Raw genomic sequence first — 125,558 nt, forward strand, 5'->3', positions numbered from 1 at the left:
AGCACAAGCTGAAATAAAGACTGCCAGGAGAAATATCAATAACCTCAGATATGCAGGTGACATCACCCTTGTGGTAGAAAGTGAAGAGGAACTAAAAAGCCTCTTGATGAAAGTGAAAGAGGAGAGTGGAGTCCCTTGGACTGCAAGGAGATCCAACTAGTCCATTTTAAAGGAGATCAGTTCTGGGTGTTCTTTGGAAGGACTGATGCTAAAGCTGAAACTCCAATACTTTGGCCACCTCATGTGAAGAGTTGACTCATTTGAAAATACCCTGATGCTTGGAAAGATTGAGGGCAGGAGAAGAAGGGGATGACAGAGGATGAGATGGCTGGATGGCATCACCGACTCGATGGACATGTGTTTGAGTGAACTCCAGGAGTTGGTGATGGACAGGGAGCCCTGGCGTGCTGTGATTCATGGGGTTGCAAAGAGTCAGACGTGACTGAGCAACTGAACTGAACTGAAGCCTTAATGAATTATTTCTCTGCTTAAGACTCACCTGATGCTTGCCATGGCCTAAATGATCGAGTCTATGCTCATTACCAAGGTACCCAATACCTTTTTCTTCCTATTGTTTGCAAACCAGCCTGCCCTCAGACCTTATCACACGTGTCCCCTGGTTGTACAAAACTCTCTCTCGTTTGATCCTTTGTAACTACTACTCCATTTGCTTGCAAAACTCTTCCTAGTTTTCCAACTTCCTACTCTTCTTTGCTTAGCTAATTCCTATTCATCTTTTAAGATTCACATCATGGGCCCTGTTTTTGGAGAAGTTTAGCTTTCAAAGGCTAGTTCAGGTGCTTCTTTAATGGGTCCCCATGACCCTCTATACTTACTCTTGTCATAGCACTTACCACTTGAGTACCATTCATTGTTTATCTGTCTCCTTCCTATGTGTGTTCTTTGAGGGTAGAAATTTTTTATTTCTGTATCCCTAGTGCTTAACACAGCATTGGCTGCCAGCCCATATTTCCATCAGAGTGCTAAATACATTGGAATGTGATTTGTGTCTTTATTCTTCTATTTCCCCCAAAACACTGTGAGCTTCTTCAGGACTAGGAGTATACCATGTTTGTTCTGGTCTCTTTCAGTTTTGTTTACCATTTGATATACAACACCAGGAAGATAATTTGACTGGAATGAACATCACTGAGCTTCCACTTTGTGCTAGCTACAGTGCTGTGTGCGCCATGCATATCATATATTACTTCTCACAGGTTCTGTTCCTGTTTCTGGTAGATATTATGTAGATTTTACAGAGAAGGAAATGAGGTTAAAGGAGACTAAATTACTTGAACTGGCCACAGTTGAAGTACCAAGACTTGAATGTCAATCTTCTGATTCCAAATCCCATGTTCCTCCACTAGAACCACTTCCTATGATGCCAAAAATGAAGAATCAGCTCTAACTTTTGAGATATAAACTAAACTTTGGAGTTCCCTGACTGTCATAAGTCTTGACTCTAGGAGAGAAAGAGACCCCAAAGTATAGATTACCACTAGGAAGGTATTCCCATCAAGCTGAAAGAATCAGAGATGCCAAAGCTGACTTCAAGCCAAAAAGACAGCTATTATTCTGCCTCAATTATAGTTTGAGGGTCAAGCAGGAAGACTTTTTTTCTGTTGTGAATAAGGCCAGGAAGAGGCCCAGTGGTGAGCAACTCCATCTGAAATAAAATCAGATATGAGGAAGCTTCCAGAGACACCAAAGATTCAAGAAACACAGACCTGGATAAAATTTTCAAAAAAAATTTCATATTCTGGAGTCATATAATCTTGCCCATATTTCTGACTTGCCCTGCCTGTATATATGTAGTGATTTGAAGTTTAAAGCACCAATGGAAAGAGTTTTGAGTGATTTGTTTTTTGACAGGAGGGAGAAGGAAACTTCAAATCTTCATCATCACACTCTACACTGAAGACTAAGGCAGAAGAACCTCAAGCAATGTGCTGTGTGGTTGTGGCTCCTGAAGCACAAGAGAGCAGATGGCCTTGCTAGGACTAATAGAGGAAACACAATGAGAAACTGGAAGTTCTGATGAAAGATTCACACTTGAGAGAATGAAAATCTCATAAAGTTTTCCCTGCCCTTCCCTAATTTAACCTCATCCTAGACAGACCTCAGTCAATGACCTGATATTAATCCCGAGTGAGAAGGGGACAACAGAGGATGAGATGGCTGGATGGCATCACTGACTCGATGGATGTGAGTCTCAGTGAACTCCGGGAGTTGGTGAGGGACAGGGAGGCCTGGCATGCTGCGATTCATGAGATCGCAAAGAGTTGGACACGACTGAGCAACTGATCTGATCTGATCTGAGTATCTAAATAAAATCATCGACCTTGCCAACAACTGAACAATCATGGTGATTGATATGCATCCTAAGCTGGGACAATAGTTGGTTCATTTCTCTTTCTGCAGCTGTAGGAGAATGCAGGATTTCCTCTGGGAGAACCAGAGCTCCGTGTCTGAGTTCATCCTTCTGGGCTTCTCCAAGGATTCCCAAATTAATACAATCCTCTTCAACATCTTCCTCTTCCTCTATGTCTCTACTCTTGTGGGCAATGGGCTCATTGTCACCTTAATCCACCTGGACTCCCGCCTCCATACACCCATGTATTTTTTCCTCAGTGTCCTCTCCATGCTGGATATGAGCTATGTCACCACCACTGTGCCCCAGATGTTGGTTCATCTGGTCTGTCAGAAGAAAACTATCTCTTATGTTGGGTGTGTGGCCCAGATGTACATCTTTCTGGTGTTGGGCATCACTGAGGGCTGGCTGTTCTCTGTCATGGCCTATGATAGATATGTGGCCATCTGCTACCCACTCAGGTACAAGGTTATCATGAGCCCATGGCTGTGTGGGGCAATGGTGGTCTTTTGTGGACTGTGGGGGGTGAGCTGCTCTCTAGTTTACACGGTCTTCACTATGCGCCTGCCCTACTGTGGCCCCAATGAGATCAACCACTTCTTCTGTGAGGTTCCTGCTATTCTGAAGCTGGCCTGTGCAGATACATCCCTCAATGACCAAGTAGATTTCATCCTAGGTTTCATCCTTCTTCTGGTACCCCTTTCCTTCATTCTGGCTTCTTACATCCGCATCTTTGCCACCATATTGAGAGTTCGCTCGGCCCAAGGTTGGCTCAAGGCCTTCTCCACCTGTGCCTCCCACATCACTGTGGTCACCGTGTTCTGTGGACCTGCCATGTTTATGTACATGAACCCTGGGGCCAATGCCTCCCCAGAGCGGGACAAGAAACTTGCCCTGTTCTACAACGTCATCTCTGCCTTTCTCAACCCCATTATCTATAGCCTCAGAAACAAAGATGTAAAGAGAGCTTTCCTCAAGCTAACAGGCTGGGGCAGGACCACTGAATGAGGTCACTGGAACACAGAAGGCTACGACCAGACCTGAAACCATAGGTTCTGTGGTCCTTCTACCCCATTCCCTACCATAACCCTATAGATAGGCAAGAATCACTGACTGTTAGGGGAGATGATATGGAAAGTAAGTACCTGGGTGGGACGTGATGACTCCAGTGGGCTCTCTTCAAACATCAAGAGACTAAACTATGGACATCTTGCCGAGGAAAGATCCATGTCTAATTCTTTCCTGTTTCCCCAGGGCCCAGCAAAGAGCCTGACAAATCAAAGCATTTACTCAAAGCAAATGTTGAGTCACTGAATTCATGAGGATTGGACCTATTAAATCAACTCTAGGTAGATGGGACAAGATGGGTCATAGGACCCAGATTAGTGAACTTTATTTTATCTCAATAAAGAGCATCAACAGATCTAAAGAAACATAGTTTCGGGGTAAAGGAAAGGTGACCTTTAGAATGGGATTCAAGGGTTGGTGATTGTCCATCCAGTATTTCCATGATGTGCCCCTGCTATGGTGAAGAGATACTTTGAGGGAGTCTCTCAGTATACAGGTAAAATGTCACCCAAAAGAAATTGTAGTGGGTCAGAGCTCATACTTTGCAGCAAACCATCACTTTGGGATTGTTGTGAGAAGTCAGTGTAGGTAACATTCTCAAAACAGTGCTTGATACACTGCTTGCTTTACATAAACATTGTCCTTCTTCTTGTTATAGTTGACTTCTTTTTCCTAACACCTCAGTTACCAAGCAAACAACTGAGACCATTTCCACTTACAGACAGTAGCCATTCTGCTCTCTGGAAAGGGATAGCTCGCAATACAATTGAAAAGGTTGGTATTTGTGTATACTTCATCCTTACGTGGATTTAGTGAGTTCGGTAAGTAGGATCTGTCACCAAGAAGCTTATCAGCGAAACTATAGAAAAATAATATCCCTTCAAGATACCAAAAAAGAGGCCCTGATTGCAAACAACCACTGCTCCTCAAGGATACCTCCATTGATATTCTCCCAGGGTAGAGCTTTCAAAATAAATATTTGTCTATATCTGAATTGAGTAATGATGGTGTTAGTAGAGTACTTTATTCAAGAGGATATCAACAGGTATGGAAAGAGATGGATATCATAAAGGGTGCTGGTTCCTCTTACCAGTGCCAGAGCCTTTTACCCGTGGCTGTGGCCCCTGAGAGTCCCCAGCACCCTCTAGGAGGCACAGAAAAATTGCTCCACAGAATCTTAGGAATTGTACTGGCCACACAGCATCTATCATACCAAGAAAGGCAGGTAACACCGCAGTGAGGCCTGAGTCAGAGAAGTAAGCTTTCACCTTTAAAGAATCACCTGCAAGTTTTGGTTTCACTCTTTCTACTAACTAGAGAACAAACAAAAAGGAGGCAGGAGTTCCTGGCATTTATTTTATCCTTGTCATCATCCTGACATCCCACAGTTCATAGAGCCATCCCAGTCTTTCCCATTCCAAATTTAGCTTTGAATTTGAAAGTCTAGATCACCTAGTGGAACAAAGGACAGGTTATTCAAGGAAACGGTGCCATGGCGAAATATTGTCAAATTCTTGCTTTGAACCCACAGGAAATTTAAAGCCATTAGGCTCCCTTCTGACAAATATTAGGCCTCTTTAGCATCAGAATTGTTGAATCGACATTAATTAACAGTCCTCAATAAAAAAAGTGATGGTTCCCATGAAGGTGATACAGATTCAATCTAACTGAATATCAGTGAAGCTGCTTTGGACTCAGTAAGAAAGTACTGGTGATTGTGGTGTTGATGACAGAATGAATATAACTTGTAGAGGAAGAATAATGTTTGACCTTCCCACTCCACAGCATATTATAGGATGTTTGTTGACCATGTTTTGAAAAGTAGTAAGGAACAGGGTTTGAGGAGAGATCCTGGGGCACTGGGAGAGCAAGTGAGCAGGAGTCATGTACAAAGACTGGAAGGATGCACCAAGTCCCCCAAATCACAAACGCAAAGGAAGGATAGGAGTTGATGATGCTATCCAGGCTACATCAAGATACTAGTGGGATGATAGGAAAAAATGGGAAGACAAAAGGGTTTGATTAGGCCAGACAACAGCATGGTAGGATTAGAAGTTGAAGAGAACAAGAAGAGACTGGGTTGCGGAAAATTTAGAATTGAGAGTGAAAACTCTTGAAAGAGTTTATGAATAAGCCCATCTGAGAGTGTTGTCCCTAGGGAAGTTTCAGATTTTTGGTAAAGAGATAGAAGGCAAATTCAATGAAGAGATTTGGGGTGTGGTTTAATTTTAGGAAACAGGATTTCCGAGAGAAGTTACAGGGAGAAGAGATGAAGCTCAGTATGGGATGGAACATATGGGATGCATGGATGCTCAGTGGCTGAATATTTTGGTAGGCCAATATTTTGTATTTTTGGCCAATACATTGGCCAAAGATGAAACAGACAAAACAGGCTTGGAAACCCAGCTCCTTCGTTTACCAATTTTGAGACTTTGGCTGTGGTTCCTAATCACAATGAGCATTTGTAATTCGAGCTTCAGATTTTCTCTTCAGTAAAATGGAGATAATGATACTTATTTTGAAAGGTTTAGAGAGATTGTAGCTTTCTAGGTCCAAAAAAAGAGATACCTCTTTAGGTCCAAAAGGTTACACAAGGGAAACTTGATGTAAAGGAGTGTTAAGCACAATAAAATAACATATAAGTAACTCAGCGTGGTACCCAAGGGCCAAGGGATAGTAGCCAAGGAAGAATAGACCTGGGAGGGATTCAGACCTCATTGGAGAAGGTATGGTTCAGGCACTGAATTGCAAAGGAGTTCATGGATTTCTTCTTGTTCTTCCCTGTAGCTCAGATGGTAAAGAATCTGCCTGCAATGTAGGAGACCTGGGTTCCATCCCTGGGTCTGGAAGATCTTCTGGAGACGGGAATGGCAATCCACTCCAGAATTCTTGCCTGGAGAATTCCAAGGACAGAGGAGCCTGATGGGCTACAGTCCATGGGATCACAGATGGTCGGATACAACTGAGTGATTAACATTTACTTACTTCATGGATTTAGACAAGCCAGAGTTAGTCTGGAGTTGCTAGGCAACCTATAGGTCACCTTTCAGGGTGCAAGTAAGCTGAAACTATATATTTTTAAAGAAATATGTATTGGACATTTTTAGCTATTGGTTTGCTTGCATTCTCTGAATTCTGAAGCTATTTTAGTAGCTTTGGAAAGTTGAGTTCAGTTCAGTCACTCAGTCGTGTCCGATTCTTTGTGACCCCATGGACTGCAGCACGCCTGGCCTCCCTGTCCATCACCAACTCCCGGAGTTCACTCAAGCTCATGTTCATTGAGTCAGTGATGCCATCCAACCACCTCATGCTCTGGCATCCCCTTCTCCTCCTGCCTTCAAACTTTCCCAGCATCAGGGTCTTTTCAAATGAAAGTTGACTTTGGAAAGGTCACTCTTTTTAAACAATATCTTCTTTATTTTTTTTAAATTTTCTCTTTCAACTACCTACTTTTGTAAAACACAATGTGGGTTTATCACTAGGAAATGAGGAGACAACACAACTGCACTCTTTGCCACATACATGTGAACTGAATAACATGTGCAGTGACCGACTTTGAAAGAAGTGATAACTGTTCACTAATCATTATGCATCTGCTATTTATGTAGTGGTTTATGGCCTGAAGAGCTAGTAGTAAGCTGTATTTACTCAGTTATTTGGTGAACAGTGTTGTTGAAAAACTACTATTATTCAGTTTCACCTTGAGAGCTGAAGTCCATGCATGTTTGTAGTTGCTTAGTCGCTACGTTGTATCCAACTCTTGTGATCCCATGGCTTTAGCCTCCCTGGCTCCTCTGTCCATGGGATTTTCCAGACAAGAATACTGGAGTGGGTTGCCATTTCCATCTCTAGATCTTCTCAACCCTGGGATTGAACCTATGTCTCCTGCATTGGCAGGCAGATTCTTTACCACTGAGCCACAAGGGAAGTCCCCTATGCATGTTAAAATCATGCAAAACAAGAACACCCTGGACTCGGTATTGGGAACTGCTGGTTCCTGCCTGTCTTTCAATGTATGGAATTGTATTTTAAACCAATATGAGGGTAATGCTTCCTACACCCTGCTTACACTTTATTTAAGGGCTGTAATGGCAGAGGAAGTGAGGTAAATGAGTTCTTTGAAGTATATCTCTCAAATTAAGTGAATCAATTCCATTTTCTATGCAAAAAAAAAGAAAAAGACAGAGGAGCAGGAAAGAAGGAAGGTACATAGTTTTCAAATCCTTTAAAGTACTTGCATCAGTAACTTACTATTGGCCTTACCAGTGTGAACTGCTGTCAGACTGTGTTCTCTTTTCCTAAAACTCTCAATACATCCCATGTATAATCCAAAATCTCTGGTTAATTACTTATTAATTATTATGTGTGCTAAGTTGCTTCAGCTGTGTCTCTGACTCATTGCAACCTTATAGACTGTAACCTGCATACTATACATTAACCCATTTAATATGGTGTAGATTGTCAAATATAGATCAGGGTAAAACACTGTGGTATTCAGAAAATGTGACCTGTTTGCTCAAATTTTTGTTCATTGAAATTAATTTACAAAAATAAAATTCACTCTTTTTGCACTAGAAAGTCATTTTCATAAAGCTATAAGAAAGGAAATGATGCAAAAAAAATATTTTTTTTCTGCTTGAGAATATATAGTTCTCAGATATCTCTAGCTTCCTAAAAGTACGGTTTCTAAACTGGAATGGACAGAAGGAGAGTCAATAAGCTGCCTTCAACACAGAGGAAAGTCTAACGGCTAAGGGGGCCTGCCCGCCTCGTCCTACCTGTGTGGAGCTTCCAGCTAGCATTTGAGAACCTCTCAAATATGTACCACCAGGGTTCAGCAGACATTAAGAAAAACCACCTCATCCAGCAAAAGAATCCTTTTGCTGGGTATATTCTTGCCATATGGCAGGCAATGTTCTAAGGGTTTTGTATATATATTACCTCACTTAATGCTGACAGGAACCCTCTTTGGTAGATACTATTATTACTTCTATATGCAGATTACAAAGTATAGAAAAACAACAAGTATGAAGCAGAGCCAGGTGTCAAACCCAGCAGCATGGCCCCAGAGTCCACATTATCAACTTCCACGTGGCTCAGCATGAACAAGGGAGGCTGAAATACACAGGGAGGGGCTGAGAAAACAGAATGAAGAGAAGAGAAGAAAACTTTTTAAAAACCAAAACTATAAATCATTTCCTGAAAGATACAATTAAATATATCATCTATAGAATAAGTAAATGATATGAAAGAAGAGCAATTAAAGAATAAAGAACTCTCAGGTGATAAAATAAAAAATTAAAATTAAAATAAATATTCAGTGACATGGTTAGAAAAAAAAATCAAAGAAGTCTTTCTTCTAATTAGAGCTAAATCAAAAAAGGTTCAAATCTGAGTAATAGAAATTCCAGAGTTAGAACAAAGAAAATAAGAGGGAGTTTGTAAAATAAAATTTCCCATAATTGTAGAATCTGAATCCTTCCAAATTCCCTAATCCAGGAATGAAAACAGGCCCACACCAAAGCAAATCACCACAGAACTTCAGATGCTGGGAGAAGGAAGCTTCTAGAGAGGAGAATGAGAACTAGCATGGCACTGATTCTCAATGGCAGCACATGGGGCTGTGAGGCAAAAAAGCAGTGCCTGCAGTATTCTCAGGAATGATCCCACACCAGCCAAATTAAAGGCAACTGCAAGATGCAAGCAGACACAAGTCCATCTCCCATGGCCCCTTTCCTACCAGAAAGTGGTATACAGCAGAAGAAGGCACAAGCTAAGACAGGAAAACATGGGATCCAGGAAATAGTGGACCCAAACTAGAAGCTCTAAAGAGACGGGGGACAGGTGTATGACAGATCTAGATTAGAGTGGGGAAATTATAAGGTGGATAAGATGGCAAAACATCAAGAAGAAATAAGGATAAAGAAGGAAAACAAGGCACAGAGAAAGATATAAGGTGATAATTAACTCAGGAAAAAAACAAAAGCTGTACTACAAAGTAAAGTATTTTATAGTATACCTACTGTAAAATGATTGGTATTTAATCATAATGACATAAAACATAAACATAAAACATAAACATAAAACATAAAACATAATGACATAAAACAAGACCAGGAGCTGACTGTGGCTCAGATCATGAACTCCTTATTGCCAAATTCAGACTTAAATTGAAGAAAGTGGGGGAAACCACTAGACCATTCAGATATGACATAAATCAAATCCCTTATGATTATACAGTGGAAGTGAGAAATACATTTAAGTGACTAGATCTGATAAACAGAGTGCCTGATGAACTATGGATGGAGGTTCGTGACATTGTACAGGAGACAGGGATCAAGACCATCCCCATGGAAAAGAAATGCAAAAAAGCAAAATGGCTGTCTGAGGAGGCCTTACAAATAGCTGTGAAAAGAAGAAAAGTGAAAAGCAAAGGAGAAAAGGAAAGATGTAAGCATGTGAATGCAGTGTTCCAAAGAATAGCAAGGAGAGATAAGAAAGCCTTACTCAGCAATCAATGCAAAGAAATAGAGGAAAATAACAGAATGGGAAAGACCAGAGATCTCTTCAAGAAAATTAGAGATACCAAGGGAACGTTTCATGCAAAGATGGGCTCGATAAAGGACAGAAATGGTAAGGACCTAAGAGAAACAGAAAATATTAAGAAGAGGTGGCAAGAATACACAGAAGAACTGTACAAAAAAGAGCTTCATGACCCAGATAATCATGATGGTGTGATCATTCACCTAGAGCCAGACATCCTGGAATGTGAAGTCAAGTGGGCCTTAGAAAGCATCACTATGAACAAAGCTAGTGGAGGTGATGGAATTCCAGTTGAGGTATTTCAAATCCTGAAAGATGATGCTGTGAAAGTGCTGCATTCAATATGCCAGCAAATTTGGAAAACTCAGCAGTGGCCACAGGACTGGAAAAGGTCAGTTTTCATTCCAATCCCAAAGAAAGGCAATGCAAAGAATGCTCAAACTACTGCACAATTCCACTCATCTCACATGCTAGTAAAGTAATGCTCAAAATTCTCCAAGCCAGGCTTCAGCAATACATGAACCATGAACTTCCAGATGTTCAAGCTAGTTTTAGAAAAGGCAGAGGAACCAGAGATCAAATTGCCAACATCTGCTGGATCATCGAAAAAGCAAGAGAGTTCCAGAGAAACATCTATTTCTGCTTTATTGACTATGCCAAAGCCTTTGACTGTGTGGATCACAATAAACTGTGGAAAATTCTGAAAGAGATGGGAATACCAGACCACTTGACCTGCCTCTTGAGAAACCTATATGCAGGTCAGGAAGCAACAGTTTGAACTGGACATGGAACAACAGACTGGTTCCAAATAGGAAAAGGAGTACGTCAAGGCTGTATATTGTCACCCTGCTTATTTAACTTCTATGCAGAGTACATCATGAGAAACGTTGGGCTGGAAGAACACAAGCTGGAATCAAGATTGCCAGGAAAAATATCAATAATCTCAGATATGCAGATTACACCACCTTATGGCAGAAAGGGAAGAGGAACTAAAAAGCCTCTTGATGGAAGTGAAAGAGGAGAGTAAAAAAGTTGGCATAAAGCTCAACATTCAGAAAACTAAGATCATGGCATCTGGTCCCACCACTTCATGGCAGATAGATGGGGAAACAGTGGAAACAGTGTCAGACTTTATTTTTGGGGGCTCCAAAATCACTGCAGATGGTGACCGCAGTCATGAAATTAAAAGACACTTACTTCTTGGAAGGAAAGTTATGACCAACCTAGATAGCATATTCAAAAGCAGAGACATTACTTTGCCGACAAAGGTCTGTCTAGTCAAGGCTATGGTTTTTCCAGTGGTCATGTATGGATGAGAGAGTTGGACTGTGAAGAAAGCTAAGCACCGAAGAATTGATGCTTTTGAACTGTGGTGCTGGAAAAGACTCTTGAGAGTCCCTTGGACTGCAAGGAGATCCAACCAGTCCATCCTAAAGGAGATCAGCCCTGGGTGTTCATTGGAGGGACTGATGCTGAAGCTGAAACTCCAATACTTTGGCCACCTCATGTGAAGAGTTGACTCATTGGAAAAGACCCTGATGCTGGGAGGGATTGGGGGCAGGAGAAGAAGGGGACAACAGAGGATGAGATGGCTGGATGGCATCACTGACTCCATGGACATGAGTTTGGGTAAACTCCAGGTGTTGGTGATGGACAGGGAGGCCTGGCGTGCTGCAGTTCATGGAGTTGTAAAGAGTCGGACACGACTGAGTGACTGAACTGAACTGAACTGAATGTTTAGAGAAAACTTTCTATGTGCCAGGCATTGCTATATGAACTTATCCTCATAACAACTCATTGAGGTAAGTACTAGTACCTCCATTTTTATAGATGGAAAAAAATAAACTAAATCATACAGAAAGTAAGTGATTCACTCCAAATTATAGGATTTCTGTGATGGACCTGGGATTTGAACCAAGGCATTTTGGCTTCAGAGCCAACTCTTAATCATTACATTCTCCTGCTACATGGAAACAGGCTCTAATTGGGAGAGGTAAAGAATGCAAACTGCGCCTGTCTGCTCCTCCATTTGAGTCCCTTGAAGTTTGGCACGAGATACTACACAATCATGGCCTATAATTTATGACCACCAGATAAGACAGAATCAGACTCCTTCTAGGACAAAGAGCTAAGCTGGCAGCCATAGACTCTCTCTCCTGATAAAGCTTCCTCCATCTCCCCCATCACTTGGATGTGGGAGCCATGGGGTTGCATTGGAAGCAGAGGGAATCCATAGAAAGAGACTTGGGAAATACCATCCTGCATGCCATCCTCAGTCACTTCAGTTGTGCCCAACTTTTTGTGAACTATGGACTATATAAGCCACCAGGCTCCTCTGTCTATGGGATTCTCCAGGCAAGAATATTGGAGGAGGATATGCCCTCCTCTAGGGGATCTTCCCGGCCCCAGAAATGAACCCATATCTCCCATGTCTCCTGCACTGCAGTCAGCTTCTTTACCCACTGAGCCACCTGGGAAGTCAATTACTGGATTAGAGCTTAGTAAATCCTTGTAAAAGCCTCCCTCCGACTCTTTGCGACCCCATGGACTGTAGCCTACCAGGCTCCTCTGTCCATGGGATTTTCCAGGCAATAGTACTAGAGTGAATTGCCATTTCCTTCTCCAGGGGTTCTTCCCAACCCAGGGATCAAACCCTAGTCTCTGGCATTGTAGACAGACGCTTTACCATCTAAGCCACCAGGGAAGTCCAGTTACCGGATTAGAGCTTAGTAAATCCTGTAAAAGCCTCCCTCTTAGTCAACCTTGATTTCCGTAGGAATGGGGACATTATTTAATGGAAAAAAAAAAAAGTCTCCTAAGATTTTGTTAGCCCAGCAGTCTCTCACAACTTGCAACAGCCAAGGTCTTTAGAGAACAGGGGAGTGGGTCCTAATCATTGTGGTCGCTGATATCCTTGTTAAAAGCTTCTCCCAGCACAACCATCATTGTCCTTTCATGACATCTCTTAGCTGGACTTGGAGATCTGGAGCTTAGGAAATTCATCTTCTGTTTCTAACTCCTAGAACATGGGTTGGCAGAGAGGACCTTCCCATATGTATTTCCTAAATGAACAAATGGAAGAAGGTGGAGGTCTAGAAAGAAAAAGGGGGAAGGGACAGAAGTGTGAGGTGAGGAGGAAAGAAGAGTGGGGAACAAGGGAGGGGCTAGAGGGATGTTGGGCACAGCACAGAGAGGACCCAGTGGCTGGGTGACCTGGCCACTGCTGACCTCCAGCCCCCACAGATGTCTGGATCCCACCCATAGCCCCAAGCCCAGTGACCATCTCACCCTCTGGAATCCACAGAAACAGGTCACGGAGAGAGAGAGCCACTTGTTCTTAACGGAAAGAGACTGAACAGGAAGTACTCAGGGCAACTGATTCCAATGAGGCAGGATTCCAGGCAACCCAGTCTCCAGAAAAACACTAGGCTTCTGAGAGGTGGAAGGATGAACTCCTTGCCTTTTCTCCATTGTTCAGCTCCTTGCACTTGACCTGACCGGCCCTGGCTCCTAAAGGCCTTGTCTGTCAGGTTCTCAGGTGTAGATGGAGGGAGCCTCAGCCAATTCAAGCTCCTCTCAATGGACCAAGCTACTGAGGCTTTATGGTCCTGCTTCCTTACCAGACTTTCCTGGGAGAGCAAGGGGAGGATCATCCCCCTCCCTCCTGCCACTACCATCCCTGTGCCCCGTGAAGATGCCAGTTGGAATTCCCTGAATGTTGTCAACAAGAACCCTACAAGGAAGAGGTCCCTGTGGACAGAGCAGGAGAAAACCTCCCTATTGGGAAGGCATAGTGACCTGTCAATTTCCTTTTCCAGCCTTCTGAGGGATATGACCAGCCTAGGGGAGAGGATATTATACCTGGTCTTCTCATAGAGATGTTAAGAACCGAAGGCCTCGTGTTGATTCTCCTCTTACCTCCAAAACCCCTGTGCCCAAACTTGTCAATTAGAACATGTTTGGGTCACACCCTTATTTTTTCTGAACAACCTTGAGCAAATCAAAATCTCCCTCTATTCCTGACCAGAATAACAACTCTACTGAACTCTAACAGAAATTCTTCCTGCTGTCCCAGAGCTGGTTCTGATTACCAGTGGGGTTGGGCCAGCCATTGGTAGGAGGAGGAAGGCTGGACTCTGGATGCTGAATTTTGAGTCAGGTGGGCCTGCAGACCTCAAGGAGAAGAGGGTGGGCTGGCAAGAGAGGAAAAGCTAGGGCTGTGGCAATCCTAACAACCGGGGACTCTCTGTGGAGGTTGAGAATGCCTCTGGAAGAGACTCTTGTGGGAATTAGCTCTCATTTGCTAAAACAGGTACCTTAGAAGGTTTCTGGGTTTATGTCTGGGGAGGGAGCTGAGGGAAATGGCAGGAGGTGATGATGGTACTAATGATCAAGAGCACATTAGTGGTCCTTCGGGACAGCCTCACACACAAAGCACTTTCGTGCGTATTTTCCCGTCAGGTCCTCCTGGCACACCTGGGAGGGAGTGTTGTGATCCTTGTTTTACAGATAATGACAATAATTGTGACCCACTGAGTGCTCGTGATGGGCCAAGTCTTGAGGGAGTCAGTGATGCTCATTTTGGTCACTTCACTGCTAAGTCATTAAGGGCCTTCAAGGTCAGCATGTCCATTTCCTTACTCTCTTTTACAGTCATGAAAATTAAAGCTCAGAGAAGCAAAGTCACTGCCCTGCATGAGTTAGTGTAGGTGATTCAGACTTAGAAATCCTGCCTCCTAGCCATGTCCCCATTCCATTGACCTCACACTTCTTCTGCTTCATTCTCTATGAATTGGCAGAAAAAGCTGTCTACCTGTCCAGTGATAATTAGTTAATTGCAGCCATCTCATCATGCATGCCCTCAACATTTTTATCCCTGGGAATTTGTATCCCCCAGTGCTGTAAATCTTGTTTGAGCCAATGAAATACACAAAGCTCAGATAAGGTAATAGGATAGTAATAATAATGATAAGAACAGCAACAACAAAACAATAACAATAGTGATGTTAATTATTATGTGCGCATGCATGCTAAGTCACTTCTGTGGGGTCCAACTCTTTGTGATGCTGCAAGCTATGGCCTGCCAGGCTCCTCTGTCCATGGGATTTTCCAAGCAAGAATACTGGAGTTGGCTGCCATTTCCTTCTCTGGTTATTATAATAGTAAAACGTTATAGGTATTGTTTCATATGTGCTTTACTTATAATAACCCATGCAATATTCAAAGGTCTCAAGAAGACATCTCATCTTGAAATTCAGTGGAAACATTGTTTTGACCACCAGTGGAAACACTCAGTACTGGGACACTAACATCTTCAAGCTAGCAGAGCTCAGAGTTCCTGAAATAGGAAACACATATTCTGTGAGTGAGTTACTGGGTATAAGAGTCACAGAATCCACTCCCACTTCACGGCTTGATTCCCATGTCCATGCATTCTGGCACTGAGGAAACAATGCCATATAGTCTCTGACTCAAAACTTAAACTTAGCATCATGTTTAAAGAAATATGTAAGATAGGGTCCTATTCTTTCACACTGTTGTTCCCTACCAATAGCGATAACTGAATCTTAATAAGCCATTTCATCCTTCAACTTGTCCAGCTTATTCCAAGTGTTGGAGGCTAGTTAAGGTCACTGATTCTATAATTATGAACCCACAGAAGTGAAATGAGTTTCTTGATCAGATGCAATGCTGTCGGGATTCTCTGATGGTGGATTAGGCACACTGTGAATTCATAGATAATGATGCTAGCAAAAGCTTTGTGGGCAAAGGAAGCAAATTCATATCTAGAATCTCTATATGTTCCCATGAAGACAAATCACTGTCCCCTCCCTGACGGAAGAGATCCAATATAATCAAACCGCCACCGGTGACAGCTGTTCTCCTGAGGCATGGTGTCATAGACTTGATCTCTGCTATTTGTGACTTAAGCACTCATCAGTAGTGGCAAACAGGTCAGCCGTGGAAAAAGGAAACCCTGGTCCTAAGCCCGTATGAATAGCCTCCATCCTCGCTTAATGGACGTTTTGCTCATACGCCCACTGAATGAGGGTCTCGGGAAAAAGCCCGACTGACATTCACAGAGCGTGTCATTTTTCCCACCTGATTTGTCTCCTCTGAAGCTGATAGCCTTTCATGAACATTCACTTGGGACACAGAGATTGTGTCCACTCTAAGGAAGTCCATCCACATATCTCTCCTTTCCCCAAACTTTCTTGCCACCAATCTTTGTATCTTGTGGCATGGTTACTTAGTAGCTTTTGCTCATTTTTGCATTTTCCTATGGAAATCAATCTGTGAAAACTTTCTATCTTTAAAAGTTTTAATTTTGGTAATGTATGTCTCCCTTGGAAAATATCCATTCCATCTAAGTTTGCAATTTTATTTGCATAGGGATCAGTAAACAGAGAAAGCAGAGTTGGGGAACTTAAGTTTCTTGCATAGGAATACACAGCTGATAAGTGGTAGTTTACCAATCTGCCCAAACAGCAACTTTGAGATCATTAGTGCAGAAATGGATCAAAAGGGAAAAGAATTGGAGAGGCTGACATTTCAGTCTAGTAGCAAAATATTTCCCCCAAATAGATGAACTGAGTCCCACCAGACAGGTGCTATGATCCACTCTGCCATTTTCTTTGTTCAAGGAAACAGGAAAAAGTAAAAATAAAACAAAAAACAACAATCCTCATAGCGACCAAATTAACAGAGAATTAATTAACAACATTTTTTTAACTCCACCCCTTAGTACTTGTACACTTCCTAAGAACTGCTGGTTTGTGGACTGCAAATTCCATGAGGACAGGTGTTGTGACTCTCTGTCACCAGCACCAGGAATCAGTGATGACAGTCGACAATTAATGGCTCCCATCAGTGAACTACAGGGAATCAGAGATACTGGTAAAGCTGGATTAAAACTCTGATAGCTTCCTTGATTGCTCCCTTTTTTACCTCCACACCCAAGTCATCACATGCTCTTGCTTCTTTCCCTGTCACTTCAGCACTTCCCCACTCACTGCCACCATCAAGTCTAGAATCTCAGAAATTATGCCTAGGTCTACCCCCACTAAATGTTCCTCTTTAACCCAACCCCCTCATCCATGGTCCCAAGCCATGCTTCTGAAAATACTGAGGCACCCTCTCTCCTCTACTCTGGTCCATATCCCAGGTTCTTAAAAATAGAGATTGTCTATCTTTAAGATAAAATCTATTATCATCCTGAATTACAAACTCTATTACTATCTACCCAAGTAGAGAGACAAACAAAAGCTCATCACTTCACCCACAAGACTCTCACTACTACCCTGATTCCTGACTCTAGCTGTAGCAGAGCCACCAGGTAGACTCCACACCTTCTGGAAGGAACTCCAAGAGACAATAAGACCTCTTCCATAGTATCCAGGCAACCCCCTTCCCCAAAGCCAGAAACAGAAAGTTCTCAAAAGTTTTAAGTCCCTCCCACCAGCCACATAGCTCCCTACCCTCTCCCCGAATGGAGGGAATGCTCCAACAGCCCATGGGACCCTTCACTTTCTGCCTGAAACCTCCTGGAAAAGTTGCCTGGAACTTTGCCACACCACTGGTGCTGTGGTACGCACCTACCTAAACCCCTGCTTAGCTCAGCGCTGTTACATCTTCCATCCGCAAGACATCTGAGCTTTCAATGAGGCCAGAAAGAAAGCTGGATTCCCATGCTAACTCTGAGGCTTGTGCCAGGGTTCTTATAGAGTCTCATATGTCATTTAGGTCCCTAGAAAGAATCAGAGGCATTGCTTACAATGTACTGTACCTGTAACAACTTTAATTCTTCTATGGCTTTGTAATTCACCCTATGGTTCACAGAAAATACACTAGTTTATAGCATTTGATTTCATGCATTTCACCTACTGTGACACAGAATTTTGGAGACACAGAGGTCTTAGGGACCTTTCAATTTGAGGTGCTCATTCTATAGATGAATAAAGTGAGATCCAGAGAAAGGAAGTAAATGGCCCAAAGTAAATGGCCCAACCATTTAGCAAGGTTGGGACTAGAATGCAGGTCAATTAATGTCAAGTTTGGTTCCTTCCATAAGATGATGTATAGTACAAGGTATCAGCCCCATAAACCATATTGCTTCCATGCATCAGGCCAGGTCCATGGGTTACATTGGCTCCACATACCATTGGCTTAATTTTCCAAGTTGGTCACACATATTTATTATTTTCCTGTACCACTATGATCGCCTACTACTTGACATTCTGCTATGTCCATATACCACATCACTTTCGGGTACCATGCTTCACCGTAGTTACATGCATACTATTGGTCCCAGTGCCTCTGTTGTAGATTACATTATCACCCACAGTATTTGCTCCTCTCACTGTACAGGGAATACACATCCATCCCCATGCCACATGACTTGCATTACTTTTCTGTGGGAAGAAAATACTTCCTGGCCTTTTTTCAGAAGGCCTACACATAGGACTTGCTTTGGCCAATAGGATGTCAGCACAGAGATGTGTGTTCAGTTCAGTTGCTCAGTCGCGTCCACCTCTTTGCGACCACATGGACTGCAGCACACCAGGCCTCCCTGTCCATCACCAACTCCCGGAGTTCACTCAAACTCATGTCCATTGACATGTGTGTTACTTCTGAGCAGAAGCTTTAAGTGTCTTCATGTATTTCAGCCATTGTTCCCTTCTCTTTCTCATAAGTCTGACCTTTTCCAGATAGGGCCTCCTCCTTCAGGCCGGATCCAAGAATCCAATGGCAGAAGGCCACAGGCTACTTACAGCTGATTGGAACATGACAAATAAATGGACTTTTACTGTGTGACCCCATGAGATTATGGAGTTGTTTCTAACTGCACCACAATGTAGAAAGATGACCAAGACAGCCATCCATGGTTTCATGTTCCACATTTGTTCCACTGACCAAGTACTGTGTTGGTTCTATTGTATAATGTTGGCTTCATATGTTATAGATGCTGTCCCTTTCCTCGTCAATGAACACTTTACCTCAGACTCCTCCTGTCTCTCAGTTCAGCAGGCCAGTCTACCTCCCCATCACTTTGAGAAAAGCCCTCTTCATGTCCTTATTCCTCAGACTGTAGACCACAGGATTAAGCAGAGCAGTGAAGACATTATAAAAGAGTGACACCTGCTTGTCTTGCTCAGGGGAATAGCTTGAATTGGGCCTCATGTAGAGGTAGGTGGCTGGAGCATAGAAGAATGTGATCACAGTCAGGTGGGAGGCACAGGTGGAGAAAGCCTTGCAGCGGGCCTGCATGGACTTCAACTTGAGAATGGCCTGGGCAATACGGATGTAGGAGGCCACAATGATCAAGAGTGGGGCAACAACCATGAAGACACTGATGACCAGGTCCACCATTTCAATGACATGAGTATCCATGCAAGCCAAATTTCGTACTGAGGGGCCTTCACAGAAGTAGTGGTTGACCATATTGGGCCCACAGTATGGCAGTCTCATGGTGAAAAAAGTGTGGATCAGAGAGAAGAAACCACAGGCCCAGGTCCCAGCTGACAGTCGTGTGCACAGGCCCCAGCTGAGGATGACAGTATAATGCAGTGGATAGCAGATGGCCACATACCGGTCAAAGGCCATGACGACAAATAAAATGCACTCAGTCAGGCCCACGGCACCAAAGACATACATTTGTAGCCAACAAGCAGCAAAGGAGATGGTCTGGGATTGAGAAAGAAGATGCACCAGCATCTGGGGCACAGTGGTGGTGACATAGCCCATATCCAGCAGGGAGAGGATACAGAGGAAGAAGTACATGGGAGTGTGGAGATGCGTGTCCAGGCATATCAGGGTGATGATGAGCCCATTGCCAAGGACTGAGCTCAGGAAAAGAAGAAGGAAGGCACTGAAGAGGGTCCTGTTGGTCATGGGGTCACTGGAGAAGCCAAGCAGGATAAATTCAGAAACCCAGCTTTGGTTCTGCCCTGGAGGCATCCACATGGTGGGCCTATAAGAGAATGATATGCATTTAAATATCACCTAAGATATGATAGTTTAGTAAGATCTGGAGGGAGGCAGCTGTAATATTAATTCTGAGCCCACTACCTATCTACTACCTTTTACAGTTACTTCACTTTCTGAGCCTCAGCCTCTTCTTCTGTAAAATGTGGCTAATAATACTCATCTCTCAGGGTGTTTAGGAGGAGTTGGGGAGTTGTATGTGAATCATCTCCTACAATGCCTTAAAACATTAAATAGTAGTAAATGCTCATTTGCAATCTCCCCAGGCTTATTCCCAACCCCTCAGAGCAAAGATTAGTTGCTCAAATGTCTAGTAACAATCAACTTACACAGCATCTGCTCCAGCCCCCAAAACCTGCAGATGTGAGCTTCCTGTCTACCTTAGAGATCATTTGTCTGGATGTGCGACAAGCCTCTCCTCACCCTGTAAATTTGTCTCTTTGACAGCTGACGATAAGAGGCATTACCAATAGAGGGCGGGGCTTCCTTGTTGGCTCAGGAGGTAAACTATCTGCCTGCAATGCAGGAGACCTGGGTTCGATCCCTAGGTCAGGAAGAACCCCTGGAGAAAGGAATGGCAACCCACTTCGGTATTCTTGCCTGGAGAATTCCATGGACAGAGAATCCTAGCAACGTGATGATGGTAGGAGGGAGGCTCTGAGATTGAAGCTTCAATTCTTCTTCCTCAGTTGCTCAACTAGAGAGCCACTGGGTTGGTAGCGTCCAATCACAGTCACATACTCAGGCCACACACACTCTCCCTACCAGTGGTCACTTCTAGGAGAGCTCTGGCCTGTGGCTCCATCCCCACTCCCAGTAGCAGACTGTATCCTGTGGCAGTCACACCCTTTTTGAAAAAGTCTGAGCTCAGTCTTCCTTTTTCTGATCAGGGAAGATAGATAGTGGTGTCAAGAGCAGGGGGAAGGAGGGAAGTAACTCTTAAATCCTTAGTCTCTGTGTACTCTTCTTTAGCAGTAAGGCAGTAGCTGCTTTTTCTTTTTTTAATTGCTACTTATGGATCTCTTCAAGTTCTTTTTTAAGGCTTTTAGCAGTTATCGACCTTTAACTAGCTAACAATTCTGTATAGTAAATTTTCCCTGTTCACATCACTGGCATGTTCTGTCTCTTCTCAGGATTGAACTGATGCAGATGCTAAATCTATGGGGAATGAATTTGATAAAGAACAGACTGTTATATAATTACAAGCTATCTATCCATAAAGTAATTATTAATTACAAAAGTAAAAAGTGGTAGCTATCAGTGGAGAAACTGAACAACATCTTAACTGAGTGATTACAATTAATGACACCGATAAGGAGCAGATAGACACCTGGTGTTTCCATATGTGAAAACCAACAATGACTTATATATTGTTTCAGAACAAAGAAACAAAACCTGAATCTAACCATGAGAAAACATCAAAGAAACCTAAGTTGAGAAATATTCTACAAAATAACTAGCTTCTGAAAGTGAGAGTCGCTCAGTTGTGTCAACTCTTTGCAACCCCATGGACTTCTCCAGGAATTCAGTCCTGGAATTCTCCGGGCCAGAATACTGGAGTGGGTAGCCGTTCCCTTCTCTAGGGGATCTTCCCAACCTAGGGATTGAACCCAGGTCTCCCACATTGCAGACAGATTATTAACCAGCTGAGCCACCCTAGTCTTCAAAAAATATCTATCATGAAAGACAAAGAAAGTTCTAATCTGTAATAGAGGCAAGGAGACTAAAAAATGTATAACAACTATTGCAAAATGTAAAACCGGAAGAGTGGAATACTACAAATAACATTAATTTGACAACTGGTAAGCCTGGAATTTTAATTAGATTAGTTTATATAAGTATCAGTGTTAAAATGCCTGAGTTTGACAACTACTATGTGAGAGAATATCCTTATTCTCTTACATTTTAGAAACTATTCTCTGAAGTATTAAAGGGTAAAGGAACATGATGTTTACAAATTATTCTCAACTAGTTCTGAAAATTTACAGTAACAGCAAGCTAAAAATTTAACACATCTTGTCATGGGACATACAGGTTTCTTTGTAGTATTCTTTCAGGTTTTCCGAGGGTTTTTATTCTAATCCCAAAGTTTTCATTCAAATCCCAAAGAAAGTCAATTCCAAAGAATGTTCAAACTACTGCACAATTGCACTCATCTCATACACTAGTAAACTAATGCTTAAAATTCTCCAAGCCAGGCTTCAACCGCACATAAACTGAGAACCTCCAGAGGTTGAAGCTGCATTTAGAAAAGGCAGAGGAATCAGAGTTGAAATTGCAAACATCCATTGGATCATCAAAAAAACAAGAGCTCCAGAAAAAAATTCTTCTTTATTGACTACACCAAAGCCTTTGACTGTGTGGCTCACAAAAAACTGTGGAAAATTTTCCAAGAGATGGAAATACCAGACCACCTTACCTGCCTCCTGAGAAATCTGTATGCAGGTCAAGAAGGAACAGTTAGAATAAGACATGGAACAACAGACTGGTTCCAAACTGGGAAAGGAGTACGTCAAGGCTGTATATATTGTCACCCTGCTTATTTAACTTCTATGCAGAGTACATCATGCGAAATGCCAGGCTGGATGAAGCACAAGCTGGAAAGAGGAGCGTGAAAAAGCCGGTTTAAAACTCAGCATTCAAAAAACTAACATTATGCCACCTAGCCCCATCACTTCATGACAAATAGATGGGGATAAAATAGAAACAGTGAAAGATTTTATTTTCTTGGGCTCAAAAATCACTGTAGATGGTGACTGCAGCCATGAAATTAAAAGATGCTTGCTCCTTGGAAGAAAAGCTATGACCAACCTAGACAGCATATTAAAAAGCAGAGACATTAATTACTTTGCCAACAAAGGTCCATCTAGTCAAAGCTATGGTTTTTCCAGTAGTTATGTATGGATGTGAGAGTTGGACTACAAAGAAGGATAAGGCTGAAGAATTGATGCTTTTGAACTGTGGTGTTGGAGAAGACTCTTGAGAGTCACTTCGACTGCAAAGAGATCAAATCAGTCCATTCTAAAGGAGATCAGTCCTGAGTGTTCATTGGAAGGACTGATGTTGAAGCTGAAACTCCAATACTTTGGCCACGTTATGCAAAGAGGTGGAAAAGACCCTGATGCTGGGATAGATGGAAGGCAGGAGGAGAAGGGGACAATGGAGAATGAGTTGGTTGAATGGCATCACTGACTCGATGGACATGAGTGAGCAACCTCTGGGAGTTGGTGATGGACATGGAAGCCTCGAGTGCTGCAGTCCATGGGGTCACAAAGAGTCGGACATGAAAGAGTGACTGAACTGAACTGAACTGAGGGTTTTTAATTCCAGAAAAAAGATTTTGAAAAAAATTTAAATGTGAAATAAAAATTCTTTCAGAAAAATAAAAAGTAAAATAATTTAAAGGGAGTTCTTCAGGTGGAACAAAAGTGACAGAAACACAAAAATGCAAAAAGGAATGGAGAGTCTCTCGAGGAAAGGGTAAATATAAAGTAATAATGAATATAAATCAATAATCAAGTTTTGTGAGATTTAAGACAAAAGACTAGAGATTATGGCAACAGTACACAGCAACAAAAGGGGTAAATGGAGTTAGGATCTAAATATTTAGCATAATTAGAAAAATGGTAAAACTAATATCTAGCATTTTTTCTGCTCAGTTACTCAGTTGTGTCTGACTCTTTGCAACCCCATGGACTGCAGCATGACAGGCTTCCCTTACATCATCTCCCAGAGTCTGCTCAAACTCCTGTCACTGATTTGATGATGCCATCCTACCATCTCGTCCTTTGTCACTCACTTCTCCTCATGCCCTCAATCTCTTCCACCATCAGAGTCTTTTCCAATGATCACTTCTCTGCTTCTGGTGGCCAAAGTATTGGAGTTTCAGCTTCAGCATCAATTCTTTCAATGAACATTCAGGGTTGATTTCCTAGGATTCACTGGTTTGATCTCCTTGCAGTCCAAGGGACTCTCAAGAGTTCTCCATCACCATAGTTCAAAAGCATAAATTCTTCAGTGCTCGCCCTTCTTTATGGTCCAACACTCACAACCATACATGACTATGGGAAAAGCCATATCTTTATATAGACATTTGTTGGCAAAGTAATGTCTCTGCTTTTTAACATGCTGTCTAGATTGATCATAGCTTTTCTTCCAAGGACCAAGCGTCTTTTAATTTCATGGCTGCAGTCACCATCTGCAATGATTTTGGAGCCCAAGAAAATAAAATCTGTCACTGTTTTCATTGTTTTCCCTTCTATTTGCCGTGAAGTGATGGGATCAGATGCTATGATCTTCATTTTTTGAATTTTGAGTTTTAAACCAGCTTTTTCACTCTCCTCTTTCACCCTCATCAAAAGGCTCTTTAGTTCATCTTTGCTTTCTGCCATTAGAGAGGTATCATCTGCATATCTGAGGTTTTAATATTTTTCCTGGAAATCTTGATTCCAGGAGACTAAAGCTTGTGACATCCAGCCCAGATTTTCAAATGATGTACTCTGCGAGTTAAATAAACAAGGACAATATGCAGCCTTGATATACTCTTTTCCCAATTTGAAACTAGTCCATTGTTCCACATCCTGTTCTAACTGTTGCTTCTTGTCTTGCATACAGGTTTCTCAGGAGGCAGGTCAGGTGGTCTGGTATTCCCATCTCTAAGAATTTTCCACAGTAGCTGAGATCCACACAGTCAAAGAATTTAGCCTAGTCAATGAAGCAGAAGTGGAAGTTTTTCTGGAATTCTCTTGCTTTTTATATGATCCAACAGATGTTGGCAATTTGGTTTCTGAGTCCTCTGCCTTTTCTAAATCCAGCTTGTACATCTGGAAGTATGGCTTGAAGGATTTTGAGCTAACATGTGAAATGAGCACAGTTGTGCAGTAGTTTGGACATTCTTTGTCATTGTCCTTCTTTGGGGTTGGATAAAAACTGACCTTTTCCAGTCCTTTGGCCACTGCTGGGTTTTCCAAATTTCCTGGCATACTGAGTGCAGCACTTTCACAGCATCATCTTTTAGGATTTGAAAATGCTTAGCTGGAATTCCATCACCTCCACTAGGTTTGTTCATAGGTGGGCTTCCTAAGGCCCACCTGACTTCATGCTCCAGTATGTCTGACCCTAGGTGAGTGACCAAACCTTGTGGTTATCCAGGCTATTAAGACCATTTTTGTACAGTTCTTCTGTGTATTCTTGCCACCTCTTCTTAATCTCTTCTCAGATCTGTTTCACCATCTCCCACTCTCAAACGTTTATTAGATTGTTTCTCTGTTTCTTAGAACTCCTTGTGGTTTTTGGCAAGGTATAACCCTAGAATGTTCTAGATTGTTCTGATATAAAGTTTGAGCTCTAATACATTGAGAAAAATTTCTCCCTCTCATGGTAACTTTATTCCCACTCAGTGAGTTGGAATATTTATAATAAAGTATGGATAAAGGGGTGAGTGGCAGGCTCCCCCGTGGCTCAGTCATAAAGTATCTACCTGCAAGGCAAGAGTTGCAGGAGACACGAGTTCAATCCCTGGGTCAGGAAAATCCCCTGGAGAAGGGAGTGGCAACCAACCCAGTATTCTTGCCTGGAGAACCCCATAGACAGAGGAGCCTGGTTGGCCATAGTCCATAGTGTCTCAGAGAGTCAGACATGACTGAAGCGATGGGCAGGCATGCACAAAGGAGTGAATATATAAACTTCGTTCAGAGATATTAATAGCTACTGTTTAGTGAAAACTTTCTGTGTGCCAGGCATTGCTACATGAATTGATCTCAGCCTCATAGCAACCCATTGAGGTAAGTACTAGTACCTACACTTTTAAGATGGGAAAAAACAAACTAAGCCATAGAGAAAGTAAGTGATTCACTCCAAATTATACTGTTTGCGTGATCGAACCTGGGATTTGAACCAAGGCAGTTTGGCTTCAGGGCCAACTCTTAATTGTTAATTTCTCCTGCTGGAGGTGAACAGGCTCTAAGCAGGAGGGCCAAAGAATGCAAACTGCCCCCATCTGCTCCTCAATTTGAGCTTCTTGAGGCTTGGCACAAGGTACTTTAGAATCATGGCCTACATGTTACAGCCACCAGATGAGAAAGAATCAGATCTCTCCTAGGATAAGGGAATAAAGTGGCAGCCACAGACTATCTCTCATGATAGTGTCCTCCATCTGCTCCCATCACTTGGAGGTGGGAAACCATGGGGTTGTACTGGAAGCAGAAGGCATCCATAGCAAGAGACTTGGGAACTGATTACCATACTAGAACTTAGTAAATCTTTGTCAAATCCCCTCTCTTAGTCAACCTTGATTTCCAAAGGGAATGGGGACAGTCATTTAGTGAAAATTAAAAGTCTCCTAAGATTCCATTAAGCCAACAGTCTCTGTCCTAATTCACAAAAGCCCAGGTCTCTAGTGAAGAGGGGAGTGGGAACTAATCATTGTGGTCGCTGATGTCATTGGTGAAGGCTTCTCCCAGTATAACCATCATTGTCCTTTCATAATGTCTCGTATCTGGACTTGGAGATCTGAAGCTCAAGAAATTCATTTTCTGCATCTAACTCCTAGAACTTGGCTTGGCAAAGAGGACCTGTCCATATATAGTTCCTAAATGAACAAATGGGAAAAGGAAGAGGCCTAGGAAGAAAGAATGGGGAGGGGACTGAGATGTGAAGTGGGGAGGAAAGAAGAATGAGGAACAAGGGAGGGGGCTAGAGGGATGTTGGGGAACAAGCATGGAGAGGACCCAGTGACTGAGTGACCTGGCTACCTCTGAACCCCAGGCCCACAGATGTCTGGATCATACCTATAGCCCCAGCCCAGTGACTACCTCACCCCTCACTCATTCACACATCACAGAGAGACTGTTACTTGTCCTGAAGAGGAAGAGACTCAACAGGAAGCACCCAGGGCAACTGAGTCCAGTGAGGCAGGATTCCAGGCAACCCAGTCTCCAGAAAAACACTAGGCTTCTGAGAGGTGGAAGGATGAACCCCCTGGCTTCTCTCTATGATTCAGCTCTTTGCACTTGACCCGGCCAACCCTGGCTCCTGAAGGCCTTTCCTATCAGGTCCTCAGGGTTAGATGGAGGGAGGCTTGGCCCATCCATCCTTCTCTCAATGGACCAAGCTGCTGAGGCTTTATGTCCTGCCTCCTTACCAGGCTTTTCTGGGAGACGGAGGGGAGGGCCATCTTCCTGCTTCCTGCCACTGTCTCTGTCCCTGGTGGGGATGCCAAGATGGAATTCTCCAAATGTTGTCAACAAGAACCCCACAAGAAAGAGTCCTTTAGGGTTAGAGCAGGAGAAAACCCACCCCGTTGGGGAGACACAGTGACCTGTCCTTTCTTTTTCCAGCTTTCTGAGGAATATGACCAGTCCAGGGAAGAGGAAATTATACCTGGTCTTCTTGCAGAAATGTCAAGAACTAAAAGCCTCATGTTGATTCTCTTCTTACTCCCAAACTCCTGTGCCCCAATGTGTCAATTAGAACATGGCTGAGTCATACTCCTATTCTTTATGGTGGGAGATTCTGAGCAAATCAAAATCTTCCTCTGTTACTGACCAGAATAACAACTCTACCTGAACTCTAATTGAATTTCTTCCTGCTGTCCCAGAGCTGGTTCTGATCACCAGCAGGGTTGGGCCAGCTGGGGCATTGGTAGGAGGATGAAGACTGGACTCTGGATGCTGAATTCTGAGCCAGGTGGGCCTGCAGGCCTCAAGCAGATGAGGGTGGGCTGGCAAGAGGGAAAAAGCTAGGGCTACGGCAGTCCTAACAATGGGGGACTCTCTGCGGAGGTTGAGAATACCTCTGGGAAGGACTCTGGCAATTATCTCTTGTTTGCTAAGACAGGTGCCCCAGAAAGTTTTCTGATTTTATGTCTGGGGATGGAGCTGAGGGAAATGGCAGGAGGTGGTGATGGTAATAATGGTCAAGAGCATCTCAATGGTCCTCTAGGACAGCTCCATGCACAAAGCACTTTCATGTGACTTTTCTCACCGGGTCCTCCCAGTACTCCTGGGAGGGAGGTCTTATGGGAGGGCAGAGTCGTGGTCCTGGTTTATAGATGATGACAATGATGTTGGTTCACTGAGCACTTGTGATGGGCCATGTACTGAGGGAGTCAGCAATACAGGTTTTGGTCATTTAGTGCTCTCTAAGGGATAAAGGGGCTTCAAAGTCAACATGTCCAGTTCCTTATTCTCTTTTACAGCCATGAAAACTACAGCTCAGAGAAGCAAAGTCATCGCCCTGCAGGAGTTAGTGTAGGTGATTCCGACCTAGAAGTCCTTTTTCCCAGTCAGAGACCCATTCAATGGACCACAGGCTCCTTCCCCTGCTTCATTCTCTAGGAGTCTGAAGAAAAACTGTCCACCTGTCCATCTCATCGTGCATGCCTTCAACATTTCACCCCTGGGTGTTTGTATCCCCCGATGATATAAATCTTGTTTGAGCCAATGAAAGTACACAAAGTTCAGACAAGGTAATGGTATAGTAATAATAATGGTAAAGAAAAAAACAGCAAAACAATAGCAACAGTGGTGATAATGATTACGGTTGCATGCATGCTAAGTCACTTCAGTGGTGTTCAACTCTTCATGATCCTATGTATTGGAGCTGCCAAGCTCCTCTGTCCATGGTATTCTCCAGGCAAGAATACTAGAATGGGTTGTCATTTCCTTCTCCAGAAATTATTATAATAATAGCAAAACCTTATAGGTTTTGTTTCTTATGTGCTTTACTTACAATAACCCATTTATATCCATCTAGAGATGACTTCTCATCTTCAACTTCACTGGGAACATTGATTTAACCACCAGTGGAAAAACTCTCTACTGGGACACTAAGATCTCCAAGCTAGCAGATTTCAGAGTTCCTAAAATAGGGAAAAATATTCTGTGAGTGAGTTACTGGGTATAAGTGTCACAGATTCCACTTCCATTTCACTGCTTGATTCCCATATTTACGCATTCTTGGATGGGAGGAAACAGCGCCATATAGTCTCTCTCAAAGCATAAACTTAGCATCATGTTCACTTTAAAGACATATGTAAGATAGGCCCTATTCTTTCAAGGAATTTTCACTGACGTGTAACAATAACTGAGTCTTAATAAGCCATTCCACTTTTCAATTAGGCCACCTTATCCTAAGCAATTCCAAAGAATGCTCAAACTACCACACAATTGCACTCATCTCACACACTAGTAAAGTAATGCTCAAAATTCTCCAAGCCAGGCTTCAGCAATATGTGAACCGTGAACTTCCTGATGTTCAAGCTAGTTTTAGAAAAGGCAGAGGAACCAGAGATCAAATTGCCAACATCTGCTGGATCATAGAAAAAGCAAGAGAGTTCCAGAAAAACATCTATTTCTGCTTTAGTGACTATGCCAAAGCCTTTGACTGTGTGGATCACAATAAACTGTGGAAAATTCTGAAAGAGATGGGAATATCAGACCACCTGATCTGCCTCTTGAGAAATTTGTATGCAGGTCAGGAAGCAACTGTTAGAACTGGACATGGAACAACAGACTGGTTCCAAATAGGAAAAGGAGTTCGTCAAGGCTGTATATTGTCACCCTGTTTATTGAACTTATATGCAGAGTACATCATGAGAAACGCTTGACTGGAAGAAACACAAACTGGAATCAAGATTGCTGCAGAAATATCAATAACCTCAGATATGCAGATGACACCACCCTTATGGCAGAAAGTGAAGAACAACTAAAAAGCCTCTTGATGAAAGTGAAAGTGGAGAGTGAAAAAGTTGGCTTAAAGCTCAACATTCAGAAAACGAAGATCATGGCATCCGGTCCCACCACTTCATGGGAAATAGATGGAGGAACAGTGGAAACAGTGTCAGACTTTATTTTTCTGGGCTCCAAAATCACTGCAGATGGTGACTGCAGCCATGAAATTAAAAGACGCTTACTCCTTGGAAGGAAAGTTATGACCAACCTAGATAGCATATTCAAAAGCAGAGACATAACTTTGCCAACAAAGGTTCATCTAGTCAAGGCTATGGTTTTTCCTGTGGTCATGTATGGATGTGAGAGTTGGACTGTGAAGAAGGCTGAGCACCAAAGAATTGATGCTTTTGAACTGTGGTGTTGGAGAAGACTCTTGAGAGTCCCTTGGACTGCAAGGAGATCCAACCAGTCCATTGTGAAGGAGATCAGCCCTGGGATTTCTTTGGAAGGAATGATGATAAAGCTGAAACTCCAGTACTTTGGCTACCTCATGCGAAGAGTTGACTCATAGGAAAAGACTCTGATGCTGGGAGGGATTGGGGGCAGGAGGAGAAGGGGACGACAGAGGATGAGATGGCTGGATGGCATCACTGACTCGATGGACATGAGTCTCAGTGAACTCCGGGAGCTGGTGATGGACAGGGAGGCCTGGCATGCTGCAATTCATGGGGTCACAAAGAGTTGGACATGACTGAGCGACTGATCTGATCTGATCTGATCCTAAGTGTACAAAAAAGATCTTCATGACCCAGATAACCATGATGTTGTGATCACTCACCTAGAGCCAGACATCCTTGAATGTGAAGTCAAGTGGGCCTTAGGAAGCATCACTACGAACAAAGCTAGTGGAGGTGATGGAATCCCAGTTGAGCTATTTCAAACCCTAGAAGATGATGCTGTGAAAGTGCTGCACTCAATATATCAGCAAATTTGGAAAACTCAGCAGTGGCCACAGGACTGGAAAAGTTCAGTTTTCATTCCAATCCCAAAGAAAGGCAATGCAAAGAATGCTCAAACTACTGTACAATTTCACTCATCTCACATGGTAGTAAAGTCATGCTCAAAATTCTCCATGCCAGGCTTCAGCAATACATGAACCATGAACTTCCAGATGTTCAAGCTGGTTTTAGAGAAGGCAGAGGAACCAGAAATCAAGCTGCCAACATCTGCTGGATCATCAAAAAACAAGAGAGTTCCAGAAAAACATCTATTTCTGCTCTATTGACTATGCCAAAGCCTTTGACTGTGTGGATCACAATAAACTGTGGAAAATTCTGAAAGAGATGGGAATGCCAGACTACCTGGCCTGCCTCTTGAGAAATCTGTATGCAGGTCAAGAAGCAACAGTTAGTACTGGACGTAGAACAAGAAACTGGTTTCAAATAGGAAAAGGAGTACATCAAGGCTGTATATTATCACCCTGCTTATTTAACTTATATGCAGAGTACATCATGAGAAACACTGGGCTGGAAGAAGCACAAGCTGGAATCACGATTGCCAGGAGAAATATGAATAACCTCAGAGATGCAGATGACACCACCCTTATGGCAGAAAGTTAAGAGGAGCTAAAGAACCTCTTGATGAAAGTGAAAGAGGAGAGTGAAAAAGTTGGTTTAAAGCTCAACATTCAGAAAACTAAGATTGTGGCATCTGGTTCCACCACTTCATGGCAAATAAATGGGGAAACAGTGGAAACAGTGTCAGACTTTATTTTTGGGGGCTCCAAATCACTGCAGATGGTGACTGCAGCCATGAAATTAAAAGACGCTTACTTCTTAGAAGGAAAGTTATGACCAACCTAGACAGCATATTAAAAAGCAGAGATATTACTTTGCCAACAAAGGTCCGTCTAGTCAAGGCTATTTGACTTGTCAAAAAGTCAAGGCTTTTCCAGTAGTCATGTATGGATGTGAGAGTTAGACTATAAAGAAAGCTAAGCACCAAAGAATTTATGCTTTTGAACTGTGGTGTTGGAGAAGACTCTTGAGAGTCCTTTGGATTGCAAGGAGTCCATCAGTCCATCCTAAAGGAGATCAGTCCTGGGTATTCACTGCAAGGACTGATGCTGAAGCTGAAACTCCAATATTTTGGCCACCTGATGAGAAGAGCTGACTCATTGGAAAAGACCCTGATCCTGGGAAAAATTGAAGGCAGAAGGAGAGGGGATGACAGAGGATGAGATGGTTGGATGGCATCACCAACTCAATGGACAGGAGTTTGGGTAGACTCCAGGAGTTGATGATGGAGAGGGAGACCTGGCGTGCTGTGGTTCATGGAGTCACAAAGAGTCAGACACGACTGAGTGACTGAACTGAACTGAACTGATCCTAAGTTTTGGAGGTTAAGTAAAACTATTGATTCTATAATTATGAGCCCATAGATGTAAAATGAGTTTCTTGATCAAATACAATGCTGTGGGGATGCCCTGATGGTGGGATTAGGCATGCTCTGCAATCAAAGATCATGATGCTAGCAAAAGCTTTATGGGCAGGGGAAGAAAATCTGTATCTAGAATCTGCTTATGTTCCTATGAAGACAGATCATTGTCCCCTCCATGGTGTAAGAGATTCAGTGTATCATACTGCCACAGGTGGCAGCCTGCTCTCCTGGAGAATGGTGTCATAGAGTTGACCTCTGCTCTTTGCCCATGAAGCACTCGTTAGTAGTGGTAGCCAGGTCAGCTGTGGAAAGGGGAAGTCCGTTTTGAGCCCATGTGGACAGCCTCTATGCTGGCAACATGGGCACTTTGCTCATGTGTTTACTGAACAAAGGTCTGGGGGGTAAACCTGACTGACATCCACAGAGTGTGTCATTTTGTTCCACCTGATTTGTCTCCTCTGCAATTGATACTTTTTATGAATATGCATGTGTGACACAGTCTGTGTCCACTCTGAGGAAGTCCATCCACATACATCTCCCCTCTCTCCAAACTTTCTTGCCAGATTTCTTTGAATCTTGTAGTGAGGTAGTTATTTAATAGCTTTCTCTGGTTTTCTCATTTTCCTATGCATCAGTCTGTTAACACTTTCTATCTTTTAAAAGTTTTAATTTTAGTAATCTACATTTTCCTAGAAAAACATCCATTCCCTCTAAGTTTGCAATTTTATTTGCATAGGGATCAGCAAACAGAGAAAGCAGAGTTGGGGGACTTATGTTTCTTGCACAGGAGCGCACAGCTGTTAAGTGGTAGTTTACCAATCTGCCCAAACAGAAACTGTGAGATCATTAGTGCAGAAATGGATCAAAAGGGCAAAGAATGAGAGAAGCTGATGTTTCAGTCTACCAGCAAAATATTTCCCCCAAATAGATGACCTGAGTCTTACTAGACAGGGGCTGTGACAACTCTCTGCTATTTTCTTTGTTTAAGGAAATAGAGGACAAGTAAAATAAATAAATAAAACAAAAAAACAACAACCCTCATAGAGACCAAATTAAAACAGAATTAATTAACAATATTTTAAAACCCCACTCCTAAGTACCTATACAATTCCTAAGAACCGCTGGTTTGGGGACTACAAATTCCATGAGGATGGGGCTGTGACTTCCTGTCACCAGTGCCAGGGATCAGTGATGACAGCTGACAATCAATGGCTCCCACCAGTGAATTATAGGGAAGTAGAGATAGTGGTGAAGCTGGCTTAAAACCCTGATAGTTTTTTATTTCTCCCTTTTCACCAACACACCCAAACCATCATGTGCTCTTGCTTCTTTCCTCATCACATCATTCAGCATGTCCCTACTAACTGCCACCATCAAGTCTAGCACCTTCAGAAATTATGCCTAGGTCTCCCCACTAACTGTTCCTCTTCACTCCAGTCCCCTCATCGGTACTCCCAAGCCATTCTCCTGAAAACACTGTGGCACCTTCTCTCCTCCACCCCAGTCCTCATCCCAGGTTCTTTTTTTTTTTTTCATCCCAGGTTCTTAAAAATAGAAGTTTTCTATCTTTAAGATAAAATCTATTATCAGTTTTCTACATTAATCAAAGATGACACAAATAAATGGAGAAATATACCATGTTCATGGATCAGAAGAACCAACATAGTGAAGATGAGTATACTACCCAAAACAATCTATAGATTCAATGCAATCCCTATAAAGCTACCAATGGTATTTTTCAGAGAACTAGAACAAATAATTTCACAATTTGTATGGAAATACAAAAAACCTTGACTAGCCAAAGCAATCTTGAGAAAGAAGAGTGGAACTGGAGGAATCAACCTGCCTGACTTCAGACTATACTACAAAGCTACAGCCATCAAGACAGTATGGTATTGGCACAAAGACAGAAATATAGATCAATGGAACAAAATAGAAAGCCCAGAGATAAATCCATGCACCTATGGACACCTTATCTTTGACAAAGGAAGGAAGAATACAGTGGAGAAAAGGCAATCTCTTTAACAAGTGGTGCTGGGAAAACTGACCAACCACTTGTAAAAGAATGAAACTAGAACACTTTCTAACACCATACACAAAAATAAACTCAAAATGTATTAAAGATCTAAATGTAAGACCAGAAACTATAAAACTCCTAGAGGAGAACATAGGTAAAACACTTTCTGACATAAATCACTGCAGGATCCTCTATGACCCACCTCCCAGAGTAATGGAAATAAAAGCAAAAATAAACAAATGGGACCTAATTAAACGTAAAAGCTTTTGCACAACGAAGGAAACTCTAAGCAAGGTGAAAAGACAGCCTTCAGAATGGGAGAAAATAATAGCAAATGAAGCAACTGACAAAGAATTAATCTCAAAAATATACAAACAGCTCATGCAGCTCAATTCCAGAAAAATAAATGACCCAATCAAAAAATGGGCCAAAGAACTAAATAGACATTTCTCCAAAGAAGACATACAGATGGCTAACAAACACATGAAAAGATGCTCAACATCACTCATTATCAGAGAAATGCAAATCAAAACCACAATGAGGTCTGTCATTCAACCACAATGACTGTCATAATGGCTGCAATCCAAAAGTCTGCAAGCAATAAATGCTGGAGAGGGTGTGGAGAAAAGGGAACCCTCTTACACTGTTGGTGGGAATGCAAACTAGTACAGCCACCATGGAGAACAGTGTGAGATTCCTTACTACTACTAGTACTACTACTACTAAGTCGCTTCAGTTGTGTCTGACTGTGCGATCCCACAGAAGGCAGCCCGCCAGGCTCCCCCATTCCTGGGATTCTCCAGGCAAGAACACTGGAGTGGGTTGCCATTTCCTTCTCCAATGCATGAAAGTGAAAAGTGAAAGTGAAGTCGCTCAGTCGTGTCCGACTCTTAGCGACCCCATGGACTGCAGCCTACCAGGCTCCTCTGTCCATGGGATTTTCTAGGCAAAAGTACTGGAGTGGGGTGCCATTGCCTATTCCTTAAAGAACTGTAAATAGAACTCCCATACAACCCAGCAATCCCACTGCTGGGCATACACACCAAGGAAACCAGAATTGAAAGAGACAGATGTACCCCAGTGTTCATCGCAGCACTGTTTACAATAGCCAGGACATGGAAGCAACCTAGGTGTCCATCAGAAGATGAATGGATAAGAAAGCTGTGGTACATATACACAGTGGAATATTACTCAGCTATTAAAAAGAATATATTTGAATCCGTTCTAATGAGGTGGATGAAACTGGAGTCTATTATACAGAGTGCAGTAAGTCAGAAAGAAAAACACCAATACAGTATATTAACACTTATATATGGAATTTAGAAAGATGGTAACAATGACCCTATATGGGAGACAGCAAAAGAGACACAGATACAAAGAACAGACTTTTGGACTCTGTGAGAGAAGATGAGGTTATGATGATTTGAGAGAATAGCATTGAAACATGTATATTACCATATGTGAAATAGATGACCAGTCCAGGTTCAATGTATGAGACAGGGCACTCAGGGCCAGTGCACTGGGATGACCCTGAGGGATGGGATGGGGAGGGAAGGGGGAGGGGTTCAGGATGGGGAACACATGTACACCTATGGCTGATTCATGTCAATGTATGGCAAAAACCACTACAATATTGTAAATTAATTAGCCTCCAATTAAAATAAATAAATTAATTTTTAAAAAATCTATTATCATCTTGAATTACAAACTCTGTTACTATCTATCCAAGTAGAGAGACAAACAAAACCTCATCACTTCACCCACAAGACTCACTCTTCACTACCCTGATTATTGACTCTAGTTGTAGCAGAGCCACCAGGTAGACTCCACACCTTCTGGAAGGAACTCCAAGAGCCAATAAGACCTTTTCCACAGTATCCAGGCAACCCCTTCCCCACAAAGCCAGAAACAGAAAGTTCTCAAAAGTTTTAAGTCCCTTCCACCAGCTACATAGCTTCCTACCCTCTTCCTCGAAGGCAGGAACACTACAACAGCCCATGGGACCCTTCACTTTCTGCCTGAAATATTCTGGAAATGCTGCCTGGAACTTTGCCACACGATTGGTGCCAGTACTCATCTACACAAGCCCGTACTTAGCCCTGTCCTGTTACATCTCTCATCCCTAAGACTTCTGGGCCATCAATGAGGCCTGAAAGAAAGCTGGATTCCCATGCTAACTCTGAGGCTTGTGCCAGAGTTCTTATAGAATCTCTTATGTCATTTAGATCCCTTGAAAGAATCAGAGGCACTGCTTAAAATGGACTGTACCTGCAATGACTTTCATTCTTCTGTGGTGTTTTAATTCACCCTACGGTTCACAGAAGATACACTAGTTTACTGCATTTGGTTTCATGCATTTCACCTACTGTGACATAGAATTTTGGAGACACAGAGGTCTTAGAGACCTTTCAATTTGAGGTGTTCATTCTATTTATGAGTAAGGTGAGATCCAGAGAAAGGAAGTAAATGGCCCAAAGTGACATAACCAGTTAGCAAGGTTGGGACTAGAACCCAGGTCAATTAATGTCAAGTTTGGTTCTTTCCACCGATGATGCAGAGTACAAGGTATCAATCCCATAAACCATATTGCTTCCATGCATCAGGCCAGGTCCATGGGTTACATTGGCTCTGTATACCATCGGCTTAATTTTCAATGTTGGTTGCATATATTTATTATTTTCCTGTACTACTATGATTGCCTACTACTAGACATTCTTCTATGTCCATACACCACATCACTTTCGGGTACCATGCTTCACGGTAGTTACATGCATACTATTGGTCCCAGTGCCTCCATTGTAGATTACATTATCACCCTTAGTATTTGCTCCTCTCACTGTAGAGGGAATACACATCCATTCCCATGCCATGTGACTTGCATTATTTTTCTGTGGGAAGAAAATACTTCCTGCCCTTTTTTCAGAAGGCCTACACATAGGACTTGCTTTGGTCAATAGGATGTCAGCAAAGAGACATGTGTTACTTCTGAGGAGAAACTGTAAGAGTCGTCATGTATTTCAGCCATTGTTCCTTTCTCTCTGTCATAAGTCTCGCATGTTCCAGATAGGGCCTCCTCCTTCAGGCTGTATCCAAGGGTCCCATGGCAGAAGGCCACAGTCTACTTGCAACTGACTTGGAACATGACAAAAATATGGATTTTTACTGTGTAATCCCATGAGATTATGGAGTTTTTGTTAACTGCATCACAATGTTGAAAGTTGATCAAGACAGCTGTTCTTGGTTTCACGTTCCACATTTGTTCCATTGACCAAGTACTATGTTGGTTTTATTGAATAATGTTATTTTCATATGTTATAGATGCTGTTCCTTTCTCATCATTGAACACTTTACTCCAGACTCCTCCTGTTTCTCAATTCATCAGGCCAGTCTACACCCCCTCATCACTTTGAGTCCTTGTTCCTCAGACTGTAGACCACAGGATTAAACAGGGAAGTGAAAGCATTATAAAGAGTGAAATCAGCTTGTCTTGCTCAGAGGAATAACTTGAATTGGGCCTCATGTAGAGGTAGATGGCTGGAGCATAGAAGAATGTGATCACAGTCAGGTGGGAAGCACAGGTGGAGAAAGCCTTGCAGCAGGCCTGCATGGACTTGAACTTGAGGATGGCCTGGCAATATGGATGTAGGAAGCCACAATGAGCGACAGTGGAGCAACAGCCATGAAGACACTGATGACGAGGTCAACCATCTCAATGACATGGGTATCCATGCAAGCCAAGTTTTATACTGAGGGGCCTTCACAGAAGTAGTGGTTGACCATGTTGGGCCCACAGTATGGCAGTCTCATGGAAAAAGTGTGGATTAGAGAGAAGAAGAAACCACAGACCTAGGTCCCAGCTGACAGTCATGTGCACAGGCCCCAGCTGAGGATGACAGTATAACGCAGTGGATAGCAGATGGCCATGTACTGGTCAAAGGCCATGACTACAAGGAAAAAACACTCAGTCAGGCCCACGGCACCAAAGATGCACATTTGTAGCCAACAGCCAGCAAAGGAGATGGTCTGAGATCTAGAAAGAAGATGCACCAGCATCTGGGGCACAGTGGTGGTGACACAGCCCATATCCAGCAGGGAGAGGATACAGAGGAAGAAGTACATGGGAGTGTGGAGATGCATGTCCAGGCATATCAGGGTGATGATGAGCCCATTGCCAAGGACTGAGCTCAGGAAAAGAAGAAGGAAGGCACTGAAGAGGGTCCTGTTGGTCGTGGGGTCACTGGAGAAGCCACGCAGGATAAATTCAGAAACCCAGCTCTGGTTCTGTCCCAGAGGCATCCACATGGTAGGACTATAAGACAATCACATTCATTTAAATGTCATCTAAAATGTAATAGTCTAGTAAGAACTGGAAGCAGACCAGCTATGATTTTTAATTCTGATCCCATTACTCACTTAGTGCCTTGCACTTACCTAACCTCTCTGAGCCTCAGTCTCCTCATCTGTAAAATGTGCCTAGTAACACTCACCTCAATGGCAACCCACTCCAGTACTCTTGCCTAGAAAATCCCATGGGCGGAGGAGCCTGGTAGGCTGCAGTCCATGAGGTCACGAAGAGTCCGGCATGACTGAGCGACTTCACTTTCACTTTTGACTTTCATGCATTGGAGAAGGAAATGGCAACCCACTCCAATGTTCTTGGCTGGAGAATCCCAGGGATGGGAGAGCCTGGTGGGCTGCCGTCTATGGGGTCACACAGAGTCGGACACGACTGAAGCAACTTAGCAGTAACACTCATCTCTCGGGGTTTTTAAGAGGAGTTGGGGCGATCCATATGAAGCATCTCATGTAAAAAGTGCTTTTAAAAAGTGCCAGTCATCCAGTTGTATCTGACTCTTTGCAACCCCATGGACTGTAGCCACCAGGCTCCTCTGTCCATGGAATTCTCCAGGCAAGAATACAGGAGTGGGTTGCCACTCCCTTCTCCAGGGGATCTTCCTGACCCAGGGATTTAACTCAGGTCTCCCACATTCTTTATCATCTGAGCCACCAGGGAAGCCCAAAGCATCTCATCCAATTGCCATCTGTCCAGTCTTACTCCCCACCTCTCAGTGGACAAACTAGTGACTCGAATGTCTAGCAACAATTTACACCACATCTGCTCTAGCCGCCAAACCTGTAGAGGTGGCCTTATCTTCTTCCTTCTCCTTCTTCCAGATCATTTGTCTGGATGTGTTACAAGCCTCTCCTCACCCTGTAACGTCAGTTTTGGCAGCTGAATATGGGAGGCATTACCAGTAGAGGACGATAGAGGGGCATGTGATGATGGAAGAAGGCATGTACTTAAGGTGGTTCTTCAGTCCTCCGTTCCTGATTACATAGGTGGAGAGCCAGTGGGTTGGTGTGGACCAACTGCAGTCACATACTCAGTCACACATACCCTCTCCACCTAGGGGCCACTTCTATGCAAACTCTAGTATGTGGCTCCACTCCCACCCCCAGCAGCTGACTGTGTATCCCTGTGGCAGTCACACCCTCTTTGAAAAAGTCTGAGATCAACGTAAATAGATACATCCACTATGAAGAACAGCATGGTGGTTCCTTAAAAATCTACTGATGAAAATAAAACTACCATATCCCCAGGAATATCCACTCCTGGATATATATACTGAGAAAAACAGAATTCGAAAAGACAGATGTCCTTTGTTCATCTCCATGTTCACATCCCCATGTTCACTGCAGTACTACTTACAATAGCCAGGACATGGAAGCAACCTAGACGTCCATCCACAGAGAAATGAATAAAAAGATGTGGTACATACATACAACAGAATATTACTCAGCTGTAAAAAGAAACAGAGTTGTGCCACTTACAGAGACATGGATGGACCTAAAAACTGTCACACAGAGTGAAGGAAATCAGGAAGAGAAAAACAAATACCATATAAATCACTTATATGTGGAATCTAGAAAAGTGATACAGATGAACTGATTTGCAAAGCAGAAATAGAGACAAAGATGTGGAGAACAAGTTCTTGGACACTAAGAGGGAAGGGATGGGTAGGATGAACTGGGAGACTGGAATTCACATATGTGTAAAACATATAACTAATGAAAACCTACTGTATTAGCTCAGGGAACTCTAGTCAATGCTCTCTGGTGACCTAAATGGGAAGGAAATGAAAAAAGAAGGGATAGATGTATACATATAGCTGAATCAGTGTAAAAGAACCATTCTCTAATTTTAAAAAAAATTAATTTAAAAAGACAAAAGAAAAAAAAGAAAAAGAAAAAGTCTGACCTTAGTCTTAATTTTTAGGGGAAAAGGAGGGCTGTCAGGAACAAGAGGAAGAAGAAAGCGCTTCTTAAATCTTTAGTCCCTTTATGCTATTCCTCAGCCATAAGGTAGTAGCTGCTTTTTTTTTTCAAATGCTATCCTTGGTTCTCTTAGAGTTATCCCTTTTATCAGTTATCTACCTTTTACTAATTAAAATTCTGTGTATTAAATTTTCCCTGTTCACATTACTGATGTGATGTGTCTCCTGCAAGGATCTTAATTGATACATATGCTAAATCTATGGGGAATGAGATTGATAAGGAACAAAATAATACAGAGCTATAAGCTAACTAGCTATATAGTAGTTATTAATTACAAAAGTAAAAAGCGATAGCTGTCAGTGGAAAAACTGGACAATATCTTAGCTGAGTGATTACAGCTGATACCACCAAAAAGAATCAGATAGATACAATGTGTCTCCATATGTGAAATCCTAACAATATCACTACAGATGGTGACTGCAGCCATAAAATTAAAAGACACTTACTCCTTGGAAGGAAAGTTATGAGCAACCTAGATAGCATATTCAAAAGCAGAGACATTACTTTGCCAACAAAGGTTCGTCTAGTCAAGGCTATGGTTTTTCCTGTGGTCATGTATGGATGTGAGAGTTGGACTGTGAAGAAGGCTGAGCACCAAAGAATTGATGCTTTTGAAATGTGGTGTTGGAGAAGACGCTTGAGAGTCCCTTGGACTGCAAGAAGATCCAACCAGTCCATTCTGAAGGAGATCAGCCCTGGGCTTTCTTTGGAAGGAATGATGCTAAAGCTGAAACTCCAGTACTCTGGCCACCTCATGCAAAGAGTTGACTCATTGGAAAAGACCCTGATGCTGGGAGGGATTTGGGGCAAGAGGAGAAGGGGATGACAGAGGATGAGATGGCTGGATGGCATCACTGACTCGATGGACGTGAGTCTGAGTGAACTCTGGGAGTTGGTGATGGACAGGGAGGCCTGGCGTGCTGCAATTCATGGGGTCACAAAGAGTTGGACACGACTGAGCAACTGATCTGATCTGATCTAAACAATATATCATCTACATATTACCCAAGCCAGGGGTCCCCAACCCCAGGTCCCAGACTGGTACCTGTTTGCGGCCTGATAGGAACCATTCCACACAGCAGGAGGAGAGTGGTGGGCCAGCAAGTGAAGCTTCATCTATATGCACAGTCGCTGCCCGTCACTGGCATTACCATCCGACAAGAGCTCCACTTCTTGTCGGATCAACGGTGTCACTAAATTCTCATAGGAGCACAAATCCTACTGTGAACTGTGCATGGAAGGGATCTAGGTTATATGCTCCTTACGGGAATCTTCCCCAAATTATCCCCCACCCCTAGCCCATGGAAAAATTGTCTTCCACAAAACTGGATTCTGATGCCAAAAAAAAAAAAAAGGTTGGGGACCACGGATTTAAGCCAAAAAAGTAAAACCTGAATCTAATCCTGAGGAAATATCAAAGAAACCTAAATTGACGAAATATACGATAAAAGAACTAGTTCCTAATCTTCAAAAAATATCTACCATGATAACACAACATTGTAAGTTAACTATATTCCAATAGAATTTTTTTAAAAAGCTATTATGAAAGAACATGAAAAGCAAAGAAATCTATACTAGATGGAAGGAGACTAAAAAAAATCTTAACATCTAATGCAAGATGTAATCCTGGAAGAGGAATTACATTAGTTTGACAATTGATAAAAATAGAATATAAATTAAATTAGTTTAGGTAAGTTAATGTTAAATTAATTAATTCAGGAAATGTTAAATTTCCTGAATTTGATAACTACTATATAAGGAGGATGGGCTTCCCTGGTGGTTCAGTGATAAAAAGTCTCCCGGAAATGCAGGAGCTGCAGAAATCTCAGGTTCGATCCCTGGGTTGGGAAGATCCCCTGGAGAAGGGCATGACAACCCACTCCAGTATACTTGCCTGAGAAATTCCGTGGACAGAGTAGTCTGGCGGGCTATAGTCCATGTGGTCACAACAGAGTTGGCCACAAATTAGCCACTAAACAACAACAACAAAAATATAACAGGATGTCCTCATTCTCTTGCATCTTAGGAACTATTCTCTGAAGTAGAAAAAGGGTAAAGGAACATATCTGCAAATTATTCTCAAATAGTTCTGGAAATTACAATAACAACAATGCTAAAAATTATTCAATTTCTAGGTATGGAACATAAAGGATTTCTTTGCAGTATTCTTTCAGATTTTCTGAGTGTTTCAAAACCATTGCCAAAAACAGCTTTTTTTTTTAATTTTATTTTTAAACTTTACAATATTGTATTGGTTCTGCCATATATCGAAATGAATCCGCCACAGGCATACACGTGTTCCCCATCCTGAACCCTCCTCCCTCCTCCCTCCCCACACCATCCCTTTGGGTCATCCCAGTGCACCAGCCCCAAGCATCCAGTATCGTGCATCGAACCTGGACTGGCGACTCGTTTCATACATGATATTATACATATTTCAATGCCATTCTCCCAAATCATCCCACCCTCTCCCTCTCCCACAGAGTCCAAAAGACTGTTCTATACATCAGTATCTCTTTTGCTGTCTCGTATACAGGGTTATTGTTACCATCTTTCTAAATTCCATATATATGCGTTAGTATACTGTATTGGTGTTTTCCTTTCTGGCTTACTTCACTCTGTATAATAGGCTCCAGTTTCATCCACCTCATTAGAACTGATTCAAATGTATTCTTTTTAATGGCTGAGTAATACTCCATTGTGTATATGTACCACAGCTTTCTTATCCATTCATCTACTGATGGACATCTAGGTTGCTTCCATGTCCTGGCTATTACAAACAGTGCTGCGATGAACATTGGGGTACACGTGTCTCTTTCAATTCTGGTTTCCTCAGTGTGTATGCCCAGTAGTGGGATTGCTGGATCATAAGGCAATTCTATTTCCAATTTTTTAAGGAATCTCCACACTGTTCTCCATAGTGGCTGTACTAGTTTGCATTCCCACCAACAGTGTAAGAGGGTTCCCTTTTCTCCATATTCTCTCCAGCATTTATTACTTGTAGACTTTTGGATTGCAGCCATTCTGACTGACGTGAAATGGTACCTCATAGTGGTTTTGATTTGCATTTCTCTGATAATGAGTGATGTTGAGCATTTTTTCATGTGTTTGTTAGCCATCTGTATGTCTTCTTTGGAGAAATGTCTATTTAGTTCTTTGGCCCATTTTTTGATTGGGTCATTTATTTTTCTGGAGTTGAGCTGTAGGAGTTGCTTGTATATTTTTGAGATTAGTTGTTTGTCAGTTGCTTCATTTGTTATTATTTTCTCCCATTCTGAAGGCTGTCTTTTCATCTTGCTTATAGTTTCCTTTGTTGTGCAGAAGCTTTTAATTTTAATTAGGTCCCATTTGTTTATTTTTGCTTTTATTTCCAATATTCTGGGAGGTGGGTCATAGAGGATCCTGCTGTGATGTATGTCGGAGAGTGTTTTGCCTATGTTCTCCTCTAGGAGTTTTATAGTTTCTGGTCTTAAGTTTAGATCTTTAATCCATTTTGAGTTTATTTTTGTGTATGGTGTTAGAAAGTGTTCTAGTTTCATTCTTTCACAAGTGGTTGATCAGTTTTCCCAGCACCACTTGTTAAAGAGATTGTCTTTTCTCCATTGTATATTCTTGCCTCCTTTGTCAAAGATAAGGTGTCCATATGTGCGTGGATTTATCTCTGGGCTTTCTATTTTATTCCATTGATCTATATTTCTGTCTTTGTGCCAGTACCATACTGTCTTGATAACTGTGGCTTTGTAGTAGAGCCTGAAGTCAGGCAGGTTGATTCCTCCAGTTCCATTCTTCTTTCTCAAGATAGCTTTGGCTATTCGAGGTTTTTTGTATTTCCATACATATTGTGAAATTATTTGTTCTAGCTCTGTGAAGAATACCGTTGGTAGCTTGATAGGGATTGCATTGAATCTATAAATTGCTTTGGGTAGTATACTCATTTTCACTATATTGATTCTTCCAATCCATGAACATGATATATTTCTCCGTCTATTAGTGTCCTCTTTGATTTCTTTCACCAGTGTTTTATAGATTTAATGTGAAATAAAAGCTTTCCAGACAAACGTAAAGTGAGATTATTTAAAAAGAGCTCTTCAGGCGGAAAGAAAGTGACAGAAACACAAATGAAAAAAAGAAATGAAAAGTCCTTCAAGGAAAGGATAAATATAAATTAATAATGAATATAAATGGATAATAAAGTTTTGTGGGATTTGAAACAAATGAAATACTAAAGATTATGGAAACAATAGTGTAAGAAATGGAAGGGATAAATAGAGTTAGTGCTCTATATATTTAGTATAACTGGAGAAATGGTCAAACTAATCACTTGCATTAGACTGTGATAAGTCAGAGATCTATGTTATAATATCTGGAAAAATTAATAAAAGAATAAATAATGTATAGCCAATAACATAAAATAGGAGAAAATTAACTATAAAAATGTTCATTAATCCAAAATAGTGCTTTATTGAGAGAGAAAAAAATCAGACGTAAAACAGGCAGGTCAGTAGGAAATAAATGGAACTTAACTATGTAGGTAATTACTTTAAATGCAAAAGGACTAAGTATTTTCATCAAAGGCATATTTTCAAACTGAGTTTTTAAAACACCCTACATATTATTCACAAAAAATTTACCTGTTCATTCTGAAATATATAAATATATCAAATCAACATGTTGTTTGTCTTAAACTTACACAATGTTATATCAGTTATATCTCAATAAAGCTGGGTGGGAGAAAAGAAACACATTTTAATATAAGGTTATAGAAATACTAGGAAGTAAATGTATCATGTAAATATTAGCCAAAACTAACATCATAGCTTCATGAAACATTAGTCAAAATTGATTGTATGGTGCATCATAAATGTAGGCTCAGAAAACTCCAAAGCTTGGAAATCATTCAGAATATACTCTCTAAACCATGAAACTGGTTACAAATTAATTTCAAAATAAATATAATGGGTAAATACCTGACTCCTTTGAAGTTGGCATACATTTCTAAATAAGCTATGGAATAAACAGAAATCAAAATGAAAATTACTATATATTTAAATAAATGATGATGAAAATAAAACATTATCAGTGTTTGGGGGAAGTTTATAGCTTTAAATGTATATGTTAGAATACACTTAAAAGGCTAAAAATTAATCAAATAAACTTTCATCTCAAGAAGCTGGAAAAGGAGCCCCAAATCAAACCCAAAAGAAGGTGAAGGAAGGAACTAATAAAGATAAGAGCAGAAAACAAGGAAATGGTAAACAAACTTACAGTGAAGAAAAATTTACAGAGCTGAAAGTGGATTCTTTGGAATAATATAAAGATCCTTAGCAAGACTGATAAAGAAAAATAAATAAAACACAAATCATCAACATCAGAAATGAAAGGGGAACATTACTATAGATCCTACAGTCATTTAAAAGCTAACTTTAAAAACTACAAACAACTTTATAACAACAAATTTGACACTTAAAATAAATGGACAAATGTTTTAAAAAACACAAATTACCAAAACTGACAAAGGAAAACTAAAACTCAGAAGAGTCTATCGTCTTTCCAAAACACTTAATCTGTAACTGTAAACTTTCCTAGAGTGAAAACTCTAGGCCCAGACAGATTAACTGATGAGTTTTTCAAACATTTAAGAGAGGAATAATATCAATCATAACAAGTTTATCAAAGCATAGAAAAAGAGGCAAAGTTTCTCAACTCACTTTATGAAATCAGCATAATCTTAATACCAAAATATAACAAAGACATTACAGGAAGGAAAACTCATAAATTAATTTCTCTCATTGGCATTACTGCAAAATTCATTGTGTGTGTGTGTTGGTCGCTCAATCATGTCTGACTCTTTGCAACCCCGTGGACTATAGCCCACCAGGCTCCTCTGTTCATGGGATTTTCCAGGCAAGAATACTGGAGTGGGTTGCCATTTCATTCTCCAGGGGATCTTCCCAACCAAGGACTCAAACTCAGGTCTCCTGCATTGCAGGCAGATTCTTTACTCTCTGAGCCACTGGGGAAGCCACCAAAATTCATTAAGTTCAGTTCAGCCACTCAGTCGTGTCCAACTCTTTACGACCCCATGAATCACAGCACGCCAGGCCTCCCTGTCCATCACCAACTCCCGGAGTTCACCCAAACTCATGTCCATCAAGTTGGTGATGCCATCTCATCCTCTGTCATCCCCTTCTCCTCCTGCCCCCAATCCCTCCCAGCATCAGGGTCTTTTACAATGAGTCAACTCTTCACATCAGGTGGTCAAAGTATTGGAGTTTCAGCTTCAGCATCAGTCCTTCCAATGAACACCCAGGACTGATCTCCTTTAGGATGGACTGGTTGGATCTCCTTGCAGTCCAAGGGACTCTCAAGAGTCTTGTCCAACACCACAGTTCAAAAGCATCAATTCTTCGGTGCTCAGCTTTCTTCACCAAAATTCATTAACAACATAGTAATAAATTTAATTTAGCACTGTATTAGATGGCTAACAAACACATGAAAAGATGCTCAACATCACTCATTATCAGAGAAATGCAAATCAAAACCACTATGAGGTACCATTTCACACCAGTCAGAATGGCTGCGATCCAAAAGTCTACAAATAATAAATGCTGGAGAGGGTGTGGAGAAAAGGGAACCCTCTTACACTGTTGGTGGGAATGCAAACTAGTACAGCCACTATGGAGAACAGTGTGGAGATTCCTTAAAAAACTGGAAATAGAACTGCCTTATGATCCAGCAATCCCACTGCTGGGCATACACACTGAGGAAACCAGAAGGGAAAGAGACACGTGTACCCCAATGTTCATCGCAGCACTGTTTATAATAGCCAAGACATGGAAGCAACCTAGATGTCCATCAGCGGATGAATGGATAGGAAAGCTGTGGTACATATACACAATGGAGTATTACTCAGCCATTAAAAAGAATACATTTGAATCAGTTCTAATGAGGTGGATGAAACTGGAGCCTATTGTACAGAGTGAAGTAAGCCAGAAGGAAAAACATAAATACAGTATACTAACGCATATATATGGAATTTAGAAAGATGGTAACAATAACCTGGTGTACGAGACAGCTAAAGAGACACTGATGTATAGAACAGTCTTATGGACTCTGTGGGAGAGGGAGAGGGTGGGAAGATTTGGGAGAATGGCAATGAAACATATAAAATATCATGTAGGAAACGAGTTGCCAGTCCAGGTTCGATGCATGATGCTGGATGCTTGGGGCTGGTGCACTGGGACGGCCCAGAGGGATGGTATGGGGAGGGAGGAGGGAGGAGGGTTCGGGATGGGGAGCGCATGTATACCTGTGGCGGATTCATTTTGACATTTGGCAAAACTAATACAATTATGTAAAGTTTAAAAATAAAATAAAATTGGAAGAAAAAAAAAAAAAATTTAGCACTGTATTAAAAAGGATAAAACATCACAATCAAATTGGGTTTATTACAAGAATTCAAGGTTGGTTTAGCATTTGATATATAATTTAATTCATCTGATAATGAAAGTAAAAGAGAAAAATTATGTGATTACATCAATATATACAAAAAAGCAACCTGCTGCTGCTGCTGCTAAGTTGCTTCAGTCATGTCCGAGTCTCTGTGACCCCATAGACGGCAGCCCACCAGGCTCCCCTGTCCCTGGGATTCTCCAGGCAAGAACACTGGAGTGGGTTGCCATTTCCTTCTCCAATGCATGAAAGTGAAAAGTGAAAGTGAAGTCGCTCAGTTGTGTCCGACTCTTAGCGACCCCATGGACTGCAGCCTACCAGGCTCCTCCACCCATGGGATTTTCCAGGCAAGAGTACTGGAGTGGGGTGCCATTGCCTTCTCCAAAAAAGCAACCTAGTAATACTCAATTATCAATTCAAATTCAAAAAAAACCTCTTAGGAAAGTAGAAATAAAAGTAACTTCCTTAATGTGATAAATATGATCTCCAGAGGAAGCAATCTACTGCAAATGTCATACTACATGGTGAAATACTAATAACTCACTAACAGTGAAAGTGAAACAAAAGTGTTCACTATTACCATTTCCATTAACCATTATACGAATGGTCCTACAGGCTTCCCTGGTGGCTCAGATGGTAGAGTCTGCTGGCAGTGCTGGAAACCCGGGTTCGATCCCTGGGTCAGGAAGATCCCCTGGAGAAGAAAATGGCAAACCACTCCAGTATTCTTTGGAAAATCCCATGGATGAAGGAGCCTGGCAGGCTGTAGTCCATGAGGTTGCAAAGAGTCGGACACGACTGAGCAACTTCACTTTCTTTCTTTCTAATGGTTCTAGTCAGTGAAATAAGTCAAGAGAAAGAAACAAAAGACTAAAGAAATGGAAAGGAAGAAACAAAACTGTCTTTATTTGCAGAATACTTGATTGTGTAGGTAGAAAAATTTTTAAAGAACCCAAAGACAAACTGGAATTAGCAAGTACATGAAAATCGAACATATTGCTCTATATCAGCAGCTCGAAAATAGTTCATAAGAGCATTTTATAAAAGAAAACCTGTAGTAAAACTTTTAATAAAATGTATGTAGAAAAACATTATTTAAAGAAATTAAGGTAGAGCCAAGTAAATGAAGGAATATGCCATCTTCATGCACGGGTTGGACAATTCAACTTTACAGGATACAAAATTGATTTATAGATTAAATGCAATCCTAGTCTTAACCCTAATAGGTTTTTCTACAGAAAATTGACAACCTGAATATAATATTTATATGGAATTCTGGAGAATCTTGAAGGAAAAAAACCAAAGTTGGAGAACTTACCAGATATTGACTTATTATAAAGCTGCAATAATTAGGCAAGTATGAAACTGACACGAAAATAAACAAATGGATTGATGGAACAGGGTACAGAACAGACCTATGAATATATAGTCACCTAATTTATAATAAAGTTGATACTACAATGCAATGGGGACTTTTCAACAAATTCTGCTGGATCATGCAGATATTCACACAGGAAAAAAATGTTGAAACCTACCTCAAAAATTATATTGTCATCCTGCTTATTTAACTTATATGCAGAGTACATCATGAGAAACGTTGGGCTGGAGGAAGCACAGGCTGGAATCAAGATTGCCGGGAGAAATATCAATAACCTCAGATATGCAGATGACACCACCCTTATGGCAGAAAGTGAAGAGAAACTAAAAGCCTCTTGATGAAGGTGAAAGAGGAGAGTGAAAAAGTCGGCTTAAAGCTCAACATTCAGAAAACTAAGATCATGGCATTCAGTCCCATCACTTCATGGCAAATAGATGAGGAAGCAGTGGAAACAGTGGCTGACTTTATTTTTCTGGGCTCCAAAATCACTGCAGATGATGATTGCAGCCATGAATTTAAAAGACACTTACTACTTGGAAGGAAAGTTATGAACAATCTAGATAGCATATTGAAAAGCAGAGACTACTTTGTCAACAAAGGTCTGTCAAGTCAAGGCTATGGTTTTTCTAGTGGTCATGTATGGATGTGAGAGTTGGACTATAAAGAAAGCTGAGTGCGGAAGAATTGATGCTTTTGAACTGTGGTGTTGGAGAAGACTCTTGAGAGTTCCTTGGACTGCAAGGAGATCCAACCAGTCCATCCTAAAGGAGATCAGTCCTGAATATTCATTGGAAGGACTGATGCTGAAGCTGAAACCCCAATACTTTGGCCACCTGATGTGAAGAGCTGACTCATTGTAAAAGAGCCTGATGCTGGGAAAGATTGAAGGCAGGAGGAGAAGGGGACGACAGAGGATGAGATGGTTGGATGGCATCACCGACTCAATGGACATGGGTTTGGGTGAACTCCAGGAGTTGGTGATGGACAGGGAGACCTGGCGTGCTGCGGTTCATGGGGTCGCAAAGAGTTGGACACAACTGAGTGACTGAACTGAACTGAACCTCAAAAATTAATCCTGATATATTATAGTTTTAAATGGTAAAATAGAATAATAAATTTTTAGAATCAAATGCAGAAAAATATCTATGTCACCTTGCAATAGGCAGAAATTTCTTAAACAGAGCACATAGAGAAAAAGATGATAAATTATATATTTTATGTAATTACATTATAGATAATTACATATAATTTCATATATATCATTATATACAATTATATACACAGATTATAGTAAAATTAAGAACTTAAAATTTATATCCAGAATAAAAAATTCTTTAAAATAAACAAAGGCTACCAAATATAATAATAAGCAAAAGATTTTAAAAGGCACTTCACAAATGAGGCTATCTAAACAGACAGTAATCAAATGAGACTCAGCATCATTAGTCATCCAGGAATTGCAAATTAAGACCACAGCACAACACCACTATACACCCACTAGAATGGCTAAAATGAAAAATACATGGTGTTGGCAACAGTAACCAGAATTTTCTTACACTGCTGATGAGAGTGTATTATTATTGTATTATTAATTATTAATATTAATTAAAATAATATTAATATAATTAACATAAAATTATTAATGTTATTCCTCTGGAAAACATCTGATGGTATCTCTTAAAATTGAACATATGCATTCCATATTGCTTAGCAATTCTATTCCTAACTATACTTCTCCCTACTTATAGATACACATATATATTCTAGGAAAATATTAGTTGTTAGTCCCTCAGTTGTGTCTAACCCCATGGACTGTAGCCCACTGGGCTTCTCTGTCCATGGAATTCTCCAGGCAAGAATGCTGGAGTGGGTAGCCATTCGCTTCAGCAGGGGATCATCCCAACCCAGGGAATTGAACTTGGGTCTCCTGTATTGCAGGAAGATTCTTTACCATCTGAGCCACCAGGGAAGCCCATATTCTTGGGAAGACATGTACAGAAATGTTCAAAATCACTAGAAAAAAGGCCCCCGATAGGGAACTACCCAAGTTTCAATCAACAGTATAATGGATAAAAGCACTGTAGTATGTTTCTATAGAGGTTACCTTTTGGGAGGATAAAACCTCACAGGAGACATCAGGCCATCCTCAGTCTTCACTATCCCCAGGCCTCACTATCCCCAGGCCCAGCTCCTCACCTGACCAATGGACCACCTACAATCCCTCAAAGCCATCCCTTCCTTTGCCCTGGCTTAGGAGCCCAGCATTTCTCACCCATAATCCTGCAGAAGTCCCTCCTTAGTCTCCCTGCCTCTGGACCCTTTTCCTTTAGTGCATTCTCCATATGGACTACTTCAAGTTATTGTTCAAAATATAACACTGACCTAGCTGTCTCCTGTTTAAAACCCTTTAAGGGTTCCCAATGCCAGATAATGTTTGACACCCACATAGAACCCCTCCTAAATGACCTACACCCTTCAGACTTCTTTCGCCTCAGCGCCCAACTCCGTCCCTCATCCCATCTTTTCCATACAAGCATGCCCAGAGTCATGTATGTCTCTGCCTCTATCACATCTTCAGACCCTTGCCTAGGTCTTTATAAAGCATGGAAGAACACAACCCCTGCATCCTTGCCGCCCACACATACTCTGTTACACACCCAACGTTTATTCCCATATTAGGACTCAACTCATTTATCATCCCACCAAGAAGCCTTCCCAGACCCACTCCATCTCCCAAGCCTTGGTTGGATGCTCTCTCTATTTCTCAGAATCCATTGTGATTATTGGCAAGTTATAACCCTAGTAATCCTAGAAGGTTCTGACATAAAGTTAGAGGTCTAATATCTTGGAAAAAATTTCTCCCTCTCATGTTAACTTTACTCCCACTCATTGAGTTGGAATATCTATAATAAAGTGTGGATAATGGGGTGAGTTTATAATATGCCTTTCAGTAATAAGAATACCTAATGTTTAATGAGCACTTTCTATGTGCCAGGCATTGCTACACTAACTTTATCAAATCCTCCCAACAACTCTTTGAGGTAAGCACTAGTACCTCCACTTTTACAGAGAAAAGAAAACCAAATCATAGAGAGACTAAGTGATTCATTCCAAATTATACGATTTGTATAATGAACCCAGGATGTGAATCAAGGCAGTCTGGTTTCAGAGCCAACTCTTAACCAGAATCTTCTCCTGGTTCTGGTGAACACTCTCTAAGTGGGAAGGGTAAAGAATGCAAACTGCCCCCCTTGCTCCTCAATTTGAGCTTCTGGAGGTTTGGAATGAGATACTATAGAGTCATGGCCTATGTGTTACAGCCACCAGATAAGATAGGATAAGACCCCTCCTAGGATAAAGTGCTAAAGTGGCAGCCACAGACGATCTCTCATGATAAAGTTTTCTCCATCTGCTCCCATCACTTGCATGTGGAAAGCTCTGGGGTTGCACTGGAAGCAGAAGGCATCCGTAGCAAGAGACTTGGGGACTGAGTACCATACTAGAACTTAGTAAATCTTTGTAAAAAGCCTCCCTCTTATTAGTCAACCTTGACTTCCATGGGAAGGGGGACATCTTCTAGTGAAAAAAAAAAAAAAGTCTCCTAAGATTCCATTAAGCCAACAGTCTCTGTCCTAATTCACAACAGCCCAGGTCTCTAGGGGACAGGGGAGTGGGAACTAATCATTGTGGTCCTGCTGTCATTGTTGAGGGCTTCTCCCAGCATAACCAGCATTGTCCTTTCATAATGTCTCTTAGCTGAACTTGGAGGCCTGAAGCTCAGGAAATTATTCATTTTCTGTTTCTAGCTCCTAGAACGTGGTTTGGAACAGACGAACCATCCATACATATTTACTACATGAGCAAATGGAAGAAAAAAGAAGATCTAGGAAGAAAGAATGGGATGTGAGGTGGGGATGAAAGACAAGTGGGGAATGTGGGAGCTGCCTGGAGGGATGTTGGGGCAGAAGCACAGAGAGGACCCAGTGGCCGGGTGACCTGGCTACTGCTGACCTCCAGCCCCCACAGATGCCTGGATCCCACCCATAGCCCCCAGCACAGTGACCACCTCACCCCTCAGGCATTCACAGGTTACAGAGAGACTGTCACTTGTTCTTAAGGGAAAGAGACTGAACAGGAAGTGCCCAGGGCAACTGAGTCCAGTGAGCCAGGATTCCAGGCAACCCAGTCTCCAGAAAAGCACCAGGCTTCTGAGAGATGAAAGGATGAATCCCCTGCCTTCTCTGCATTGCTCAGCTCTTTGCACTTGACCTGACCAGCCCTGGCTCCTGAAGGCCTTCCCTTCCAGGTCCTCATGTGCAGGTAGAGAGAGCCTTGGCCAGCCCAAGTTCTTCCCAATGGGCCAAGCTGCTGAGACTTTATGCCTCCTTACCAGGCTTTCCCTGGGAGAGCAAGGGGAGGGCCACCCCTGCCTTCTGCCACAACAGACCCTATCCCTTGTGGGGATGCCAAGATGGAATTCTCTGAATGCTGTCAACGAGAACCCCACAAGGAAGAACCCCTTGGGGACAGAGCAGGAGAAAACCACATCCTGGTTGGGGAGGCATAGTGACCTGTCTTTATATTTTTCAAGTACCTGGTCCACTTGCAGAGATCCCAAGAACTGAAGGCTTCATGCGGATTCCTCTCTTCTCACCCAAACCCCTGTGTCCCAACTTGTCAATTAGCCCATGTCTGAGTCACACTCCTATTTCTTACTGAACTACCTTGAACAAATCTTACTCCATTCCCCACCAGAACAACACCTTGAACACGATGATACTTATGAGTTGGCCATGGAGAACTACACAGATCTTGAACCAGGTCCTGGAAGACAGCATCTGAAAAGTATCATCAGTCACATGTTACATACAAGGAAGTTGAAGTCCAGGGCAGGTGGGAACCTGCCCAAGGATTCACATCTTCTGAGGGCAGAAACAGAATCTGAATCAGGATCTGTCATGTCCTAGTGACCGTTCTAATAAACTGCTGTTATTCTGAACCTGTTTGCACATCTAAAAACGATGATGATATCTTAATAACCCTAACATTCTGGGGTTGCAGGAGAATTAAATGAGATAATGTGTTGAAAGCCCTGCATAGGTCCTGCCCATGCCTCCCATTGCTCAGCTCCTGTCTTGCCTTCTGTCTGGGTCTCGGTTCTCCATTCATTCAGGAAGAGAAGGTTGGATACAGAGGTCCTGCCCAGTCAACCACAGGTCACCGGAGTCAATCACTGACTTTTCAGAAGTGTGTGGAACGGTGTTAAATAAGGTCATTATTAAAGTTAAGTTACATAAACAGTAATTAATTCAAGTATGTTAGAAACAAAGCTCAGTGAACCTTGAAAGCACAATGCTGTGTGCAGTAAGTCAGGCAGAGAAAGACAAACACTGTATGATCTCACTTACACGTGGAATCTGAAAACATGCAACTCTTAGAAAGAGAGAGTACAGTGTGGCGGCCTGGGGCTGGGGGCAGGAAAATGGAGAGAGGTTGGTCAAATGGGACAAGTTCTCAGTTATAAGATAATAAGTTCTGGGGATCTAACCCTCAATATGGTGACTATCGTTAACAATACTGTACTGTATACTGGAGAGTCGCTATGAGAGTAAAGCTTTAACGTTCTCACTATAAGAGCAGCAATGGAACGGTAGGGGTGCGGTGAAGCAATGCATGCGCTGTGCTGTGCTTAGTTGCTCAGCTGTGTCCAACTCTTTGCAACCCCATGAACTGTAGCCTGCCAGGCTCCTCTGTCCATGGGGATTCTCCTGCAAGAACACTGGAGTGCATTGCCATGCCCTCCTCCAGGGGATCTTCCCAACTCAGGGATCAAACACTGGTCTTCCACATTGCAGGCAGATTCTTCACTATCTGAGCCACCAAGGAAGCCCAAAGTAATGCATAAACTAACTTTATCATGGTAACAGTTTCACAATATATACACATATCAGTTCATCACATTGTACAACTTAAACTTACAGAATATTATATGTCAATTAAATCTTGATAATTTGGGGTGAAAAAAGAAAATAAAATTCAATTTACAGGAAAAAAAAAAAAAAAAAACCCAGAGGTTAGAAACAAAAGCCGGGGGACTTCTCTGGTGGTTCAGTGGTTGACACCTTGCCTTTGAATACATGGGGTTCAGGTGTGATCACTGGTCTAGGAGATAAAATCCCACATGCCTTGTGGCCAAAAATCTAAAAAATAAAACAGAAGCAACATTGTAACAAATTCAATAAAGACTTTTAAAAATTGTCCATATGGAAAAATAATTTTAGAGAAAAAAAACTGAAAACTCTTCACATCTTTATTCTACTACAATCCAGATATCTGTTCTCTGTGTTCTAACAGTTGTTTGAATCTACTGGATTTGTACAGTTGAAATAATCTAATCATGGAGTGCTCTGAACATCTATCCCTAGGTCTGAGTTCAGTGATGTCATGTTTGCTTGAAATCTGGCCATGACGGGTGTATCTACTCAACACGGAATCCAGAAAACAGTATAAGTCAGAATTCTTCCCCACCTCCCAGAATTTATCGCTAGATGCTTCCCAGCACACCGCTGCTTCCAGTCCTGAGTCCTAAGGACTCAGACTGCATCCAGACATCTCAGGATGACCTAGTGCTGGAGGCTTCCAACTCTGCTATTGCCAGGGGTTGGGGGAGCCAGCAATGAGCGACCCTCATCCAGGAGGAGCCCAGCCCAGCAGCTCAGACCCTCACAGCCCAGTCCTCTTGCCTGGCCCTGGCAGAGGCTCCCAGACAGCGAGACACAGCCTGGCACTGTCCTCTGGACCCTCGCCAGCCTCCTCACAGCCCTCAGCAGGGCTGACCATGGCACGTGGAAGACCAGCTCTGCACTCAGGGAGCTCCCAGGCCCCACTGGCTCCCACCTTTAGGGATGAAGCCCAAGCACACTCAGAGCCTACTTTGCACAGGTCTTGGGAGGCAGGGATTTGACAGATGAGAAAACAGGGTCAGAAAGGGTAAGGAACTTCTCCAAACAAGATCAGAGAGGCTGATAACAGGAGGAGCCCAGAAGCACGTGGAGGCCACTGCTACCCCCACTTGGCTCTGTCTTCTGAGGCAAGGTTCAGTTTCCATTTCTCTAAAATGCAGAAGACGCTTTTCTTCTCTCACAGGTGATGATGCAGATCCAGTGATGGTACACGTGAGCCCGATGCTCAGCACAGAATAACCACTTCATGAAAGTTAGTCCCCTCCCTGTGTCTACTTCCTGATCCCCCTTCCCATTCCTTCTTCCTGGAATCACACCTTACAGGGAGGGGACACATTTCTTCCTTCATGGCACCCCTGATCCACTGTGTGCCCCTGAACTATCCCTGGGGTTAGGAGTACCTGAGGATTCCATCCGGGTACTTCAGGTTCCTTGGCAGGGGGGTTAGGGGGCTGGCAGGGGCGGACTCTGATCCCAGGGCTCCCTGCAATCCTCAGCTCTTCCTCAGACTCAGCTACAGTCTCAGAGGACTGAACTGTGGGAGTCTTCTCCTGTTCCCCAACTCCCTCAACCCATACATACACATACATCTTCCAGCCTGATGGGCCCAGAGATTCAGGGAGGAGAGGGAGTTGGGTCCAGGACTCAGGACAGATGAAAACTTGCCCTGTCAATCCTTCTGTCCAGAACAGGAATGGCAATGATAACCAACTCTTCCCTGAGCCAATGCCCTAACCCCTCTTCCCCCATGTCACTGACCCTCACTTCAGCTCAGAAGAGGTAAGCCAGGCAGGACCTATCTGTCCATTGGATGGATGAAGAAACTGAGGTCCAAGGAGGTGCAGTGACTTGCCCAAAGTCAGAAGCAATCCAAGAGCATAGATAAGATGAAACTCAGGCCATCCTGTCTCCTTAAATGACAGAATTACTTAAAGACTGCCGAGCTTCATCCTACCCTCCATATCCCAGTAAAGTGATGTGAACTGGAAGAAATGAAGGTGAAAGCAAAAGTCGTTCAGTCATGCCCAACTCTTTGCAACCCCATGGACTGTGCAGTCTATGGAATTCTTCAGGCCAGAATACTGAAATGGGTAGCCGTTCCCTTCTCCAGGGGAACTTCCCAACCCTGGGATCAAACCCAGGTCTCCCACATTGCAGGCAGATTCTTTATCAGCTAAGCCACCTGGGAAGAATACTAGAGAGGGTAGTCAATCTCCTCTCCAGCAGAAGAAATGAGGGATTTGGCTAAAACCATGCAACTAGATAATGTTGCTGGCCAAAATCTTGGCTTTGTCTTCCAAAGCCAAATTAAAAAATACAGAGACAGGGTTTGGAGGAAATAGAAAGGTGGCTTTAGTTCTCATCCAGCAGAGAGGGGAACGCAGTAGGCTCCTGCTTGTAAGACTCCCCTCCAATAAGGAATCTAGGGGCTTATATAAGATAAAAGCTTGCAGTCAGGAGTTAATGATGAGGAACAAAGGTGTGAGGGTCTTGTCTTCTTCCTCTTGTATTGTTTCAAAAACAGTCATAGGCTGGCACAGTAACCCAGTAACTGAGTCTGGCAGTTTGGTCACCTCCTTTCTGACATGTTAAAAAGAAAAATGTCAAGGCTGTAGATTGTTACCCTGCTTATTTAACTTATGTGCAAAGCACATCATGCAAAATGCCCGGCTGGATGAATCACAAGCCAGAATCAAGATTACTAGGAGAAATACCAATAACCTCAGATATGCAGATGATACCACCCTAAAGATAGAAAGTGAAGAGGAACTAAAGAGCCTCTTGTTGAAAGAGGAAAGTGAAAAAGCTGGCTTAAAACTCAAAAAACAAAGATCATGGCATCCAGTCCCATCACTTCATAGGAAATAAATGGGGAAAAAATGGAAAAGGTGACAGACTTTTAGAAGGTGACTGCAGCCATGAAGTTAAAAGATGCTTGCTCATTTGAAGAGAAGCAATGACAAACCTAGACAGCATATTAAAAAAACAGAGACATCACTTTGACAACGAAAGTCTGTATGGTCAAAGCTATGGTTTTTTACAGTACTCATGTACAGATGTGAGAATTGGACCATAAAGAAGGTTGAGTGCCAAAGTTTGATGCTTTCCAACTGTGGTGCTGGAGAAGACTCTTGAGAGTCCCTTGGACAGCAAGGAGATCAAACCAGCTAATCCTAAAGGAAATTAACCCTAAATATTTATTGGAAGGACTGATGCTGAAGCTAAAGCTCCAATACTTTGGTCACCTGAGGTAAAGAGCCGACTCATTGGGAAAAATCCTCAATCTTGGGAAAGATTGAGGGCAAGAGGAGAAGAGGGCAACAGAGGTTGAGATGGTTGGGTGACATCATCAACTCAAAAGACATGAACCTGAGCAAACTCTCGGAGATGGTGAGGGCTTGCCTGATAGCTCAGTTGGTAAGAATCTGCCTGCAATGCAGGAGACCTGGGTTCAATTCCTAGGATGGGAAGATTCCCTGGAGAAGGGATAGGCTACCCACTCCAGTATGCTTGGGCTTCCCTTGTGGCTCAGCTGGTAAAGATTCCACCTGCAATGCCAATGGCACCCCACTCCAGTACTCTTGCCTGGAAAATCCCATGGACAGAGGAGCCTGGTAGGCTGCAGTCCATGGGATCGCTAAGAGTCAGACACGACTGAGCGCCTTCACTTTCCCTTTTCACTTTCATGCATTGGAGAAGGAAATGGCAACCCACTCCAGTGTTCTTGCCTGGAGAATCTCAGGGACGGGGGAGCCTGGTGGGCTGCTGTCTATGGGGTCGCACAGGGTCGGACACGACTAAAGCGACTTAGCAACAGCAGCAATACCAGAGACCTGGGTTTTATCTCTGGGTTAGGAAGATCCCCTGGAGAAGGGAAAGGCTGCCCACCCCAGTATTCTGATCTAGAGAATTCCACAGACTGTATAATCCTTGGGGTCGCAAGAAGTCGGACACAACTGAGTGACTTTCACTTCAAAGGAGATAGTGAAGGACAGGGAGGGCTGGCGTGCTGCAGCCCATGGGGTCACAAAGAGTCAGACACAACTGAGCGACTGTGTCAACAACAACGAATAAGAGGAAGAGGGCTATAAGTTGAGCACCAGATACAGGGTGTATTTAGCAGAGTCAAAGGGTAATCGGTGAGAAATGTAGCTCCTGTAGATAGAAGGGCAGAAAGGTAAACTTAGTTACAGATGTGCAGAGTTAGAAGCAGTTAAATAAAAAACTAGGAATGTTCAGTCTTGCTCACTGGTCTCTTTATCTTCTTTGTTCTCAGGAAAAGGAAAGAAAATTCATTCCTCTTTTTTTCTCCTTTTCACTGCAACAATAATGCAATGATGGGAGAGCCAGCAACAGAGCCCGGTGCGACTAAAGTCTAATATCTGAAGACTAAAGACTAAAGTCTAATATCACAGACTTTAGTGCTTGAGTCTATGGCTCCACCTGAACTCTAACTGAAATTCTTCCTGCTGTCCCAGAGTTTGTTGTGATTACAGGCGGCATTGGGCCAGCTGGGGGGTTGGAATGAGGGAGAAGACTAGACTCTGTGTGCTGAATTTTGAGCCAGGTGAGCCCACTGGCCTCAAGGAGAAGAGGGTGGGCTGCCAAGAGAGGAAAAGCTAGGGCTGTGGCAATCTTAATATCCAGGGACTCTCTGTAATTAGCCCCAGGCTGAGAGTGCCTCTGGGAGGGACTCTGTGAAAATTAGCTTTCCTTTGCTAAGACAGGTGCCCCAGAAACTTCTTTGGATTTAAGTCTGCAGCAGGAGCTGAGGGAAATGGCAGGAGGTGGTAATGATCAAAAGAGTCTTAGTGGTCCTTTGGGACATCTTCACACACAGAGCTTTTTCTTTTATGTGTGAAAAAGCTTTTCTGACCAGGCCTTTTCTCACCAAGTCTTCTCAGCACACCTGGGAGGGAGGTGTAATGGTCCCCATTTCACAGGTGATGGTGATGATGACAAACTCTTACTGAAGCCTTGCCATGGGCCAAGTCCTGAGGGAGTCATAGATGTTGGTTTTGGTCATTTCAGTGCTCAAGTCATAAAGGGCCTTCAAGGTCAACATGTCCAGTTCCTTACTCTCTTTTACAGCCATGAAAATTAAAGCTCAGAGAAGCAAAGTCATTGGCCTGCTTGAGGTACTTAGGCAATCAGAACCTAGAAGTCCTGCCTCCCAGCCATGGATTCATTCCATTGACCCATGCTCCTTCCTCTCCTTTGCTCTCTAGGAATTTAAGAAAGACCTGCTCATCTGTCTAGTAATAATGAGTTAATGTAGGTATCTTATCATGCATGCCTGCCCTCAGCATCTTCATTCCTGGGGTTTGCATCCCCCAAGACTATAAATCTTGTGTGAGCCAATGAAAGTACATGTCAGTCAGACAAGCAAATAGGATAGTAATAATAATGATAAGAACAAGAACAACAACAACAACAAAGAACAACAACAAAAAATGATGATCATAATTATAATAATAATAATTCATGCTCAGTTGTGTCTGGCTCTTTGTGACCCCTGGACTGTAGCCCTCCAGGCTCCTCTGTCCATGCAATTTCCCAGGCAAGAATAGTGGAGTGGGTTGCCATTTCCTCCTCCAGGGGATCTTCTCCACCCAGGGATCTAATCTGTGTCTCTTGCATCTCCTGCATTGGCAGGCGGACTCTTCACCCTCTGGGCCACCTGGGAAGCCCATAATGATAACAGCAGAACCTTACAGGTACTATTTCTTATATGCTTTACTTACAGTAATCCATTTAATATTCAAACGTCTCAAGATGACGTCAAATTGCAATTCAATGACATCACTGTTTTGTCCACCAGCGGAAACACTCTCTACTAGGGTATGAAGATCTCCAAGTTAGCAGAGGTCAGAGTTCCTGGGAGAGGGAACAAATATTCTGTGAGTTATTGGGTGTAAGACTAAGAGCATCCACTCCCATTTCCAGGGTCCATGCATTCTAGCTATGGGAGAACCAGTGTCATATAGTCACTGACTCAAAGTATAAACTTCATCACTTTATTCCTTACTTTTATTTTTGTAATTTATATTATTTTGGGCTGCATTGGGTCTTTGTTGTTGCACAGGCTTTCTCTAGTTGCAGAAAGCGGGGCTACTCTGCAGCTGCAGTGCATGGGCTCTTCATTGCAGTGGCTGCTCCTGTCGTGGAGCAGTCTCCAGCAGTTGCCGCACAGGGGCTCATTCGTTGTGACTCTCGGACCCTAGAACTTGGCAGGTGTCAGTAGTTGGGGGTGCAGGCTCAGAAGTTGCAGCTCATGGGGTCTCGAGCACAGCCTCGGTAGTTGTGGCTCATGGACTTAGTTGTCGCATCATGGCATGTGGAAAATTCCCAGACCAGGGGTCAAACCTAAGTCCCCTGCATTGGCAGGCTGACTCTTACCCACTACACCACCATGGAAGTCCCACGCTCACTTTAAAGGAGTATGTAAGACAGGGGCCTATTCCTTCAAGGCATTGTTACCTGCAAACAGCAATAACTGAGTCTTAATAAGCCATTCTACCTTTCAGTTAGGGCAGTTTATTCTAAGTGTTAGAAGTTACATAAGGCCATTGAGTCTATGAGACCAAAGCTGTAAAATGAGTTCTTTGACCAGATGCAATGCTGTGGGGGTTCCTTGATAGTGGCTTGGGCACTCTGAATTCATAAATAATGATGCTAGCAAAAGGTCTATAATCAGGGGAAGAAAAGCATATCTAGAATCTACCTGTTCCTATGAAGACAGATCACTGCCCACTCCATGATGAAAGAGATCCAATATAATCAGGTGCCAGCCTGCTCTCCTGGGGAATGGTGCCATATAGCTGACCTCTGATATCTGCTGAAGAAGCACTCATCAGCAGTGGTAGCCAGGTCAGCCACAGAAAAGGGAAGTCCATGCACTGAGCCCACGTGGACAGCTTCTATCCTTGCCTTCACCGACATTTTGTTCACGTGCCTACTCAGTAAGTGTCTGGGGAGAAAGCCTGAATGACATCCAGAGAGCGTGTCATTTCCCCCCCCTGATTTATCTCCTCTGTAGCTGATACCCTTTCATGAACATTCATGTGGGACACACATAGCTGATGTCCACTTGGAAGTTCATCCACATACGTCTCCCCTCTCCCCAAACTTTCTCGCTACCAATCTCTGAATCTTGTTATGGAGTAGTTATTTAATAGCTTTCTCTTGTTTTCTTATTTTCCTATGCAAATTAGCTGGTTTAAACATTCTATCTTTAAAAGTTTTAATTTTGGTAATCTACATTTCCCTAAGAAATTATTCATTTCTGCCGGGGACCAGCCCTGGTGGATCCAGGGAATTCGAAGCGGGGACGGCATTGGCGAGGATCAGGAAACAATTGCTTAATTAAATGTTAATTAAGGATATAAAGAGTAATAGAATGAGGATAGCTCAGTAAAATTCAGTGAAGAAAAGAGGCTGAAATAAGGATAGCTCAGTGAGGAAATTCAGTAGAGAAAAGAGGCTGAATAATTCAGCCAGAAGGTAAGAGAAAGAACGACATGGTGAGACCAAGTTTCGGTGAACAAGGCCCGCACTTTATTTTCCAAAGTAGTTTTTATACCTTAAGTTATGCATAGAGGATAATGGGGGAAGGGGTAGAGTCAAGCAGTAAGCCAGGCTTTCTTCCTGCAAACTTATCATATGCAAAAGTTTAGGTGATTTGCATCATCTTCTGGCCCGGAGGCCTTTTTCTCTAAAGGTGATTATTCTAAAGTCAGGCGCCAGCCTCCAAAAAGCATTAGATGAAGTTGCATTCTTACAGAGCAAAGGTGTGGTGGACTATAACAAGAAAAAGAATTAACTCGAGGGTCCCAGGTTACAAACATTAAAGCTACTACTTACACCAATTATATTAATCAATACACTGCCAGGGACACAGCAGATAAGGGATATGGAAACTTAGCAGCAAACATTGGCCCAACAAGTGAAAATCCCTTCACCAATACAATTTCTAATCAATCTTTTAACTGCTCAAAGGAATGTGTATTTAGACAGTTTAGAACATCTCCTGCCTCTCACAGTTGGGAGTCTCTGAACAGTCACACGTGGCCAGAAAAACCTATTCAGGCAGGCTAGAGGATTTCCAAAGGAGTTTGTAGGTTGAAACACTGTCACACCCAAGAATTATTAACTGGAGCTGTAAGCTAACTCTTTTTTCAGAGAGAGGTAGTGGGGGACAGCCCCCCGTAAAATCAGAGGTGTAGGTGAAAGCACAAAGCAGAAAGTAGGCAGACTCTGGTTTTGGGGGTAGATTGCTCGAGAATTTCCAGGGAGACTCCTGAGGCTTGATCCCGCCTTTGCGTATGCCAAGCCTCCTTCCTCATGACCTTTGCCAGGGGCGGAGCTCGCTCCCCGCACATTTCATCTAGTCTGCAATTTTATTTGCATAGGGATCAGCAAACAGAGAAAGCAGACTTGTGGGACTTAAGTTTTGTGCACAGCAAAACACAGCATATAAGTGGTAGTTTACCAATCTGCCCATTTACCAATCTACCAACCAATTTAATGATGTCAGAAACCTTGAGATCATTAGTGTAGAAATGGGTCAAAGGGGCAAAGAATTTGGAGAGGCTGACATTTCAGTTTAGCAGCAAAGTATTTCCCCCAAAGAGATGACCCGAGTCCCGCCAGACAGAATGGTGTTATGACCCACTTTGCTGTTTTCTTTGTTCAAGGGAACAGGGGGAAAAATAAAAAATAAAAATAAAACAAAAGCCAACAACTCTCATAAAGTCCAAGTTAACAGAGAATTAATTAATAACATTTTTAACCTTAAGTATCTATACACTATATACTCCCAAGTGTCTATACACTTTCTAAGAACAGCTGGTTTGTGGACTGTAAATGTCCATGAGGGCAAGGGCTGTGACTTCCTGTCACAAGTGCCAGGGATCGGTGACAACAGTTGACAATCAATGGCCCCCATCAGTGGACTGCAAGCAAAGACAGTGGTACAAGTAGTTTAAAATGTTGATAACTTCCTTGATTTCTCCCCTTTCCACCTACAAGCCAAGCTATCAGATGCTCTTACTTCTTCCCTCAAAACATCTTTCAGCATCTCCCCGCTCACTGCCACCATCAAGTCTAGCACCTTCAGAAATTACGCCTAGCTCTCCTCTACTGAGTGTTCCTCTTCAGTCCAATCCCCTCATTGATACTCTACAAATGCTGTGTTACCCTCTCTTGTCTACTCCATTCCTTATCCCTCATTCTTAAAAATTAAGGTTGCTTCTATTTAAGGTAAAATCTATCATCCTGAATTACAAACTCTCTTACTATCTGTCCTAAATGATCACACTTTAGCCACAAGACTCATCTCCCCATTACCCTGGTCCCTGGGACCAGGTAGACTTTGCCACCAGGTAGACTTTGCACCTTTTGGAAGGAACTCCAAAAACCAGGAAGACCTCCTCCCCATTTTCCAGGCAGTCCCCTTCTCCACAAAGATAAAGCAGGAAACTTTCAATAGTTGGAAGTCCCTTCCATCAGCCACATAGCTTCCTATCCTTTCCTCAGATGGAGGGAACACCAACAGCCCATGGGACCCTTCACTTTCTGCCTGAAACCCTCTGGAACTGCTGTCTGGAACTTTGCCACATCATTGATGCCGCAGAACACATCCATTCAAATCAACACCGAGCCCAGCCCTGTTATAACTCTCAGTAAGTGCTTTGGAACCATCAATTCAGTTCAGTTCAGTCACTCAGTCGTGTCCGACACTGTGCAACCCCATGAATCGCAGCACGCCAGGCCTCCCTGTCCATCACCAACTCCCGGAGTTCACTCAGACTCACGTCCATCGAGTCAGTGATGCCATCCAGCCATCTCATCCTCTGTCGTCCCCTTCTCCTCCTGCCCCCAATCCCTCCCAGCATCAGAGTCTTTTCCAATGAGTCAACTCTTCGCATGAGGTGGCCAAAGTACTGGAGTTTCAGCTTTAGCATCATTCCTTCCAAAGAAATCCCAGGGCTGATCTCCTTCAGAATGGACTGGTTGGATCTCCTTGCAGTCCAAGGAACTCTCAAGAGTCTTCTCCAACACCACAGTTCAAAAGCATCAATTCTTCAGCACTCAGCCTTCTTCACAGTCCAACTCTCACATCCATACATGACCACAGGAAAAACCATAGCCTTGATTAGACGGCCCTTTGTTGGCAAAGTAATGTCTCTGCTTTTGAATATGCTATCTAGGTTGGTCATAACTTTCCTTCCAAGGAGTAAGCATCTTTTTTTTTTTAAACTTTACAAAATTGTATTAGTTTTGCCAAATATTGAAATGAATCCGCCACAGGTATACATGTGTTCCCCATCCTGAACCCTCCTCCCTCCTTCCTCCCCATACCATCCCTCTGGGTGGTCCCAGTGCACCAGCCCCAAGCATCCAGTATCGTGCATCGAACCTGGACTGGCAACTCCTTTCATACATGATATATACATGTTTCAATGCCATTCTCCCAAATCTTCCCACCCTCTCCCTCTCCAACAGAGTCCATAAGACTGTTCTATACATCAGTGTCTCTTTTGCTGTCTCGTACACAGGGTTATTGTTACCATCTTTCTAAATTCCATATATATGTGTTAGTATACTGTATTGGTGTTTTTCTTTCTGGCTTACTTCACTCTGTATAATAGGCTCCAGTTTCATCCACCTCATTAGAACTGATTCAAATGAATTCTTTTTAATGGCTGAGTAATACTCCATTGTGTATATGTACCACAGCTTTCTTATCCATTCATCTGCTGATGGACATCTAGGTTGCTTCCATGTCCTGGCTATTATAAACAGTGCTGCATATAATAGCGTCTTTTAATTTCATGGCTGCAGTCACCATCTGCAGTGATTTTGGAGCCCCAAAAAATAAAGTCTGACACTGTTTCTGCTGTCTCCCCATCTATTTCCCATGAAGTGATGGGACCGGATGCCATGATCTTTGTTTTCTGAATGTTGAGCTTTAAGCCAACTTTTTCACTCCACTTTCACTTTCGTGAAGAGGTTTTTAGTTCCTCTTCACTTTCTGCCATAAGGGTGGTGTTATCTGCATATCTGAGGTTATTGATATTTCTCCCGGCAATCTTGATTCCAGCTTGTGTTTCTTCCAGTCCAGCGTTTCTCATGATGTACTCTGCATAGAAGTTAATTAAGCAGGGTGACAATTTGGAACCATACTACCACACAAATTTGTGCCTAAGTGCTAGAGGCAAACCCCACTCCAGTACTCTTGCCTGGAAAATCCCGTGGACAGAGGAGCCTGGTAGGCTGCAGTCCATGGAGTCGCTGAGGGTCGGACACGACTGAGCGACTTCACTTTCACTTTTCACTTTCATGCACTGGAGAAGGAAATGGCAACCCACTCTAGTGTTCTTGCCTGGAGAATCCCAGGGATGGGGGAGCCTGGTGGGCTGCCGTCTATGGGGTCACACAGAGTTGGACACGACTGAAGCGACTTAGCAGCAGCAGCTAGAGGCAAAATTTCAATCCCACCAAAAGTTCACAGCTCTCTAGTCATTCATTATTCCTAGATGCCCACATGTCTTTAAAACCTTTTCTCATCCCTCAACTGCCCAAATCCCTACTTCTGCCTTTCCCCAGTTTTCTCTGTCTTCTCAACATCAACCCCACTATCAGCAATCACCTCTGCCAACATCCTCTACCTAGAATTCTGCCTGGGATACCACATGCCCTACAGCTCTCCAAGAGGGAAGTTCTTTTTCCTCACTCCTGACCTATGAGTTCCCAAACATTCTCTTGGGGCTTCCCTCATAGCTCAGAAGGTAAAGAATCTGCCTGCAATGAAAGAGACCAAGGTTCGTTTCCTGGGTTGGGAAGATCCCCTGGAGAAGGAAATGGCAATCCACTGCAGTATTCTTGCCTGGAAAATCCCATGGATTTTCCCACCATGAAGCCTGGTGGGCTACAGTCCATGGGGTGGCAAGAGTCAGATACAACTTAGCGACTAAAGCATCACCTCATACCCAATGACCTTTTCTCCCACCCGCTTTCCAGGCACTTTAAGTCACACTCACAGCAGAACTTATCACCCATAAAACTGCTTCACTTCCCCAGTAAGAATCTAAGCATTCCCACTGCACTTTGAATAAGTAAACACTTCTCATATGGATCTAGAAGACTGTCCTTCGCCTACCTCTCAATGTTATCTCTGCCTCTCCTGCTCACTTGCCTGTGACCACATGAGCCTTCTTCCAGAGCTGCAAACAATGCAAAGTCCTTTCTGGACTTGGGGCGTTTGTACCTGGAGTCCTCTTGCCAGAAATGCCCTTCTCCTGGCTCTCTGCTTGGATGACACTCATCCTCAGGTATGCTACATCTGAATTCCTGACCAATACCTTATATGTCAGCTCTTGGTAAGTAGGTTTCCCGCCTCCATTTTCTCTATATCCGTAGAACACTGTTTGTTTCCTAAGAGGTCTACAACTTCATTTTTCAGTAGCTAAGCTTAATTTCTATTTTGACCTATTATTCCACTGGTGGGAGAAATAAAAGAAACTAGCATGACATTTCAAAGCAATTATATTCCAATTTTTTAAAAAGGGGTAACCAGGGTTAGCTGCTGAGGGAGAAAAAGAGACTTCTCAGGTGTTGCTTCCTCTCTCCCTGATGTTAAGCTCTGGAGAGAATACAAAGTGCTGAGATATGCAGTAGTGATGGTAGTGGGGTGAGGTGTAGCCTGGTTCCTAGTGTCTGGCACCCACTGAGAGAATCTCCCTCCTATGAGGCCATCAGTCTCCACAGGTCACTATGGCACCTTCATTCAGTTCAGTTCAGTTCAGTTGCTCAGTCGTGTCCGACTCTTTGCAACCCCATGAATCGCAGCACGCCAGGCCTCCCTGTCCATCACCAACTCCCGGAGTTCACTCAGACTCACGTCCATCGAGTCAGTGATGCCATCCAGCCATCTCATCCTCTGTCGTCCCCTTCTCCTCCTGCCCCCAATCCCTCCCAGCATCAGAGTCTTTTCCAATGAGTCAACTCTTCACATGAGGTGGCCAAAGTACTGGAGTTTCAGCTTTAGCATCATTCCTTCCAAAGAAATCCCAGGGCTGATCTCCTTCAGAATGGACTGGTTGGATCTCCTTGCAGTCCAAGGAACTCTCAAGAGTCTTCTCCAACACCACAGTTCAAAAGCATCAATTCTTCAGCACTCAGCCTTCTTCACAGTCCAACTCTCACATCCATACATGACCACAGGAAAAACCATAGCCTTGATTAGACGGCCCTTTGTTGGCAAAGTAATGTCTCTGCTTTTGAATATGCTATCTAGGTTGGTCATAACTTTCCTTCCAAGGAGTAAGCATCTTTTAATTTCATGGCTGCGATCACCATCTGCAGTGATTTTGGAGCCCAAAAAATTAAAGTCTGACACTGTTTCCACTGTTACCCCATCTATTTCCCATGAAGTGATGGGACCGGATGCCATGATCTTCGTTTTCTGAATGTTGAGCTTTAAGCCAACTTTTTCACTCTCCACTTTCATTTTCATCAAGAGGCTTTTTAGTTCCTCTTCACTTTCTGCCATAAGGGTGGTGTCATCTGCATATCCGAGGTTATTGATATTTCTCCTGGCAATCTTGATTCCAGCTTGTGTTTCTTCCAGTCCAGCGTTTCTCATGATGTACTCTGCATAGAAGTTAAATAAGCAGGGTGACAATATACAACCTTGAGGTATTCCTTTTCCTATTTGGAACCAGCCTGTTGTTCCATGTCCAGTTGTGATATTATAATTTCCTTACTGTAAACCTCTCCATGTATCTGTCTTGGTTTCCATGGGGCCTGGTACTGGTTGGATCCATCTTAATGAATGCTCAAGAAATATTGGAATTGACTCATCCCACGATCTGGGTCACCAATGATGCATGAAAGAAAGTTGGATGCCCGTGCTAAGTCTCAGGCTCAGAGCCCCAAGTAGGCTGCACCCAAGCAATAACATTTATTCTTCTATGCTTTTCTAATATATTTTAGGGTTCACAGAAGATTCACAAGTTTTTCTTGTGAGAAGAATCACACAAGATTCACAAGTGAATTCACAGAAAATTCACCTACTGTGACATAGAATGGCATTACCAACTCAACAGACATGAGTTTTATCAAACTCCAGGAGACAGTGAAGGCCGGGGAAGCCTGGGGTGCTGCAATTCATGGGGTCGCAAAGAGTCAAACATGACTTAGTGACTGAACAATGAAAAAATATAATTTTATATAGGATATTGCCATAAGTTGTATTTTTCTCCTATGCATACATATTTTACTCACATGGTTCCATGCTGTATATTCTTTGCATTAACCTGTTGTATAACATATTATTCTATTTTTTTTCTGATTATTCTGTCAGATTCTTCAAAAAAACGTATTAAAACATTAGGGAGGGAGGTGGGAGGCAGGTTCAAGAGGGAGGGGACATATGTATACCTATAACCGATTCATGTTGATGTATGGCAGAAACCATCAAAATATTGTAAAATAATTATCCTCTAATTCAAAAAAATTTTTAAGGGAAAAATGAATTAAAACATTAACAAATGTTTGAGAGTATTAATACAAATCATGTGTTAATATTTCAGCCATTATTCCTTTTTCTCAGTCATAAGACTGGCATTTCCAGATAAGACCTCCTCCTTCAGGCCGGATCCAAGAATCAAATGGCAGAAGATCACAGTCTACTTACAACTGACATGGAAAATGAACAATAAATGAACTTTCACTGTTGTAAGCCACTAAGACTAGGGAGCTATTTCTCACTGCACCATAATGTAGCAAGTTGATCAAGATAGCCATGTTAGTTTCATTTCCCACCTTTGTTCAACTGACCAAATACTACATTGGTTCACATGTATAATGCTGGTTTCATACATTATAGATACTCCACCTTTTCTCGATATTGGGCATTCTATCTTAGATTCTGCCTGTCTCCTAATTCAACAGATCACTCTACTCTTACCCATCACTTTGAGAAAAGCCCCCTTGATGTTCTTGTTCCTCAGACTGTAAACCACAGGGTTGAGGAGGGCAGAGAAGACATTATAAAAGAGTGAGATCTGCTTGTCTCGCTCAGGGGAATACCTCGAATTGGGCTTCATGTAGATGTAGATGGCTGGAGCATAGAAGAATGTGATCACAGTCAGGTGGGAGGCACAGGTGGAGAAAGCCTTGCAGCGGGCCTGCATGGACTTAATCTTGAAAATGGCCTGGGAAATACAGATGTAGGAGGCCAGAATGAGTGAGAGTGGGGCAACAACCATGAAGACACTGATGACCGAATCCACCATTTCAATGACATGAGTATCCATGCAAGCCAAGTTTCGTACTGAAGGGCCTTCACAGAAGTAGTGGTTGACCATGTTGGGCCCACAGTATGGCAGTCTCATGGTGAAAAAAGTGTGGATCAGAGAGAAGAAGAAACCACAGGCCCAGGTCCCAGCTGACAGTCGTGTGCACAGGCCCAAGCTGAGGATGACAGTATAACGCAGTGGATAGCAGATGGCCACGTACCGGTCAAAGGCCACGACGACAAATAAAATGCACTCAGTCAGGCCCACGGCACCAAAAATGCACATTTGTAGCCAACAAGCAGCAAAGGAGATGGTCTGAGATCGAGAAAGAAGATGCACCAGCATCTGGGGCACAGTGGTGGTGACACAGCCCATATCCAGCAGGGAGAGGATACAGAGGAAGAAGTACATGGGAGTGTGGAGATGCGTGTCCAGGCATATCAGGGTGATGATGAGCCCATTGCCAAGGACTGAGCTCAGGAAAAGAAGAAGGAAGGCACTGAAGAGGGTCCTGTTGGTCGTGGGGTCACTGGAGAAGCCATGCAGGATAAATTCAGAAACCCAGCTTTGGTTCTGCCCTGGAGGCATCCACATGGTGGGCCTACAGGAGAATCACATTAATTTAAATGCCATCTAAAATATGATAGTTTAGTAAGATCTGGCAGCAGAAGCTCTGGGATTTTAATTTTGAGCCCACTGCTCATTTAGTGCCTTGCAGTTACTTAACCACTCTAAGCCTCAGGCTCCTCATCTATTCAGTTCAGTTCAGTTCAGTCCCTCAGTCGTGTCCGACTCTTTGCGATCTCATGAACTGCAGCACACCAGGCCTCCCTGTCCATCACCAACTCCCGGAGTTTACCTAAACTCATGTCCATTGAGTTGATGATGCCATCCAACCATCTCATCCTCTGTCATCCCACCATCTCATCCTCTGTCATCCCACCATCTCATCCTCTGTCATCCCTTTCTCCTCCTGCCCTCAATCTTTCCCAGTATCAGGGTCTTTTCAAATGAGTCAGTTCTTCGCATCAAATGTGGCTAATAACACTCCGGAAGCTGGTGATGGACAGGGAGGCATGGCATGCTGCAGTCCATGGAGTCTCAAAGAGTCAGACAGGACTGAGCAACTGAACGGAATAACACTCATCTCTCAGGGTTTTTAGGAAGATTTGGGATGATGTATATGAAGTATCTCATATTAACACAATGCCTTAAAACCCTAAATAGTAGTAAATGCCCATTTGCAATCTCCCCAGTCTTACTCCCCACCCCTCAGTGGACGAACTGGTCACTCAAATGTCTAGCAACAATCAATTTACAGCTATCCACTCCAGCCCCCAAACCTGCAGAAATGGCCTTCCCTTCTGCCTTAGAGATCATTTGTCTGGATGTGCTACAAGCTTCTCCTTACCCTGTAAACTTGTCTCTTTAGCAGATGACAGTGGGAGGCATTTCCAATAGAGGGAGATACCAGGGCAATGAAATGATGGCAGCAGGAAGGCGCTTAGGTTGGGACTTCAATTCTCCTTCCTTAGTTACTCAGGCGGAGAGCCAGCTGATTGGTGTGGACCAGTCATGGTCACATACTCAGGCTACACACACTCTCCCCACCCAGTGGCCACTTCTAGGAGAGCTCTGGCCTGTGGCTCCATCCCTACTCCCAGTAACAAACTGTATTCTTGTGGCAGTCACACCCTCTTTGAAAAAGTTTGAGCTCAGTCTTTTTTTCTCTGGTGGAGGAAGATAGGAGAAGAGCAGGAGGAAGGAGGAAAGTATCTTCTAAATCCTTAGCCCCTGTGTATGCTTCTTAAGCCACAAGGTAGAAGCTCCTTTATATATAAATTTATATATATATATATATTCCTATTTCTAGATCTCAGAGACTTCTCTTTTATCCCTTTCAGCAGTTTTACCAGTTAAAATTTTACCAGTTAAAATTCTATGTATTAAATTTTCCCTGTTCACATTACTGTTGTGTTCTGTCTTCTGCCAGGATCCTAATTGATGCAGACGCTAAATCTATGGGGATGGAATTTGATAAGGAATATAATTTACACAGTTACAAGACATCTATCCATAAAGCAATTACAAAAGTAAAAAGTGGTAGCTATCAGTGGAAAAACTGGACAACATCTTAACTGAGTGATTAAAATTAATGTCACCAATAAGAAGCAGATAGACATTATGTGTCTCCATATGTGAAAATCTAACAATATATCACCTACATATTTTCAGCCAAAAAAAACAAAATCTAAATCTGATCATGAGTAAACATCATAGAAACCTACACTGAGGAATATTCTATAAAGTAATTAGCTTCTGATCTTTAAAAAATAACTGTCATGAAAGGCAAAGAAGGCTAAGAATGTATAATAGACACAAGGCAATTAAAAAATAACAACTAATGCAAAAGTAGACCTTCCAGGGGGAATGCTACAAATAATATTAATATTAGTTTGACAATTGATAAAACTGGAATATGAGTTAGATTAGTTTAGATAAGTGCATCAGTGTTACAATCCCTGTGGTTGATAGCTACTATATAAGAGAATGGGCTCCCCAGGTGGCACTAGTGGTAAATGCAGGAGGCGTAATAGACAGGGTTCAATCCCTGGGTTGGGAAGATCTCCTGGAGGAGGGCATGGCAACCCACTCCAGCATTCTTGCCTGGAGAATCCTACGGACAGAGGAGTCTGGCAGGCTATGGCCCAAAGGGTCGCACAAAGTCAGATACAACTGAAGCGACTTAGCACATAATACATAAGAGAATATCCTATTCTCTTACATATTAGGAACTATTCTCTGAAGAATTGGAGGGTAAAGGAACATGATATTTGTAAATTATTCTCAGAAAATTCTGAAAATTATAATAATAACTGCTGAAAATCAATAAATCCAAGTATTAGGGGCATACAGGATTTCTTTGTAGTACTCTTTCAGCTTCTTTGATGGTTAAGTCACTTCCAAAAAAAGTTTTTAAAAATAATTTTTAATGTTAAATAAAAACTTTTTCAGACAAACAAAATATGAGATCATTTAAAAGGGAGTTCTTCACACAGAAAGAAAGTGTCTGAAACACAAAAATGCAAAAAGAAATGAAGAGTCCCTCAGGGAAAGAATAGATATGTATTAATAATGAATGCAAATCAATAATAAAAATTTGTGGGATTTAAAACAAATCAAAGACAAGATATGGCAAAGAACAAAAGAATAAGAAATAGAAGGGGTAAGTAGAGTTAGTGTTCTAAATATTTAGCATAACTGGAAAAGGGGTAAAATGAACCACTTGCATTAGACTGTGATAAGTCAAAGATTTATGTTAACATATCTAGGAAAAATCAATAAAAGAATAAATAATATATAGCCAACAACCTAAAATAGGAGAAAATGAACTAATAAAATATTCATCAATCCAGAATAATGCTCTTTTGAGTGAGGAAAAAGATCAAATATAAAATAGATAAGTCAATAGAAAATAGTGGAATTTAGTATGTAGTTAATTACTTTAAATGAAAAAGGACTAAAGATTTTCATCAAAGGTTATTTTCAAATGGAGTTTTTAAAACCTACATGTTATCCACCAGAAACATTATTTGCTCGTTCTGCAATATGTAAATATGTCTAAATAACATGTTGCTCAAGTTAACAATGTTACATCAATTATACCTCAATAAAGTTGTATTTCTTTTTGAAATACACCTTAATACAAGGTCAGACACTCTAGGAAGAAAAATTGCCCTGCAAACATTAACCAAAAGAAACTTTGTAGCTTCATAGAGCACTTATAGAAATTAACTGTGTGTTACATCATAAGTGTAAATTTTAAAAAATCCAAAGGGTGAGAATCATTCAGAGTATACTCTTAACCATGAGATAGGCTAGGAGTCAAAGTAAATATAACAGGTAAGTACCAGACTCGTTCAAAATTATTATAGCATATACTTCTAAATAATTTATGGGATAGAAAAAATCAAAATGGAAATTAGTATATGTTAAAATAAATAATGATGTAAATAACATTATCAGAGCTTAGGAGAAATTCTCTAGTCTTAAATCCATATGTTAGAATATGCTAAAATAAAAATTAAACAACTAAACCTTCATCTCAAGAAACTAGAAAAGAAGCCCTAAATCAAAACCAAAAAACAGTTGAAAGAAGGAAATAATAAAGATATGAGCATAAAACAAGGAAATAGTAAACAAGGCTACAATCAATAAAAACTGACAGAGCCTGAAGTTCACTTTTTGAAATAATTTATAAGCTATTAGCAAGATTAATAAAGAAATTATATAAAATACAAATTACCAGCATCAGGGGTGAGGAGGGGAACATTACTATAGATCCTACTGTCATTTTAAAGCTAATTTTAAAAATTACAAACAATTTTATTACAATAAATGTGATAATCAAACAAAAGGGACAAATGGAAACACAAATTACCAAAGCTGACAAACAAGAACTCAGAAGTTCTTCTGAAAACTTCAGAAGAACAAATCAGAAGAATCCACTATCTTTCCAAAAAGGTGAATCTATAATTTCCTAGAGAGAAAACTTTAGATTCAAGATAGATTTACTGGTAAATTTTTCTAACATTTAAGAGAGGAATAATAGCAATCATAACAAATTCTTTCAAAGCATAGGAAAAAAATGTGAATATTAACCAACTCATTTTATAAGACTAGTATAAACGCAATAAAAAGAATAACAAAAACATATAAGAAGGAAAAAGCACAAATGAATCTCTCTCATGGGGACTGCTGCAAAATTTCTTTACAACATATTAGCAAATTTAATTTAGCAATATATTAAAAAGGATAATATATCACAATCAAATTGGGTTTATTAAAGAATTCAAGGTTTATTTAGTAAACAATGTAATTCATCTGATTACAGGAAGTAAAGGAGAAAAATTATGTGATTAACTTGGATATAGAAAAAGCATCTGGCAAAAAAAAAGTCAACTGTCAATTAAGATTATAAATAAACTTTTTAGTGAAGTAGAAACAGAAGGGAACTTTCTTAATGTAATAAATATCATCTCCAGTAAAGAAGAAGCAGCCTACAGCAACTATCATACTACCTGGTGAAGCACTGATAACTTACTCTCTAACACTGGTAGTCTCTAACCTAGGTAGTGAGATAAGTCAAGAGAAATAAACAAAAGACCAAAGGATTGGAAAGGAAGAACGATCATTATTTGCAGAACACCTAATTGTATAGGTAGAAAATTTTTACAAACCCAAAGAGAAATTGGAATTAATAAGTATACAAAAACCCAACATCTCTCTCTATACCAGGAGCTAGAAAATTACTTATAAGAGCATTTAAAAAAATAAACATGTATTAATAACTTTAATAAAATATGTGTAGAAAAACATTATTTAGAGAAATAAAGGTAGAGCCAAGTAATTGGAGGAATATGCCATGTTCGTGCATGAGGGGTATGCAGGACAATTCAACATTATCAATATGTTTAATTGATTTATAGATTCAGTCCCCGTCTAAACCTCAACAATTTTTTTCCATAGAAAACTGACACGTTGGTTGTAATATTTATATGGAAATTCTAAAGAATCTTGAAGGATAAAACAAAACCTGAAGGACTTATCAGATATTAATACTTACTATGGGGCTTCCCTGATGGCTCAGTTGGTAAAGAATCTGCCTGCAATGCAGGAAACCCCAGTTTGATTCCTGGGTTGGGAAGATCCCCTGGAGAAGGGATAGGCTACCCACTCCAGTATTCTTGGACTTCCCTTGTGGCTCAGTTGGTAAAGAATTCACCTGCAATGCAGGAGACCCTAGTTAGATCCCTGGATTGGAAAGATCCCCTGGAGATGGGAAAGGCTACCCACTCCAGTATTCTGGCCTAGAGAACTCCATGGACTGTATAGTCCATGGGGTCACAGAGTCAGACGTGACGGAGCGACTTTCAACACTTACTATAAATCTGCAATAACTAAGCTAGCATGACATTGGCACAAAAATAAACCGGAGATACTATTTATGGAACAAAATAGAGTCCATCACAGACCTGTGAATATAGAGCCATTTGATTCATGACAAAGCTGATTCTACAACACAATGTGGAAAGCATGGTCTTTTCAACATATTCTGCTGGATCCTGTGGATATTCACACAGGCAACAAAAATTCATTAAATCCTACCTCACATGGTACACAAAAGCTAATTCCAGATATACTATAGCTTTAAATGGTAAACAAAAAACAAAGATTTTTAGAATCAAACACAAAAACATATCTATGTCATCTTGTAATAGGCAGAAACTTTTAAACAGGGTGCAAAAAAGCACTAGCCATAGAGAAAAAGAATGATAAATTATTTATCTTGGTATAATCATATATACCACATATAATTATATAAAATTATATACATATATATACACACACACATATATATATATATAGGCTTCCCTTGTGGCTCAGATGGCAAAGAATCTACCTACAATGCAGGAGACCAGGTCTTAATTCCCAACAGCCCAGGTCTCTAGGGGACAGGGGAGTGGGAACTAATCATTGTGGTCCTGCTGTCATTGTTGAGGGCTTCTCCCAGCATAACCAGCATTGTCCTTTCATAATGTCTCTTAGCTGAACTTGGAGACCTGAAGCTCAGAAAATTATTCATTTTCTGTTTCTAGCTCCTAGAACGTGGTTTGGAACAGACGAACCATCCATACATATTTACTACATGAACAAATGGAAGAAAGAAGGAGGTCTTAGGAAGAAAGAATGGGATGTGAGGTGGGGAAGAAAGACAAGTGGGGAATGTGGGAGCTGCCTGGAGGGATGTTGGGGCAGAAGCACAGAGAGGACCCAGTGGCTGGGTGACCTGGCTACCGCTGACCTCCAGCCCCCACAGATGCCTGGATCCCACCCATAGCCCCCAGCACAGTGACCACCTCACCCCTCAGGCATTCACAGGTTACAGAGAGACTGTCACTTGTTCTTAAGGGAAAGAGACTGAACAGGAAGTGCCCAGGGCAACTGAGTCCAGTGAGCCAGGATTCCAGGCAACCCAGTCTCCAGAAAAGCACCAGGCTTCTGAGAGATGGAAGGATGAATCCCCTGCCTTCTCTGCATTGCTCAGCTCTTTGCACTTGACCTGACCAGCCCTGGCTCCTGAAGGCCTTGCCTGTCAGATTCTCAGGTGTAGACAGAGGGAGCTTCAGCCAATCCAAGCTTCTCCCAGTGGGCCAAGCCGCTGAGGCTTTATGGTCCTGCCTCCTTACCAGGTTTTTCTGGGAGAGTGGGTGGAGGGCCATCCTTCTGCCACCTGCTACCACCATCCCTGTCTCTGGTGGGGATGCCAAGATGGAATTCTCTGACTGTTGTCAACAAGAACCCCACAAGGAAGAGGTCCCCGTGGACAGAGGAAGAAAAAAACCACACCCTGGTTGGGGAGGCATAGTGACCTGTCTATTTCCCATTCCAGCCTTCTGAGGGATATGACTGGCTCAGGGGAGAGGCTATTGTACTTGGTCACCTCGTAGCGATGACAAGAACTGAAGGCCTCATGCTGATTGTCCTCTTACCTTCTAAACCTCATGTCCAACTTGTCAATTAGACCAAGAATGAGTCAAATCCCTATTCCTTATTGAACCACCTTGGGGAAATCAAAATCTTCCTCCATTCTGCAGAACAACTTGGACATGATGATACTTATGAGTTGACCATGGAGAACAAACCTTATACAGATCTTGAACCAGGTCCTGGCAAAAGGTATCTGGAAAGTAGCATCAGCTTCATGGTACGTACAAAGAAGTCAAGGGCCAGTGGAGACAAGAAACTGCCCAAGGACTCATGTCCTCTAAGGGCACAAAGAGAATCTGAATCAGGATCTGTCATGTTCTAGCTCCCGTTCTCTTAAACTTGGGTTATTCTGCCTCCATTTTCACCTCTGGAAAATGACAGGAATAATATCTTAATAACCCAACTTTCTGCGGTTGTTGAGAGAATTGAATGAGACAGTGTGGTGAAATTCCTGCACAAGTCTTGCCTGTGTGGCCCATGACCGAGTTCCCATCCTGCCTTCTGTCTGTGCCTCGGTTCCCCATCCCTTCAGGAAGAGAAGTTTGGGTTCAGAGGTCCCTCTCCGTCAGCCACAGGTCACCAGAGTCACGCACTGACTTTTCAGAAATGCTGTGGGATGGTGTTAAACGAGGTCATTACTGAAGTTGAGTACATAAACTGTAATTAAGTCAAGTATGTTAAAAACAAAAATCAATGGACCTTGAAAGCACTATGCTATCTGAACTAAGTCAGGCAGAGAAAAACAAACACTGCGTGATCTCACTTACATGTAGAATCTAAAAGCATGAAATTTGTAGAAGCAGAGTAGAGTATGGATGCCAGGAGCTGGGGGTTGGGGGTTGGGGTGGGAAATGGAGAGGGGTTGCTCAAAGGGCACAAAGAAAGTCCTGTGGACCTAACCAACAGCGTAGTGACTCCAGTTAACAATATGCTATTGTATACTGTAAGAGTGAGGTTTTACACCAAAATAGCAACAATAAGTAATGGTGAGGTGAAGGAATGCCTAAACTAACCTGATTGTGGTAACTGTTTCACAATATATAAGCGTATCCATTCACTCACTGTACTCCTTAAAGTTACACATAGTTATATGTCAATTAAATCTTAACAGTTAGGAGTGAAAAAAGAAATGAAAAGTCAGTTTATAAAATGAAACAAACAAGCAAACAAAAAGGGTAGAAACAAAAGCTCAAAATTCTTCACATCCTGATCATTCTACTACAAAATGCAAACATCCGTTTCCTGTGTTTCAGAAGTTGTCTGCATCACTGGATTTTGATAATGGAAATGCTCTAATAATGGAGAGCTCCATGATCTCTCCCTACCTCTGAGATCAGTGACATCTTGTTTGCTTAACATCTGGCCACAATGGGTGTATCTACCCAACACAGAAACCAGAAAACAATACAACTCAGAACTCCTCCCTCCCCTCCCAGGATGGATTGTTAGGTGCTTCCCAGCACACCGCTGCTTCCAGTCCTGAGTCCTAAGAAGCCAGACGTCTCAGGATGACCTAGTGCTGGAGGCTTCCAACTCTGCTATTGGCAGCGGTTGGGGGAGCGTGCAATGAGCTACCCTTGTCCAGGAGGAGCCCAACCCAGCTCAAACCCTCTCAGCCCAGTCCTCTTGCCTGGCTCCCAGACAGCGAGACACAGCCTGGCACTGTCCTCTGGACCCTCGCCAGCCTCCTCACAGCCCTCAGCAGGGCTGACCATGGCACGTGGAAGACCAGCTCTGCACTCAGGGAGCTCCCAGGCCCCACTGACTCCCACCTTTAGGGATGAAGCCCAAGCACACTCAGAGCCTACTTTGTACAGGCCTTGGGAGGCAGGGATTTGACAGATGAGAAAACAGGGTCAGAAAGGGTAAAGAACTTCTCCAAACAAGATCAGAGAGGCTGATAACAGGAGGAGCCCAGAAGCACGTGGAGGCCACTGCTACCCCCACTTGGCTCTGTCTTCTGAGGCAAGGTTCAGTTTCCATTTCTCTAAAATGCGGAAGACGCTTTTCTTCTCTCACAGGTGATGATGCAGATCCAGTGATGGTACACGTGAGCTCGATGCTCAGCACAGAATAACCACTTCATGAAAGTTAGTCCCCTCCCTGTGTCTACTTCCTGATCCCCCTTCCCATTCCTTCTTCCTGGAATCACACCTTACAGGGAGGGGACACATTTCTTCTTTCATGGCATCCCTGATCCACTGTGTGCCCCTGAACTGTCCCTGGGGTCAGAAATACCTGAGCATTCCATCCGGGTTCTTCTGGTTCTTTGTGAGGCAGATGCGGGGGAATCTGATCCCAAGGCTCCCTGCAACTGTCAGCTGTTCCCCAGACTCAACTACAGTCTCAGAGGACTGCCCTGTGGGCGTCTTCTCCTGTACCCCATCTTCCTCACCGCCCCCCACTCCCCCGCCATACACACACATATGTCCTCCAGCCTGATGGGCCCAGAGATTCAGGGAAGAGAGGGAGTTGGGCCTAGAACTCGGGACAGATGAAAACTTGCCCTGTTAATCCTTTTCTTCAGAACCAGAATGGCAATGATAACCAACTCTTCCCTGATCCAGGCCCTGACTCCTCTTCCCCCGTGTCACTGACCCTCACTTCAGCTCTGAAGAGATAGCCCATGCAGGACCCACTTGCCCATTGGATAGATGAAGAAATTGAGGCCCAAGGAGGTGCGGTGACTTGCCTTAAGTCAGAAGCAATCTAGGATCAAAGATAAGATGAAACTCATGCCATTCTGACTCTTTAAATGACAGAATTACTTAAAAGACTGTCAAGCTTGTTCCTACTATCCGTCTACTCTCCATACTCCAGGTAAGTGATACGATCTCGAGGAAATGAGGGATTTGGCAAAGACCATGCAGCTAGATAGTGGGAGAGCCAGAAACAGAGCCCGTTACGAACCTCTTGGGCTAGGGCTGTGTCCACAATATCACAGGCTTCAGTGCTTGTGTCTAAACTAATGGCTCTACCTGAACTCTAATTGAAATCCTTCCTGCTGTCCTGGAGCTGGTTGTGACCACCAGTGGGGCTGGGCCAGGGGGTGGGGGTGGTTGGTATGAGGAGCAAGACTGGACTCTGGATGTTGAATTTTGAGCCAGGTGGCCCTGCAGGCCTCGAGGAGAAGAGGGTGGGCTGCAAGAAGGGAAAAGCTAGGGCTGTGGCAGTCCTAATATCCAGGGACTCTGTAATTAGCCCCAGACTGAGAATGCTTCTGGGAGGGGTTCCATGGGAATTAGCTCTCCTTTGCTAAGACTGGTGTCCTAGAAAGTTTCTGGGTTTATGTCTGGGGAGGGAGCTGAGGGAAATGGCAGCAGTTGCTGATGGTATAATGATCAAGAGCATCTTAGTGGTCCTTTGGGACAGCCTTGCACACAAAGCACTTTCAGGTATATTTCTCATCAGGTCCTCCCAACACACCTGGGAGGGAGGTGTAATGGTCCCTGTTTTACAGATGATGACAATGATGGAAACAGATAAGAGCACTTGTCATGGACTAAGTCCTGAGGGAGTCATTGATGCTGGTTTTGGTCACTTCACTGCTCTCTAAGTCATAAGGGGCCTTCAAGGTCAACATGTCCAGTTCCCTGCTCTCTGTTACAGCCATGAAAATTGAAGCTCAGAGAAGGAAAGTCACTGGTCTGCAAGAGGTAGTGTGTAGGGGATTAGAACCTAGAAGTCCTGCCTCCCAGCCACGGACCCATTCCACTGACTCTGTGCTCCTTCCCTGCTTTGTTCTCTAGAAATTTGAAGAAAGAGCTGTCCATCTGTGGAGTAATAATTAGTTAGTTGCAGGTATCTTATCATGCATGCCCTCAGCATCTTGATTCCTGGGTATTTGTATCCCCCAAGACTAAATCTTGTGTGGAGCCAATGAAAGTACATGTAGGTCAGAGAAGATAATAGGATTGCTGCTGTTTGGTCACTAAGTTGTGTCCAGTTCTTTTGTGACCACATGTACTATAGCCCGCCAGGCTCCTTCTGTCCATAGCATTTCCCAAGCAAGAGTGCTGGAGTGGGTTGCCATTTTCTTCTCCAGCAGATCTTTCTGACCCATGGACCAAACCTAGATCTTCTGCATTGGCAAGCAGGTTCTTTACCACTGAGCCACCAGAAAATCCCCTGAAAGCGTTAGTCACTGAGTCATGTCCGACTCTTTGTGACCCCATGGACTGTAGCCTACAAGGCTCCTCTGTCTATGGAATTCTCCAATAATGTCAACAACAAAACAATAACAATGATGGTGGTAATAATAATGAGAGCAAACCTTATAAGCATTGCCTCTTAGGTGTTTTGCTTACAATAATCCATTAAATATTCAAAATATCCTATGAGTTAATATGCAAAATATATAAACAGCTCATATAACTCAATATCAAAAAAATCCAATCAAAAAATGGAAGACCTGAATAGACAGCTTTATAAAGAAGACAGATTGATGCCTAACAAGCAAGTGAAAAGATGCTCATCATCACTAATTATTAGAGAAATGCAAATCAAAATATCAGTAAAATATCACCTGTTAGAATGAATATCATTAAAAATCTACAAATAATAAATGTTGGAGAAGAGGAGGCACAGAACACTTGCACACTGCTGGTAGGAATGGAAATTGGTGCAGCCACTGTGGAAAGTATATGGAGGTTCCTTTAAAAATTAAATATACAACTGCCATATGGTCTAGCTATTGCACTCCTGGGTATATATCCAGGAAAAAAAAAGGAAAAACATGAATTTTAAAAGCTACATGTTCAGAACAGCACTACTTATAGTAACTAATATATGGAAGCAACCTAAATGTCCATGTACAGATGAATTGATAAAGAAGTGATGTATACATACAATAAAATGTTATTCAGCTCCAGCCATAAAAAAAGAACGAGATTCTGCCATTTATAGCAACATGGATGGACCCAGAGAATATTATGCTTACTGAAATGTCAGACAAAGACAAATACTGCATGATAACACTTACATCTAAAAAGGAATCTAAAAAGTAATATGCATTAATGCATATGCAAAAAGAAATAGACTCACAGTTACAGAAAGTGAACTAGTTTTCTATGTGAAGAGGAAAGGGAGAGGGGCAGATTAGGGATATGAGATTAAGACATACATATTATGTATAAACTAGATAAGCAACTAGGATATACTGTATAGCACAGGAAATTAGAGCCAGTATCTTCTAATGACTTTTACTGGAGCATAAGGAACTCAAAAGCCTCTTGATGAAAGTGAAAGTGGAGAGTGAAAAAGTTGGCTTAAAGCTCAACATTCAGAAAATGAAGATCATGGCATCTGGTCCCATCACTTCATGGGAAATAGATGGGGAAACAGTGGAAACAGTGTCAGACTTTATTTTTCTGGGCTCCAAAATCACTACAGATGGTGATTGCAGCCATGAAATTAAAAGACGCTTACTCCTTGGAAGGAAAGTTATGACCAACCTAGATAGCATATTCAAAAGCAGAGACATTACTTTGCCAACAAAGGTTCGTCTAGTCAAGGCTATGGTTTTTCCAGTGGTCATGTATGGATTGAGAGTTGGACCGTGAAGAAGGCTGAGCACTGAAGAATTGATGCTTTTGAAGTGTGGTGTTGGAGAAGACTCTTGAGAGTCCCTTGGACTGCAAGGAGATCCAACCAGTCCATTGTGACGGAGATCAGCCCTGGGATTTCTTTGGAAGGAATGATGCTAAAGCTGAAACTCCAGTACTTTGGCCACCTCATGTGAAGAGTTGACTCATTGGAAAAGACTCTGATGCTGGGAGGGATTGGGGGCAGGCGGAGAAGGGGACGACAGAGGATGAGATGGCTGGATGGCATCACTGACTCGATGGACGTGAGTCTGAGTGAACTCTGGGAGTTGGTGATGGACAGGGACGCCTGGCGTGCTGCGATTCATGGGGTCGCAAAGAGTCAGACACGACTGAGCGACTGATCTGATCTAATCTGTAAAAACGCTGAATCACTTTGTTGCACACCTGAAATTAATATAATATTGTAAATCAACTATACTTCAATTTTTTTAAAATTCCTATGACAGGTGCTGTAATCTTCATGATTTTGCAGATGAAGAAACTGAGTCATAGAGATTTAGTAGTGTGACAAATGTCCTATAGCCACTGGCAGATTAGGACTATAAATGGTGTGATGTTACAAGTTTAACAACTGGACTTCCCTGGTGGTCCAGTGGTTAAGAATCCACCTTCCAATGAAGGGGACATGGGCTTGATCCCTGTTTGGAGAACTAAGATCACACACCTCAACTACCAAAGTCCATGTGCTCTGGAGCCCACGTGCCACAGCTGGAGAATCTGTGCCCTACAATGGCAGATCCCGCATCCAGCCGTCCTGGTTCTGAGTCAAGGGCTTGTTTCCATGGCACCAGTCTCTCCCAGAACACAAAACAGGAAAAGAGGAAATCCACATCTGTTGAGGCTCAGAAAAGTGATGTGACTTGCCCACCAACACAGCTCACAAGTAGTAGATACAAGAATTAAATCCTAGTGGGCTGACTGCATTACTTCTGTGTTCCCGTCTCACCTGCAAAGCTCAGAGGAACTACCAGGAGCATACACAGGAGTGTTTTGAAACTCAGGATGTAGAAACAGGAGGGACAGGGAACAAGAGCTCTGGGAAGTCAGTTGTGATAGGGTTTGAGGAAGAGTTCTAGTGCTCAGACCTGTGCTGCCCAGAAAACCAGGAGGTAGGGTATATTAGTTTCCTGTTGCTGCTGTAACAAACTGTCACAAACTTAGTGACCTTAAATGACACAAATGCATTCTCTCATAGTTCTGGAGGTCAGATGCCCAAAGTGAACCTTGAGCTAAAATCATGGCGTTTGCAGGTTTGGTTCTTCCTGGAGGCTCCGGGGGAGAATCTCTTCCTGACATCGTCCAGTTTTCAGAGGCTACTTTGGTGTCCCTTGGGTTGCAACCACATCACTCCAACCTCTGCTTCCATATTCGCATCATCCTCACCCCCTTTGACCTTCTTGCCTTCCTTCTAATAAAGACCCTTGTGACTATATTTAGAGCCCACCTGGTAACCCCAGGATCATCTCCCCATCTCAGAAGATTAATCACACACACAAACTCTGTTTTGCTATATAAGGTAAAATTCACAGGCCCCAGGACTTAGGACATCCTTGGGGAGCCATTTTCCAGCCTACAACACAGGGTCTCCAAAAAATCCCCCTCAGTCACTCCCCTAGACGTTTCCTGGTTTGCTGAGGCCCCAGGAAGCTCATCAGCACGAAGCTAATCCAGCAGGCAAATGTGCTCTCTAGAAAGTACACAGAGTCGGTGTAAGAGATGCATGGTAACTTGAGGCTCCACCAGGATTTCCAACCCAGACTCTACTTTTGAGTGTGGGGCCGCCTCATCTCTTTGTCAGTGACAATAACAACTGCAAAAGTCCTCAGCCTCCCAGGAATGCAAGATTAGTTTATCACTTGAAAATCAATTAATGTAATATACCATATCAATGGAATAAAACACAGAAACCACATGAGCTCTTACCATGTATTTCAATTTAAAAATGAAATTAAGCAAAGTCTCTTTATAATAGAATCAAAATAATGAAATCCTTAGGAATAAATTTAATAAAAGAAGTACAAAACAATACTCTGAAAACTATAAAACATTGTTTAAAGAAATTAAGATGATCTATATACATAGAAAGACATCTCAGGTTCATGTATCAGAATAATAAACTCTGTTAAGATGTGAATATTTCCTAAATTGTCTACAGATTCAACACAACCCCTATCACAATCCCACTGGCATTTGGCAGAAATTGGAAAGTTGATCCTAACATTCGTAACAACCTAGATGGATGGGATGGGAAGGGAGGTGGGAGAAATGTTCAAATGGGAGGGGACATGGGTAAACCTATGGCTGATTCATGTTGATAGAAACCAATGCAATACTGTAAAGCAATTATCCTTCAAATAAAAATAAATAAAAATTTTAAAAAGGAAGGGAAAAAAATATTCATATGGAAGGTTAAGGCACCTAGAATAGGCAAAACAGCCTTTGACCAATTTTAAAAGTTACTACAAAACTATAGTAACCAATAATCAAGACACTGTGTTAGTGTCATACGGATTTGCCTATAATTCAGTAGAATAGTATTGATAGTCCAAAAATAGATGTTCACATTTATGGTCAATTGATTTTTGACAAGGATAAATTTTCCAAGATAATTTAATGAGGAAAGAATAGTCCTTTTTATAAAACAAAATTCACATTTTATTTAGGTTGAAATAAACTATACAAAATTTATTTTCTTCACCAAAAATAACAGCAATATTTTCTGTATTATTCCTAGATAAACTACAAAACACTTATTTTTGTAGGTTTTCTAGGCTTTGCTTGTAAATCGAGATGAGGCAGTAGATACAGTCATGGAAATAGACAAATCAGTTGTCGGTATCCATGGCCTCTGATCCTCTCTTGACCATGAAACGGAAGTGTTCAACATATACCTGCCAAAAAGCTTACAAAGACGTAGGCTCAATAAAGGAATGCAAACAGCAATAACCAGATGTGGAACAACAATGGCAGGCTCTTCCATTCAAACTTTAACTTATTGCTTTAACTTCATTTGATAAAGACAAAATCTACACTGAAATCCTTGTTTGACAAGCTCACACGTTTCTCTTACAGTCTGATAATTTTCTTAACTGTCCTTTACAGATTTTTAATAGCATACTTAAAACTTGTACTATTCAAAAGTCAGTCACGAGCTTCATTGTAACATTTTACAAAATGTGGTCCTTCCTTCCATACCTCCTCTAATTTTATTTTTTCAAAGATCTGATAACTTAATACCTGACAATTGGATCCACAGAGATAAACATAATGTCTAAAATAACTAAAACAATTCCAAAGTGCCAATAGCAGAGATCACATAAAAATGTAACATGGTACTTTAAATGCTATATTCTGGAAGAACAGTTTGGTCTCCAAAGCATGGGCATTCAAACAGGCCATTTAAACAGGCAAATTATCAATGACTAGTGAACTCAATGGGAGGCCTACAGGTCAAGATATTCAGTGATTATGTGGCCTACCCTTACAATTTTTCTGCAAGATATTTTAAAATTTCTGTATTACAGGTTTTTTTCAAATATCAAAGAGAAAGTCTAGGTTAAAAATCTCTTAGATATTCTCAATGGTTTCTGAATTATCTGCCGGAAGCTCTGACTTACTTGTATAGAGTTTGATATACGTATCGAACATTAAATCCAAGTCATGTTTTATATCAAAATTTATGTTAAGCAAAGCCAAGTTACTTGACATTTGATGTGTCAAAGTGCTCCTCAAGTATGCTTTGAGACGCTTTCGCCCACTTTCTAGTGTTCATTCTCAACTTTCATCACAGGAAGAATGCATAGGACCTGCAGCAATGCATAAACATTAGGAAAAAACTTGATGTCTGGTAGATGAAGGGCTTCATAAATAGTGGATGGAAGTTCTATATCTTTCCCTCTGTGTTTCCATTTGATTCTCCAACAATGCAGCTCAGCAGTGTGTCAGAATTAGGTAACTCACTTCGGTACATGTCAGCATGGTGCTCTTCTGATGTATTGAATTTGAGCTGTCCCATGATAGAGGGTACAAGGGATAAGCATTTAAGAGCTTTGTGGTGCTGTTCTGAGAATATATCTTTCAGTTCCTGAATAATGTGTTCCACAGTTGGCACACTTAGAGTTTCTTTATAGTAACTCTCAGAGGTTAGCTGCGGAGAAGGCACTGGCACCCCACTCCAGTACTCTTGCCTGGAAAATCCCATGGACCGAGGAGGCTGGTAGGCTGCAGTCCATGGGGTTGCTAGGATTCGGACACAACTGAGCAACTTCACTTTCACTTTTGACTTTCATGCATTGGAGAAGGAAATGGCAACCCACTCCAGTGTTCTTGCCTGGAGAATCCCAGGGACGGGGGAGCCTGGTGGGCTGCCATCTATGGGGTCGCACAGAGTCGGACACGACAGAAGCGACTTAGCAGCAACAGCAGCAGCACAGGTTAGCTGAGATTCCGGGTTACTGTGCTGAGCTCTGTGAAATTTCCCTGGGAGTTTCATCTGAAAACAGTTTGGTTGTCAAATCTGTGGCTTCCTCAAGCCAAAGTTCATGATAAACTTCAATATTCCCCATCACTTCATTTAGTGAATGCAGTCAAGCTACTGGTTGCAAAAAAGCCATCAGAAGTTTGCCCCTGAAGATTTTTCCCAAAGCCTCTTGGAAAAGATAAAACATTTTAAAGAACAATAATGGTAACGATGAAATAAAAATCTGTTACCACACTATAGAGCACAAATGCTCAGCCAGCTATACAGTTATTCCATCTAACATTTGTATCAATATTTATGCCATCTAAACTTAAAAAAGGGGCTTGTGGGAGGTCCACTAAGATTTCAAAAGCATCATGCCTATCTGTCCACTGAGAATGGCAAATTTCCTTCAGTTCTTTTCCCCTTTCTTCATTGTTCTGAAAGAGGACAAAAATTACACTTTCAAGCTCTAAAAGCTATTGTGGTGATTGATGGAAAAAAGAACAAACTTCCTCAATTGTTCCTAATGAGACAGATACTCCCATAACAGGCACTGATTTTGCCAACAACATATTTAAGGCACAAGAGGAGCAGAGTGTGTAGCTTGGGGATATTTCTCTAAAAGTCTAGAAGCAACAACTTTAATTTTGGATAAAAATCCACTAGACACAATGTAAGCCTGGCCACAACAGTACTCCATGTTTAATCCCCATTTCTCAGTTGTTATAGTGTGAAATTTCTGCATCAGCTTCATAAGACAGAAAGCCTACAAATTCCTCTCTCAGGTTGGGAGCTTCATCAACAAACCTCACCCACACAGGCAGGTGCTCTTCCCCTGTGATGTCCACCACATCAGTGATGACGAAAAAGAAGTGAGAATCTCTCACTTACCTGAGGGTTTCTTCCCAAATGTAGCTCTCACAGATCTCTAGCATCTATCTCTGCTGTTTTGGAACAGAACAGTGTGTTAACTGCTGTTGTCTCAAAGCGCTTTCTCAGAACCTCTTCACCAAAACTGATCTGGCACTCTAGCAGCACTTGAAAGCTATCAGGAATAAAAAGACTTTCTTGGATTTCATCAGCTTCATGGCCGTCCAGAGGTATGTTTTGTTTTCCCATAAGAATCAAAATTTTAGATAAAGATTTTAAGTATTCTTTGTTTTCCTTCTCTTCAAGAGTTAAAGATAAAATGTCTTCATCCTGCTCTTTACCCCCTCCTTCTGCACTGGAATTTTGAGCATTGCTGTTGTTTATTTCCTTATGTTTTGGTTCCTGTTCAGAAGTTTCATCAACAGGTCAAGGCCTTTTAAAAAGGCATTCAGAAGTTGAGTCGTTAACACGATCACTTTTTTTCTGTTTCAGTGTCTCAATTTCACCTTCACTCAATTCTTTTTACTCGTTTTCTGTGTCTACTATGTGGATTATTCAAATGGCTGCTAAGATCGAATACTATTGGTATTGCATTATCTCGGAGAATGGTCCCATTAAGGACTAGTTCTGCAGATCATAGAAGTTTCAAAGTGTTTGGCACACGGTTGATAATGTTTATTTAGTTGATTAGGTATTTTATCTTCCAAGTCTGCTCGCCTACAGTTCACCACCTACTTCTGGCATCTGGCCAGATCCCGCGGGAACCTGAAGAAGGCCAGGTCAGACTGCATGCTCTTCCCAGCACAGCTGGGGGCAGCGCAGAAGTTCCACGTTGTCTGCCTGCCGCCAGCCCAACCCCACCACCCCTCTCCCCCCACCTCCCTCGCCTGCTCAGAGCAGCCTGCCTGCCCTTCAGGGCCAGGGAGGGAAGAATAGTCCTTTTAATAAAATGTGCTGAGACAATGAATAGTCATGTTCAAAAGAATGAAGTTGGAACTCTACCTCACATCATTTACAAATATCACTTCAAAATGGAGTAAAGACCTCAATATACCAGCTGAAAATATAAAACTTGTAGAAGACAGCAAAGGGTAAGTCTTATGATCTTGGATTAGGCAATAGTTTCTTAGGACCCCAAATACACAAGCAACAAAAGAAAAAATAAGGATTCTTCAAAATTAAAAACATTTGTGCTTCAAAGGACACCATCAAGAAAGTAAAAAGGCAACCCATGGAATGGGGCTGCCAGAAATATTTGCAAATCATATATGTGAAAAGGATTTTATCTACAATATAAAGAACCCTTGTGCTTAGTCGCTCAGTCATTTCTGACTCTTTATGACCCCTAGGACTCTTTGTGACACCGTGGACTATAGCCCACCAGGCTCCTCTGTCCTTGGGGATTCTCCAGGCTAGAATACTGGAGTGAGTTGCTGTGTCCTCCTCCAGGGGATCTTCCCAACCCAGGGATCGAAGCCAGGTCTCCCACACTGCAGGTGGACCCTTTACCATCTTAGCCACCAGGGAAGCCCAAGAATACTGAAGTGGATAGCCTATCATTTCTCCAGTGGATCTTCCCTGCATTGCAGGCAGTCTTTACCAGCTGAGCTACAATAAAGAATCCTTACAATTCAATAATAAAGACACAAGTAACCAAATGAAAAAATGGGCAAAGGATCTGAATGAACATTTCTCCAAAGAAGATATACAGATGTCCATTAAGCACATGAAAAGATGTTCAAGGTCACTGATCATCAGTTCAGTTCAGTTCAGTCCCTCAGTCATGTCTGTCTCTTTGCAACCCCATGGACTGCAGCATGCCAGGCCTCCCTGTTCATTACCAACTCCCAGAGCTTTTTCAACCTCATGTCCATCAAGTCGGTGATGCCATCCAATTATCTCATTCTTTGTCGTCCCCTTCTCCTCCTCCTTTCAATCTTTCCCAGCATCAGAGTCTTTTCAAATGAGTCAGTTCTTCACATCAGGTGGCCAAAGTATTGGAGCTTTAGCTTCAACATCAGTCCTTCCAATGAATATTCAGGACTGATTTCCTTTATGATTGACTAATTGGATCTCCTTCCAGTCCAAGGGACTTTCAAGAGTCTTCTCCAACACCACAGGTCAAAAGCATCATTTCTTTGGTGTTCAGCTTTATTTATGGTCCAGTTCTCACATCCATACATGACTACTGGAAAAACCACAGCTTTGACTAGTCGGACCTTTGGTGGCAAAGTAATGTCTCTGCTTTTTAATATGCTGTCTGGGTTGGTCATAGCTTTTCTTCCAAGGAGCAAGCATCTTTAATCTCATGGTTGCAGTCACCATCTGCAGTGATTTTGGAGCCCAAGAAAATAAAGTCTGGCACTGTTTCCATTGTTTCCCCATCTATTTGCCATGAAGTGATGGGACTGGATACCATAATCTTTGTTTTCTGGATGTTGAGTTTTAAGTCACTTATCATCAGGGAAGTACAAATGAGAAAACAATGAAATATTACTTTACCCCCACTAGGACGGCTATAATCAAAAGCACGGATAATAGCAAGTGTCATGGAGAATGAGAAGAAATTGGCTCTCATTCATTGCTGGTGGGAAAGTAAAATGGTGCAGCCATTTTCGAAACCAATCTGGCAGTTCCTGCAAAGGTGAGACATAGAACTAACACATAACCCAGCCATTCCACTCCAAAGTGTATGCCTAAGAAAAATGAAAACCTATATCCACATAAAAAGAATGTTTATAGCCACACTATGTATAACAGCTAGAACGTGGGAAACCAGATTGTTGCCCTAATGGTCTGGGAGTGAGCGACGAGAATGAAAACAGAACACAAAATCTGGTGCAGTGGGTCAGGAGACCTGCAGCCTCTACTGGACTGAGGTGCAGAGTCCACTCTGAGTCCAGATTTTATTCCTAAATGCAGACTACAAGAATTTCTTTGGCCTTATCTTTCTCAAGACATATTCTGTTTCAACCACATACTCCTAAATGTCATGGATTACACTGACATAGTCCAGATTTCCTTATTTTTATCCCAGGCCATTTCCTTTTTGGGCAAGTCTCGAGAACAATCAGCAAGTGTGTAGGCAGCGTTCATGCCTGGCGCCGACCCAGTGTTCCAAAGTCCATGCTTTCATGATCCCAGTCATACTCCCTTCTGGGTCTGGCCTTGGGGTTTGTAACAAGGCTATTATTCTAAGAAAAGCGTGAAAGATAATTATTAACATAGTTTCTTAATATATGCTGTTTTTCCAGATTCTATTTCTGTGGAACTTCTCAAGGCTGAGAAAGTACGTTATTAGGAATTCCCACTACACCAGATGGTCAAACCCAAAAGATGAGTGGATAAACAAAATGTGGTATAAATGGAATATTATTCAGTCATAAATGGAATAAGAGCCATCCAGAAATGGCTATTATTTAGCCATGAAAAGAAATGAAGCACTGATACATGCTGCAACATGGATGAATCTTAAAGAGGTTATGTTAAATGAATGGAGCCAGCCACAAAAGACCACATATTGTGTGATTACATTTATATGAAATGTCCAAAACAGGCAAACCCATAGAGGCAGGAAGCAGAATAGTGGATCCCTAGGGTTAGGGGGATGCAGAGAATGGGGGGTGATGGCTAAAGTGTATGGGATTTCTTTTTTTTGTTTGTTTGTTTATTTATTTTTAATTGAAGAATAATTGCTTTACAGCATTGGTTGGATTTCTGCCACACATCAACATGAATTAGCCATAGTTGTACACGTGTCCCCTCCCTCTTGAACCTCCCTCCATCTCCCACCCTTTCCCATCCCTCTAGGTTGTTACAGAGCCCCAGTTTGAGTTTCCTGAAGAATAATGGAAATGTTTTAAGTTAGTTGTGGTAACAGTAGCATAACTCTGTGAATACACTAAAAACCATGGAATTGTTCACTTCAAATGGGTGAATTGTATGGTATATAAATTATACCCAATAAAGCTATTAAAAATTTAAAAGAATCGACAATAGAATGAGAGCAAGAAAGCAAGAGTCCTCGACCTGCCCAGCAATTCAGTTTCTCTTTAAACATCATTCTATCTGCCACTGCTAGCAACTCTGTGATGGAGGAACTACCTCTTTTTAGAGCTATTGCAGTTGTGTGACAAACCCTATCTCCAAAAGGAAAGAAGGAAACCAGCTTAGGTACCTACCTATGCCAGGCTCTTCACACATCATCTCATTTAATCCTTGAAATACCCTGTAAAGAAAGAAAGTATTATTACCCAGTTTTACAGATAAAGAAACCCAGGCTCAGAGAAGCATACTATATGTCCTAAGACACACAGCTACAACATGACTAAGCAGAATTTGAACTCAGTCTGTTTGATTCCGTTGCTGGTGCCCTTTCTCCAATGCCACCCTAGTGCCCAGGATCTGAGTCCTGTGTCCCAGCTGCTGAACATCTGCTCATACTCCAGCCCCCTCCCCAGCCCCAGGCTGCTGCTCTGTGACGGTTTCCAGCCCCTTCTCCCTGCACTGTACACAGAGAACAAAGACTCGTGCTGGAACCACAGCCAGCTGGCCTGAGTCCCCAGGAGAAGCAATTCCAGTGCCAGAGAAGCCCGCCTGTGCCTAAGGAAGCCCTGGGGGCCCCAGAGGAATGGAGAAAACGCCCACTCCCCACGGCAAATGGGCCAGACCAGAGACTCTATCCTGCCCACAGAGGTAACACCTGAGAGGGGTGGGGAGAGCCCAGTCCTCCCACAGGAACTCATGGCTAGAATCCTCACCTTGGAGCAGAAGTCTCCGCAGTGAGACAGCAGCGGAACAGGAACATTCTCTAGTGAGAGCAGTCAGGAGGTCTGGCCTGTGCTGGGAACCGAGACTCTGGATTTCCAAACCAGCCCAGAGGTTCATTCCCAATCCTTACCCCTTCCTGGGAGATGATCCCATCAAGTTTGGGATGGCCCACCTGGCATCCACAACCCCTTCCCGTCAATGACTGTGATCTGAGCTGGGAGAAGGGGCTTTCCCTAGGAAGGGAGATGGGCCAGAAGGAATATAGGGATGCAGAAGATGCGGGGAGGTGGGGGGGACTGAGTCACCACAATCATCTTTACCTGACAGCCAGGCCTTGAGGGCAGGGTTTTTCTGCTTGGCCCAGCCAATTGGCCCCTAGGGTAGCCTAATGGGATGAGGCCAGTGACTGCTGGGTGGAGCTGGCTCCTCTTAAAGAGAGGGAGAGTTGTACCAGACTCAGCCTGAGCTGCAGGGCCATGGTCAAGATGAGAGGTAAGGAGGGTCCCTCCTCTGAATCTGAGGGAGAGGCACCTGAGGAAGGAGGTATTGGATGCTGAAACAGGGCAGAAGAGCTAGATTGTGGAGTGGGGGGTGGCTGGGGGGAGGGTGAAATGGGTCCAAGAGGGAGTCTGGGCATAGGGCCAGGCTAGGGAAAGAGGGGTGGGTATGAGATGGGACGGGAGCTAGGTCAGGGGCTATGAGTAGGTCAAGGTGTTGAAAGTGAGTCAAGAGGATAGATACAGATCTAGAGAATGCATTTGGAGGTTGGGTCCACTCAAGGGGAAGGTCATGGGGACTGAGACAGAATGGAAATCACACAGGGAGATGGGAAAACCTGTCCCAGGTGGAGAATGGATTTCAGAGGTTGAGGTAGGCCTGGTGGGGCTGCTGGGAGGCTTGACGCTCTGTCCCACGGGGCATGGTCACTCCTCTCCTCTTTCCTGAGAAGTCGCCCCTTCAGAAGGCCCTTCTAGCATTGGGAATGGCCTGCACTGGGAACCAGCGGGGTCTCTGCTCCTCCTCAGTGGGTGGCCCCTGAAGACCCCTTCTCTTCTGAGAGCTTCAGCTGTGCTGCCAGTACAAAGACTGGACTAAGGGGATTCTCACCCGCCAAAAAACCTAGAGCGAGTGAGGGGGCACTCCATGTGCCACAGCTCCTGGCTGTTCCTTTTAGAGCAAGTGGCACCAAGGAAACCACACAGACTCTCTTCCAGGGTTTCAGACTCTTAGGGGAATATCTCTGTACATCAGAATAGTTATTTGTATAGGAGAAAACCAAGTCACTCTGGACTTATGTTATGTATTAACTATGGTTTTCAATCTTGACTGCACATTAGAAAACATAGAATGTTTTGAAGAAAATACTGTGAGGCTGGAGAAGAACAACAGGACTAGCAAGTTCCTGTGGGGCATGAGTAGTCATTGAGAAAGTGGTCATAATTCCCCTACTCCCCTTCCCCGAAGAGAACTGTGCTACACACACACACACACACACACACACACACACACACACACACACCCTCTCACAAATGCACACATTTCCAAAGAATACAGACACCCTCAGGCTCCCCAGTCCCACCTCATGCTCAAACACACACAGGGAATCAAACAAAGAACACAAGCAACCAAATTCTCTCTGAAACTCAAGCAAATGCATACATATCATTCTCCCTCCTCAGTGCACAGGCCAACGTGCACTATTTCTACAACATCTCTCACTTTTCTGCACAGATTCACCCACACATTTACTCGGGTACCTACACTGTTCCACAACATACTCATTTCACATAAAATCACAAACAATGCACAGTTACACAGGGCAATGACCCAGACTCGCAACCACAGCAATTTTATCATAGACAACCTCATACACACACACTCACCATCAGAAGCAGGCACATTTACCCTCCAATAGGAAGCTGCACACAACCAGGATTTTCCAATCACACCCACACACGTGAACATTCACACCCACATAACTAAAGCTAGCATAGTTCACACATCATTCATATCCCACACAACACAGACACAGACACAACCACAAACACATGTTTGCAAGCACACATTGGACAGACACTCCTGACCTTACAACCACAAATGCATGTTTGCAAGTGCACAGTGGACAGACACTCCTGACCTTACCACTCCCACTCATCCACACAGACGAGGATGACAGACACAGACAGGTAGGGCAGGGTGCACAGCCCCAGCCCCCATTCCTTTCTCTGCCCCAGGAATCCTGATCCTGGGGCTTTTCTTGGCCACTCCCAGCTGCCTTGGCTACTATGAGGACTTGGCTAAGTGTTTCCACGACCCTGAATATGAGTCTATCCTTGTCACAGCCCAGGAGGGCCTCCACACCTCCCCAGTGCCCAAGCGCATAGTGGTGGTGGGAGCTGGCATGTCAGGGCTGACCGCGGCCAAGGCCCTGCAAGATGCGGGCCATCAGGTAAGCTGGTGTGGGAGGGGCCTCAATCATTCACCTCCACTTTACTTCGTTGGGTGAAAAAAAAAAGGAGTGGGGTTACAGCCAACCTTTAGACAACTGAGCATAACCCACTGGGGCTCTTAGCCCCTAGTTATTGTTCCTCAAAAAACTGCATCCCCTGAGACTTAACTGCAACTTGTGTTCTTTTGGAAATAAAAGTAGAGAAGGGCTATGCTAGCCAGAAAGGGCCAAGAGGTGTTCTGACCCCTGCAACCCTGGAGCCCTTCTGCATCACCTACATTACTCAGGTCCCTCTGGGAGAAAACCCCACTCTGCCCAGTTTGGTTATCCTGCACATTCAGGGACCTACCAGTGGGAATTCTAGAATAGAACCTGTGGCCAGGCCAGGTGGGAAAAGGGAGTAGATGACTCTGGGAGTGACAGCAGCCTCCCTGGATACTAGGTAACCATCCTGGAAGCCAGCAACCACGTCGGGGGTCGAGTGATGACATTCAGGAACGAGAAGGAGGGCTGGTACTATGAACTGGGGCCCATGCGAATCCCAAAGTCCCACAGGTAAGTCTCAGGACAGGGATGGAGCAAAAGGCAAGGAGGAAGAATTAAGAGGAGTAGAGGATGGGCTGCTGCCACTGTGTCAGATCCCTTTCAGACTCACTGTCTCATGCGATTCAATCCTGCAAGTCTGGTCCCCCAGCTGACAGAGATGATCAAGGCTCGGAGCTTAGGGTGATACAGAAAGTGGAAGATCCCAAACTAATAATGACCATTTGTTGTCCGACTCTTTTATGACCCTGTGGGCTATAACCTGCCAGATTCCTCTGTCCATGGGATTCTCCAGGCAAGAATACTGGAGGGGATAGCCATTCCCTTGTCCAGGGAATCTTCCCAATCCCAGGGATCCAACCCAGGTCTCTTGCATTGCAGGCAGATTCTTTACAGTCTGAGCCACCAGGGAGGCCAGATACTATTTTAAGCTATAAAATAAATAATAATAATAGTAGCTGTCATTCGCGGACACCTACTATGTGCGTGGCCCTGTGCTAAGTACTATATGTGCATTATTTCATTTGACTCTCACAACCCTACAATGTAATACTCTTATTTTTCCTATTTACAAATCAAGAAATTGGGCTCAGAGATATTAAGTGACTGACTTAAGGTTCTCCTAGGAGGAAGTGACAAAGCTCCTCAAAATCAAGGGAGTACCTGGCACCAAAGTATATGCTCAATTTCTAAATCAGAATCTGGAAGACAACCTGGCCCCCAGTTCTGGGGCTTGTAAGACAAAAAGATCCTTTGCCTGGTGCCCCACCACATGCCTCATTTTTTGCCTTAAGTGGAAACTAAACCCAAGATTTCCCTACAAACACTATCCTAAACCAAACCAAAAATTAACAGTAGCAGCCCAAAGTAGGAGTCTTTAGATATGGCCTCAAACTTACTTAGGGCTTCTCTGGTGGCTCAGATGGTAAAGAATATGCCTGCAAGGCAGGAGAACCTGGGTCGGGACAATCCCCAAGAATACCTTCTCCAGTATTCTTGCCTGAAGAATTTCATGGGCAGAGGAGCCTGGTGGGCTACAGTCCAAGGTGTTGCAAAGAGTCGGACACAACTGAGCGACTAACACTTTCACTTTTAAAGCTTACTTAGAAATGGAATTTTAAATTCTGCTTGAAACAAGATGTCTTGGGCTCTGTAGTTGAGCTCTATATGCTGGGATTTCCTTAAGGGCCTTCTTTCAGTCATGGGGAAAACCTACTCCCTGTCTCCCTCAGTGCAAAAATAGGAGAAAAAGAACCAATGCAGCAGTAAGAGAAGGCAAGGTTAGAGATGAGGCGGCAGTCGGTCTGGGCTCCTTGGGCACACGAAGAAACTGGTTTTCCTGGAAACAGTTTCTACTGTGAGGTAAGCAGGAAAGAGGTGTCACATGGATGAGGGCCATGTTGAGCCTGTGTCTGTTCCAGGTTGGTCCACACCTATGTCAGGAAGCTGGGCCTGAAGCTAAACAAGTTCCTCCAGTACCATGACAACACCTGGTTCCTCATCAACAGAAAACGCTACCGCGCCGGGGAGGTTAAGGCCAACCCAGAGCTTCTAGGCTATTCCATGAATCCAAGAGAAAAGGGCAAGAATGCTATAAATCTCTTCTACCAGTCCATTGGCAAGGTGACTCCTGCCTCCTCCCTCTCCCCACCTCCCCCCGCTGCCACCCCAGGGTCAGGAAAAAACAGGTCTGGCCAAAAGTCACCTTGCAAGTTAGGTGACCATCCATCAGGCCACCTTACTCCTACCTGATACTCTTATCATTGGTCTATTTTCCTTTTAACACCCCCTAAGAACGTTGCCACCCGAGCCCTAGTGCCCAGCTCCATCTCTTCTGTCCCGTGTGGACTAATCATCCATTCCTTGGTTAAGCAGTAGAAGGAAGGGGAATCAGCCGGTAATCCAATCCTTGGTAATGAATCAGTCTTCCTGGATTGAAGTAAATGTCTTCACCTTTAAATTAAATGAAGGAGATATCTGGGGGGAAAGAGAAAATTTAGGAGGTGGAAACTCCCTCCCCCTTTTCCTTCCATCTACTTCCTCTTAGTCCCCACCCTCTTCACAGAATCATCCAGAGAACCCAGAAGTCCCGCCTCTGGCTCTGTGACTTTCAAGTTGCTACCCCTTGCTCTTCTCTACAGCTCAAAAGCCTGAAAGAATTAAACTGCAGCCACCTGATGTCCTTTTATGATTCTTACTCCACCAAGGTGAGTGAGGCAAAGTCCCAAGATAGGGATGAAAGGGGGTCTGTGCTCAACCTAGACCCCTGGGATTGTCCCCTCCCACCAGGACCTTCTCCCAGTGCCCAAGGCTTCACCTCCCTGGAGTCCCCTCACCCCTGCTTCAACCTTGCCTACCCCAGGCCCCTACTGAGGCCCTTCCTACATACTGTGTCCTCTATCTGATGCTTCCATCCAGCAGGCTTACCTGCTGAAGGAAGGGATGCTGAGCCAAAGAGGAGTAAAGATGATCAGGGATGTGATGAATGAGGATGCTGGATACTACAAGTCCCTTCTGGAGTCCCTTCGGATGGACATGATCTTCACAAGTAATGAGTAAGGCTGATCTGGACCAGACCTTGAGTCTGCCCCTTTCTCAAACACGCAGAACAGAGAAAGGGGACTTTGATTACTGAGTAGTTCCTATGTGCCAGGTGCTATGCTAAGCATTTTCCAAGGATGATCACATTTAATGCTATGATCACTTGGAAGGTAGGGCACTATAATTCAGAGTCATGTTACCAGTGAGGAGGCTGAGGCTCAGAGAAGTCATGCAACTCAGATTCACACAAGCTGGGCAAGGGCTGGAACACGTAGGTCTGCAGGATGCCTCCTGGGATGCAGAATTGCATGGTGGCTGAAGCCATGGGTTTTTCTGCTAGATTGCACATGTCATTGGGAGAAAGTCCCTTTTTTCTGGGTGTTCATTTTCCAGACTATAAAAGTAAGCAATGAACCCTCCCTCACAGAGGCTAGTTAAGGTGAGATGTGTGAAGTGCACAGACTTCCCCGGTTGCTCAATGGTAAAGAATCTGCCTGCAATGCAAGAGACCCAAGAAACAGAGGTTCCATCTTTGGGTGCGGAAGATCCCCTGGAGAAGGAAGTGGCACCCCACTCCAGTATTCTTGCCTGGAGAATTCCACGGACAGAGGAAACTGGTATGCTACAGTCCGTGGGGTAACAAAAGAGTCAGACACGACTGAGCACGCATGAAGTATCCACCACATACTGCAGGAGGCCCGTTTCCTCCCTTTTTGGACTGGGATCGCTGCTGGCAACTCAGCAGACTGACTTTGTGCCTCCCACACTCCCCTCCTCCTCCTTCCCTCTCTTCACCACTACAGCTTTTCCGAGATCACCGGTGGCTTTGACCAGCTTCCCAAAGCCCTTAACGCCAGCCTGAAGCCTGGCACCATCCGTCTGGGCTCCAAAGTGGAGAAGGTAGTAAGAGATGGGCCTGAGGTTCGGATTTCCTACCGGATGGGAGAAACCAACTCTACCCTGCACACCCTCACCGCAGACTTTGTCATCATCTCCGCCTCAGCCAAGGCGACGCATCTCATCACCTTTGAGCCCCCGCTCTCCCAAGACAAGATGGACGCGCTCCATTCAGTGCATTATACCAGCGCCACCAAGGTGGTTCTGGCATGCAACGAGTCCTTCTGGGAGCGGGACGGCATCCAGGGCGGGGTCTCCATTACCGACCTGCCCTCCCGCTACATCTACTACCCCAGCCACCGCCTCCCCAGCGGCAAGGGCGTCCTGCTGGCCTCCTACACCGTGGACAAAGACTCCCTCTTCTTCATATCCATGCAGCGGGACCAGGTGGTGGATATCGTCCTGAGGGACCTGGCGGCGGTGCACCAGATTCCCAAGGAGGAGCTGCGGCGCATGTGCCCTTCTTCTGTGGTCAAGCGCTGGTCTCTGGACCCCCTCTTCATGGGCGCCTTTACTGAGTTCACACCCTATCAGTTTGTGGACTATTCACAGCAACTTTTCCAGCCAGAGGGCCGTATCCACTTTGCTGGCGAGCACACCTGCCTGCCCCACGCCTGGATAGACACAGCTATCAAGTCCGGCCTCCAGGTAGCCAAGAACATCCAGGCTGCCGTGGACAAAGAGATCACCGAGAGATAGAACCCTTCACCAACAGTCACAATCATTTCTAACCCTAAGAGAAATCCCTGAGGGAATCTGGCAGGAAGCAGCCTGTGAGGTGGGAGTTGGAGGCAGAGACCCTGGCGAGACTTCAGTGTTAGTTTCCCTGGCCCACAAACAGGATGCTCCAAATACCAGACAAAGACCCCAGCTGGCAAATTCATCCCCTTTCCTGCTTCTCTCTCCTGCAAGCCCTTGAGAAGGGTCAGCAGAGTCAGGGTATTTGGAGGGATAGGGGAAAAAAATCAAGGATGGAGGTACTAGAATCAGACCTTAGCTTGCATAATAGTAACAGGCAAAAGAGAAAGATTTCAACAACTCCCAAATTTCTGACATCTACAATTAGAAGCCCCTAAAGGAACAGACAAACTCAAACCACAGCACTGTTAAAACACAGATTAGCCACATGAACCCACAGTGCAGCAAACCCCATCATTGAGTGCCTGAGCCAGGGGCCCCACATCTTAGTTCAGCTGGAGTCAGGGTGGATGGGAGATAACAGTTCTTTTTTGCTCTTTTTTGAGCCCGCAAAATAGGACCTGGCTTCCTAGGCATCTCCTGGCCCATGGACTTTTTATCTCCGCCCTGATCTCCTCATCACCAATTAGAACTCACCTCCCTGCCTCTGCCTGTCCAGTCCACACATCCGCCTAGGAGGATACCAAGTACATTCTAGATGTTCCCTCCACACTCTGTTCCTCATTAACATCTGCCCTGTCCTTCCAGGCCTAGCTGAAAGTGTTCCCTCTCCCCAAATCCTTTCTTAATGACCAAACTTAGACCCCCAAGGACCTCTTTCCTTTGAGCTACAACCTTTTCTACCTAGAGTCCTAAACATCTGGACTGTGGATCTTCTGGTACTATTACCTCTTATTTATCCAAGTAGACAGAAGTAAATAAAGTGGTAAACCCTCTCATTAGACAGCTTTCCTACCAGGAGGACTCAAGATCAGCATGATGTCCTGAAAATGGCATATTTATAGGAAGAAGGGATAGAGGGAGGAGACATTTTCTTACTGCATTTGGTCCATTGTTAAAACCCCAGCCTACTTAATTTGGGTTTTCTATGTACCTCTGTATCAGTCAGGGCTTTTTCCAATTCAGGTGCTGGAAATCAAACCCAAACTACCTTAGGGAAAAGGCAGTGTTTTGGCTCGCATATCTGAAAAGTCCAGGATGAAGCTTACTTCACCAAGACTAATTGTGTTCAGGAACTGATAAGTCATCACTAAGCTTCTCTCTTCCCACCTCTTGATTCTGCTTTCCTAAGTTAGTGTCCATATTGAGTTGAATGATGGTCCCCAAAATTCATATCTACCCAAAACCTGTGAAGGTGATTTTATTTGGAAATAGTCTTTGCAGATGTAATCAAGTTAAGATGAGGCCATATTGGATTTGTATGGTCCCTAATCCAGTAACTGGTGTCCTGATAGAAGGGAAATTGAACACAAACATACACAGAGGGAAGACAGCCATGTGAAGATGGAGGCAGATTGGAGTGATGCATCTACAAGCCAAGGAATGCCAAGGATTGCAGAAACCTCCAAAAACTAGGAGGAGGCATGTAACAGACTCTGCCTCAGAGCTCTCTGAAAGAACCAACCTTGTGACACTGGTCTTGAACTTCTATTCTCCAGTGCTGTGAGAAAATAAATTTCTGCTGTTTTAATCCACCTAATTTTATGGTAATTTGTTTCAGCAGCCCTAGGAATCTAATACAGCTTCCTTCATTCTTCTGGCAAGAAAGACAGTCAGAAGCAACTCCAAGATTATATCTTCATAGGTTTCCATTCAAGGGGAAAGAAAGGGCTTCTTTCTCCCAGGTTGTTTTAGTTGCTAAGTCGTGTCCAACTCTTTGCGACCCCATGGACTGTAGCCCATCAAGTTCCTCTGTCCAAGGGATTTCTCAGGCAGGAATACTGGAGTTGATTGCCATTTCCTTCTCCAGGGAATCTTCTTGACCCAGGGGTTGAACTCACGTCTCTGGCTTGGCAGGAGGATTCTTTATCACTGAGCCACCTGGGAAGCCAGAGCATTCATTTATATTTTCATCCTGTCCATCCATGCTTAGTTGGGCCCACCTCTCAACCTAGAAAGTAGATCTTGTGATCAGCAGCCAGTGAAAGGGAAGAATGGGACAATCTTCTAAGAATTATAGGCTGGACAGACAAATAAAGCAGATGGATATAACTCTAGGCTGGGCTAGGGAATACAGCTGAGCCATTCCAGGCCTGAATTAAATCAGCTCCCTTGGAGTTTCCAGTGCAAGATGATTCACCACCAACAGTCATGATGCACATGGTGAACTCCCTAGAACCTGTCTACACCAAGGGAGGAGTCACTTTCCAAACTGTCTTCTGGGCTGTTTATCTTTAATAACCCCATTAGTATCATGACAAAGGCCATACCTTCTTGAGGCTCTTAGAAAAAAGGAGGAATCCTGACCCAGTGAAGTCCAGGCAGAGAAAGAAGAAGAAGGTGGGACTCGGGGAGAGCAAGGTCCCTGGGGAAGAGCTCACCATAAACCCCCTCGGCCCTGAAGAAACAAATCAGGGAAGAGCAGAGGCAAGAACAAGGAAGCAAAGGGCTCTTTGCTGGCCTCTGCCCATCGGAGATAAAATTGAGGCCCCAGGGGCATGGAAATCAGCTGTGCAAAGAGGATTAAGTAGCGGGAGAGGAGAATGGAGGATGGAACCACAGACCCAATCTGTAGTTTGGAGGGAAATGACTCCCAGCATTTGGGTGGGAGTATTAGGCAGAAGATAAAAATGTTCAGAGATAGTTTTTTGTTGTAGAACTGCCACATGAGGTTCTCAGTGACAAAAATCTGAAATCAAATCTGAGTGATTTAAGTTGAAAAGGAATTTGAGGAAGACTGTCAAGAGGCTCACAACACTAACAGGAGCATAAGTGGGTAGATGCCAAAGGAGACCTGTGACCTGAGCCATAGCCGAGCTCCTGCCACAGGGGCAGCCCCATAGACGGCACTGTGGCCAGGGAATGCTGCTTTGGCCATTGGACCACCACCATGCTCTCGTCTACTGCTGCTAGAGCTATCTCTCTCTAATGCTTTTTCATTTCCTCCAGACTCAAAATCATGGATGGGAGCATCCTAGCTGAGCCTAGGTCAGCACCCACTCGCTGGCTTCAGGGTCAGGGAAAGCAAGTAACCAGTAATACTCTGGCTTTTGGAGTGGGAAGTGAGGTATTGTCTTTCATCAGATCTTACTGTGGTGGGTTCTCCAGGCACAGGAAGCAACCAAAAGGCAAAGTCAAGGTAAGCCCCTAAGGGAAGGACAGGGCACAGACCACCTCTGCCACGTGAGCCACTGAACCTCTCTGAGTCTCACTTCCTCAGCTGATCAATTAGGATAATACCCCAGCATATCGTGGCTGAAGGGATTAGAGATCATGTACTTGGAGGTACCTGGAGATTTGTGTGTGCATAGAGCATGCATGAGGCCTTTGCCTCCAGTGCACTGAGAGAGGAATTATTCCCAGGTTAAGGGTGAGGACACAAAGCTTAGTGGGATAGAGTGACTCGCTGAAGATTCTACAGCCGGGTGTTGGAACAGAATTCACAGCCAGGACTGCCTGACTCAGAAGTCTAGCTCTTGCCACAGCACAATGCTGCTAGTCTTGGAGACAGAAATTGTTAGTGCATGTTGGGAAGCATAGTACAAAATAGCCGTAAAAGGAGAAAGTCCTTGGGAAAATGGCGAAGGGCCAGAAGTACCCGGCTTTGTACTGCGGACAGAAAAACATGTCCTGCCTTTGGTTATGCTCAGCGCCAAGATTTAATAATAAATAGGGATATTACTTGAGAAAATGGGTTGTGGGATAAGCACATGAGTCACTTAGAGCCCGCTGTCCTTGAAATGTTTTTACTGATTATGTGTTAACCCCGTATGTGCTCTGCTGGCCGTATACTTTAAGCTCTTTGTTCCTGCTTCTATAAAAAGGCTTGACTGCAGAAATAAACTTGTCAGTCCTTGCAAGAGACTGTCCAAGTGTCATTCTTTCAGGTTTGTCGCTTCCAAGTCCCGGGGAGAAAATCCCCAACAGTGCAAGTTCCTGTGCCCAACACACAATGAGGCCAAACTGAAACATCGAAGTTTGGAGCAGAGAAAGGTTTATTGCAGGGCCATGCAAACAGATGGGGGCTCATGCTCTAAAAAGCCCTGAACTCTCCAAAGGGTTTCAACAAAATATTTTTTAAAGCCACATGCGGGGCAGAGCACAGGGCCAGTTGGGTTGCCGGGTCTGTGATCAGCTTGTGCACAGTTCTCTGATTGGGTGATGGTGAGGTAACACGGTGGTGTTACAGGGGTTAACATTAACAGTCCTTAGGCTTCAGGAGGCCTGGGGCTATATGCTCATGGTCATCAAGTGGTTAATATCTTCCATTTGGTCGGGGGCTGGGGGCTCGTATCTGTAAAGCAACTCAGGAAATGTGCATCAAATACTGTTATTTAGGTACTTCAGGGGCTTTCCTGGTGGCTCAAACAGTAAAGAAACTGCCTGCACTGCAGGAGACCCGGGTCCAATCCCTGGGTCAGAAAGATCCCCTGGAGAAGGCCATGGCAACCCACTCCAACATTCTTGCCTGGAGAATTCCGTGGACAGAGGAAACTGGTGGGCTACAGTCCATGTGGTCACAAAGAGTCGGACACAACTGAGCAACTAACACTCACTTTTTTTGTTTTTTTCAGGTACTTCAGAGGGAAGCTAAAGCAGAGAATATGAGGGAAAGGCCTGTCCTAGGAAGGCTCCATGGGTTCTACTTGGTTACAAAATGACTGGCCTGAAAGAGATGGGGCAAAATTCAGACCAAGAAGACACTGAGGCAGGCAAGGTGGTAGGAGCCTATGAGGGAAGAGATGAGCATGGGCTAGAATATTATCTCTACAAAGCTATGCTCCCTCATTTCCTTTCTACATGCTTTCTTGAGGGGAGAAAGAAAAGAGTGGAGTAGTGACTCTTCAAACCTTAAAACAGCCTCAATCCAGATCTCTGCTACAAATTTCAGTGAGTAACGTTTTTAATTTCTGCATCAAAACCTGGGAACACTCATAGAAGGGTGAGTGCATAGAACAGCTATATGTAACATATGCCTTAACCAAAGCAACGGTTGAGAATGGCTCCAGTAACTCTCAAGAGGTAAAAACATGCCACATTCTACCCCAGAATGTACCACCCACACAAGCCACATGGAGGTCTAACTCTGGGAATCCCAAGCTGAAGCTTTACTCTGTGAGTATGCGGAGTCAAGTAAAGTCTCCCTTGGAATCCCAGGGCATGACATCTTCTCTTCCCGCCACCAGAGATCTTCTTAGAACCCAGGGAGTACATCAAGGGCCAGGTGCCAGAACTGTAGATTAAGAAGCAAGTTAGAACTTGGAATTGGGCCCCTTCAGATGCCAAGAATCTGTTAACAGGCCTCAGGGGAAAGGATGAGGAATGAGAGGTGGAGGAGAAGGAAGGGGACCCGGTCAGGAACAAAAACTCAGTACCTTTCCACCCTCCTTTACCAAACATTTTATATTCATCATCGATTGTTCGTCTTCCTGCTTGACAGAGAAGGAATTGAGGCTGTGCAAGTGAGAACAATGCAGCATGCAAGTGTAAGCACCCGGACTAGTTGGTCACAATAACAGCCATCATTGTTGAGGCTTACTTCTAACTGAATCCCCGCCCAATGCCCCACAAAAACCAAGCTCTATGAAACAGGCACAACTATCACCTCCATTTTACAAATGAAGGAACTGAGAAGTAGAAAGCTTAGTTTGTTTAGCTTTTATTTGGCTGCACCAGGTCTTAGTTGCGGCTCGTGGACTCTTCATTGCTGCACGTGGGACCTTCTTTGCAGCATGCAGAATCCTAGCTCCTTGGCCTGATCTAGGATTGAACCAGGGCCGCCTTGTACTGGGAACACAAAATCTTAACCAACAGACCACCAGGGAGGTCCTAGAAAGCTTGTTTTGCTCTAAGTTGCATAAACAGGATTCTACATCTGACGCCCTGCGTGTATTCAAAAGTTTAAATTTTTAGTTTCACATGTAAATTACAGAATTATGGATAGAGGTTTGTGAATTGTACAGGAGGCAGTGATCAAGATCATTCCTGAGAAAAAGCAATGCAAAAAGACAAAATGGTTGTCTGAGGGGGGCTTACAAATAGCTGAGAAAAGAAGAGAAGCTAAAGGCAAAGGAGAAAAGGAAACATATACCCATTTGAATGCAGAGTTCCAAAGAATAGCAAGGAGAGAGAAGAAATCTTTTCTCAGTGATCAGTGCAAAGAAATAGAGGAAAACAATAGAATGGGAAAGACTAGAGATCTCTTTAAGAAAAGTAGAAATAACAAGGGAATTTCATGAAAAGATGGGTACAATAAAGGTAAGAAATGGTAAGGACCTAACAGAAGCAGAAGATATTAAGAAGAGGTGGCAAGAATCCACAGAAGAACTGTACAAAAAAGATCTTCATGACCCAGTAGCCATGATGATGTAATCACTCACCTAGAGCCAGACATCGTGGAATGTGAAGTCAAGTGGGCCTTAGGAAGCATCCCTACAAACAAAGCTAGTGGAGGTGATGGAATTCCAGTTGAGCTATTTCAAACCCTGAAAATGATGCTGTGAAAGTGCTGCACTCAATATGCCAGCAAATTTGGAAAACTCAGTAGTGGCCACAGGACTGGAAAAGGTTAGTTTTCATTCCAATCCCAAAGAAAAGCAATGCCAAAGAATGTTCAAACTACTGCACAATTGCACTCACCTCACATGCTAGTAAAATAATGCTCAAAATTCTCCAAGCCAGGCTTCAACAGTACATGAACCATGAACTTCCAGATGTTCAAGCTGAATTTAGAAAAGGCAGAGGAACCAGAGATCAAATTGCCAACATCTGCTGGATCATGGAAAAAGCAAGAGTTCCAAAAAAACATCTATTTCTGCTTTATTGACTATGCCAAAGCCTTTGACTGTGTGGACCACAATAAACTGTGGAAAATTCTGAAAGATGGGAATACCAGACCACCTGACCTGCCTCTTGAGAAATCAGTATACAGGTCAGGAAGCAACAGTAAGAACTGGACGTGAAACAACAGACTGGTTCCAAATAGGAAAAGAAGTCCATCAAGGCTGTATATTGTCACTTTGCTTATTTAACTTATATGCAGATTACATCATGCAAAATGCCAGGCTGGATGAAGCACAAGATGGAATCAAGATTGTCGAAAGAAACATCAGTAACCTCAGATATGCAGATGACACCACCCTTATGGCAGAAAGCAAAGAAGAACTGAAGAGCCTCTTGATGAAAGTGAAAAAGCTGGCTTAAAACTCAACATTCAAAAAACTAAGATCATGGCATCTGGTCCCATCACTTCATGGCAAATACATGGGAAAACAGTGGAAACAGATTTTATTTTCTTGGGCTCCAAAATGACTGCAGATGGTGACTTCAGCCATGAAATTAAAAGACGCTTGCTCCTTGGAAGAAAAGCTATGATCAACCTAGACAGCATATTAAAGAGCAGAGACGTTACTTTGCCACCAAATGTCCGTCTAATCAAAGCTATGGTGTTCCCAGTAGCCATGTATGGATGTGAGAGTTGGACTATAAAGAAAGCAGAGTGCCAAAGAATTGATGCTTTTGAACTGTGGTGTTGGAGAAGACTCTTGAGAATGCCTTGAACTGCAAGGAGATCAAACCAGTCCATCCTAAAGGAAATCAGTCCTGAATACTCATTGGAACGACTGATGCTGAAGCTGTCACTCCAATACTATGGCCACCTGCTGCGAAGAACTTACTTATTGGAAAAGACCCTGATGCTGTGAAAGATTGAAGGTGGGAGGAGAAGACAACAACAGAGGATGAGATGGTTGGATGACATCACAGACTCGATGGACATGAGTTTGAGCAAGCTCTGGGAGTTGGTGATGGACAGGGATGCCTGGTGTGCTGCAGTCCATGGAGTCACAAAGTGTCAGACAAGACTGAGGGACTGAACTGAACTGAACTGTAAATTACATAAAAATATCTCCCAGATTCCTTGCAGTAAAAGTGAGCTAGTCCAAACCAGAACCAGACCTAGTTGCCATTCCCTTCTCCAGTGGATCTTCCTGACCCAGGGATCGAAACCAAGTCTCCTATGACTCCTGCATTGCAGGTGGATTCTTTACTGTTGAGCCACTGGGGAAGCCCATTATTATTTTTAAACTACTTAAACCAAAGAATCAGAATGCTGCTTCTTCCTTGAGCCTCTATTTGTCTGAAGGGCTTCCATTCAATACCAAGGATGTGACCCTATCTTTTCAAGGTTAGAAAAGAAAGAAATAAAATTTCTGGTGATGCTTGACGGAGATGTAAGTTAAACTTCAGGAAACACTTTCAACTATGCTCCGGGGAAGGTTGGGAAATTGCTTTCTCTGGAAATGTTCCCATCTTGGAGCCCTGTGAGCAGGGGGGTGGAGGAGTGAGAATCAGCCACTGTGCTCCAGGCTGTTGTGCACCAGGCAGGTATTGGAACTGAAGCTTCCCAGTCTTAGCCAGTGCAATGGAAATGCTGATTCCTCTATGTATGGCAGAGCTAGAGTAGGTCAATGAGACCAAGGCTGAGTTCCTAAGCTACTCAAAAGAAGAGGAGAATTCAACAGGAAAGTTCTGACCTAACAGCCCATCACCACCAGTGTGCCACACTCTAAGCCAAGAGGAAGGCAGGGAGTGTTTATGGACTGAATGTGTGCTTAAAGATCACGAAGCCATTCCCCATTTTTAAAATAAGAAAACTGAAAAAGTCCAGAGGAACTAAAAACACAATCAAGGGAAATAGAATAACTTCCCAGTTTGGTTTGAAGAATAACTAAAGAGGACTTTTAGAAGTGAAAAATGTAAATTATATTAAAAACATAAGGAAAGATTTATGAGGCTGACATGCTGCCTAATGCACAGGGATAGATTTAATAGAAGGTTAGACTTGATTAAAAACATAATTAGCAACCTGGAAGAAAGAGCTAGAAAAAAATTGTCTCTATTTAAATACAAATTGCTTAGAAACAAAGACATGAAAATATGAAAAATAACTTAACATTATTTCCCTTGATTGTGTTTTTAATTCCTCTGGAGGAACAGAACCGTGAACAGAACCTCACTAAAAGATCTTCCAAAGGATGTACTTCAGGAGGAATGATTCCAGAATCAGGATGGGGAACACATGTACACCCATGGCCGACTCATGTCAATGTATGGCAAAAACCACTACAATATTGTAAAGTAATTAGCCTCCAATTAAAATAAATAATTTTTTTTAAAAACAGAATATTTCAAAGAATATTAAAAGCATTAAGTAAATCTAAATAAATTCCAACTGTGTAAAACAATAGTAACTGTGGCCATTTTTCAATGTTAAAATTTTTTAAGATAGAACCAAAATCCCAGACAACAATAACCTATACGCCAGGAGGAAGATGATTGGAGATAAAATATAATGTATACCAGTAAATGAAATAACACAGTACAGCTGATACAAAAAAAAGTCTACTAAAGTCACTGTTGTCAAGATTTAAAAATCTTTAACAAGTAACTTCAGTTGAGTTCAGTTCAGTCACTCAGCCGTGTCCAACTCCTTGTGACACCATGAATCGCAGCATGCCAGGCCTCCCTGTCCATCACCAACTCCCAGAGTTCACTCAGACTCACATCCATCGAGCTGGTGATGCCATCCAGCCATCTCATCCTCTGTCGTCCCCTTCTCCTCCTGCCCCCAATCCCTCCCAGCATCAGGGTCTTTTCCAATGAGTCAACTCTTTGCATGAGGTGGCCAAAGTATTGGAGTTTCAGCTTCAGCATCAGTCCTTTTAATGAACACCCAGGACTGATCTCCTTTAGATTGCACTGGTTGGATCTCCTTGCAGTCCAAGGGACTCTCAAGAGTCTTCTCCAACACCACAGTTCAAAAGCATCAATTCTCCGGTGCTCAGCTTTCTTTACATTCCAGCTCTCACATCCATACATGATCACTGGAAAAACCATAGCCTCGACTAGATGGACCTTTGTTGGCAAAGTCATGTCTCTTCTTTTGAATATGCTATCTAGGTTGGTCATAACTTTCCTTCCAAGGAGTAAGCGTCTTTTAGACTGCATGGCTGCAGTCACCATCTGCAGTGATTTTGGAGCCCCACAAAATAAAGTCTGACACTGTTTCCACTGTTTCCCCATCTATTTCCCATGAAGTGGTGGGACCGGATGCCATGATCTTCGTTTTCTGAATGTTGAGCTTTAAGCCAACTTTTTCACTCTCCTCTTTCACTTCCATCAACAACAGGCTTTTTAGTTCCTCTTCACTTTCTGCCATAATGGTGGTGTCATCTGTATATCTGAGGTTATTGATATTTCTCCCGGCAATCTTGATTCCAACTTGTGCTTCTTCCAGCCCAGCGTTTCTCATGATGTACTCTGCATAGAAGTTAAATAAGCAGGGTGACAACATACAGCCTTGACGTACTCCTTTCCCTATTTGGAACCAGTCTGTTGTTCCATGTCCAGTTCTAACTGTTGCATCCTGACCTGCATATAGGTTTCTCAAGAAGCAGGTCAGGTGGTCTGGTATTCCCATCTCTTTCAGAATTTCCCACAGTTTATTGTGATCCACACAGTCAAAGGCTTTGACATAGTCAATAAAGCAGAAATAGATGTTTTTCTGGAACTCTCTTGCTTTTTCCATGATCCAGCGGATGTTGGCAATTTGATCTCTGGCTCCTCTGCCTTTTCTAAAACCAGCTTGAACATCTGGAAGTTCACGGTTCACGTATTGCTGAAGCCTGGCTTGGAGAATTTTGAGCATTATTTTACTAGCATGTGAGATGAGTGCAATTGTGCAGTAGTTTGAGCATTCTTTGGGATTGGAATGAAAACTGACCTTTTCCAGTCCTGTGGCCACTGCTGAGTTTTCCAAATGTGCTGGCATATTGAGTGCAGCACTTTCACAGCATCATCTTTCAGGATTTGAAATAGCTCAACTGGAATTCCATCACTTCCACTAGCTTTGTTCATAGTGGTGCTTTCTAAGGCCCACTTGACTTCACATTCCAGGATGTCTGGCTCTAGGTGAGTGATCACACCATCATGATTATCTGGGTCGTGAAGATCTTTTTTGTACAGTTCTTCTGTGTATTCTTGCCACCTCTTCTTAATATCTTCTGCTTCTGTTAGGTCCCTACCATTTCTGTCCTTTATCGAGCCCATCTTTGCATGAAATGTCCCCTTGGTGTCTCTAATTTTCTTGAAGAGATCTCTAGTCTTTCCCATTCTGTTATTTTCCTCTATTTCTTTGCATTGATCGCTGAGGAAGGCTTTCTTATCTCTCCTTGCTATTCTTTGGAACTCTGCATTCAGATGCTTATATCTTTCCTTTTCTCCTTTGCTTTTTCCATCTCTTCTTTTCACAGCTATTTGTAAGGCCTCCCCAGACAGCCATTTTGCTTTTTTGCATTTCTTTTCCATGGGGATGGTCTTGACCCCTGTCTCCTGTACAATGTCACTAACCTCCATCCATAGTTCATCAGGCACTCTGTCTAACTTACCCATACCATTATTCCCTTTGTTAGTACCAAATTCTTCTCTTGTTTTCCTTCTTTTTCAATTTTTAAATTGGAGGAAAATTTCTTTATAATGCTGTGTTGGTTTCTGCTTTACAATGCTGTGTTCTGTTTCTGCTATTTTACCCATTGTGATGTATATATTTCAACACCATTCTCTCAATTTGTCCCAGCCTCTTCTTCCCTCCGTGCGTCCCACTGTGTCCACAAGTCCATTCTCTACCTCTGTGTCTCTATTCCTGCCTTGCCAATTGGTTCATCAGTACCGTTTTTCTAGATCCCATATATATGCCTTAATATACAGTATTTGTTTTCCCTTTCTGATTTACTTCACTCTGTAAGACAGGCTCAAAGTTCATCTACTTCACTAGAACTGACTAAAATTCATTCCTTTTCATGGCTGAGTAATATTCCATTGTATGTATGTACTAAAACTTCTTGATCCCTTCATCTGCTGATGGACATCCAGGCTGCTCCCATGTCCTGGTTATTTTAAACAGTGCTGCAATGAACACTGGGGCACACGTGTCTTTTTCAGTTATTGTTTTCTCAGGGTATATGCCCAGAATTGGAATTGTTGGGTCGTAAGGTAGTTTTATTCCTAGTTTTTAAGGAATTCACACTGTTCTCCATAGTTGTTGTATCAATTGACATTCCCACCACAGCAAAAGAAGGTTCCTTTTTCTCCACACCCTCTCCAACATTTATTGTTTGTACATTTTTTTATGACAGCCATTCTGACTGGTGTGAGCTGACACCTCATTGTAGTTTTGATTTGTATTTCTCTAATAATGAGCAATTTTGAGCATCTTTTCATATGTTTATTGGCTGTCTGTATGTCTTCTATGGGTAAATGTCTATTTAGATCTTCCGCCCATTTTTTTATTGTTGTTTTTCTGATACCAAACTCATGAACAGCTTGTATATTTTGAAAATTAATCCTTTGTCAGTTGCTTCATTTACAATTATTTTCTCCCATTCTGAGGGTTGTCTTTTCATCTTGTTTATAGTTTTCTTTGCTGTGCAAAAGCTTTTAACTTTAATTAGGTCCCATTTGCTTATTTTTATTTCCATTACTCTATGAGGTGGGCCAAAGAGGATCTTGCTGTGGTTTATATCAAAGAGTGTTCTGCCAATGTTTTTCTCTAAGAGTTTTGTAGTTTCTGGTCTTACAATTAGGTTTTCAATTCATTTTGAGTTTTTTTGTGTGTGTATGGTGTTAAGAAGTGTTTAATTTCATTCTTTAACATGTAGGTGTCCAGCTTTCCTGGCACCATTTATTGAAGATGCTCTCTTTTCTCCATTGTATAGTCTTGCTTCCTTTGTCAAAGATACGGTGCCCATAGGCATGTAGGTTTATCTCTGGGTTTTCTATCTTGTTCCATTTGTCTATATTTCTGATTTTGTGCCAGCACCGTACTGTCTTGATTGCTGTAGGACATGTTATAATGGCTATCATCAAAAAGAACAAATGCTGGTGAGGATGTGGAAAATAGTATGGAGATTTTTCAAAAAAATACAAATAGAACTGCCATATGACCTGAAAATTCCACTACAAGGTATATACCTGAAAAAAAAAAAAAAACACTAATTCAAAAAATGCTGTTCATTGTGACATTATTTAGAGTTGCCAGTTATGGAAGCTACCCAAGTATCCATCAACAGATGAATGGATAAAGAAGATGTGGTATATATACAGGGGAATATTCAGTTCAGATCAATCGCTCAGTCATGTCTGACTCTTTGCGACCCCATGAATCGCAGCACGCCAGGCCTCCCTGTCCATCACCAACTCCTGGAGTTCACTCAGACTCACGTCCATAGAGTCAGTGATGCCATCCAGCCATCTCATCCTCCGTCGTCCCCTTCTCCTCCTGCCCCCAATCCCTCCCAGCATCAGAGTCTTTTCCAATGAGTCAACCCTTCGCATGAGGTGGCCAAAGTACTCAGCCATAAAAAGGAATAAAACTTTGCCACGTACAGCAACATGGATGGACCTGGAGGGCATTATGCTGAACGAAGTGTCATACAGAGAAAGACCAATACTGTAGGACATCACTCTTACATGGAACCTAAAAAATACAACAAATAAGGGAATAAAACAAAAAGGAAGCAGACAGAGATATAGAGAATGAACTAGTAGTTACCATGGGGAGAAGGGAGTGAGGAGGGAACATATCAGGGGATTTTTTTAAAGGATTATTATGGGGTTATATGAAATCATGTACATGAAAATTTGAAAATTGTAAAGCACTATAGAATTTAAGGAATCTTTCACTGAATTAAAAAATTTAATAAAACATTTTCCCTTAAAAAAGAAAATAGACCAAGAAAAACAAATACTGTATGATGTTGCTTATATGTAGAATATAAAATATAAAACAAAGTACTGAAAATAACAAAAAAGAAATAGATTTACAAATTCAGAGAACATATTGTAGGTTAGCAATGAGAACGGGGAAGGGAAGGAGTAAGACAGGGATAGAGGATTAAGAGGCAAAAAAGACTATGTGTAAAATAAATAACCTACAAGGATATATTGTTCAGTGAAGGTAATATATACAATATTTTATAGTAACTATAAATGTAGTAAAACCTTTAAAATTTATGAATCACTATGTGGTATACCTATAACTTGTATAATGTTGTACATCAACTATATTAGATCAATTTAAAAAAATTTTAAAGACATGCTAAGGGAGTAGATTTAAAAGTTCTCACCAAAACAAATACATGGTAACTATGTGAGGTTTTGGATGTGTTAACCAACACTATCGTGGTAATCATTATGTAATAAATAAATATCTCAAATCATTGTGTTGTACACCTTAAATTTATACCATGTTATATGTCAATCATATCAATAAAGCTCAAAATAAATGAATAAGTAAATAAAAATAAAAAGTCTTAAAAACTTAAAAAAATGAAACTGTTGTGTTTATTTTAAAAAATGATGCTTGGAACAACGGAGAGTTATATGTAAAAAAAATGAGATTAGAACATTTCTTCACACTGTATGCAAAAATAAACTCAAATGAATTAAAGAGCTAAATGTAAATTCAAAAACCATAAAACTCCTAGAGGAAAACATACACAGAACACTCTTTAGCATAAATTGAGGCAATATTTTTCTGGATCTGTCTCCTAAGGCAAAGGAAACAAAAATAAACAAATGGAAAATAATTAAACTTAAAAGTTTTTGTACAGCAAAGGAAACAATTGATAAAAAGAAAAGATAATCTATTTAATGGGAGAAAATATTTGCAAAAGATATGACCAATCAGGGGTTAATATTCAAAGTTTATAAGCAACTTATACAACTCAGTATCAAAAAACAAATAACCTGATTACAAAATGGGCAGAAGACCTGAATAGACACTTTCCCAAACAGGACCTGCAGACGGCCAACAGGCACATGAGAAGATGCTCAACATTGCTGGTCCCCAGGGAGCTATAAATCAAAACCACAATAAAATATCACCTCACACCTGTCAGAATGGCTATCATCAAGAAGACCACAAATAATATATATTGGCAAGGATGTGGAGGAAAGGAAACCCTAGTATACTTGTTGGTGGGAATAGTAACTGGTACAGCCGTTGTGAAAGACAGTATGGAGTTTACTCAAAAAACTAAAAGTAGAACTACTGTATGATCCAGCAATTCCACCCTTGGGTATAATTCTGAATAAAACAAAAACACTAATTCAAATCCAAATATTCAGAGCAGCACTATTTAGAGTTACCAAACTCTTAAAGCAACCTAAATGTCCATTAACAGATGAATAGATAAAGAAGATATGGTATGTATATATATAATGGAGCATTATTATGTGCCATAAAAGGAAAGAAATTTTGCCATTTGCAACAACATGGATGGAACTGGAGGGTATTATGCTTAATGAAATAAGTCAGAGAAAGACAAATACTGTATGTTATCACTTATGTGTGGGATATAAAAAATAAATAATAATGAGAGCCTGGATGGGAGGGGAGTTTGGGGAGAATGGATACATGTATATGTGTGGCTGAGTCCCCTCACTGTCCACCTGAAACCATCACAACACTATTAATCAGCCATAGCCCAATACAAAATAAAAAGGTTTTTAAAAAATGAATAAATATGACAAAACAGAAAGACTCAGATATAGAGAGCAAACTAGTGGTTATCATTTCCCAGGGATGGAGGAGGGGAAAAAAGGGGGTAAGGAATTAAGAAGTACTATCATTTATAGAATAAAGATACAAGAATATACTATATAGCACAGAGAATGAAGCCAATATTTTATAACTTTAAACAGCATAAAATCTATAAAACTATTGAATCACTATGTTGGACATCTGAAATTAATATTGTAAATCAATTAAGCCTTAATTTTAGAAAATGAACATATTAAAAACCTTAAGCTTAGATAGAGAGACAGATAAAGTTTAGACAGACTGAAAAAGGAAGTTCTTGGGGAACTGAGCGCAGAGGTACGTCTAGGTTCTAGGAAATTTTTTTTTTTTAATGAGCTTTGTCCCCAGGATATCTATAAACAAGGAAGACATTGAAAGTTTCTATAAATTGAGCTAATGGTTAGATCAATCAATAAATAACTTACATAGAACACTCTGTATTCAAACTGTGTATGGGTACAAGGAAAGGGAAGGGAAAGCAAACACATATTTACTTAGCACAATAGAATCCACTGTTCAAAGTTGAGTCTGTCTTTCTCAGTACTCCCACCCAGCCATGAGGATCTTCAAGTTATGCAAAGTGGTAGAGTTGAGCCTTTTCTGAAAATTAATTAGGTCAGTCCCCAGTGAGCTTCCAAGGCACAAGTGGGTTACCAGATCAAAATGCTATAAAAAATATTTACATTCAGGAGTACTTACTGAGAATGTACTAATTTCCAGTCACTTCTCTGAATCCTGTACATATATATGAATAAGCCTCTCAATAACTGTAGTAGGTGGATACCACTTTGCCCGTCATCTTACTGGTGAAGAAACTGAGGCATGAAACATCAAGGAATTTTCCCAAAGCCAAAGAATAAGAATGTGGTGACGCTATCATTCAAAGCCAGGCAATCATCCAATACAAACTGGATCATAAATCAAATGTGAATTTAAGTAAAAATAAAACTTTTAGCGTTATCTGATGGTGATGTCAGCAAGACGGCAGAAGGTCCAGGCCCCCTTTCCTCCATGGAAACATCAAGTAAACAACAACAGATTGACCAAAAATACTGCTGTGGGAGCTTGAGAAAACAGTCAAGGATCTTCAGCAACCAAGAAAATGCCCAAGTTTTAAGCAACACTTAAACAGAATATTTCATGGCATTTCTGTGCACTCTTGCTGACTCAATAAAGGGGAAGTCACCCAATACCTGGTTCTTACTTTGAACGTATTTACAGTATTCTGGCATGACTAGGGACTACCCTGGCAATGCCAGAGAATGCTCAAACTACCGCACAATTGCACTCATGTCACACGCTAGTAAGGTAATGCTCAAAATTCTCCAAGCCAGGCTTCAGCAATATGTGAACCGTGAACTTCCTGATGTTCAAGCTGGTTTTAGAAAAGGCAGAGGAGCCAGAGATCAAATTGCCAACATCCGCTGGATCATGGAAAAAGCAAGAGAGTTCCAGAAAAACATCTATTTCTGCTTTATTGACTATGCCAAAGCCTTTGACTGTGTGGATCACAATAAACTGTGGAAAATTCTGAAAGAGATGGGAATACCAGACCACCTGACCTGCCTCCTGAGAAATCTATATGCAGGTCAGGAAGCAACAGTTAGAACTGGACATGGAACAACAGACTGGTTCCAAATACGAAAAGGAGTACGTCAAGGCTGTATATTGTCACCCTGCTTATTTAACTTCTATGCAGAATACATCATGAGAAACACTGGACTGGAAGAAGCACAAGCTGGAATAAAGATTGCCAGGAGAAATATCAATAACTTCAGATATGCAGATGGCAACACCCTTATGGCAGAAAGTAAAGAGGAACTAAAAAGCCTCTTGATGAAAATGAAAGTGGAGAGTGAAAAAGTTGGCTTAAAGCTCAACATTCAGAAAACGAAGATCATGGCATCCGGTCCCACCACTTCATGGGAAATAGATGGGGAAACAGTGGAAACAGTGTCAGACTTTATTTTGGGGGGCTCCAAAATCACTGCAGATGGTGACTGCAGCCATGAAATTAAAAGACGCTTACTCCTTGGAAGGAAAGTTATGAGCAACTAGATAGCATATTGAAAAGCAGAGACATTACTTTGCCAACAAAGGTTCATCTAGTCAAGGCTACGGTTTTTCCTGTGGTCATGTATGGATGTGAGAGTTGGACTGTGAAGAAGGCTAAGCACCGAAGAATTGATGCTTTTGAACTGTGGTGTTGGAGAAGACTCTTGAGAGTCCCTTGGACTGCAAGGAGATCCAACCAGTCCATTCTAAAGGAGATTGGTCCTGGGTGTTCTTTGGAAGGAATGATGCTAAAGCTGAAACTCCAGTACTTTGGCCACCTCATGTGAAGAGTTGACTCACTGGAAAAGACTCTGATGCTGGGAGGGATTGGGGGCAGGAGGAGAAGGGGACGACAGAGGATGAGATGGCTGGATGGCATCACTGACTCGATGGACGTGAGTCTGGGTGAACTCCGGGAGATGGTGATGGACAGGAAGGCCTGGCGTGCTGCAATTCATGGGGTCACAAAGAGTCGGACACGACTGAGTGACTGAACTGAACTGAACTGAGGGACTACCCAAGAGACTGATTTCTGCTTCTTCTGACTTGAGCTCAGATGGAAAGAGCGACAGAGTTTGAATATCAGGCTGCTGAAGGCAGCGGTACGTGCCGTGGCACATGCAAACTTCAGAGGAACTGCAGACCCATCAGCGGTTGGAGGCAAGAAATACAGGCAGAGTACTGCGACAGAACATTTAAGGCCCTGAGGAGAAGCAGAGGTGAGATTCCTAGGGAAATTAAGACATTTAAAAGCAGCTGTGGGGAGTTTCCTGGCAGTCCAGTGGTTAGGACACCATGCTTCCACTGCAGAAGCCAGGGGTTCAATCCCTGGTTGGGGAACTAAGATCCCACAAGCTGAGCATAGTGCAGCCAAATAAATAAAAGCAGCCGTGAATGCACATGAAAAGCACACAGCTAACATCATATAACGACAGAACACCGAAAGCTTTTCCTTTAAGATTAGGAACTAAACAAGAATGTCCATTTCACCATGCTATTCAACATAGTACTGAAAGCCCTAGCCAGAGAAATTAGGCAAGAAAAAGAAATAAAAATCATCCAAATTGGAAAGGAAGTTAAATTACCTCTGTTCACAGAAAGCATGACATTATATGTAGAAAAACCTAGATTGCTCGAACTAATAAATGAATTCAATAACAATCCAAGATACGAAACCAACACAAATATCAGTTTTATTTGGATTTCCCTGGTGGCTCAGATGGTGAAGCGTCTGCCTACAATGCGGGAGACCCAGGTTCAAGCCCTGGGTCAGGAAGGATCTCCTGGAGAAGGAAACAGCAACCCACTCCAGTATTCTTGTTTGGAAAATCCCAAGGACGGAGGAGCCTGGTAGGTTACAGTCCATGGGGTTGCAAAGAGTCAGACATGACTGAGCAACTTCACTTTCACTTTTCACTTTCATGCACTGGAGAAAGAAATGGCAACCCACTCCAGTGTTCTTGCCTGGAGAATCCCAGGGACAGGGGAGCCTGGTGAGCTGCCATCTATGTGGTCACACAGAGTCGGACACGACTGAAGCAACTTAGCAATAGCAGCATGGTCACAAGAAGGCTGTGATCTATGAAGGGGAGAATATTTTTTTTTAATCACACTTTTTATGCACTTTATATATTTCTGTCTCTACCATGGCTTTTTGCAATTCTGTGGAGTTTCTGTTTTGTTTTATTGTTTCTTTAAAATATTTTTAATTGAAAAAGTTTTTTATATTTATTCTTTTGTTTCCTTTTCATATTGTTCTTTTTCCTGTCATCAGTTTGATTCAATCGTTCAGTAATGTCCGACTCTTTGTGACCCTATGGACCAGCACACCAAGCTTCCCTGTCCATCATCAACTCCTAGACCTTGCTCAAATTCATGTCCATCGAGTCAAGGATGGCATCCAACCATCATCTCATCCTCTGTTGTCCCCTCTCCTCCTGCCCTCAATCTTGCCCAGCATCAGGGTCTTTTCTAATGAGTCAGTTCTTTGAATCACATGGCCAAAGTATTGGAGCTTCAGCATCAGTCCTTCCAATGAACATTCAGGACTGATTTCCTTTAGGATGGACTGGTTGGATCTCCTTGCAGTCCAAGGGACTCTCAAGAGTCTTCTCCAACTTTATAGCCCAACTCTCACATCCATACATGACTACTGGGAAAACCATAGCCTTTACTAGATGGGCCTTTGTCAGCAAAGTAATGTCTCTGCTCTTTAGCATGCTGCCTAGGTTGGTCATAGCTTTTCTTCCAAGGAGTAAGCATCTTTTAATTTCATGGCTGCAGTCACCATCTGCAGTGATTTTGGAGCCCAAGAAAATAAAGTCTCTCACTGTCTCCATTGTTTTCCCACCTATTTGCCATGAACTGATGGCACCAGATGCCATGATCTTAGTTTTATGATTGTTGAGTTTCAAGCCAGATTTTTCACTCTCCTCTTTCACCTTCATCAAGAGGCTCTTTAGTTCTTTGCTTTCTGCCACAAGGGTGGTGTCATCTGCGTATCTGAGGTTATTGATATTTCTCCCAGAAATCTTGATTCCAGCTTGTGCTTCATCCAGCCTGGCATTTTGAATGATGTACTCTGCATATAAGTTAAATGAGCAAGTACACCCTTGATGTACTCCTTTCCCAATTTGGAACCACTCCATTGTTCCATGTCCGGTTCTAACTGCTGCTTCTTGACCTGATACAGATTTCTCAGGAGGCAGGTCAGGTGGTCTGGTATTCCAATCTCTTTAAGAATTTTCCACGGTTTATTGTGATCCATACAGTCAAAGACTTTGGCATAGTCAATAAGGCAGAAATAGATGTTTTTCTGGAACTCCCTTGCTTTTTTGATGATTCAATGGATGTTGGCAATTTGATCTCTACTTCCTCTGCCTTTTCTAAATCCAGCTTGAACGTCTGGAAGTTCACAGTTCATGCACTGTTGAGGCCTGGCTTAAAGAATTTTGAGCATTACTTTGCTAGCGTGTAAGATGAGTGCAATTGTGCGGTAGTTTGAACATTCTTTGGCATTGCCTTTCTTTGGGACTGGAATGAAAACTGACCTTTTCCAGTACTGTGGGCACTGCTAAATTTTCCAATTTGCTGGCATATTGAGTGCGGCACTTTCATAGCATCATCTTTTAGGAGTTGAAATAGCTCAACTGGAATTCTACCACCTCCACTAGCTTTGTTCACAGCAATGCTTCCTAAAGACCACTTGACTTCTTCGCATTCCAGGATGTCTGGCTGTAGGTGAGTGATCACATCATCGTGGTTATCTGGTCATGAAGATCTTTTTTGTATAGTTCTTCTGTGGATTCTTGCACCTCTTGTTTGTTTTTAAATTTTATTATTATTTCTTTTTACTTTACAATATTGTATTGGTTTTGCCATACATCAACATGCATCCGCCACAGGTGTACACATGTTCCCATCCTGAACCCCTCTCCCACCTCCTTCCCCATACCATCCCTTCAGGTCATCCCAGTGCACCAGCCCCAAGCCACCTGTATCCTGCATCGAACCTGGACTGGCGATTTGTTTCTTATATGATATTATACATATTTCAATGCCATTCTCCCAAATAATGCCCCCCTCCCTCTCCCACAGAGTCCAAAAAACTGTTCTATACATCTGTGTCTCTTTTGCTGTCTCGCATACAGGGTTGTTGTTACCATTTTTCTAAATTCCATATATATGCATTAGTATACTGTATTGGTGTTTTTCTTTCTGGCTTACTTCACTCTGTATGATCGGCTCCAGTTTCATCCACCTCATTAGAACTGATTCAAATGTATTCTTTTTAATGGCTGAGTAATACTCCATTGTGTATATGTACCCCAGCTTTCTTATCCATTCATCTGCTGATGGACATCTAGGTTGCTTCCATGTCCTGGCTATTATAAACAGTGCTGCGATGAACATTGGGGTACACGTGTCTCTTTCAATTCTGGTTTCCTCAGTGTGTATGCCCAGCAGTGAGATTGCTGGGTCATATGGCAGTTCTATTTCCAGTTTTTTAAGGAATCTCCACACTGTTCTCCATAGTGGCTGTACTAGTTTGCATTCCCACCAACAGTGTAAGAGGGTTCCCTTTTCTCCACACCCTCTCCAGCATTTATTGCTTGTAGACTTATGGATCGCAGCCATTCTGACTGGCGTGAAATGGTACCTCATATGGTTTTGATTTGCATTTCTCTGATAATGAGTGATGTGGAGCATCTTTTCCTGTGTTTGTTAGCCATCTGTATGTCTTCTTTGGAGAAATGTCTATTTAGTTTTTTGGCCCATTTTTTGATTGGGTTGTTTATTTTCTGGAGTTGAGCTGCAGGAGTTGCTTGTATATTTTTGAGATTAGTTCTTTGTCAGTTGCTTCATTTGCTATTATTTTCTCCCATTCTGAAGGCTGTCTTTTCACCTTGCTGATAGTTTCCTTTGTTGTGCAGAAGCTTTTAATTTTAATTAGATCCCATTTGTTTATTTTTGCTTTTATTTCCAATATTCTGGGAGGTGGGTCATAGAGGATCCTGCTGTGATGTATGTCGGAGAGTGTTTTGCCTATGTTTTCCTCTAAGAGTTTTATAGTTTCTGGTCTTATGTTTAGATCTTTAATCCATTTTGAGTTTATTTTTGTGTATGGTGTTAGAAAGTGTTCTAGTTTCATTCTTTTACAAGTGGTTGACCAGTTTTCCCAGAACCACTTGTTAAAGAGATTGTCTTTTCTCCATTGTATATTCTTGCCTCCTTTGTCAAAGAAAAGATGTCCATAGGTGCTTGGGTTTATCTCTGGGCTTTCTATTTTGTTCCATTGATCTATATTTCTGTCTTTGTGCCAGTACCATATTGTCTTGATGACTGTTTGCCACCTCTTCTTAATAGCTTCTGCTTCTGTTAGGTCCATACCATTTCTGTCTTTATTGTGCCCATCTTTGCATGAAATGTTCCCTTGGTATCTATAATTTTCTTGAAAAGATCTCTAGTCTTACCCATTCTATTGTTTGCCTCTATTTCTTTGCATTCATCACCGAGGAATGCTTTCTTACCTCTCCTTGCTATTCTTTGGAACTCTGCATTCATATGGGTATATCTTTCCTCTTCTCCTTTGCTTTTAGCTTCTCTTCTTTTTTCAGCTATTTGTAAGGCCTCCTCAGGCAAGCATTTTGCCTTTTTGCATTTCTTTTCCATGGGGATGGTCTTGATCCCTGTCTCCTGTACAATGTCACGAACCTAGGTCCATCAGGTTCATCAGGCACTCTGTCTATCAGATCTAATCCCTTGAATCTATTTCTCACTTCCACTGTATAATCGAAAGAGATTTCATTTAGGTCATACCTGAATGGTCTAGTGGTTTTCCCCACTTTCTTCCATTTCAGTCTGAATTTGGCAATAAGGAGTTTATGATCTCCACCACAGTCAGCTCCTGGTCTTGTTTTTGCTGACTGCATAGAGCTTCTCCATCTCTGGCTGCAAAGAATGTAATCAATCTGATTTCGGTGTTGACCATCTGGTGATGTCCATGTGTAGAGTCTCCTTTTGTGTTGTTGGAAGAGGGTGTTTGCTATGACTAGTGCATTCTCTTTGCAAAACTCTATTAGCCTTTGCCCTGCTTCATTTTGTACTCCAAGACCAAATTTGCCTCTTACTCCAGGTATCTCTTGATTTCCTACTTTTGCATTCCAGTCCCCTCTGATGAAAAGGACATCTTTTTTGGGTGTTAGTTCTAGAAGGTCTTGCAGGTCTTTATATAACTGTTCAACTTCAGCTTCTTCAGCATTACTGGTTGGGGTATAGACTTGGATTACTGTGACAGTGAATGGTTTCCCTTAGAAACAAACAGAGAGCATTCTGTCATTTTTCAGATTGCACCCAAGTACTGCATTTTGGACTCTTTTGTTGACTATGAGGGCTACTCCATTTCTTCTAAGTGGTTCTTGCCCACAGAAGTAGATATAATAGTCATCTGAATTAAATTCACCCATTTCAGCTCATTTTAGTTCACTGAGTCCTAAAATGTCAATGTTCACTCTTGCCATCTCCTGTTTAGCCACTTTCAATTTGCCTTGATTCATGGACCTAACATTCCAGGTTTCTATGCAATATTGCTCTTTACAGCACTGGACTTTACTTCCAGCACCAGTGACATCCACAACTGGGTGTTGTTTTCACTTTGGCTTTGTCTCTTCATTCTTTCTGGAGTTATTTCTTCACTGATCTCCAGTAGCATATCAGGCACCTACCAACCTGCAGAGTTCATCTTTCAGTGTCCTATCTTTTTGCTTTTTCATACTGTTCATGGGGTTCTCAAGGCAAGAATACTGAAGTAGTTTGCCATTCCCTTCTCCAGTGGACCATGTGTTTTCAGAACTCTCCACCATCCATCTTGGATTGTGGAGAGGTGGCCTACACGGCATGGCTCGTAATTTCATTGAGTTAAACAAGGCTGTGGTCCATGTGATCAGTTTGATTAGTTTTCTGTGATTGTGGTATATTTTCCTGCTGTAATTATTCTTTAACATATGTAAATTATTTTATATTCCTCTATTTAACTTTGCCCTTCTATTCTTTCTTTCCTTTCTGTTTTTCATGATGTTTGTTAGTTTCTTTTGTTTTCTTTAGTTTATTCCCCAGTTGGCACCTTGCTTTGGTTTTGTTTCCTGGTTTGTGCTCTAGTTAGCTTTGTTTCTAATTGGTTGATATTATTTTTGGTTTCCTTTGCTTGCCAGGTCAATCTCCTGTATTTTCTTTTCTTTGGACTGTTTTGGTTTTGTTTGTGTGTATACATGTGTGTGTGCTCCATTATTT

General features: G+C 42.5%; 4 protein-coding genes and 3 pseudogenes across 4 annotated transcripts; 2 read left to right on the top strand and 5 right to left on the bottom strand.

Annotated features, from left to right (window-relative positions):
* Positions 1–2,392: 2,392 nt before the first annotated feature.
* LOC109556894 (putative olfactory receptor 2B3) lies at positions 2,393–3,436 on the top strand. The gene has a single exon (XM_070786715.1). It carries the CDS (start codon positions 2,432–2,434, stop codon positions 3,377–3,379), a length of 948 nt encoding a protein of 315 aa, XP_070642816.1. The 5' UTR covers positions 2,393–2,431; the 3' UTR covers positions 3,380–3,436.
* Positions 3,437–9,535: 6,099 nt separating this feature from the next.
* On the bottom strand, positions 9,536–31,575 carry LOC109557100 (olfactory receptor 2A12-like). Its single transcript, XM_070786717.1, has one exon. It carries the CDS (start codon positions 19,943–19,945, stop codon positions 19,016–19,018), a length of 930 nt encoding a protein of 309 aa, XP_070642818.1. The 5' UTR covers positions 19,946–31,575; the 3' UTR covers positions 9,536–19,015.
* Positions 31,576–31,586: 11 nt separating this feature from the next.
* LOC139182267 (olfactory receptor 2A12-like) lies at positions 31,587–89,171 on the bottom strand (annotated as a pseudogene).
* Positions 65,743–71,130, bottom strand: LOC109556897 (olfactory receptor 2A12-like). The gene has a single exon (XM_070786714.1). The coding sequence runs from the start codon at positions 71,119–71,121 to the stop codon at positions 70,174–70,176; it is 948 nt and encodes a 315-aa protein (XP_070642815.1). The 5' UTR covers positions 71,122–71,130; the 3' UTR covers positions 65,743–70,173.
* On the bottom strand, positions 87,250–89,043 carry LOC139182268 (52 kDa repressor of the inhibitor of the protein kinase-like; annotated as a pseudogene).
* Positions 87,970–93,823, bottom strand: LOC139180357 (52 kDa repressor of the inhibitor of the protein kinase pseudogene; annotated as a pseudogene).
* Positions 93,824–94,705: 882 nt separating this feature from the next.
* On the top strand, positions 94,706–102,604 carry LOC109556898 (L-amino-acid oxidase-like). Its single transcript, XM_070781943.1, has 7 exons — positions 94,706–94,810; positions 95,963–96,235; positions 96,678–96,790; positions 98,200–98,401; positions 98,920–98,985; positions 99,200–99,333; positions 100,123–102,604. Exons 1-7 carry the CDS (start codon positions 94,706–94,708, stop codon positions 100,913–100,915), a joined length of 1,686 nt encoding a protein of 561 aa, XP_070638044.1. The 3' UTR covers positions 100,916–102,604.
* The last annotated feature ends 22,954 nt before the right edge of the window (positions 102,605–125,558 follow it).

Source organism: Bos indicus, chromosome 3 (assembly GCF_029378745.1).
Source record: "Bos indicus isolate NIAB-ARS_2022 breed Sahiwal x Tharparkar chromosome 3, NIAB-ARS_B.indTharparkar_mat_pri_1.0, whole genome shotgun sequence".
Lineage (NCBI taxonomy): Eukaryota > Metazoa > Chordata > Mammalia > Artiodactyla > Bovidae > Bos > Bos indicus.

Coding starts and splice junctions, on each gene's coding strand:
- LOC109556894 (XM_070786715.1), top strand. CDS start 2,432: ATGCAGGATTTCCTCTGGGAGAACCAGAGCTCCGTGTCTGAGTTCATC.
- LOC109557100 (XM_070786717.1), bottom strand. CDS start 19,945: ATGTGGATGCCTCCAGGGCAGAACCAAAGCTGGGTTTCTGAATTTATC.
- LOC109556897 (XM_070786714.1), bottom strand. CDS start 71,121: ATGTGGATGCCTCCAGGGCAGAACCAAAGCTGGGTTTCTGAATTTATC.
- LOC109556898 (XM_070781943.1), top strand. CDS start 94,706: ATGGTCACTCCTCTCCTCTTTCCTGAGAAGTCGCCCCTTCAGAAGGCC. Junction 96,236..96,677: donor TGCAAGATGCGGGCCATCAG/GTAAGCTGGTGT, acceptor CCTGGATACTAG/GTAACCATCCTGGAAGCCAG. Junction 99,334..100,122: donor ATGATCTTCACAAGTAATGA/GTAAGGCTGATC, acceptor TCACCACTACAG/CTTTTCCGAGATCACCGGTG.